The 144,179-nt window shown below is 37.5% G+C and overlaps 8 protein-coding genes across 10 annotated transcripts; 4 read left to right on the top strand and 4 right to left on the bottom strand.

The window, feature by feature from the left end:
- Positions 1-2,289: 2,289 nt before the first annotated feature.
- On the bottom strand, positions 2,290-37,432 carry LOC128992368 (uncharacterized). Of its 2 annotated transcripts, none has more exons than XM_054415916.1 (13): positions 37,183-37,432; positions 35,356-35,490; positions 34,501-34,548; positions 33,696-33,883; positions 32,816-32,936; positions 30,869-31,122; positions 13,133-13,246; positions 12,400-12,560; positions 11,382-11,587; positions 10,201-10,441; positions 9,749-9,882; positions 6,665-6,920; positions 2,290-3,431 (listed from the first exon to the last, which is right to left on the bottom strand). In XM_054415916.1, exons 2-13 carry the CDS (start codon positions 35,475-35,477, stop codon positions 3,327-3,329), a joined length of 1,950 nt encoding a protein of 649 aa, XP_054271891.1. In that variant the 5' UTR covers positions 35,478-35,490; positions 37,183-37,432; the 3' UTR covers positions 2,290-3,326. The 2 variants fall into 2 exon arrangements, with proteins under 2 accessions (XP_054271891.1, XP_054271892.1); XM_054415917.1 differs by having other exon boundaries at positions 37,114-37,213.
- Positions 37,433-41,007: 3,575 nt separating this feature from the next.
- On the bottom strand, positions 41,008-61,557 carry LOC128993287 (facilitated trehalose transporter Tret1-like). Of its 2 annotated transcripts, XM_054417079.1 has the most exons (4): positions 61,425-61,551; positions 57,974-58,021; positions 55,925-56,049; positions 41,008-42,628 (listed from the first exon to the last, which is right to left on the bottom strand). In XM_054417079.1, exons 3-4 carry the CDS (start codon positions 55,974-55,976, stop codon positions 41,301-41,303), a joined length of 1,380 nt encoding a protein of 459 aa, XP_054273054.1. In that variant the 5' UTR covers positions 55,977-56,049; positions 57,974-58,021; positions 61,425-61,551; the 3' UTR covers positions 41,008-41,300. The 2 variants fall into 2 exon arrangements, with proteins under 2 accessions (XP_054273054.1, XP_054273055.1); XM_054417080.1 differs by lacking the exon at positions 57,974-58,021 and having other exon boundaries at positions 61,425-61,557.
- A 2,359-nt stretch (positions 61,558-63,916) lies between these two features.
- LOC128993512 (facilitated trehalose transporter Tret1-like) lies at positions 63,917-90,196 on the bottom strand. The gene is made up of 3 exons (XM_054417468.1): positions 90,153-90,196; positions 76,570-76,688; positions 63,917-66,427 (listed from the first exon to the last, which is right to left on the bottom strand). The coding sequence occupies exons 2-3, from the start codon at positions 76,622-76,624 to the stop codon at positions 65,094-65,096; spliced, it is 1,389 nt and encodes a 462-aa protein (XP_054273443.1). The 5' UTR covers positions 76,625-76,688; positions 90,153-90,196; the 3' UTR covers positions 63,917-65,093.
- On the top strand, positions 87,658-95,175 carry LOC128992774 (facilitated trehalose transporter Tret1-like). The gene is made up of 2 exons (XM_054416515.1): positions 87,658-87,766; positions 93,758-95,175. The coding sequence occupies exons 1-2, from the start codon at positions 87,658-87,660 to the stop codon at positions 95,146-95,148; spliced, it is 1,500 nt and encodes a 499-aa protein (XP_054272490.1). The 3' UTR covers positions 95,149-95,175.
- Positions 95,176-98,898: 3,723 nt separating this feature from the next.
- Positions 98,899-107,833, bottom strand: LOC128992776 (facilitated trehalose transporter Tret1-like). Its single transcript, XM_054416516.1, has 4 exons — positions 107,788-107,833; positions 103,660-103,892; positions 102,783-102,943; positions 98,899-99,949 (listed from the first exon to the last, which is right to left on the bottom strand). The coding sequence occupies exons 1-4, from the start codon at positions 107,831-107,833 to the stop codon at positions 98,941-98,943; spliced, it is 1,449 nt and encodes a 482-aa protein (XP_054272491.1). The 3' UTR covers positions 98,899-98,940.
- A 9,709-nt stretch (positions 107,834-117,542) lies between these two features.
- On the top strand, positions 117,543-120,003 carry LOC128992230 (facilitated trehalose transporter Tret1-like). The gene is made up of 2 exons (XM_054415701.1): positions 117,543-117,679; positions 118,375-120,003. Exons 1-2 carry the CDS (start codon positions 117,619-117,621, stop codon positions 119,715-119,717), a joined length of 1,404 nt encoding a protein of 467 aa, XP_054271676.1. The 5' UTR covers positions 117,543-117,618; the 3' UTR covers positions 119,718-120,003.
- A 444-nt stretch (positions 120,004-120,447) lies between these two features.
- On the top strand, positions 120,448-129,199 carry LOC128992777 (facilitated trehalose transporter Tret1-like). The gene is made up of 3 exons (XM_054416517.1): positions 120,448-120,508; positions 122,448-123,760; positions 129,062-129,199. Exons 1-3 carry the CDS (start codon positions 120,448-120,450, stop codon positions 129,197-129,199), a joined length of 1,512 nt encoding a protein of 503 aa, XP_054272492.1.
- Positions 129,200-130,386: 1,187 nt separating this feature from the next.
- On the top strand, positions 130,387-137,798 carry LOC128992778 (uncharacterized). The gene is made up of 3 exons (XM_054416518.1): positions 130,387-131,730; positions 132,402-133,214; positions 137,739-137,798. Exons 1-3 carry the CDS (start codon positions 130,387-130,389, stop codon positions 137,796-137,798), a joined length of 2,217 nt encoding a protein of 738 aa, XP_054272493.1.
- The last annotated feature ends 6,381 nt before the right edge of the window (positions 137,799-144,179 follow it).

Raw genomic sequence — 144,179 nt, forward strand, 5'->3', positions numbered from 1 at the left:
ATAAAAACTACGTTTGAGCTAGAACTTAATACTAAGAAGATGAAATACGTGATTATATCTTGTTCAGTTGATGTCTACTTGGTTAACTGAACTTTGGAGCTAATTTTTTAGTTGCAAACACAGAATTAGTAATCTCAATCTTAGGCCAAATCACATTTCAGAAGTTTAAAATACAGGGATTCCTTGATTTTTTATACATTATGATACTTTTTGTAAAAGTTGTAACACTTTACGAAATATTCGCAAAATTGAACTGGACATTTTGTAATTTAAAATTTAAGTTTATACAATGCCACAAACCCAATAGTTTAAATCTCTGCTTAAAAGGTTAAAGATGTAAGTCCACATTTCTAAATGTTCCTGCCATAGAAAACCTACTGACTAAGCAAATTCCCTCATGTCTATTTAGATTTGTACTGAAATATTTACTTTCAATACAAGTTTATTCTATTTTTCAACAACATTTAGGTTTAAAGAGTACAGTACTTAGGTTTGTGGCCACAGGGAATAAAAATTTTTTTTAGGTATAATGCCAATAATATAGTATGAAATCAATAAATTTGCCAAATTTAAACAAAAAATATCAATAAACAAGAAAATTACAACAGTCTACTTTTTCTTCATAAGAATTTAAAAAAATTCTAATCGTGTGGTTTTTTTTAAATTTTCTCCGCAACCTTTAATTGTTTATCCACGCTTCAATGTACTAAATTCTTTGTTTTTATAAGCTCTATACAATTGTTGTAATGCAAATTGGGCATTTTCATGTTTTAAGAGTAAATAGTTTAAAAAAAAACATCTTTTTTTAAAAAAGTTCAAAACTCAATAAGAACTCTATCCATGACCTGATCTTGCTTGTTGGTGAACTCATTCGAGTATTTCCAGTCTTAGACATTCATGCGAAATTTAATCAAAATCGGACCAACATTTCTCAAATTATTGTGCTAAGGGACGCATATACATATCAATATTTTAAGGAATAGTGTTTTTGACCTCTGGGGATATCGAAATGAAAAAGTAAATCGGTCCCGGGTCTAGGTATTACTGTGCCCCTTTCCGTAATAGCCTCTTCCCAATAGGGGAACTTTGCTAAAAGTACAAAAACACCACAGTTCCTCTTAGCTTCTGTGTTAAAGAATATTTTTTAACAACCCAAAGTAGTACCCCAATTTAACCACTCTTATATGGTCACTACAAGAATGATTTCCCTGTATTTTATTACTTCTGGTCATAACCTAAGTAGAGATACAATTTATGGGTTTACGGAAATAAATGTTATTTTAACAAGCACATGATATAATAAATTATTGACTTAATTATCATTATTTGTGTTTAACTAGAATTATAGCAAAAAAGTAAAATATATATATCCTACATTCATACTTCAAACGAGTTTAATTTGAGCAAGAATACAAACTAAAATTTTAAAATTATTTGTTGGATTTATTTTGGGAGTTAAGGAACCTAAATTTTAAGTTGATTGTTATCAAAACTGATTATAACATTCAAAACCACCAATGATCTGAAATGGTTAACAAAGTAACCTTCAAAAATGTCTTACTATTATTATCACCAATAAGAATTATATTTATATTGAAATGTTTGAATAATATTACTTATAGTATAAATGGATATTTGATCTGTGGCTCATATTTTTAAATAGCCCATTGTACTGTGCCCTGTTTAAGTAATTTGGAAAGTGATATTTTCCGAAAAAAAAAACAAGTTAAAAAACAAGTTAGAACTTACTCGTAAAAACAAAACACTATTTCAGTAAACTCTATAGTAAACTCTCGACTGTAGCTCAACACATTACAAACTCCCGGAGAAGATAAAAAAAATCCATGGCAGTGTCTTTGATTTTAGCGTAAATGTGCTTTCGATCATTAAGACTTTGTATCAGTTAAATAAATACATATAATTTATCACACAAATATAAACAGTTATTAACAATTGTTTTAATAATTACACTTTTATTAGTTAACCCTCCGAGTGTCCATAGTTTAGGCCTTAATGTCCGCCTATTTTTGGCGCATTTGCAAGATTTTATTAAAAGGATCTGAGAAGCTTAAAACAATGTTAATTCTACTGTTCTATATACCATTTTGTTTGGAAAATCATGGGCTTCAATATTATGCACAAAACATAAGGAACATTTGTTTCAAAAAAATTTTTTAGGTAAAAAAAATATTTTGGAAAATTTTCAAAAAAAAAAAAAAGTTTGTGCTCAATGAAATTGTATAAATTATAGGCCTATAAATATTTGAAAATAGCCACTTTGTTCTAAATGTTATGAGGATTACAAATATATGATAATATAAGGAAGTAGATTTGCAAATAAATAAGTTATGGGCAAAAAACATATTTCAGTACATAGCGTTTAGCTAAGAATGCATAGCCTAACCATAGCTAGGAATCTGGCTTATAATTTACACCATTATCACTACCTACTTCTTCAGGATCATCAACCAGCCCTTCAAAATCACTTAAATCTTCTTATAATGCACCACGTATATCACTACTTTTGATTTTTAACACTAAAACAATGATAAACGTAATAAAACACATCAGTATCGGTCCGAGGGTAACCTAGCTGTTTACAAATACGCACGTCAGCTGTCTGCTACAATTAAGATCGGCTCGGAGAACATAAAGCGCTTAGAGACAGACCTCTGGAGAAAGCTTAGAATCTAACGAAAATAACGATACCTAACTCGATCCAGTTCAATCCGATTCAGTCAGTCATAGAGCCTTCGCCGTAAAAGATGTTCGTGCGTCGAAAAATCGACGCGTGACACTACACAAAGTGTGTCGTGCGTCGATTTTTCGACGAGTGACGCTCGGAGGGTTAAGCACTCAATTTAAGTTAATAAAACAACATTTCTCATTGGCTTAGTTCATATTTTGATTAGTTTACAACTAATTACAATAATATCACACATAAAATACACATCAGTCATCATTTGATACTGTATTGATCAATTTGAGTAAATACTGTTCATATTGACTAACTATAACAAAATATTATGAAATTCGATACAAAACACATTTAGTAAGAATAATAAATTCATAAGACGATTCAACTAAGGATAACAGCGTTTTACAGAATTATAACTGGGCCTAATACAACAAAAAGCAACAAAAACACCCTGAAACCTCTCCAACAAAAACAGTAACAAAACAAGAACATTATGTTTGAAGAATACAAATTACAAACCCTTTCAACAGTCTAGATATCACAAATTATCACCCAATGATGTCCTTATCATCGACTGTACTTCAATTAGTTATCACCCACCATGTGCGTTGAAAGTACCTCGTTCAGTCTAAGTTTTGGTTTTACAGTGACAAAACTTACGTAATTGTTCTTGAGTGTTCTCTATGCAAGCAGCAGCAGAGCCATACATATTTATACGACTTACGTCTTCTATCTGTAACAAAAAATTGTCAGTTGTACATAAATTTTATCTACTAGCTGGCCCGACAGACGTCGTCATGTCCTAATGTGGTTTTATGTCAAATGCTCGTTCATTTTCAAGATGAGTTCGTTCGCATGGCTCAATCACGTCCTGGTGTTGAAGTTCGTTCGCTACGGTCACTCACCTTTTGGTTGCAAATTAGCTGTTGTCACAAATAAAAAAAAAAAAAAATAATAGTGCTGCACCCTGTTGGTAAGCTTATTAACTTTTTAATGCTATTGAACATCACAGAATCAAATTGTTTAGTTGAACCAGCTGTTAAGATTCTTTAATTCCATTTAAATATGAGTACTCATAAGGATAACATGGGAAACTCCAGAGCCACTGGGGCGGAGCCCTTTTGACGGATCTGCACCAAACTTCACACAAACCATCCTTGAATAATGCTTAACAATGGCTGAAAGTTTCATTACAATCTGTTGAGCGGTTTCGGAGTCCATAAAGGACAAACAAACAAACAAACATACAAACATACATTGGATTTTATATACCGGGTGTCCAAAACCACCCGTACACCCCTTTCAAAACGATGGAAACCATTTCTTACAAACAAAAAATAATACAGAACTAGCTAAATTGGGCACGTTATACCAAATGGTGATAATTTCAAAACCAAAATCACACCGGAAGTGGCTTTTTCAGACCGGAAGTTGACTTTTTTAAATGTAAACTACCAATTTTAGTTACAGAATCGGATTCTACGTTGAAAAATACATAACTTTTGTCTAAAACATTTTTTGAAAAAACTTCTTTTCTACCTCTAATGCCCAATTAAAGTCAATTAATTTTTGGTCATTCATCTGTCAAAGTTACTCGAAACAATAATAGAGAAAAACAAATAACAAAGATTGCATAAAGACATGTGATAAATAGAATCAGCTGTTCATTGTAAACACCTTAGCAATTGAGTAACAGCTGGTCTTCACATTGCTTAGTTTAAAAATAAATCATTTGTTTTTACATTAAAGGGGTCAAATGTAAAAAAAAATTAAAAAAAAAATTAAACTTAGCAATGTGTAGACCAGCTGTTACTCAATTGCTAAGGTTTTTAAAATGAACAGCTGATTCTATTCATCATATGTCTTTATGTAATCTTTGTTATTTGTTTTTCTCTATTATTGTTTCGAGTAACTTTGACACATGAATGACCAAAAATTATTGACTTTAATGGGGGATTAAAGGTAGAAAACAAGTTTTTTCAAAAAATGTTTTAGACAAAAGTTATGTATTTTTCAACGTAGAATCCGATTCTGTAACTAAAATTGGTAGTTTACATTTAAAAAAGTCAACTTCCGGTCTGAAAAAACCACTTCCGGTGTGATTTTGGATTTGAAATTATCACCATTTGGTAGACCGTGCCCAATTTAGCTAGTTCTGTATTATTTTTTTTTGTAAGAAAAGGTTTTCACCGTTTTGAAAGGGGTGTACGGGTGGTTTTGGACACCCGGTATATAGATACAGCCTTTACGTACAGTTGCTGGGAATCAAAGATGGTGTGTTTCTACACTACTTAGGAATGGCGAATTTATTTCAGCAGGAAGTGTGCATTTATTGCATCAAGATGAAGGTTTTTTTGTACGATCGATCAAAATAAAGTTCAAGCCCCCAATACAAACATCCCATTGTTATTGTTAAACCACGGCCACTCTTTAATTTTCATCAACCAACAGTGAAATAATTAGAAAATTTAGAGAGAAGAGAATTTAGCTTTAAGCTTGAGTAATGGAATAGGAATAGAGTTTTACCTTGAATTAATTCTTTCTAATCTTGATTACTTGTCTTGAGGCTAACCCTTTCAGTGCTATGCAACGATATATCATTGTGCGTCTTTTTCCAGAAAATTGCTATGGAACGATATATCGTGAGTGTTGTTCACGTTTCATCCAAAAGCGCTAAGCAACGATATATCATGCCGACACGACTTTCAATCATGTGAGTTTAAATGAGCATATCGGTTGACTCGGTTGTAATTTTGAAACAGCGACTGGTTTCTTTCGATTCCTCATATGATCGAGGCCCGATATATTGTTCCTTAGCACTTTTCAGATGAAACATTTTATTTTTACCGATTTTTTCCTCGCACACTAGACTTTGCCCCCGTGGCAAGCCTAGCACTTTTCGGACGAAATAAGTAAATAACTCTAGCAATTCTTGGAAAATACAAAAAAATATTCTAGCAACGAAAGGGTTAAATAAATGAATTATTAGTATTGAAGAGAGAGAAAATCCTTATAACTATTTAAGATACTTAAATACTGTAGAGAAAATCACCAAAAAATGAAAGTAAAAATGATTGAGTACAAAATTTAGATGTATTTCTTGAACATTTAGAATATTATTTTAAAAAACAACAATAATCACATGTAAATATTGAAAAACCCAAAAACATGTGTTGGAGGCAGACTAGAAGAAAAATAAACTATAAAATACTTAACAAACAGGAACGCTACAGTGATTCTGGAAAATAAATTTTATGTTCCCCACCTTGTTCAAGTAAAATTATTTGTGTATTTACTTGATCAGAACCAGCTTTGTCTAAGGAATTTAATTCTTTGTTCTAGAACAAATCAAACGATTGTCAGTTACGGTTTAAGGCTATAGGCCAGGTTTTTTAGAACAAAGTTATAGCAGCTAGCTTACCTTAAAAAAGCCCAGGTAACCATATAAAACATAGAATACACAGAAAACGCACAACACTTCGACCTTTGTGGGAGTTTGTAAATTAATTGTAGACGAAGAGTTTTGGACAAATTGCAAAATGAATTACACTGACCCAGATATTGTTGCATTGGTTGAAGCATGAAGGCTAAGTTGGATAGTGCATGTGTTAAGAAGAGAGAAAGGAACAAGACTGTATGAAGTTTGGAGAGCCACAACTTGAGGTAAATGTCCATTGGGAAGGCTGAAATTGTGATGGACTGACCAAGAATTGAATGACGTCAGGACGATGGGTACAAACGTCAACTTGGCAGAAGTCACAGTAGGGTGGAGGAGGCTGGTGTACGAGGTGAAGGGCGAAGAATTTACTGAGATTTGTGGAGCCACCGCAGTAAGTAAGTGTGTGCTATGGCGTACCTAGACTGTTTCTAAGCTAAGCTAGCTATCTCTTTATCCTCTAGTTTAACATAAAATACAATAACATGTACCTGACCAAGAATGTATTTTGATAATCACAAACAACTCACCCTTAATGAAAATGTATCTTCTTTAAGGTGATGTGAGATGGAAGCTTCGAATATCGCGTTGCCGGGTTGTGTGATCAGTTTGATCTGATAGGTTTCCATGGTGACCGGAGTGTTGCTGGAGAAGTTGGGCACAAAACCATCCAGATCTGCTGCGTCTTTAAACCGGCGCAAAGCTCTAGATGGCACCAGCCGTGCCGACCAGAGGACCGCCTCCAGGTTCAGCAGTGAACACAGAGTAGAGTGTTTCGCGTTGTATCTGCACAAATACACATTTGTTATTCCTCCAGAAATCTATACCAAATAGGCATACTGGCATACACTAATGGCACAGAGCATGAAACTACAATTATTATGTTTAATAATACAATAGAGTTTAGAGTAACCAACATAAACTAGCTGGAACAAGGTTGGAGGTTGGATGGGCAAAAACATCAGAGAACAAGGAAAACAATAGAACCACAGTGGACATGTTTAAAGCCATTAAACTAATAAAATGTTTTTATTGCCAAACATATTTCAGACTTTGTCTTTTGTTAAAACACCTTACTGATACCATTTTGAAACCATCACCTCATAACATAAAAATAACCGTAAAGTAAAACCACCAGAACTGTAACTATAAAATACATTTGAGTTCCGCTATTCCAATCTGACTGGGACAGAACCCTCTTCGGAATATGCTTATTTCTGTAGTATTTGATCATCACAATTGAGGACGATGTTCACAATTTCAACCTCTAAAGATTTTTACATAGCTACTATTTTGATGTGACCATACCAAGCTTTTGTTTTTAGAGATCACAGAAAGCGTCTGCCATGATAATGTCAATACGACCGCAGAAGATGTTCTTGTATTTGCCGTGACTGCCGAAGAAGTTCTCGATTTTATGTTGGCTTCGTAATAATAGAAATAATAATTTCTCAACTTTGATTTGGAATAGGCGGATTTCAAAACAGTGAGGTTCAGAATGGCGGGACTCTAATGTGTGGATTAAGCGATACTCCTCTCAGACACAGGATATGTACCATAACCAAGACATGAGGGGTAGCATAGAGATACATTAGATATGCAGGTATGAGGAGCTGACAGACTATGTAGTATCCAGTGTGCTAAACCAATAGAAAGTACTCCAGCAAAAGTAAATTCCAGACAGGCGCCGGTGTGGCTCTATCAGGACTAGTAGGCTAGTAAGCAGTAAGGTTGGTAAAAATAGTGATCGCATTGATAAACCTGTTGTCAAAACAGCAACGAGGGTGTAAGGGTTTATTGTTTCAGACGCAAGGGTGTTTCAAGGACAAAGTGTTGGGCCACCCGGATGGGGGGGGGGAGGGGGCGGTGAGACTGTGTGAAGGGGAGGAAACTGGTTTTGGCTATTTATTGATTAGTTCGCCGACCCTTCTAGATGACAAAATTGAGTGACAGTGTTAAATCATCGTGTTCTGCATTTCATTTCTTGTTTACTTTGTGTGTTATTCTATTAATTCTAGTGCTTTGGTCTATTTCCTCTATATGTCAATTATATATTTTTTAATATATGATATCCGAAAAATCGGGTCGGATTCGGTTCGGATATCCGTATCAAAACCGGGCCCAAATTCGATATCCGACACTATCCGTTATTTATCCGACTTTTTCGGATATACAATATATTTTGACGTTTTGGACAGAAAACTAAATCTCCATAGCTACCATTAGTTTCCCAGGACAAAATTACAGCAATACGTTTCCAACGACCTAACAGCAAACGGCAAAGAAGCCGTATGATGCAATACTGATAACTAGTTTAGTCGTTATCGGCTGTTTTGCTTTACGATTAGATTCGTCTGGAATGAACAGGCATAAAGCAAAAAAGAACTACCATGGTCAAATGAAAGTCAACTCGTGCTTGTCTCGCTCCTGATACTAGGGGCGCTGTAATAGTTTATTTACAGTACTGTAAAGATAACAACGTCATTCTTTCTCTTTGTTCTTCTATTTCTTGGGTTTCCCTTCATCACGCATTCAACATGTTGTCATGGTTACTAATCACCCATGCCGTTATCAGCTTTTGTGACATAGCATGGGGTAAAACTTGACGAAAATCGGTTAATTTTTACCTACCAATTAAGTACTACTTTATTGGTATTTGGTACTGTATTAATAATCGGTCAAAATGGCCGAATTTTGTCAAATTTTACACCAAATTTATTGAAATTTCAAGGTGAATATTAATAAAACAATTATTACCAAATATTTGTATTCATTTAAAAGATTGATTTGTTGTATTGGGTTCCCCACTGAGTGCAGCCGAGCGGCACTAATGAGGGTCGGACCTTCTTGCGGGTGAACAATAGACGGCTTATCAGACCCACCCCTCCCCCGTGGTCTGGAGAAAGCTTGTAAACAAACTATTGCACAAGCCATTGGGCTGCTTCAACTATAATTTTGTCAAATGAACTGTGATGTTTTAAAATCAAAAACAATAATTTGGGACCATACTGCTTAACAATAATGGACTGCAATTATTGTTAAACATACAATCCATTTTTACATTAAACAAAAATATTTTGTGCATGGAAAACAACAAGAATAATCACGTGTTTTTAAATTTATTTTGTATTTATTTATACAAAATAGAATTAAATATTCATAGTAGTTACAATATACATATGTATGTAATCGACTTGCTAGTTGTTTTGTCGTCATTCAAGGTCGCGTTGCTGTTCTGTCATGAAAGACAATCTGATTGTCTCAGTCTGCACTGCATATCTCTTCAGGCCTTCAATCGATATCCTTTTATTTATTGCATCTTCATTTAGTTCAGTTCAGTTCTTATCGTGATTATCTACTATTTGATGTCTTGACAATTCTCAATGTTTTTAAACATATTAAAATAACATTGTGTTTATTTAAAAATTGACTGAACATTATTATTATTATGCACTTTTTTAAGAAAAAAAAGTTTAATAATTAAGATAAGGTTAGGCCTACGCTAGGAAAAGCTCGGCTCGAAAAAGCTCGAGCTCGAACATTTTTTAAAAAGCTCGGCTCGGCTCGGCTCGAGGTTGAAAATCACTATTCGCACACCCCTAGTTGGTACTCACTGGTTGATAAAGTCAACAAACGTAGTGGCAGCCCTGTGAACCAGGTGACTCTGAGGATCTACTTTCTCCCACTCCAGACAGGCACACCAGTGTGGCTCTATGAACGCGTCTGCACACGTCCTTTCTTGCGGAACCTGAAGAAACAGATCAAGGGTTAGGGAATACTAAAACCTTGATTGCTATAGTGTTTTTACTCTAAAACTGCAGCTTGTAAAATAAATGGAAATACTGTACAAACAATTTGAAAATACATTATGATTTAATACTATGATTTAAGCTTAAAAATTATCTATTTAATTTGGGTAATTACTTATATCGTTATATTTCAGAAGTTAATGCTTGATGAGGATGATGCTGTGGACATAACATATTGGAGAAGCTTTGTTGATAAGACAAGCACCAACTCAAGTACGAGTGGCCACTTCGGTAACTATGAAAGTAATATCAAGTACCTCTTGGAACAGACTGAGAGAGCGGTGAGAGAGATCGCCCTGCGTCGAGGTCTGAGGGAAGTGTAGAAGGCTGGCCAACGTTGCGTGGATGTCAAAAGGCGTGGTCAGCCTGTGTTTATTGGTTCGCAGGTTCGCCACCGCTCGAGGGTGTGTCTGAGACATCCACGGCGGCAAGACGAACGAGAAGAACGGCAGTCGCTCCTCCAACTTGCCCTGTTGTGTGTTACGAATCTCGGCAAACCTGTTGTGAAAACACACATAATATAGAAACTTGTTACAGTGGAAGCATGACTACATGGGAATTCTAACTAGCCTGCGTGTGTTGCAAATCTCGGCAAACCACTGGTGGAAACATATGCACTATAGGTGCTATAGAACCAAGTTACAGTGGAAATTGTATTGCTCCACAGGGATTCGATGACATGTGCAGTACATTCATGATCAATTATTACAGATTTTCAAAGTCCTTAAAGAGCTTCACAACAGCAATGAAACTCTTCAACATCCTCCTTTAAAATATTAAAAACTTTGAAATTGCCAAGTTGAAAACCTCAGTTTGCAAAAAACCTCCGGGCCTTCGATCAGAAACAAAGCATGCAAATATTCAAGTAATTGAATGAAACTCTTAAATAGCAAGTATTCATCTTATTATTTTGTTACTACTACCTTTCATTAAAAATATAACTATATAAAATATCAATCATGAATAATTTCCCCTAGACGATCCATGCATGTTGAAGTTTTACTGCTCTCATAATTCAAATTGTCTTAAACTTTAAATACATTAATATCTACCAAACAACATATTTAGTGAAATTGAGATTTTTAAAGAACGACGACACAAATTACATCCTCTACTGCAAGGGATATACCGTATCCTTTTTTAAATACATAGGTTGAATCCACTCACAAGCAATTGCTGTGGAATACTGGCTTTGTTGGCAATGGCGCAGACAAAACATATTGTATTTTCTGAAAATATTCACTTTTGTCACTTGCAACATTGTTCAGGAGTTATTGAAATATAATAAAATACTTCAAGTCGGCAGTAGAATAAAACTATTTCAAGAAATCCCTGCATATGATCTGGAAATGTTATATCTCCTAAGAAAATATTGCACCTAAGCCCTAAGCATCTCGTTCTATTCTTATAATATTTTAGAACAAATACACCCAGTCACCTGTGGCCGTGGTCGCTCATGACTATCAACATGGTGTTGTTGAGATGTCCGTTGTTGTTGAACCACTGCAGCCACTCCAGCAAGTCCTCGTCTGCCGCTCCAACCAGGTTGTAGTTGTCGTGGGAAATCTCTCCGTGGAACCCAAACACAAACTTGGGCCTGTCCTTGTACACCACGAACATGTTTTTGGCGTACTCCATCATAATCTGGTAACAGAAAATATTTTCTTTGCATAACTTGTAAACCGGGTTTTCAAACTTCAGACACATTTCCATCTCTTTGGATTTACAAAACCTTGTCTTTTTCTAAAACAAACATTAACTATATAGTTAAATTTTTATAATGTTCTGTTGTCCCTATCCATAAAATTTTACTTCCCCCCTAAATCTAGTATAATGAGGAAAGTATTGTTTTCATCAACATTTTTGAGTTTTGAGTTGGTAATATCCGTTACAGGTCCCCTGAACCAAAAAAGTGGTTTTCAAAGTGACATCTGTGTTTGTGTGTGCATGTGTTGTGCAGAGCTACACCTGTAGTCCGATTTTAAAGAAATTTGGTATGTGGGTACTAACTCATCGTATGTTCAGGATTTGTTTATTCATTGGAGATTTTAATTTTTTAATTGTGATTTTGTTATAAGGACCATAATAACAAAATCTTTGATTAACGATTTTAATTTGTTATGGTCCTTTTAACTCTAAACAAAATGGTACTACCCTCAATTCTGTAAAAAACTAGGTTTCAAAAATGTTTTTTTTTTTTCAATAGCTCACCTATGATTTAAGGGTTGGTAGTAAGCTAATAGGAGAATTTTTTTTATGAAGAGCCCCTATCAACCCCATTGTTGGATGAAAAAACAATAGTAGTTCCATAGAAAAAATGTTTAAGATAAGTAGTTCTAGAACTATTAGAGGATGTTTCCTAAGTTTTGGTAGTAATTAAATTTGAGCTTTAGTTTCAACACATCTATACTACTTGGTAAATTACAAGGCTGCATACAAATTTCTATGATACTAACCTTGTGTCTGGGCAGTGAGCCGATACAATATGGCTTGTGTTTCCTGTAGTCGCCCTCCGCCTCAACAAAGAAAGTCCTCATGTAATGATCGGTGGGCTGAGAGTCAAAACCTTTCAGTCGATACGTCCAGATCCCATTGGAGGGTGTATCTTCCATGTACGCTGCAAGAACATTCAAAATTACGAGACAACTCAAAACTGATTTAAAATTTCTGAACAAGTATTTAAAATATGAATTAAACTGTAACAACTGGTGGTGGTAACTATCAACATCTTTTAAATACACAAGTTCTTACTATTGAAGATGTAACTATAACCATATTGAGCAAGCCTTTAGCCATATTTAGCCTATACTTGACAAATTCCAGCATTTTGCGCTAAGTTTAGTGATCAGCTCAAACCTTCTATGGTGGAAAATGCTGTAAGTGACATTGGAATTGTTTACTTATTGTACTAGATGTTAGGTTCTTGGGCCGTAATAGACTCTTTTTTCACAAAGGTAATCCTGCTATGAAAAAAAAAATCCTTAACCAGGCACTAGAGGTTTGTTTGTAGCTAGTAGTAAAACAAGCCTGTGGAAATACAGTCTATTTATGGATGCAAAATTTAACCTCTCTTGATAAAACAAAGAACTAACTACTTTAAAATGAACCATTTACACCTAGTAATTAAGTCACATACAAGATTTAGATGGTTTTGCTCTTATTAATACATGATTTGTAAACCCAATATACCTGTAACGTATCCGCTTTCAGCAAAGTCGTTCCAAATGAACGGATAAACATTGACAAAAGAAGCCTTGTCTCCCATCCTCTTGCGAGTGTCTGGCAGTTCCAACTCTGTCTTTCCTGTAGAACGAAGGAAATTAAACTAAAGAGTGGTACACAAAGATTCAGATTTTGACAGTCCACATATTGACTTAGGAATCTACATGCCAACCAACCACAGGGCTCAGTTTGTCTGACACGAAAAAGTGGATCTGATTCTCAAGAAACAGTTAAGTCCAATTTCCGTCACGGACTACTATCAGTAGTCTGAGTCCCCTACCTAATATACATATACCTAGTTTATGTATTATACCTAATTTACCTAAATATACGACTTTGGACTAAATTTTTTTAAATAGGTTGGCGGCCTCTTTTAACCTTGCATTTACCCGTCCACATAGACTAGGCCTACAGATCTGTGCATGGAACGTATCCAGCAAAGCAAGGGGTGAGCCGGTACAGTACAAAGGTGAACTGTACTGATAAAAGTTAGTGGCAGTGACCAGAATCCGAACCCACGACACTACTGCCTTGGGCCCGAAGTCCGCGACGCTACCGACTGAGCTACCGACTTACCAATTCTTCAGGTTGTTGACTGATAAGTGACTTTTAAATATTAAATTCATATAGAATTGTGAATTCAGGAAGTATAATGTTGTAGTTAAAAATACTCATTGCTCTGAAAGTAAGCACGCAGCCTTAAGGTCGATTCACACATATCAGTTCAGTCACAGTTCCGATACAGTCCAGTTACAGTTCAGTCTCAGTTGCATCCGCATTTTCCCAGTCAATTGTCCGTCAGTTGGTTTCAGTCAGTCTTCCCTCTCTAATATTTACAGTAATTTACAGTCAAAAATGTTAAATTATAAACCTATATTCTGTCAAATTATCATTGTCTATCTTGTTGATTGTTACAAACAGTACTCACAATATAAACACAACCATTTAAATAACAATAACACTATTTTCTAACCTCAAACAGTTCCGTCAGGCGTCCGAACAATCCAAAAGTATCGGTGGAAAGAAATCTGAAATTAACTGACGGATGCCGGTAGAGCGACTGACGGGACAGCAACGGATAAGTGTAGATAGCGCAATAGAAAATCCATTAAAGAATATTTTTGTTAACTGTGACGTGCCTGAAGTGACTGGACTGTGACGTTACGTAACTGATGTGTGTGAATCGACCTTAAGACTTACAGTCTTAAAACTGACTGAAACTAATGAAGGAAAGCTATAGATTTCATTAAACACAAAGACCCCACTGAATTTTAAAAAGCTGCTTCACCTACTAAAACGCCTCTCAACCAACCACTAGGCTATGCCTTCTAAATTACAACTCTACTATCTTACTGAAACACTGCCTGCATTTGAGACTGTATATATACACCTTTATCCACTAGACATTTTTTAAATCCAACATTTGTGCTACTATTTACATAAAGCCAACATAAGAACAACATAAGAATTAGAAGTTAAAACACTGTGCTATGTATGAATCCAGAAAAAGACGTCCTTCCTTGTTTGAGGCCTGTTTTTGTTGATGGGAAGTTTACGTTTTTAAACAGGATTATTGTGGATATTGTGGATTATTGTGGACTTATATTGATTTATTTAATCCGTCTACTTGTTCTGATTTGCCTTTAACTAATTATTGTGATTGATAATGTTCACAAAAACCCCATAAATATAAAGATGATGAATCAACAACATTTTTTAGCTCTGCCGTTTAGAGGAATGTACATAATATTGAAAAGACTGGTAGTTTGAATAGCTATGGATACATGTCTTTAACAAAACCATTCCTACAAACAATTTTTTGGAGGATTTTCAACTGGTTTTGATTTATAATTCTTCATTACTTACAATTTTATACAAGAATTTAAAAATAAACAACATATGTAAGTGAATGGTCAAAATTATTCTCAGCAACACATTTGCTGTGCATTTATGTTCAGAGGTGATCAAAATGTGTTTTATGTGTGCTAGTGCCATTGCTCTTTCTGAGGTTATCTTTGCAAAAGAAACCAATATGTACTTGAATATGAATAAAAATAATACTGGTCTGATTTAAAATGTGCTACACAGCAATCAGAGTGATCAGAGCTACATGGGAGGAGAAACTGATAAACCGTACTGATAAAACTGATTGTGAAGAACTGTTAGATAAAAAACATATCTACTACTGCATTTCACCACACACAGATTTAAAAGTAGGCTATATAGAATTAATTTTTATAGCTGAGAACTTTTATGAACAGCTACCGTAACACCGCAAAACACCGCTAATGTGAATAAAGATAAAAATATGCGTTAGTCTTTGGAAAAGAAACTGTTGAGTTTCCACAGAATTGCTGTGAAACATTATTTATTTACAAACTGAAAAAATTGGATAACAACACTGTACGCTATTACCAACGAATACAAACCCTAAGCGCAATGCCTTAGTAAACAATTCAGTCTGGAAAAATTTGAATTTTGAATAGTTCCTGCAGTGAACGTTAGTTAGCGAAGTCGCTACTATCGCGAGTGTGCGTAGTGGTTAGAGCGCAGGACTTCAGTCCCTGAGGTCCCGGGTTCGATCCCCGCCAAGTCACCAATGGATTTTATCTAAGTGATAATGCCACAACCCCTTGGTCTAGCCTGAAGTAATGTGAAAAACAATCCCAGGCTTGTGCCTAGCGTCCTAGGACAAAAAAAAATTTCACGAGTGTGCGGCCAAGTCAGCTGAGTGAGAGAGAGTGAGACAAAGAATCGGCTTAAAAAAGAGAGAGAGATAGAGTAGCGCAGCCACTTATTCCGGCACAGTATGCCTTCTTTTAATTTTTTAGAGTACAGTATAATAAGAAACAAACAAAAATTATAAATAGACTGTACAGATGTATTAAATTATTAACAACTACAAAACAAAAAATACCCATATACGAGGCATGTTTTTTAAGTAAGTACCGTTTTTAAATTTCTCCGTTCCAGCACAGCGATAGGCATTTTCGACATTTGCGCTGTGTATGGGCATCTATTGGTAAGACCTAGCCGGAAATTTGAGAAAAATTGGCCGTTTTTACATCCGGTTTTGAGCATTCAAAATGGTGCCGCCAATTGAGACTGCCGCCGTCTGTGAAGTGCACGCTGTAATTAGATTTTTAAGTGCTAAAGGTGTGAAAGCCATTGAAAATCATCGACAGATTAGGGTATGGCGAGAACATTATGAGTGCTATAATGGCACGCAAGTAGGTAAGGAAATTTTAAGACGGCCCCACCAACGTTCATGATGAGCAACGCACTGGGTACGGGGACAGTATTGACGCCGCCCAGTGCATAACTGTCCCCGTACCCAGTGCGTTGCTCATCATGAACGTTGGTGGGGCCGTCTTAAAATTCCCTTACCTACTTGCGTATCATCCCGTCACTAATAATGTTCTCGCCATACATTTCACTAATCTATCGATGATATTCAATAGCTTTCAATAGCTTCTACCTTTCGCACTTAAAATCTAATTACAGCTTATACTTCACAGTCGGCGGCAGTCTCAATTGGCGGCACCATTTTGAATGCTCGAAACCAGATGTAAACACGGACGATTTTTCTCAAATTTCCGGCTAGGTCTTACCAATAGATGCCCATACACAGCGCAAATGTCGAAAATACCAATCGCTGTGCTGGAACGGAGAAAAAAAAAAAAAAAAACGGTACTTACTTAAAAAAACAAGCCTCGTAAGTTATTATTTTTCTTATTTTAAAATAAATAAAACTGCACAGAAATGTTATGATATTGTGGCAAAGATTTAATGACAGTTTACAATTTATTCAAATTTTACAGATTCAAGTAGTCAACTTTTCAAGATCAGCCATTTTTCCAAACCTGAGAATTATAAAATGTATGATATATTTTGTTAGGTACATCAATAGATAAGTCTATACCTCTATAATGTTGATCTCCATGAGTACTAGTATAAAAGATTCATCTATTTTAATACTGAAAGGTTTATCAGTTTAAGTAACAAACATTGTCATTTCTTACCTTTTGTAAACGTCATTTTAGTTCACCACTCTATTTATTTAAACATCAAGAATATTTAGTTATTTTTAAGTCTCACTTGCCCAAATTAAGATAAAATAACTGTAGGTTCAGATGGTTTATACAAATTTCCATAATCCTTACATGTAATTATAGTTAGTTGCTGACCAAGCTTATACAAATAAAAGTTGACATTTATATATCAAAAAGGTCAGGTTTGGAGCTAGTTAGTTGATTGTAATTTTACTACGGGTATCAATGATACAGGCAAAAGTTATTAACTATTTTTGTGAGGCAGACTCAGTTTTATCTAAATATTGCTTGTATAACTTCATAACAAGATCAATCATATTAAGGACAAACTGTAAGAGATTAATGTAAGATTTACTCCAAAATTAATTACTTACAAGTTCAGAACTATTTCATCAATTAACTTAAGACACAATAACTCACAACACATTCATGCATGTTAAGCACTCAAACACAAAGCACAACAATAACAATTGTAAACCAAAATGCATGCAATCATAAAGCTATGAAAACAATAAAATTACTTACCATTACCATGAACTGGACTTCTGAGGCGGCAGCATAAACGCAACAACGTGCAGGGAAACAAACAAAATGAAAATAAAACACAAAACATGCTCATTCACATAACAAAATGCAAAAATCTATGCATAACATTTGTGATCAGTCTCCTCAAGGAATATGGTATACTAAAACTAGCTAATAACGTTTAAAGACTACTACTAAACATTGCTACATTATGGATGTATTCCATAATCACTCTAGAACAGCAGTTCCCAAGCTTATTTTCGGCGGAACCACTTTCATTCCAGATTGTTTTGCAAACAATCTAACAAATAATACCTATTAATTTAACATCATTATTTGCAAGTGTTGTATTTAGAAATACGGGCCTAAATAAAAACTGTAAAGGTAGTATGACTCATCGTTTGCATTTTGACAAAGGGGCTTAAGTACACATAATATGTACTTACGGCCCTTCATCTTGCAAGCATCGAATTGAGAAAAAAATATTTTTTCTAAAACGCATTCTATTTCAAAATCAAAACTATAGACGATTATCAAGCTAAAATTTACTATTTACCGGAGACCATATCTGAATTGAATAAAAAAAGTTAAGGCTCTTGTTATTTTGTACCGGTACATAAAACCTAACTGCGTATTATTGTTCTTTTTTTTGTTTTTTTTTCTACAAGTGGAGGAAACCCTCTGCATAACTCCGTCACAACCCTTTTTTAGCCATTCTACTTAACCGATTTTTAAAAATGAGGTGTCATTTTAAAGCTCATTAGCGCACCTGCAAATTTCAATAAAAAGGGTTATTTTCTTTAGGGCTTCACCCTTCTCAGGTTTAATTTATTTCTACAGTCATTGTTAAAAAATCCAGTTATGACTAACTTTCTTTATATTTGGACACAGTTTGGGAAACACTGTTCTAGATAATTCTGACTAAAAGATAACACTGATAAAGATAAGAAGTGAGTTTTAAGTGAAATTTGTTATGAAATGTTAAACAAGTATAAGAATCTGGGTCAGTTTTAGTTAATATTAAGTTGTACGAACTTGGGACTACTTTCATTTCTAAATCAATCCCATGCTTGTTATCATAATTCTAGATGAGATAGGCTATTATATTTAATAAATCTAGAGGTAATAGGCTAATCAAGTAAAACATATAAACATTATTATCAGTACAATTTTCATATACATAAACGTAAGAAAAAATAAAAATACAATAGAACTGAGCCGTGACTATTTCCACCGGGCGAATGTCACGACTCATGATCAATGGTTCAAGTGTTTTTTTTATAGTAGGCTAGTTCAGTGTTTCTCACTCCACGCCCCCGAACAAGGCTGTGGGTTTTGTTCTTATTACTCCCACCGCCAAGCACTTCAGAGGTTGCGTGACAATCAACTAGTTAACCTCGCAGACATTTTTCATCGTTTTAAATCGCCCTTTTGGCACATGATTTATACAAGGTTGTGTAAGTTTTTTATTTTGTGCTTAGTCTGCGAGGTTATGGAGTAGTTCAAGTGCGCCACGCGCGCCTTTTGGGTGAGTTTTTCACATTTTTCTAAAGTTAGGTTAGCTGCACATGGTTGCACTAGGTCTGGAACCTAGTCTTGGGGTCGTGGAAGACTTTTGATAGTTAGTTTCCCTGTTCTCTGTTGTTTTGTATAATTCAGGGCTTTGCCCGAAATGCTAGGCCTAGAATTGACTGAGAAATGTTTGTTGGAAAGCCGCTATTTGAGAGAAACTGCCAAGTCAGTTTTGGGTCCTTCTGACTGTTTTGTGGTAGGCCTAGGCTTACAATTTTTGCTCAGTAAATGTAATTGTCTTAGGCTACTACTCTGGTAGTCTTTTGTTTCTGTGTCCCGTACAATTTTTAGTGTTGTTTTGTCTTGTAAAATGTTCAGTTTGTGTTACCCAGTCAAGTAAGGTTAAAGTCTTTTATTTTGCTTTGTCCTTGCCAAACTAGTTAAATTAAGTTGAATTAACTGCTCTTAAAGCTCCCCAGAAAGTTTGAGTCATTTTGCTCAAGTTTTAAGAAAGTTATGAGGAATTTAGAGTTTGGCAATTCTCCATTCAGGTTTGAACTGGGTAACCAAAAGGCCTACTGGTTTCAGCCTTTGAGTTAAGGTTTGGGATGGTCTGGAGAAGCTGCTGGAACATTTCCCCCAGCTTTTAAGACCATTCCGAACAAATTCGGATCACAACTTTTGGAGAAATTAGCAAAAATACATGAGTCGTTGCGTTAGGCCTAAAATTTTTGTATGGAACGTTTTTTGTCAATTTTAAAGTATTTTTCTGTGTTTAAATGTCAATTGTTTATTGTTAACTTGTTCTTCTGGCCACTTTGGACCAGACAATTTATATTTTTTCTCTCTATTGGTGAAACTTACCACTGTCACATACCTGTCTGGCCTGCTGACGGTTTTACCGCAAATATTAATGTTACCATTCTTGTACTGTTTAACCTGTTAATTGTTATGTTTAAAATATTGTTATTGTTTGAAATGTTTTATATTGATAGAGAGCTGTGATAGAGAGACAAACCTTTTAAAAATTTAGAAACTTTTGAAAATGATATGTTAGGCCTAATCTGTGGATTTATGGAAGTCAGTGAAAGACAATTAAATGTGTGACAGTGAACCTTGCGGTATTGAACTTAGACTGTTACTACCTTGTTTCTGGGTTTGTTACTCAGGGCCCATGTGTGCGGTGAAACTGTAACACCGGAAGAATGGCGGAGAAAGTTACCACCTTGAGGCCTCTGTGGGAACTCTGGCCAGCCCCTCTCCGTCCATCTTCAACGGCTCAACAGTGTCCTGTACCTGGATAGAATGAAGGAAAACCGCAACTACCGCAAGTTTTAGGCCTAATTAATTATTGATAACCACCGTCCTGGACTTGGAGATTTCGTTATTTGTTAATTTGTGCACAGAAATTTATTAATTGTTATTCTTTTTAAATTTTAAATTCTTTAGCCTAGGCTACTTGTTGATTTTTTAGATTTTATAATTTTTTTACATATTCTATTAAATTTCAATTTTGGGGCCCCTAAATTTTCTATAGTTACCATGAAATGAATTTATTAAAAGAGTCATTAGATATTTCATTGTACATTTATTAAAGGTTAAAACTGATTAAATTTACTTTGACTGAAATTAGCCTATTTGAATTTTTTAAATTAATGTTTGTAAGTTAGTAGGTCAGAGTGGTATCAAAATTTTTTAAAGTTTAATTGAGAGTATTTAATTCATGTATTATTGTTAATTATTGTTGTGTTATTCTTTAATGGTTAATTACAGCTCGTTTCTCTCAAATGGCGTGTTGTTCTTGAACCTCCATCCATGGTTCTCATTTTGTTAAGTAAAGTTTTGTGAGCCGCTCCTCGGGTCTGCGCATGGATCACGCTTCCTTTTCGTTAGTCTGGGTGCAGGCACGAGGGCATGGTTCATCTGGTAGCAGAGCGTGGTTAGTGGGTTGCGTCTTGGGTGCCTTGTCGTGAAACTTGGTTTCACGACTCGGATACTTAGGGATGCGATCACTGTCCACGTTCTATTTTTTGTTTTGTTGGAAGAGCCGTGGATGGATTGGTTTCTTGGAAATGTCTGGCCTGGCAGTTTTGGAAAAGGGCCTTGTTGTGTTGTGGTGGGGCGTAAACACATTTTATTAGGAGCTCGCCCTTTGGCCGAGGCACCGGGTGGAATCGGTGGTAATGACTTGCATCCTTCGGGAGCAAGAGTGTCAAAAGCATGGTCATGTGTCAAAAAAAAAAAAAGGTTTGTGTGTACACCCCATCACACAAGTGTTAGGTGTTGTCTAGTGTATGTATCGGTGTATGTTTGTGTGTGTGTACGTTCGTGGGTCATTTGTTGTTGTTTTTTCTTGCGGTACTTGCGGTATGAATGGGCAGGTTCTTCTTTTGGGCCCCATCAGGTGCGTAGGCATCAACGTCCAGAAGCCTTAGGAATTAAATTTCTGTGTTTGTTTTGTGAAAAAATTTTGTTGGCTGTTATTTTGAGTCAAGTGCTGGTTGAGACTCGGTATGGCGTCAATTGTGCCGGAATATTTGAGGAAGCCGGAGCTGGTGTACGAGGTGCGGTCCCGGGGGGAGACTCCTGGAACTGATGTACGCACTTTGCGTACACAGTTCAGACAAATTGCTAGCATGCCTCAAGCTTGGGTTGAGTCGCTCAGTTTGGATGAGGAACTGGAGGCATGTAAAGAGAGGATGGAAGAGCTAAGTGGGGAAATTAATAGTTGGAGTAGTTTGCCTATGGGCTCAGCTAAGGGTTCGGCTATCACACAGCTGACGCACTGGCGTAAGCGTCTACTCTTGGTTTTGGGGCAACCTGAAATCCAAGATGAGGACAAGAGCTGGGTGGAAGCCAGAATTCTTGAGCTGGAAGGAATTTTGGAGAGTATTAAGGCAGGAAAGTCTGTCAAAGAGAAAGTTGAAATTTTTGAAGACAACCGTTCTTCGGAAATTTCAAACGAAGTGCCAAGGTCAGTTGATGTGACTCCAGTGGGTACCCCCCAGGCTCCGCCTACGCCAAGTACACTGCTCCAGTTGCCTGCAAGTGTTCAAATGTCAAATGCAAATGTTCAAATGTCAAATGCAAATGTCACACCGTCCCCCTCTCACACGTCCACCTTGGCTGCGGCTACGCTGAATGTCCAGTCCCCATCTCCCTTTCCTTCTCAAGTTCATAGTTCCCCTTCCATCTCTAACTCCTTTGGCAAACTTCCCCATCCCCTTGCCTCTGTCCTGAGTGGTTTCCGGCCGGTGGACGGGTTAGATGTGAATGGTCTTTGTTTTTTTCTGGAGAGTGTTTTGCGCATGCGTGAATACCCTGGCATGTCAGACGCAACTTTGATGGAACTCATTGCTCCATACTGTCTGAAACCGTTGGGGGACAGATTGCTTGATTGTTTGCGCAGAGGCGTCACCTTTGATGTTTTCCATAAAGAAGTTTTGGAGCTTTTCATGCCCCGTCGGGTCATGGAGAAGCTGAAAGTTGAGAGAGTTTTTCGTCCTCAGCAGCCAGCCGAGTCTCTCAGCCAGTACGTGGGGGACATTCGCACGGTGGAAAGGGTCTTGCGTTTGGGGATCAGTGAGCTTGAGCTCATTGACATTGTGCTTCAGGGGTTGAAGCCTGAGGAACGCTCCCGTCTGGTTTTTGCACCACGGCCTTCATCTTTTGCGGATCTGGACAGACTTTCCATCCTTTCGAGATCTGTCCAGGACGCTGATTTTCAGAGAGACCAAGCGGCGGGGCATCTTCCCCTAGCTGGTCATCATGCTGTCGTAGCACCCGTGGGAGTGTTGGGTCCTGAACCGCCGCAGTGGCAGAGGCAACCTGTTGTTTGTTTTGGTTGTGGGCAACCAGGTCACATTCGGCGGCATTGCCGTCAAGGTGGAAATTTTGGACGTGGTCCAAAAAACTAGTTTGCTCACAGGAGGAAAAATTGCCCAATCCTTCCTGTGAGGTTGTTGGTGATAATGTAAAGGGCAATAATCTGAAAGTTTTTTCAAGTAAGTCTAAGTCTAAGTTAAAGTCAGTTAATGTTTCTGTTGCCTCCCCTTCTGGGAGTGTTGTGCCTGTTACCGAGCCTCTGCTGCGGGGGATTGCGGGCCTTGCTTCCATGGGCGTGAAAGCGGCGCGCTCAACTTGCCCACGTCTCAACATCTTCATAGGTTCCACGGTGCAGAAGGCCCTAGTGGATTCTGGGTCAGCCCGTTGCCTCATTTCCTTGTCCCTTTTTGAAAAACTTGAATCGTCTGGGCTTATCAAGCAAGTTGAGCGAAAAACCCCTATCTGCTGGACTGCGTCAAATTCACCCCTTCCCATCATCTATGAAGCCCGTTTCAAGTTCAAAATTGAACATTTTTCTTGGGTTTGGAGTTTTTGGGTGGCTAAGGACCTTTGTTTCCCTGTCATTTTGGGAGCGGATTTTATCAAGCACACTGGCCTAATTTTGGATTTAGGCAGAGGTCAGTGTTTTTTCCGATTTGCGAGGCGGGTATTAATATCTTTTGCTGATGAAATTGGTGGTGGTGCTGCGGTAGTCGAGCCTGAGATACCCAGCAAGCCAACAATTGATCCGTTAGGGCATCTGACTACTTGCGAGGCTGAAGCCATCAGAACCTTGTGTTCTCGTTTCCCAGATGTGCTGACGCCAAAGCTTGGAGTCACTAACCTGTTAGAGTACGAGATTCGTCTAACAGATACCCGTCCCGTTCGCTCTCACCCATACAAATTAGCTCCACCCAAAATGGAAACTCTCAGAAAAATCATTGACGAACTTCTGGAAAATGGTGTCATTGAACCTTCCCGTTCGAGCTACGCTAGTCCAGCTTTTCTCGTCCCAAAACCCAATGGCAAGTCCCGAATGGTTTTGGACTATCGCAAATTGAATGCGCAAATTGAAATCGACTCTGTGCCTCTCCCCGATTTGCATTCTGCGTTTGATTGGTTCGGTAAGGCCAAGTATTTTTCTGTTTTTGATCTGAATCAGGCCTATCATCAGATTCCTTTGAAACCTGAGTCTCGACCTCTCACTGCTTTCTGCGTTCCGTGGAATTTGTATCAGTTCACAAGAGTTCCGATGGGTCTTGCTGTGGGGGCCCAGACTCTCACCAGACTCCTTGATTCCATCTTTCATGATGTCAAGTTCAAGTTTGTGTTCAATTACCTCGACGATCTCTTGGTGTACAGTGAGAGCTTCGAAGATCACCTAATTCATCTTGAAGAAGTCATGAGTAGATTGAATAGGGCTGGCCTTACCGTGAATCCTGACAAGGTTAGTTTTGCAAAGCCGGAAATTTCGTTCCTTGGTCATCTTATCTCTCATAGAGGCGTCTGCATCGACCCCGCTAGAACCCAGGCTATCAGGGAGTTTCCTCCTCCCAGAGATGTCAAGGGTATTGCTAGGTTCATCGGCATGGTAGGTTTTTACCGACGCTTCATACCCAATGTTGCTGAATTGGCGGCTCCTCTCAATGAGCTTCGGAAGAAGGGCGCCAAGTTTGTCTGGGGTGAAGCGCAGCAGACGTCTTTTGATCTTCTCAAGGAGGCTATCATGCAGCCCCCTGTTTTGGCGATGCCGGATTTCAATCAAAACTTTGTCTTGCAAACAGATGCTTCCTCCGTCGCTATTGCGGCTGTGTTGTCACAAGAGGTGGATGGTGTTAGGCAGCCAATTGCGTACGCCTCACGCACTTTGAGTCCCTGCGAAAAGAAAAGCTCTTCTGTGTATGAACTCGAGTGTTTGGCTGTCGTGTTTGGAGTCAATAAATTCAGACGCTTTTTGGAGCACAAAGAGTTTTTATTGGAAACCGACAACCAGGCACTCTCGTGGCTTCTTGCACATCCACGCCAGCTTGGGAAAATTGGTCGTTGGGTTGTCCAAATATCGTCCCTTAAGTTCCAAGTGCAACACGTTCGAGGCACTCAGAATGTGATTGCGGACACACTATCTAGGATGTACCATTCACCCGACGATCCTCCTTCTGACCAAGAGTAACCGGGTTGTGCCGTGCTCTTGGAGTTTCCACTCGCCTTTTCTGATTTCATTCCCCATCAGCTGAAGGATCCTGAGCTGGCAAAGATCATTGGTGAGCTTCAAAATGGGGGAGCCCACCCCCCATATTTTCTGTCCCAGGGTGCCCTTTGCTGTCGCGCTCGGCAGCGAGGTAAACCTAAAGTTGTGCTGCCTAGTCTTCTAATCCCTATGGTCTTTGAGTATTTTCATTCTTCTCCTGTGGGTGGGCATCTAGGTATCCACAAGACCATTGCGAAGGTTAGGGAAATGTTCATCTGGAAGGGTATGGATCGGGATCTTGCTGCTAGGGTGCGTTCTTGTCAAACGTGCTCACTGAGCAAGCCCGCTCAAAACTCTAAGTTTGGTTTGTTGTCATCTGAGGTGGCGGAAAGACCTTTGGAGAAGGTTTTCATTGACTATGTAGGGCCTCTCCCGAGTAGCAAGTCAGGAAATAAGTTCCTACTTGTTTGTGTGGATGCCTTCTCCAAGTTTTGTTGGCTTTTTCCCTTAAGGAATGCCACTGCACAGCTCACCGTGCAGGTACTTTTAACACACCTCTTCCAACATTTTGGAATACCCGCCACCATTGTTTCCGACAACGGAACACAGTTTGTTTCCCATCTGTTCAAAAGAATGTGCTTTGGGCACGGAATCCGCCATGTGACTACTTCCCCTTACTATCCACAGCCTTCTCATGCTGAAAGGTTCAATCGCAATCTTCGCTCCGCTCTCATAGCTTTCCATGCTGACAAGCAGACCACCTGGGATCAGGAACTCCCTTGGCTTCAGTTTGCTTTCAATACTGCTCACCATGAGAGTCACAAGGCGGTCCCTTTCGAGCTGTTTCTAGGCTATCCGCCTAACAACCCGTTAGCGAATGTGTGGGGAATTGGCGACCTTCTGCCACCTCCTGGTGCGGCTGATGTCAAGGCAACTTGGCAAGCGGCCAGGAGAAACTTGATCAGAGCTAGGGAATTGGTCTGTAGGAAGCACAATCGTGGTAGAGTAGACAACCCTTTCCAGGTGGGGGATTTGGTGTTTTGTAAAGCTCATCCAGCCAGTTCGGCTGTGGACAAGAGAGCTGCAAAGTTGTGTCATCGGTGGTCAGGTCCCCACCGCATCCTGAGGTTTTTGACGCCTGTCACGGCGGAGCTTGGAGATCCGCGGACTGGAAAAGTGTTCCGGAGGGCGCACATTTCTCATCTCAAGCCCTTCCGCGGAACTCTTCCGTAGGCAATTTTCTTTCCTCTTGTGTCTGGGTGGGAAGTGCACTGGGCCAGAGAACCTGATCACTTCTCCTGTCCCCTGTGTTCTGCGAAGGAATTTCCCTCACAAAATTTTCCAGCTCTGGCCAGAGCAAACCCTGGGGGTGAGTTTTCCCCTCAGTTTGGAAGTCCCTTGGCGTTCCCCACCACAGACACCTGAGTTGTCTTTCAGGTCAATTTCTTTTCAGGAAGTGGGGGAGAGGCTTGTTTGTTTGTCCCTTTTGGAGAGGAGTGTCCTCTTTTGGGGAGGGAGGTTGAGCCGTGACTATTTCCACCGGGCGAATGTCACGACTCATGATCAATGGTTCAAGTGTTTTTTTTATAGTAGGCTAGTTCAGTGTTTCTCACTCCACGCCCCCGAACAAGGCTGTGGGTTTTGTTCTTATTACTCCCACCGCCAAGCACTTCAGAGGTTGCGTGACAATCAACTAGTTAACCTCGCAGACATTTTTCATCGTTTTAAATCGCCCTTTTGGCACATGATTTATACAAGGTTGTGTAAGTTTTTTATTTTGTGCTTAGTCTGCGAGGTTATGGAGTAGTTCAAGTGCGCCACGCGCTCCTTTTGGGTGAGTTTTTCACATTTTTCTAAAGTTAGGTTAGCTGCACATGGTTGCACTAGGTCTGGAACCTAGTCTTGGGGTCGTGGAAGACTTTTGATAGTTAGTTTCCCTGTTCTCTGTTGTTTTGTATAATTCAGGGCTTTGCCCGAAATGCTAGGCCTAGAATTGACTGAGAAATGTTTGTTGGAAAGCCGCTATTTGAGAGAAACTGCCAAGTCAGTTTTGGGTCCTTCTGACTGTTTTGTGGTAGGCCTAGGCTTACAATTTTTGCTCAGTAAATGTAATTGTCTTAGGCTACTACTCTGGTAGTCTTTTGTTTCTGTGTCCCGTACAATTTTTAGTGTTGTTTTGTCTTGTAAAATGTTCAGTTTGTGTTACCCAGTCAAGTAAGGTTAAAGTCTTTTATTTTGCTTTGTCCTTGCCAAACTAGTTAAATTAAGTTGAATTAACTGCTCTTAAAGCTCCCCAGAAAGTTTGAGTCATTTTGCTCAAGTTTTAAGAAAGTTATGAGGAATTTAGAGTTTGGCAATTCTCCATTCAGGTTTGAACTGGGTAACCAAAAGGCCTACTGGTTTCAGCCTTTGAGTTAAGGTTTGGGATGGTCTGGAGAAGCTGCTGGAACATTTCCCCCAGCTTTTAAGACCATTCCGAACAAATTCGGATCACAACTTTTGGAGAAATTAGCAAAAATACATGAGTCGTTGCGTTAGGCCTAAAATTTTTGTATGGAACGTTTTTTGTCAATTTTAAAGTATTTTTCTGTGTTTAAATGTCAATTGTTTATTGTTAACTTGTTCTTCTGGCCACTTTGGACCAGACAATTTATATTTTTTCTCTCTATTGGTGAAACTTACCACTGTCACATACCTGTCTGGCCTGCTGACGGTTTTACCGCAAATATTAATGTTACCATTCTTGTACTGTTTAACCTGTTAATTGTTATGTTTAAAATATTGTTATTGTTTGAAATGTTTTATATTGATAGAGAGCTGTGATAGAGAGACAAACCTTTTAAAAATTTAGAAACTTTTGAAAATGATATGTTAGGCCTAATCTGTGGATTTATGGAAGTCAGTGAAAGACAATTAAATGTGTGACAGTGAACCTTGCGGTATTGAACTTAGACTGTTACTACCTTGTTTCTGGGTTTGTTACTCAGGGCCCATGTGTGCGGTGAAACTGTAACACCGGAAGAATGGCGGAGAAAGTTACCACCTTGAGGCCTCTGTGGGAACTCTGGCCAGCCCCTCTCCGTCCATCTTCAACGGCTCAACAGTGTCCTGTACCTGGATAGAATGAAGGAAAACCGCAACTACCGCAAGTTTTAGGCCTAATTAATTATTGATAACCACCGTCCTGGACTTGGAGATTTCGTTATTTGTTAATTTGTGCACAGAAATTTATTAATTGTTATTCTTTTTAAATTTTAAATTCTTTAGCCTAGGCTACTTGTTGATTTTTTAGATTTTATAATTTTTTTACATATTCTATTAAATTTCAATTTTGGGGCCCCTAAATTTTCTATAGTTACCATGAAATGAATTTATTAAAAGAGTCATTAGATATTTCATTGTACATTTATTAAAGGTTAAAACTGATTAAATTTACTTTGACTGAAATTAGCCTATTTGAATTTTTTAAATTAATGTTTGTAAGTTAGTAGGTCAGAGTGGTATCAAAATTTTTTAAAGTTTAATTGAGAGTATTTAATTCATGTATTATTGTTAATTATTGTTGTGTTATTCTTTAATGGTTAATTACAGCTCGTTTCTCTCAAATGGCGTGTTGTTCTTGAACCTCCATCCATGGTTCTCATTTTGTTAAGTAAAGTTTTGTGAGCCGCTCCTCGGGTCTGCGCATGGATCACGCTTCCTTTTCGTTAGTCTGGGTGCAGGCACGAGGGCATGGTTCAGAACTTGTGACCAATGTTCAGTAGGTACTTTTATTGAGCCAAATTGTTTCACAAAACTCCACGAGTAACTTAATAAAACATGAATCAAAACCTCTAATGCAGGCATAACTTATTGAAAATTGAAGAGCATGAAATCTGCACATGCTAGGTAAATAGGCACAGCTAGGTGAAAAACCTCGAACTAAATGGCTAAGCAGCTTAGGCCTGTACATCAGCATCTTCATAAGAGATGAGATTACATTAATACAAAATCATATTTAACACATTTTACAACCATTCTTTTACAAAAGAGTGTTTAACTAATCTATCGAGAAAGACTGAAGATAAAACTGGTAACAGAAAAACCAATTTAATCTAAACATAAGCATGTGATTTCATCAAGTAAACAATATACGGTAATTTAAACATGTGTCATAAGAAAACAGCATTATTTAAACATATGATTTCAGATCGTAAATATGAATCACAACTAATCTTTGTTCAATACTGAAACCAAATAACATGCAACAGTCTCCTTTTACACAAAAATGTATCTACAACTTAAAATAATGTTTATTACATAACACTAGGTATAGCAAAACAGTAAGGAACTACCATTTTAGGCCTATGTGAAAATAAAAAAAACAAAATTAGAATATTAAGGGTGGTTTAACATCAAGTTTAGCAAAATGCTAAACTAGTTGGTCTTTCTTAAGGGCACAATCATATAAATTGTCTTCCTACTTCGTTAATATCAAGGAAATTTGCCAAAGCAGCAAAACTATCATCAAACAGATGGCCTCCACCATCACATAACACAATCCCAATTCCTCGACCCACTGACACTTAAAAACACACATGTGTATTTAAATTATTGCATTCATATCTAAGATAAAAATAAAAGATATGAGTCGTAAAATGAAAATATAGTAAAATTTATCCATACCGAATGATTATTTGTTTATTTATTATTGCAAACCATGGGTTGCATTGTCATGGGTTTTTTTCTGTCTTGTCTGTCAAATATATTCATTTTTTTGCTCGTTTCTGTTATTATATTAAAATATTTATCAATTGTTATCTAGATTTGGTTACTGGTATTGTTATTTTTCTAAAAATGTTTATGCATGTTTACCTAGCAAGATGAATCTGTATCTGGCTTATATATATTTTTTTAAATATTTATCTTGTAACTTGAATCTCATGTATTATTGACTGTAAAAATGGTGTTTACCGTATAAATAAATAAATAAATAATTTAATCAAATTTGTTATTCTTCTTATTTAGCTGGTATCAAATTCCTAAATGTTTCTCAACGTTTTACTACTGACATTAATTTGTTAATTTGATGGCCGAAATCATAGCCTCCCCTAATACAAGGCCGCGGCGAGACAAAAGCGGCAACACCGCAGCTCCGACCAACTGAAACAGCTGTTGTACATAATGGAGCGTCTGTGCAATGTTTATTTTACACGTTTGGTTTATTACTGTTATTACCATGGCAATAGGCAGGCCAGTAACACATTGACACAAAATCCAATGCCACGGCCTTGTATTAGAGAAGGCTATGCCGAAAAGTTCTCTAGTCACAATAAGTTGACATCAGTTTAGCTAAGTAAGTTTTTGATTACTAAAGAAATCAGTAATAGAAATCCGAAAGCTCAATTAGTACCTATATTTTATGTTAAAAGTTGCTACAACTTTAACACAGATATGGAATGTCTGATTTATTGATAGTCAAAGCCTACAACCACCCAAATTTTTTTCAAAAACACAAAAGGCTACATCTTCAACACGGAAATGTAATAAAATTCTATCTCCGGTCAAAGCCTACAACCACCCTAAACAATTTCTTACACAAAGAACCCAGTAGAAACATACCTGTCAATATAGGTATTAGTGCCTGTGGCGTGCCATCGCCTACGATGTTGTATCCTTCGAGCACCGTAGCTCCCAACTGGTCGTGCAGGTATGCGTAGCTACGAGGCAGCTTGCGGATGAACGTGTTGCGCGACAGAGAGTCAAAGCCAAACATGAGCACGTTGAGACCCAATGCGTCCGGGGCAAGAGACTGCCATCCGGAGCGATCCATAACATCCTGGTCATTGCGGATACCAGCCAAAATACTGTTCCATCTGGAAATTAACAGTATGAGAAACACTGGTTTTACAGGCTGTTTGAATAATATTTTAAGGACAAATGACACCAATAATTCTGTTATAGATATCAGGACCTTAAACAACACTTAATTTATTTTTACATGTTAGTGAGATTAAGAGAAAGGGTCCCCCATGTGGAATGCATTTTTTTGTGCAAACCAATCACTCTTCTAACACAAGGTGTACTCATAAAATAAATGAGTCTTTAAACTATTAATGAAAATGTAAAATTCAACTTTGTCTACAGGTAATTTGGAATTTTCAGTCAGTTTTTAGAAATAGGGTTTTAATTTTTTTAAGTCTAGCAGCCGACATTTTAGACTAGCTTTTCGTATAGGTAATACCATTAGTCAACGTAACAGCTATAAACATTCAGCGTGTGTGACACAAATTCAGCATTTGGATAAAAACAAAATGACATACTGGTACAGAGGGTTGACTTTTTAATACTATGTGTAATGCTATAATCATTGATACGTTAGCGGGTCAATCCATTTCAAGTCATACAGGCATGGTTGCTCAACATTTGTAATTTTGATGAAACTTTTATTAAATGTTAACTGTATCAATAGAAATGTAATGCAAGTATTAAAAAAATTATTTCCCTTCGGAATTTTTTTGGCGGCCATCTTTGTGTGAAACCCGAGTATTTTATAAAAAATGTTGTTTACTAGATGTTGAATAACTTTTTATTTTTTAAGATATCAGGACAAATTAAAAACCAAATATTCAGCATAAAATGGACTTCAAGATGATACCAAGTGAAATGGCATAAATATTTTATAAGTATGGTATGTCAAATGCAGAAACGTAAACAGATTTTTTCATCAATTAAAATGTTGTTTTCCATGTTATATTTAAGGAAAAAATAAATTCTCACCTATAATATTATTTTTATTTAAAGCTGTCATACAAGACAGTCTAAATCTCAATTTTGATCATAAAAGTGATGTACTTTTTTGTCTATAGGTCTATAAATACGGTAGATTGTCCGATTTTTACATTTTATACCTAATGTTATTGAAATAGATTTAATTGAAAATCAAGTCAGGCAAATGGAAATTCGCTTAGTCTGCAGGTTTGCTGCGGCGGGGGTATTTGTTCTTCTATTCCTTCTTAGGTTTTTCTTCCTCCACACATTCAACAAGTTTTCATGGTTACTAATCACCCAATCACAGGCTACTTAAGTTGTCTTGGTTACCAATCGGCCAATCCCAAACGGTTGTGCATAGTAAGCGCACAGCGGACAGATGTGTAAGGAGCTGAGGTTTCAGTGCAAGCGGATAGCTTGACCTTGAAGCTCTCAATTGTTTTGCTTCCATTTATTTTTGTCAAATGAACTGTTATGCTTTTAAAAACCATAATGGGGGAACCTACTGCATATAAAAATGGACAGAAATAGTTAGGCCTAAATATACAGTGCATTTCAACATGTTAGACTAAATAAACATAATTTACAAAATTTTCTTGAGATTTGTTGAGGTTATAACATAATTTAAGAAGCAGCTATTGACCACGATTGATCTGCCCCCGGTTAACCAAGGTTCTACTGTAAGTGTTTAACAATCAGAATGTGTAAGCAACATTACGGCTGTAATACAAAAGAAACAACAGTGTTACGAGGACAGTAACTTTATCCATAATGTTATGTAATTGACAAAGTACTCACTTTTTGCCAGATTCTGAGATACATCGGACCCGCACAACATCACTAGACTCGAGATTAAACTCTGTATGTGTCGTTGTTGTAATGCCAGTCCTAGTGTAGAAATCATCAGTCCTTGTGATATCTGCAACAGGTACAGGTGTGTTACTTTTACATCTTTGATGGAAAAAAATTGTGATTTTATGTGATAAAACAATTTATTCAAAGAAAGTTCGGTTTGGAATTTATTTCATTTTTGTTATAGGACCAAGAATAATTTTGTCACTTGATCAGACTTTTAGAAGGGGAAGCAACCAAGACACGGTCTCTTTGAGGCATCTTAGACAAATCACAAATACCAATGAAACATACTATGAAACACAAAATCTAACTCAAGTAATCGTCTTATTTACATTTCAAACAATAACAAATGACATTACAACGATTTACTTGAATTCAATAAACATTCTATGAAAACACAAAATCCTACCACAACACTAAATCTAATGTAAGCCATTTTTTCTTCTTTGCATTTCATACAAATAACATTACAATATTTTACTTGAATTCACCAACTGTAATGATAGCGCCATTTTTGTATGGATGTAAACAAAATTGTATCATGACCATATGTTTTGATGTAATCAAATGTAACTTGAAAAAGCTCAGATGTTGAACAACAGAATCAACAAAAACTCTGAAATTTAGAAAGCCTATATGACATGGGATATCATCCAAACCCGCAAAAGGTACATCTCAAGAGGTTTAGAGCTTTCAAATAATACCCAATATGCCTATAAAAATAAATATTTTGGGGTCAATTTGCTGCATACTAAAATCAACAAATTCTTTTAATAATATAGATGCCACTGAAACGATCATTTACTGTGTAACACTGTAATACCTGTGAACGAGCACTCAATATCGCCGTATCTGTCGCGAGCCAGTTGCGTGATCTTGGCCATGCCTCCCACCATTGTCACCCAGTCCGGCTCGTCTGCACACTGCAGAGGACCTTGAGGTTTAATGAACCTCATGATCTCTGAACTGTTCACCTCCAGTCTAGGATGTCTACAAGCCTGTCCACCTCGCCTGTGGTAATCAAAAAAATGTGCATCAGCAAAAAGAAAATATCATACAGCTTAAATGTGAATAGGAGAAAGTAGGGCACCCACTGCAACCGTCACAGAGATGATTGGACATAAACAGATTTTACTGGCCCACTGCATCATGGTCATTGCATGTCTCCAGCACGGGAAACCCCCACTATTTAGACCACAACTATGAACCAGTATTGTTCTGTTGACAGTTATATATTGTGTGTATCTTTGTTGTAAAGTGTTGAGTTCAAGTCCCGTGAAAGTCCGATCTGTGGTGGTCGCAGTGGAAGCCCGGTTTATCTAGGAAGGATTTGCAGACGGTGTAAAATTGTTTGGCTGTGGTAATATTTTAGGGTGTAACATAGCAATAGTCAATAGTAGCCTATAGAAATTAAATTAGAATTTACCAATACCCAAAACGGATATGCTACATCCAAAAAGTCAGATTTAAAAATGTTGAGGAAAACAACATTTTCTACATATACCATGTATAGGAGGAGAAAGTAAAAAACCAACAGCCAAAGCAAAAGATATAAACAAACAAAATGCAAACCGCATAAGAATGATGTGATCAAAGGGGTTGTTAACATAAAGAATTTATAGACTTACCATAGTTTACTGTTACTTCCAGATTGAATCATTTTGGCCATTTGCTTTCTGAAAAATTAAGTAAAAATTATTTCACCTCAGTACCAAAAGACATTTCAAAGGGTCTATATGAAAGTAAAATACCAATCACTCACTTGTAACTAACCTTAAGACCAGTAATTGTAAACTATAAACTAAGTTAGACTCAACGGTTTCATTGAGTATTTTTATTAGCTACGGTATCTCTGGTTCAAGAACGGAACTCAAATTAAGTTATACAGCTAACATTTAAGAACAGAGGCAACAACATTAAGGGATATTGAGAATTATTATTTGTTTTGATAAACACCTACTTAACAATTAAGTTCAAAGGCTATTGTTGAAAAAAAATATATATTTAGTGTACCGCTATAGATTTTAAGATGTTAAGATAACAATAATAAAAATAACATAAAAAAACTACGGTTGCAGATCTCTTGAACCGAAATAGCCTTTGAATACAAACTACTAATAAACTGAAAAAATAGGTTCCTTATTCAAAAATAGCCTTGCTATTTATGTTAGACTCATTGGGGTTTCTGTGTATTAAAGTTTTAGGCAGTGTCTCGATTCTAACTTAATGAAGTTAACTTAACCAACCAAACCTAAACAGAATTTGTAGGCCTACAAGCCATTCTGTAACTTAACTTACCGGTACCATTTTTACCTGAAAAACATAGGTAGAGGTGGTTGCATAGGTACTTAACAGAAAAAGTCCCTATGCTTGTTAAACTGTTAAAAACAATGATAGGTTTATCTGAACTTAAGAATTAATGAGCTTATATTAAAAAGAAATGTAATACCCTAACCAATAAAATCTATTGAAACTTTACTTACAGCTGGGCTTCTCTATCTTGTAAATCGATCAATTTTGGCGGCCGAAATATCTGCACAACTGAGTATATGATGAGAAGAATGAGAGAAGCGTACAAAAGTCTACGTGTATGGTAGGACAGCATGTTTTAATGTTATCTAGAAAAGATGTTAAAACCAGTTATTTGGAGTTAAAAACCAAAATGTTCTATATGTCTAACTTAATTTTCTCAAAGGTAAAACCTTGTTCACACCATTATTAGTTATTTTTCCAATCCTATTCATAGTTTTAGAGCACAGTAGTAACATTTTGAGAACACCAAGTTATATGCTTTTAGGCTTATGAAGTTATGGTGGATCTGCAGAGGTGTAACCTACCCCTCTTGCACTGCATTAAGACATTAACACTCCCTAATAATCTGAGGGCTAGCAACTTTGGTTTCTCTAACTTACTAGTAACTTAAGCTAGGCTACCATCATTGACTATTGGATACTGAAGTAGACGTGCCAGATCAGCTGTAGCCAATTTTTTTTAAAAAGAACGTAGTTGTGCGAGCTAGTCACAGAATCCGCTAGTTACTAAAACTCTATTTTCTTCCTTATTTTTTGTTGCTGGCCAAGTTGATGGGTCATAACAGTTGCTATAGTTTAAAATAAGTCATTCCATTAGTTAAAATTGGTAAAAAAGATTGTGTATTCGACAGAAAACAGTGCTTTAGATAAGCACAATCTGTCGGTGGCTCAATCATCTACGACGATTTTGGTTAAAAAACTGGCAACAAATTTAACATGGGGATAGAATGTCTGGTTGTATTAATAGTCAAAGCTACTACAGTAATTTAGGCTATAGGAAATTGAAATTAGCCCAGGCTACAGTAGACTTAAGTTAAGTTTAACTTAGTTCAGGGATGTTAAGTTAGGTTATTGATTGGAATTTCAAACAAATTAACTTAATCTTTTTAGTAGGCCTAGGGTAGGTACCTTTAAGTAACCTAAAACAAATCTGGAAAAACTTTGGTATCCGACTCCATTGTATTAACTATTCATAGTAACTATCCATTGTATTAACTCCCTAACTTAATTGTCTCAACATAAGGCCTATTGAAGAACCAATGTGTTATTATCAATTCAATCTATAAGTTTATAAGTTAGGCCTACTTTTATTGTTCAATACTGTACTTTAATGGAGTCTGATAAGCTTAAGTATAGTTTCACCACTGATCAAAATTCAGCTCATACAGGAACTAGGCCTATAAAACCAAGGGCGATTTTTACAAACACATTGGTCAGCTAACCTGAATGTTAACACCTTTGAACATCAATAGAAAAGAATCAATGTAATGGTAAAAGTTCAGGCTACAACAACAAATAGTAACCATGAAGTGGAGTGGACCGCCACTGAACAAGCGGAAAATTGCTTCTCCGCAAACCACTCTCAAAGTTCCATTTCTTCACCTAGGAAAACCCAGCGGGTACAGTTTCTTAACTGGGCTACGCTAATATCCATTGAAACTATCGATTCGATTAGTAGGCCTAAACCTTCATCCGATTTTTTCACCATCAGCAAGTTTGGTTGGTTAGGTTATGATAGTTTTATTTTATAATAGATAGGCCTATAAGCTATTTAAAAATAATGATTATTAATAAATATTTTCAATTCAATAGTTTCAATCAATATTAGCGCAGTCCAGTTAAGAAACTGTACCCAACCCAGATTGTTAGAATAAGTTAAGCAAGTTAAGTTAAGTTAAGAATAAGTTATCATATTAAAATATAACTCACCTCTTCACTTAGGCTATGCTTAAGACAGCGAGTGATTTTTCAAAAATCCTGCGTCCAGGCCCTACTCACCTTCTTTGGCTGAATAAAAAGAGGAGACAAGGCAGGGAATGTTATTTTTGCTCATTACCAGGCTAGACCTACATAATTATTTAGTTGTATGTAATGTTTTTATTTAAGAATTATGTAGACTACTAACAGCACTGTTTACTTACACGACCATGATCAGAATAGGCCTAGCTATTAGGTTATTCACTTGTTATTAAGAAAAACGCGGTAGGCGAATAATGTTACTTGATCCAGAAATGGGTTTATTTTGACAGAGCGATCAAAATCAAAATTAATCTACAACAAACAAAAAACAGATGATCACGAGACATTAGTGTAACAGTACATTTATTACACACACTCACTGACAGTTGAGTTGACTTGACATTGACAGAACAGAATTGAATAAAGTAAGATATAGGTGGCCACTGGCCAGGCCAGGTGGTGGATGGTGGTGGTGGATTGGATGGCCGATGGATACCGAACCGATCCACCATGGAACCGAACGAACCCAATCGAACTAACATAAGAAACAGAGCGACTAGCGAGATCGAGAAAGGTGGCCGTGGATCGAGACTCTAAACATCAAACACTACAGTTTCATGAAGAAACTTATTTCCATTGACAACTTGGAAAAGGCAAAGGAATAAAGAGCACAAAATGGTTTATTATGGAAGACAAAACTGTGTTGGTAATCTTTACGAACGTCTGATTGTAGTAATGCTCAGTAACAACACCTGATACTTTGAATGTACACTTTTAGCTGTTGTGAGATGTTACGCTATGTACCGGGCTGATTCGAAAACGTTAATAGGTTGATATTACCATTGATTATTGTATTTACAAATAAATCAGCTATACGTATAGTCAATGATATCACCCTTAATATTCGAAGGTGCTTGAAGCTATAGTTTCAACAAGTTTCAAGAGGAAAAGAAAACCTAGAAGTAGAAGTAGGCTAAGTGGTGTCGGCATTGGCTACTGAAAAAAAAACAGTTATCTGAGAGAGATAGAGAGAGATCTTTATTAACAATCTTCAAGATTGTAATAGTGTCAGAGAATTACAGTAGTATACGTTATTGAAGGTTAATAATTGAAGGTTATTATTCATGAGGTTAATGTATAGTTCTATTAGTTAACTATATTTCAACGGTAACAGATTATTTTTCAATGTTTGGAAAAAACAGTGTCTAAATCCTACGATGATTTCCCTCTAATTTTGATTTTAACCTTTTAGAAAACAATGGCGACTAGACTCATTGACTTTGGATACTGTAAACAACTCAACAACACCAAAAGATTATCTTCTCTAAGCGCGCACTTCAATTAGCCCCTAATATTTATTGTTTCCGCCGTTTCCGGTATCATAAAATGGGGACATAAAATTATCCCATGGTTTAAAGTCAGTCGCTCCTTCCATTGTATATGATAAATGGTATTTTAAAGCAGAACATTCGGTCAGTGGCTCATTTCAACCAGGTAGCCTTAACCAACGGAGGAAATGGAAGTAAACATCAATGCAGTGTATCCAAACAGTTGGTTTCAACATTAAATTAAGAAATCAAATTTCTGAATGGCTTCAATTCGTATTGACTATTTTATTCTTTAAAATCACAGGTTTATAGGGTCTTGAAAAAACACAACATTATTTATGATAACTCACCGATATGGAATAACGGAGGTAAAATTACAAACAGGTAATTTTTTTGTTTCTTCGTAATTGTTATTCAAAACATTTTAATCCATTTTATTGTTATCCAGATTAATAATTAGTGTTTTTGCCATACTTGTTCAATAATTAGCTATGTATTTTGCTATAAGACCATTACAAAAATTATCTTTGAAATATCGACATTGTAAGAAGTTATAGATAATAATCGGTATTCATTATGTACAAGTTATTTATTGTGTGTTACTATCAAGGAAAGCAATATGTTATTTATGTTAATATGAATATTATAGGGCACTTCTATGAGAATTATTATGTTGTTTGTAGTTATAGATGCTTGCAGAGGTGCCCATCCCCCCCAAACCCAGAGGCGCAACCCCCCCCCCACAACGCCAAAGGAGTAGTCCCCCCCCAATTTATGCTGCCGTCTATTTAAACCTACCCTCCACCTGCCAATGTATCTGACAATTTCCCCTTTACCTCATAAAACGAGCATTTCAAGTATTATATAGTAAACTTGAGGTAAAGAAAAACAAACCTGCTGATAATCAATATTAAATGTTTAATAGGAAACGTCATTTAACAATACATCATTATATCTAACTAACGGACAAATTAGAAGTTTTTCAATTTACAATTCAGAAACTGTTTTGTCAGCCAACATGTGCTCAATATACTCGGTGAGTTACTCTACTCCAACACAGTATTGTAACTGTACAATGGGTATGTTAGGTGGCGTTAATTTTTACAGGGCTTAAGAATTCAAACAGCTTTAAGAGCATTAATAAGGTCATCTTGCGTCATTAATAAGGACGCATCTTGTCAGACAATCCTTAATAATATATGTATGGTAGTGTCGTATTTTACTTGCTACATATGTTTTGGCGGTTCTTTAACATATTTAGACTGCCATATGTAACATACACCATCGTCAGACTTACAAAAGGATCGACTTCTGGAGGTGTCGTCAGAATACGTTACAAACATTTAACACAAAACACAAAACGATTACAGATAGGCCTATCAATTCATGCGAGGACATTGCTGCGGGCAGGACTGGAAGTAAACTGAATCAGGTTATGACAGACCGACGTGGTCTCTGGATTGTCGTCTGCGTTTTCGACAGATGTTAGGACTAATTGTAGTGACAGAGAAGAGCGTTGAAAATATAATGGGATTCATAATTGAGTTTTCAATTCAAAACTATCGACAATAATAACCAATTTTTATGCTGGATATAAATGATGGTCTCGAAATTCTACATTACTGCGTGAAAAGAAATTTATTAAATACTTTGGAAGAGTTTGGAATACCGGTATATAAATAAATAAAACTATAGGGACAGCGCACAATTTTTGAGTGAAAACACTCAATTAATTATGAATCCTATTATATTTTCAACACTCTTCTCAGTCACTACAACAATAGTCCAATATCAGCTGTTGAAAACGCACAAAACAGACGACAATCCAGAGACCACGTCGGTCCGTCCTGAACTGATTCAGTTTACTTCCAGTCCTGCCCGTGCCAATGTACTCTTGTGCATTGATAGGCATATCTGTAATCGTTTTGTGTTTTGTGTTAAATGTTTGTAACGTATTCTGACGACACCTCCAGAAGTGGATCTTTTTAAAGGCCTAGACTGACAATGGTGGAGTGAAAGAACCACCAAAACTAATGTAGCAAGTAAAAGTCAGCGAACACAGAATAAAAAAGTCGACACTAGTACATATTAAGGATTGTCTGATAAGGTGCGTTTTACCATTCTTAGAAGCAATCTTAATTACGAATGGCAGAATGTTGTTGGTGTTGATAGTGAGCTACTTAGAAAACGTTTTTCAGTCTGATTATACAAAATTCTACATTCATTATGACAGCTAACAAAAAATATCCCCCCCCCCAAATCTCCCTAAAGAAGTTCCCCCCCCCAAAAATTCCTGTGGCGCAAACGCGCCATGTTCCTCCCCTCTGGGCACCCCTGGATGCTTGTGAATCAAATCAAGGTAAAATGCAACCACTTTAAAGCAATTGTTCTCAAACGCTATGACACTAACAACATAATCCTGCAAATTATTTTTTTTAAATTTTTAGTCTTTTTTAATAATCAATGTCTATAGACAGGTTGAATGAGTCAGGTTGACTAGAAAATATTGAATATAGGTTTCAGTAAGCAACCAATATGGGAAAACATGAGATTTTATTCAAAGGAAGTAAAAAAGATTTGGCGGTGATAACAAAAACATTATCTTTGAGATACAATTATCAATGACATTTCAAATTGATTTAAATCAAAGGCGTTTTTCCATAATGACTAGAAATACAAAATACGAAACACACTCGTTCTTGGTATGTCACACCCGTGCATTAATTAGATTAACAATCTTAAAGACATAACAAAAACAAAAAAATGTACAATTTAATTAACATTGTAAGTGTACAATGAAACAATTGAAACTAAAGCTAATGCCTAAAATTAGTTTAACATTTTTGTTAGTTCTTTTTGAACCTCGGCAAGAGATTTATTTTTAGTTTCGATTGCGTAAAAGTACATCCATATCGAACCAAGGAACGAACAAGTTGCGAATATGAAAAATATACAGTACACGCCGAACGTGTCGGCCACAACTTGGTAAAACTTGAGAGTTACAAAGGCGCCGATTGTGAAAACGAGAGTGTTGAGACTGGCAGCGGTGGAGCGAGTGTGAGCGGGGAACATCTCAACTCGATAGGTGATCGAGACAGGGTCCAGACCGAACGCCATGAACAGATTGTAAAGGATGATACAAAATGGAATGACCCACGAGAAGTCGCCGAGGTCGCTGTCTGTAAACTCGTACACATAGAAGAATCCACTGACGACATAAAGACTCAGCGCACAGCCGACACAGGAGATGATCAGCAAAGGTCTTCTTCCAGCTGAGTCGGTCAACGTGGTGCTGAAGAAAGCTGAGATGAAAAGCACCAAACCGGTGATGATGGTCATCATGTAAGGTGGAATCAGGGTGAACCCTGTTCTTCGGTAAATTTCCGTCGAGTAGGCCAAAATAGGTGCAACACCACTCAACATTTTGACAGCACTTACAACTTGAACGATCAACAGTGCTCTTCTGTCAGTCGGAGTAGAGACGATGTCAGCTAAAGAGACTTTGTGGCTCATTTCCTCGCGGACACTTTCAGTGATCTCAGCCAGTTCTTCTTTGACGTCTTCCTCATTCTTTGCACCTCTCAGCCACATCAGACTTTTCTTCGCGTTGAGTTCGTCCTCCCGCATTAGGTAGAAATGAGGAGATTCCGGTTGGAACGAGAACAGGACAAGGAACGCAGCTGGCAAACAGACGGAGAAGAGTATAAGCGTGTCGAAACTTACAAAAGGTCCTATGACGTACTCGTAGACGAATCCGAACCAGAAGCAGGCTTGAGAAAGGGTTATAACAGCTCCTCTTATATTCTGGGAGGCGATTTCTCCCAAGTACATGGGCACTACGGTGAAAACAATGCCTATCACGAAGCCTTGAAGAATCCTCCCGATGCATAATGCGAGGAAAGACTTGAAATACATGATGATCACCCAGGATGCTATACTTATAGGTCCGTTCACAAGCGCTAATGGTTTACGGCCAAGCTTGTCTGCCAGAATGCCAGCTGGGACGGGAGACCACAGGTTGCCGAACTCTATTATAGCGATGGCCCAAGAAGCCTCCGATGACGTCATTGGTATCACGCTGTCCTCTGACATCAACTTGACGAAGGACGGAGCCACCCAGCCGAAGGACGTCCCGCACGACATCATGATGAAGCATGCTGGAACATCACACGGGACACATAAGAAATGACGAAGGAACGGCATCACGACAAAGTAAGATGAGCAATATAAGATGCATTGCAAATTGTGAAGAGTAAAAAAATCACGGGGAGTGTGTTCACACTGTATCATGTCGAAACATGTTGAAATGGCTTATAAAATAATTGCCAAATTATGAAGAACGTTCTTCTTTCAACGATTAGTGCCATTTTATCAAAACCTATGTATCTTAGCCTACCTCTATTATTTTATTAAGTTATTTCATTAGTGTTTTAACTTAATTAGTTTTATACATCGTCAAATGGACGATTTGGACGTATAGACTTGAGGGATTGAACTATAATTTTAACGGTTAAAAAATTTCTTCCGGGTATATTTGAGGAAAAGATGTGTAAAGCTAAAATTATATACAACACCATTTCAAAGGTATTTAAAGGTAGATTTTGCTAAGTTATTTTAGCTCATCACGATCAATTCTAAGATTCTATCAACCTACTCCACGATGTTTAAAGTTATTATCCAATTGATGTTTATGTTCTTAGTCAATTTTCATTGTACTAGAAAGGTTTGAGGTTTGATCTTTAACACGTTTCAAGTTTGGAAATGCAAAAGGTCCTTGTCAAGATGTGTTTCTATTTACATATTTCAATACAATGTAGTCTCAATATCAATAGTCTTTTAAAACTGTAACTATCACTCTTGTTATGTAACAAGGGTTTGCTTGACAGCTTGACCATTGTCAAGGTTTTACGTGGACGATATGCTATTTTCTAGGAGAATGATTGGACGAGATGGCACCACATCATTGAGATGAGGTAAACGCCCGAGTTAACTTTGAATAATGGAAGTAGACTTGAAAAATCTAAAATATGTTGTTGTGTGTGTTTCAAGTTTGCTATGTTTTAAGCCCTGATGTCAACTGAGCGGTTCTCTTTTTTCAAGGGTAGCCTAATTGATAATTGAACAGTTTGTGTTTTACTTTTGGGTTATAATACCAGTCAAATACAATACCAAGAAACGAATAGTAAACAAACTCCTTCGTACATAACCGGGCTAAACAAACCTGAAAGAGTCAATACCCATGTGAAAGCATTAATCTGTGATATTAGTCGATACTTAAAAATTTTTATTTGAAGCTTAAAGAATCGGGGTTTTCATAACTTATCATAGTATTGAAATCGTTGCAGAAGTAACTATCATATATAAAACATAGTCCTTAAAGATTTACCATACTTAAGGATGATTATCTGTAGACAATATTAAGGATAGTTTCACCCTATTTACGTTGGGATTATTTTGTTGTTTTCTATATTTTAATCCTATACTCTAATATGAGCAATGTTTTCTTGCATGCAAGTGTGCTTGCTTGCTTGCACAAATAAAACGGCTTTCGATAATTTATTTCTGGCCAAAAAACGTGATTGACGACATCCACTACCTCAGGAAGATTCAAATTTCGCTATACAACTCATTAGAAAATTTAAAAATTTATCATTGGCCTTATGGCTTGCTAAGTAGTTTAACTGTTGATTGAACAAAATGACAAAGAAAAATTAAACAAAAGACTTGTAACATGTGTTTATAAAGCCATCCACAGTAAACTAGCAAATTACAATATACAGTACAAAAGGAAAAACATCAGTTGTTACTATTGAGCAAAGATTACACTGAAGATGAGCCTAATCAATATAAGGGGAAATAGTTCCTATCAAATACTGATTATTTTACTTGGCTCTCGACTACCAAAAACTAATCCCCGAAGTACTGAGGCAAATGGCAAACTTGGGTTTAACAGTGAAATAGATCTATATATAAAATCCAATGTAGTATGTTTGTTTGTTTGTTTGTTTGTTTGTTTGTTTGTTTGTCCTTTATGGACTCCGAAACCGCTTGACAGATTGTAATGAAACTTTCAGGGATTATTAAGCATTATTCAAGGATGGTTTGTGTGAAGTTTGGTGCAGATCCGTCAAAAGGGCTCCGCCCCAGTGGCTCTAGAGTTTCCCATGTTAACCTTATGAGTACTCATATTTAAATGGAATTAATGAATCTTAACAGCTGTTTCAATTCAAGTTGGTTCTGTTCTATGATGTTCAATAGCATTACAGTTACAAGGATTGCCAACAGGCTGCATCACTATAATTTTTTTTAATTTATGACAACAGCTAATTTGCAACCAAAAGGTGAGTGAGCGTAGCGAACGAACTTCAACCTGAAGGCAATCTATAGTACGTTTTCTGTGCTAAAGGTGAGTGAGCGTAGCGAACGAACTTCAACCAGGACGTGATTGAGCCATGCGAACGAGCTCACTTATTGTTGTTTTACACTACACACCTACCTTCTTAAAGTGATGAAAACTATAAAGATAAAATTAGAAAAAAACTAGACTTTTTAAAACCACACTTCTATTTTCAACAACTCATATAAAACTATTATGACAACAACAAAACAAAACCATATGACAATTTAAATTAGTCAAAAGTAAATATGCATCAAATCACAGACTAGGAGATATAACATCCTCCCACCGAGTAGTATTACTACTCAAACATGAACCTTTTTTGAACTTTGATTTTTAGTCCAGCTTGTGAGACGTGCTCCCACCGTGGCGGCTAATAATTCCAACCTTGGAATCGTAGTTTTATTCAGAGGAGCAACTCTTGATTTTGCAGACAATAATTGGACTCTTACTTCATCTTCAATTTCAACTCTCAAGTAAATAACTGTAGCATAGGCATCTTTACTTGCGTCGCAAAATGTATGAATACTACAACCATTTGAATCCATAGTCATTTTACCTATCCATCGGGGTATTTTCACTTTTTCAAGAGCGCTTAACTCATTATACCACAGTATGAATCGTTTACTGATGTCTGAACTTACTTCAGTGTCCCAGTCAATTTTCAAGTCCCACATACTTTGCAGAAGAAGTTTAGGAAACAAAGTAACAGGGCAAAGGATACCAATTGGATCAAAGATCTTGTGAGATATGGATAAAATGTCTCTCTTAGTGATTCGAGACACGTCCAAATCTTTAATACAGTTCGTCAGGTTAAAAAACAGAACGTCCTCAATATAGTTCCATTGAACTCCCAAAACATTAGTGACGAACTTGTTATCTCCTTCTTCAATGACGCTCGTGGCATGCCATCCTCTTAAATCAAACTTAGCGGCAGCCATAACTTGTTTCGATTCTTCAACAAAGTGTTTTAGTTCCTCATAAGTATCTACACTGGTCGAAACATTGTCCACGTAAAAACTTTTACTCAGCTTCTTTACCACATTATCATCAAACTCCTGAGAAGTCATAGATTTTTGAAGATGCAGATCAATTACTGCCCCTAGAAGAAATGGACTACATTTCACTCCAAAAACAACTCTTTTATGGCGGTAAACAATACTTCGGCTTCTTTCATTGATGTCAAACCATAAAAACCGAAGAAAATCTCTATCTTGTACATTTAACGATATCTGTAAGAAGGCTTTTGCTATATCAGCAATAACTCCAAACTTCCCTTCCCTAAAACGCATCATAACAGAAGGAATCAGTTCAATTAAATTTGGTCCATTTTCAATACAGTCGTTCAATGAGGGTGAAAACTTGGTCTTTGCTGATGCATCAAACACTGGACGAATTCGTGTGGTAATACTACTCTCCTTCAATACAGGTCTATGTGGCAGGTAGTGAAAGTTGTTGTTCAAATCGTCAGAAGGTACAGCTTCAATGATGCCATCACTTAACCACTGTTTAAAAACTGAGTCATAGTCTTCGGTTAAATTGTTACCATCCAATTTCTTTACAACTGTTGATAACCTCTTTTCGGCTAACTCTCTGTTACTAGGCAAAGGAGGATGACAATCAACCCAGGGCAAACTTACTTCATATCGACCTTCTTCATTTATAGTGGTAGTTTTTATAAAATGCTTTTTAACTGCCAAAGCTTTTTGCTCTTTGGAAACTGATTCACTTGTATCAGTAATGCCTATAGTGTCTAATCTCCACAGTTCCGATATGTCAGCATCAATAATAAACATTGATGTTACAACAGTGGAGAGTGTAGTTGAACCTGTACTACAACTAATTATAGCCTTACCCATCAGTGTCCATCCCAGAAGAGTTTCCATAGCCACTAGTCCAGATTTCAGTTGAATCATATTTCCAGTGAATAGTTTACCCGCTATATCCGCTCCAATCAAAATACCAATTGGTAGCTCGGTCTCATGTATGTCAGTCAGAGAAACATTTTTCTCTAAAAGTTCCTGTATCCAGGGACCTTCGGTAACAGGTGGAATTTCCCCACATATGGTAGTTTGACTCAATACCTCAAAGTTGCAGTTGTAACTGTAATCTTGACTGGTTAGAAACACACGATGTCTGTTATGAATTACTTCACCAGATTTGACATTACCAAAAAGAGAGTGTATGATTGTTTCTTCTCCTAAGCTTTCGTAATTCATTTTTTCAGCCAAGTCCTTTAAAATGTAAGAACGCTGTGAACCAGAATCAAAAAGAATGCGAACAGTCTCAAATTGATTACTACCTGGGGTTCTTAATCTTGCCTTAACTGTTTGCAGAAACACTTTCACTTTGCTACTTGATTTATTGGCCAAAGCGGTATCTTCCACTACTGTCATTTCTTTAGATACCTCATCAACACATTTGCTTACACACTCATTCACTACTTCTTTGGAATGAATACTAGGACACATTATAGGATAATGTTTCCTTTTACAATTAGAACATGACAAATGAGCTCTACAATTCTTAATACGGTGACCAGGCTGCAAGCAAAGGAAACAGCACCTCTTTTCCTTTAAAGTGGACACCTTATGAGACAATGGCAATTTCTGAGCAGCAAAACAGTTACTACTCTTATGATTCTTATCACAAAAGACACACTTTGTATAAGAGTTTTGAGTTTTACCAGAGGACATGAGGCATGAAGCTGTTGGTATGTCTATCTTACCTGGTTGAGTTTGAGGTGACCTTTTAAAAGATTTCTCCTTCCCAGAGCTACTTATCCCAAAACCTGCCATGGCTAGACCGATTCTCTGTTCCCCTTCAACTTCAGACAACATAAACTTCATTAAATTGTTGAGTCTTTCCTGAGGGTCTGTACCTACTTTCAAAGGGCTTCTTTGCCACGCCCTTAAGAGATCTTCAGGCATACAACTTTCAACTAACGGGTATAACATGGAGGAACATTTATCTGTTGTAACTCTAATTGTGTGGTATCTAATGCACGCATATGAGACTCAAGTTTGTCATATAAACTTTTAAGTTCATTGTGTTCTTGCCTCCTAGAGCATTTTGTAAAACAATTTTCAAGAGTTCCCTGACATAAACCTCTACCAATAGGTCATCTTTACCAAATCTGGCTTTCAAACATTCAATTGCTTTTGGATAGTTTGCAGCAGTTGGAGGAAAACTCTGAACTACATCAAAAGCTCTTGATCCGGTAACTATGGATTGCAATAAATATTGAAACTTATCTTCTGAATCAATGTCTGAGTCACTATGAATTTTGCTAAACTGACTCCAGAAAGGTAGCCAATTGATCAATTCTCCATCAAACTTTTTGATCTCAATTTTAGGGAGCTTAAATTTCTTCTTACTAGCATTGTTACAGCAAGATCCAGAATGAGCACTAACTACATCGTTACTTTGTTGTAGTAAATTCTGGACTCTTAATTTTACAGCTTCAAACAAAGCTAAATATTCTCCAGCTAAGATTGTTTCAGCTAACAGCTTATCTTCAGAAACATTATCATTATTCAATAACAAATCAAAGATCTGAGAATTCAAAACCTGGAGTTCATCAACCTTTATCTCCAAAAGCTTTAGAGTGGTTTGAATTTCAATTTTGTCTGTGGTTTCATTTTCAACTAAACTGTTTAGTTTGTTCAATGTTTTAGAAAAATAAGCCCTATATACTGTTCTATTTTTCTTTAGATTTTCCATCATAGAGATAGGTGAAAAACAAGTCCTGTCACGGTCGCCAAATGTTGTTTTACACTACACACCTACCTTCTTCAAGTGATGAAAACTATAAAGATAAAATTAGAAAAAAACTAGACTTTTTAAAACCACACTTCTATTTTCAACAACTCATATAAAACTATTATGACAACAACAAAACAAAACCATATGACAATTTAAATTAGTCAAAAGTAAATATGCATCAAATCACAGACTAGGAGATATAACACTTATGAAGTTAAACGGGGCAAAGCCCGCGGGTACAGCTATAGTTCGGCCGCTTAGAAAACGACCTGCGCGCTAATGCTAAACCAATGCTGGAGGAGGTCGCTTTCTAAGCGGCCGAACTATAGTATTTAATCCTACTAATATTATAAATGAGAAAGTTTGGATGTTTGTGACAAGTGAACGCGAAAAATACTGGTCGGATTGGGCTGAAATTTGGCATGATGATAGCTCACATTCCCGATTAACATATAGGCATATTCTTATTTCAAAAATCCTTTCGGGCTCCGCCCCAGTGGCTCTAGAGTTTCCAATGTTAACCTTATGAGAAATGGAATTATTGAATCTTAACAGCTGTTTCAATTAAACAAGTTGGTTCTGTTCTATGATGTTCAATAGCATTAAAGTTACAAGGATTACCAACAGGGTGCAGCACTATTATTTCTTTTACATTTATGACAACAGCTAATTTGCAACCAAAAGGTGAGTGAGCGTAGCGAACTAGGTGAGTGAGCGTAGCGAACAAACTTCAACCAGGACGTGATTGAGCCATGCGAACGAGATAATCTTGAAAATTAAGAAGTTAAACGGGGCAAAGCCCGCGGGTTACAGCTAGTAATATTATATTTTAAATTTTATCTAAATTAGATTCCAAACAAAAATTTTCAATCAGGTGTTTTCATACAAAGAAACTAAAAAAATGTTTCTGCAAGTATAGACGATTATAAACGAGTGATTTTTAACATTGACTTTAATAGCTATTTAAGAGCTAAGTACTTCATTGGCGCTCAAGAACGAGAACACTGTAGATGGCTGCACGAAGCTTATAATAACACACAGATTACCTTTATAGGTATATATATAAGGTCGTTTAGGTTACGTTTGCTTTTTTAGGTTACTTTATTTGCCTGCCAGTTTTGGTGTAAAAAAGACAACAATGAAATCAGCTGATTTAGCGAGCGTGCATGATCCATTCCCGCTCTAGAGCGTAAATGAGCTATTTTGCAGTAAGTTTACAGATATGGCAATGTGATCATTTCCATGTAGTGGTAGGGGATATAAATTAATGTGCTGTGGATTGCCTGCTTAAAACTTCCACCATAGCCTAATATGAATTGAAGTTTCACTTGTAATAAAATCCAAAATTAGTTGTAAATAAAACGTGAGTTTCATTTTTATAGCTTTCACAATCGAAATAAACTATACCAAGCCATGGCTCGGTCCCCCCAGTACGTTTCACACAAGCTAATTAAAAATCAAGTTAGTTTTAATCAAATGAAATCTTTCCGCGAAACAGGTATATTTATTACAATAAATCAAATGCCAACTGAGCTACATTTTTCGTAAATTTATTCAATTTTGAGAATCGTTTTAACTTTTTCTAAAATAACCATGTTTTAAACGCAATACAGCAATTTCTCATGGTTATTTTAGAAAAAATTCAAATAATTCTTTGGGAAGCCAATGTTTAGAATTGGATCCTCGTATATGCATCATCACACTTCATTTACTTAGTACTTACACCAACAAATTGTTGTAATACAAATGACCAGCCCTGTATGTATTTAACTAAAGACAAATTTCGACATAAAAATAACTTACAAATGGAGGCCAATGACTTATTTAAAAATAGTCATATTTCATTTAGAGATTAATAAAATTTAAAACCAAACATTTACTGAGTAATTTGAGCCCAGAAAGAATTTAGTGACGTATTAACACCCCGAGATATAAATCTTTTAATAAAAACAGATTTCCAAAAAGTTAAATTTAATATTGTGTTGGGGTTTGTAGCTCTACTATAACTCGTCCGATTTTAATGACCAATAGCTCAAATGAAAGCTCTTACATCACTGAATACTTTAAGGCTAGAACTAACTGCAAGCGTTAATAAGAACTGGAGATATAAGAAAAATAATCTTAAATAATGTTCAAAATATGAAACGTCCATAAGAAATTTATGGGGGAGAGTTTTCATTTGAAAACTCCAAACAAAAAAAGATATTTTAAAACTGATTTCGGCATTAAATCTGCGTGAAAATCTAGTTTACAATGATGTGTCTCAACACTATTATTATATTTAAAAACATTATTAATATCCAATATGGCGAATCCAAGATGGTGACTGAAAACACCAGCTTACAGACAAAAAAACACCCAGTAGTACACGATTCTACATGTAATTACCAATCTATCGCTACTAATCATACAAATACTTCATTCAAAATCCCGCAAAATTACATATTATGCCCTTCAACTAACACATACTTTCTCCCTTTATCATGGGTAAGCGATGAGAGTAACTATGATATTTAATAGGTAAAATCACAAAATGACCATAACTGACTAATTTCAACCAGAAACGATTTTATTTTCGAAAATTATTTTTCTCGTTTTTTCATGGGCTTTGTGAGAAAATAATATAAGTTACAATAACTTCTGAACAGTAATTTTTAGAGTAATGGAGGGCTGTACTATGTTTTAAGAATTATAAGGACCATCAAAAACTAATTTCAAAACAGTTTTTTTGGAAAATCCAATTTTCTCATATTTAATGGGGTTTGGGAAAATAACATAATTTTAAATAACTTTTGAACCGTAATCTTTACAGGAATGGGAGTTCTACCACTTTGTTCAGAATTTAAAGGGCTACAACATACTATTTTATCGAAATCTTTCGGGCCATTTTCGAGAAAATTATATTATATTCCATTATCTTATGGGTTTTATGGGGAAATTGCAATTTAAAATCATAATTTCAAAAAAATAAAAAAAAACACTTGGAGATACCATTGATTAGTACCTACATACAAAATTTCATCAAAATCGGACCACAGGTCAGAAGCTCTGTACACATCCAATCAAACAGACTGGCATCACTTCGAAGACCACTTTTTGGGTTCAGGGGGGCCAAAATGGATGTATCCACTCAAAACTCAAACTCGAGAGTTTTGACGAAAACAATACTTTCTCGATATACATACCATCATAGATAAAACATAACCTCTTCTGTTGCTTACTCTATAATACTATGTATAGGGATTTAGAACATAGGTATTTTAAACTTAAACCAAAGTAGCCTATTAAGCAAACAGAACCCAAACGATATGCTAAACAAAGCATTTAATTGCAGAAGTATAATTTCAGATGCTGTAGTGTATAATAAGTTGTCTTTTCACTTTAGCTTGGCTAAAATATCTATATCTATCTATCTATCTATATATTAATAGGCAAGCATGTTTCTTTAAAACCTTTTTTCTCAGCTCGTGTGCATCGTAGGGAAAATCTACGCATACCGTTGGAAAGCTATTTTCCTGTAGGTGTGCAGAATCCCTTTATAAATTTAAATAGGCTCAAAGATAAGCACAAAAAATAAGTTTAAAAGTTGTAAAAAATTAACATGGATCTTATGCGTTGCTATGCTGGTTACGAAATAACAACGAAATATAAACAGAAAATCTAAACAAATGGAGGAAACTCCAATCACATGTTTTATTTACAGTGTGGGGTGAAAATAGTTAAGTGAGTACATTACATATTTTTGGTCGAGTTTCGACCACTGGACGACCTCTCGTACTTATTTAATACGCAAGCAGGATTTTTGTGACAATTACTCCTCCGAAACTACTGAACCGATTGTCATGTTTTTGGTGTCATTGGAAAGAGCGTAGCGTGAAGTTGTGCAGGAAACTTTTTTTTTAGGGAAATAATGAGAGAGTGAGGCCCTGGAGCCCTTTAAAGTTTCGTATTTCTCCATAAGATTAACATTGGAAACAAAAATTGTTATGAAACTCCAGCTGTTGTCAGAAATCAAAAGTGAGAAGAAGAGCATAGGTTAATCATAAACAGTCAATAAGTTTGCTAATATAGTATTATAACAGTTTGCTACAAATATTTACTTAGCAATTGCTCGAATTCGAGCAACAGGGACACTAGTTTGACATAAATAGGCAATTAACATCAGATGACTTTGTCGTTTACTCAACTCTACTACAATAAGAAAATCATTAATTGACTATGTAAAACTTTAAGATTTGAATGACATATACTTCTATCAATAGTATAAGATCATATCATTATTTTCAAGGACCACAATGATATTGCAGATCAGCACGCATCACGTTTAGTAAACAGTAACTGGAGACCGAGCTTTGCTTGGGGAAAATCATTAACAATGAGTGAGTGCAGTCTTTGGCCAATGTCATTTATCCAAATGTTGTTTTGCAGTCTATCTATATACCGGGTGTCCCAAAAAGAATGAATCAAAAGTAAACTGACATGAACACTTTATTCTTAAAGATAAAAAGTTAACTTTATATACATTTTATTTCATAACATTCTAAGTTTTTCCTAACATGATTTCACCGCTTAACCTCTACATGTTCTCCGTTGTTCGCTCGGAGAAAGTCAAGGCGGTGTTCAACCTCAGACCACACATTGTGTCGCATTACATTTGATATTTTCCAAAGGCTTCCCTTATCTTTGCTTTAAGTTCATCTAAGTTTGAGATCGGCAAGTTATACACTTGATCTTTCACAAATCCCCATACAAAAAAATCACAAGGTGTAATGTCTGGAGATCCAGGAGGCCACCGTATGGGACCGCCACGACCAATCCAACTGTCTGGGAAGGTTTCATCCGTCTGGCTGATGTTTCCAGAATCCTTAAACTGTCTTTACTATCGCTGCATACTGTTTCTGGATGGGGGATTTACATTGTATACAGTGCAAAATCTTCTTTTAGCGAATTTCCCATATAGGGAATAAGCTATTACCGTAGTACTCATGGCAAGACCTGGACCCGGGACCGATTTTTTTTTTCGTTTTGAGGTCCCTAGAGGCCAAAAACACCATCCGTTCAAATTCATATATATATATTTATATATATATATATATATATATATTTATATATATATATATATATATATATGTGTCCGTTAGCGCGATAACTCGAGCAAAAATGATCCGATTTTGATGAAATTTGGTACAAACGTGTAAACCTACGTTTATTCGAACGAGGTCGCGAACCAGCATGATCGGACCATGGGAACGGGGGTTTATGGGGGCTTTTATGGGGTAAAAATGGGTTTTTCCCATTTTTGACCCAAAAAACATAACATTTTGGAATTTCTTTCCAAACTATTTTGTAGAGCTTAAAAAAACAAATAATTTAGTATATTGAAGCGTTATAATGCGCCTAATGGTTACGGAGAAAATTCCAAAAAATTGTTAATTTAAAATTCCCATGTTATTCTTATGGAGAAAAAGTAAACTGTTGTAGTTTGCTTGTTTATTAACATATTTTGCCCAAATTTGGAAAATGTTTTTATTTCTTACTAACTATTAACATTTTACATAAAAAAAAACACTTTTAGCCTCCCTGTTGCAGCAAACCTAAGTATGTGAAACTGATTCTATTTAAATATGAAATAAATATGATATTTTTAAGGAGACATTTTAGGGTAAATCCAATCAGGCAAATGGAAATTCGCTTAGTCTGCAGATTTGCTGCGGCGGGGGTATTTACTTTAACCACTGATTTAGTCTCAATGAACCACTCAAGACGCTGTGCTTTTAACTGCACATTCATAATGCAACTGTGTGGTTTGTTTATGTTTTGAAAATTCAAGCGAGCTCACAACAATGGACAGCTGATTTTTGTTGAATCATACTAAAAAAAACTTAAAGATGTCAGCTTTAAAATAAGCTATACTTGACTTTCCTGCGAACATCAATAACACGTATATTAAGCTGTATATTTGATCCGTTCTTTTTGGGACACGGTGTATATAAAATCCAATGTATGTTTTTGTTTGTCCTTTATGAACTCCGAAACCGCTCGACATATTGTAATGAAACTTTCAGGCATTATTAAGCATTATTCAAGAATGGTTTGTGTGAAGTTTGGTGCAGATCCGTCAAAAGGGCTCCGCCCCAGTGGCTCTGGAGTTTCCCATGTTAACCTTATGAGTACTCATATTTAAATGGAATTAAAGAATCTTAACAGCTGGTTCAACTAAACAATTTGATTATGTGATGGTCAAAAAGTGAATAGGTTTACCAACAGGGTGCAGCACTATTATTATTTTTTTACATTTATGACAACAGCTAATTTGCAACCAAAAGGTGAGTGAGCGTAGCGAACGAACTTCAACCTGGAGGCGAGTTAGCGTAGCAAACGAGCTAACCTGAAGGCAAGTGAGCGCAGCGAACGAGCTCCAACCTAAAGGTGAGTGAGCATAGCGAACGAACTTTAACCAGGACGTGATTGAGCCATGCGAACGAGCATTTGACATAAAAACACATTAGGACAGAACGACGTCTGTCGGGTCAGCTAGTTTGTAATAAAATAGTAAAACAGCAGTTTCCTTTGTTTATGTAAACAGAAGCTTAGACTAACCATCACTTACAAGTAGACTTCTCATCCCATTGTAATATGAAGCTCGTTTTTCTTGTCTTTCATTGTTGCTGACACTGATCGCTAGTGTCGACGACATTTTGTTCTATTATTTTAGGGTCAATTTAATGATTTATGCTTTACTGGTTGGCTATATAACTAGGGGACGAGTTATTGTTTATGATTAGATCGTTTTATTTGGCTAAAAGAGGTTTTACATGACTGAAATAACAAAAAACAATTTTTAAACAAAACACAACCTCTACAGTGCACCGGATGGAACTAACAATAACATTTTCTTCAGCTGATTCATAAGGATGAGAAATCTACTAAGGGAGTATGTTTTATCCATAGCAGACGTTGTGATTCTCATGTATTGCATACACTGTTATTTTCACTGTTTTTTTTGTGTTTGTTACTGTTATTTTTCACCCTAAAAAATTAAAAATATTTATACCACTTTTGTAATTATTTGTAACAGGTCTTAAAGCCCTTTTCAGTAAACAGAGGTAACCGGAGATCCTTGAGAACGTAAAATGCAAAAATCAACCTAAAAATATCCATACATCTGCAACTAACCCTACCACGAACTTATATGCTAAAAACTTTGTATTTACTGCAAATTCAATCAAACCGTTTTATTACCTTGAATGGAATGTATGATTCTATTAATGTATTAATACAGTAACAGTACCTGCCAATGTTGTGGTTATCTGTCTGGCTGTCGACCTGTTGACTCCAAACATCCTCAGAACACTGGCATTGTCAGCTAGAAGCTACGAGGACGGATCAAAGGCCAAGTGGAGTTGATGTGCATTCCTTCAACAAGCAACAAGCACAATCTGCTTACAAAATATTTATGCGATCACTTGCATATAGAGCGCTCAGTGTTGGTAAACCGGTTGTGATTTGAATTCCAGCGAGGAAGTGTGAATGGAACAATGATTAAATTGCTGAAAGGTTTGTTGGGAAATGTTGTAAATTTGTCAATGTACAGCTGATTTTGCCTTTGTTTTGTTACATCGCCATTTTTCACCACACTATACACAATTGAGAAAATAGGGACATGCACACTATTAGAATTGACTATATAAAGAATACTGTATTCTGTATACTCAATGCTATTAGTCAAACTAAAAATTACACACAACTAAAACTTTAAGGTTATGTGAAGAAATATAGGAATCAGCAAACAAATCTATATAAATAAAATTACAGTTTTGTCTGTACATTGCTTAGAATCATGCAGTTTTTGGTTATTTTTACGTTTCATAGCCTAAGAAAGCCGAAACGAGTCTTATATCAATTTCTGTCTGTATATCTGTCTGTCCATTCTGTGACTCTGTCTGTAACGCCAAATTGTCATTTTACGCGGCCTACTCCTAGGAAACTAGAGTACCGATCAAGGTTCTAATCATTTTTCTGTATTTACTGGATTGGTGAGAGTGTCTTGGGCTATAAAAACATGGCTTCGCTTCATTGAAAACAAAATAACGAACCATCAAAAACCCAATTTTGTTTGATTTTTGTCAAATTTTCTCCCAATGTTTCCTATTACATTTAATGAAATAACGATCAGCTGTTTGGATTAGTTCTCACTTCTAGCTGTCACTGATATGTTTACATTAAAAGTTGTTTACAAATACCGCAACCATTTCCGATCAAGTTTTGTTAGCACATCCAAACCAAGTGAGATTAGAAACGTTGTGCCTTACTTAACCTGTTTAATTAATCGCAAGTGCAACGAGTGTTCCAGAGTTTTTATAACCGGGGAAAATACCGTGAATCAGTGTTGTATTAGTGCTGGAAACTAAAATTTTTTAAATCGTCGTCACCAATGCTTACAAAAAGCTTTCCGCACTCATTTATGGCCCTTCAATGACAGTTGTGTAAAGAGCAAAGTAAAATATCACAACTGCATTGGGTGATCGTGGATGTTGCTGCGATCTTGGAAGAACTTTCTGATTTCACTGTGATCGTAACAGAGGTTTAACGTACAGATGTAGCTTAACTCGCTTTTCCAAAGTGTCATTTTTTGTTTCTACTTACTTACATTTCGACAACGATATCGGTACATTTTTTCTACTTAGGAAGTAAAACTACAAACGTCCAAAACCCCAGATTTGTGAGTTTTCTGTCACATTTCCTCCGAATATTTGCTAGATATATGTATCGATTATCGATTAGAGATTACGTAATATTTTATAAGAAACCTTTGTTTGGATAAAGGTGGTTTCTTCAAACTGCTGGTGCTGTGCTGTCTTCTGTCTGCTGTTAATATGTTAACATTAAAAGTTAATTACAAATAATGCTATTAATGGGAAATAACTTTGATTTTCGATAACTTAAAAAAAAATAAAACCAAGTGAGATTATAATAACTACGGTACTGCACCACATCAAGTGAAAGTTTTTTTGAGAAAACCATAGGAAGTTTTTAAAGCTTTACTGTACGTTGTTAACATAAATGTTACATGTTTTGTGGCCTGTGTATTTATTTATTTATATATTTGCCAACGGATTAACACAAATAATACAGGTTGATTACATTGACAGTTTGAATTGTTCTTAAGTACTATAGTTCTTTTCATAAATGTAAACGTTGGTTTATGGTACTGCTACTTTTCCTTAGAACCGGTGGTAGCAATAAGAATCATTTTTACGTACAAACACATCACTATTTACAACTATAGTTATCGTTAGTGCTGCACCTTATTCCTTATTAAATTTAATTGATGTCTTACCGTATAATTTTTGCGTTTTCTGTCTGGACTCCAAAATGTTAGTTTATCCTATGAAAATGATCCAACATTAGTGATAGATTTTTTTAGCAAACCATCATCATTTTTTAAAGCTTGGTGTTGTTAACGTATAAATGTTTTGTAGACTGTGTATTTATTTACTTATTTATTTATTTGCCAAAGGATTTACACCAATTTTACAGTTTGAAAAATCCATTATCATAAAATTTGATGACAATATCAAAACTTTCAAATAATTATTTTGTTTGTAGACTACTTTGCTTTGGTTAAAGCGTAGCAAATCCCTTAATTCAATTCTGTATTTGTGTGTGTATGTCTGTTGGTAACGCATTAATGTCTTTATTTCTCAGTGTTTCGTGGAAAAGACAAGATCACCTTTGTTAATGAAAATTTCAACCCGAATAAAGTGTGCAGTAGTGAGGTCGAGGTGGTATTTTCAGTGTGACAAGTAACTTTCAATTACAGGCCTACCTTAGGGCTATGCCTCATATATCTATAAAGCAAGTCCTTTTATCATTATATATAATATATGGCCTAACACGATCGGGTGACATTTAATTGCGAAGCATTCGTTTTGGCTTTGAAACTGTCAGATATTGTATTTGCGAAGGTTTATATGTATTCCTATACAGTAGTAGTTTTAACAGCATATCTGGAAAAATGCACACTAAATATGCAAACCAACTCCTGTTCTGAATATAAGGTTTCAACTTACTACAAGATTCCCGTACGTAGAACGGGCAAACAGCTAGTAATAAATAGTTGCTAGGCAGCGGTGACATTTTTGGCCCTAGGGACGTAAAACCCTGCTCGGCCCCCAAATGACGACAGCTGGCATTTTGGCCCTGGACATTAACGTTTGCAAAACGGCTAAAAACATCGTTGTGTTGTGAAAATTATGTTAAATCTCTATTTGAATATATTTGTGTTCATCATCATGTTGAATTGTATATTTTACTGCAATGACCACCCTAATTAGAATAATTACAATTTTCCAATACAATGGTAATTTGAACTTCGATTTCTTATTGCATTGATGAAATAAGTGATAGATGTAACTTGTGTAACCAAAATCACCCAAATATTTTAATACATCGGTAACCCCATTCTAAATTAGCGAGTTATTTAACTTCAATAACATTATAGTTCATCAAACGTGCTGAACATATTACATTGACCTTTAGTCATAACCTTTTTAATCAGCAGGACTAAAACCATCTTTATTGTATGTTCCAAGTATTATCGAACTTATAATTAATTACCCGTTTCGATGTTTTATGGCTACTTTAACCTTATAAAGTGAGTTGGACCAAATTTATAATAATATTGTTTCCAAAATTTAAGACTTTTGTTAACATATAATTTTTTAGCAATATGTACATTAATATTAAGTGTCGCATAAAAGCTCACATTTCCTAAATGAGGTAAAGGTTAAAGTTATAGAGATTGTTTAATTTGTTGATAACATTTACTCAATGACAAAATTTAATCGAATGAAGCCTAATTTAACCAAAAATTCGTTGTTTTAGTGAAAAGTAATCTGTTTCTTTGTTTTAAGTTATTTACATTACCATTTATAATGTTCAATTTCGAGCGACGGGCTTGCTCTAAAATTATTCTTCTTTATTGTCAAAGTGAACACGAAATTTAATAAATGTCACACACAAATGTATAGATTATTATGAATCAAGGCAAAATATGTTGAGATATGTATGATGCTTATAAAAACCCACATCTAAATGAATAGTAATAATAGAACAGACCGCATTAAAATGGTTCGATAATTTGAGCCATGTTAACAATTAATTACTATTTAATTGTACTATTGAACTGTAATTACTACAACACCTGATACTGCATCTTTAGAGCCAGTTGTTTCCATAGTATACCTGTTTGTTCTGCACATTATAAGTAAGTAAATATACCATTTTGTATAACTGTTTCACATCCAATGTATTCAATTTTGAAGAAAGTAACCAAGTACTTATAAACAATTTGTCATTGTCATCAAATACCGGTACCTGTTTTATTGTATACAATGACGTGGGCCAGCAAAAAAATTTCAAAATTTGAAACAAAAGAAATACAATAGTTTTCCAACAGTCAAATTTGTAACAGACTATAAAGATTTTTAGTATTGGACATGTTTAGTCCTTAGCAACCCTTGTCGATTCGGGTAGACTTCCGTATCTGTTGGCACAAACAACCGAATGAAAATATCAATCGATATATCGTTTGGTTAGTTAGGTAAGGTTAACCTAACCTAACTAACCAAACAATATATCGAATGAAACAATCGAATAATCGATATTTTCATTCGGTTGTTTGTGCCAACAGATCGGAAGTCTACCCATCGATTCTTACTTTTTTCTGAACAATAAAAAAATAGAATAAATTCCACTCTAAAAAAAAATTATTTCCACCTATTCAACTATCCACATATAACTAGCTAAATATGTTTTAGTAGGCTGTATACAAACTTTTTGCGCTTTTGTTTATTACCCATAAATAAACTATAAATAAACTATAATAAAATAAATTCCACTCTAAAACAAATCTATAGGACCATTCAACTATCCACATATACCTAGCTAAATATGTAGTAGGCTTTATACAAACTTTTTGCGCTTTTGTTTATTACCCATCCTCACGTATTGCACATTAAAACGTGCATTTGTAAGTGTGCAAATGTGTAAACTGGCTTTATATTTTCGATTAAAGCAATAACAGTAGGAAAAAATTTTAAACACAGTTAACAATGTATTTGTGTTACAATTATAACTTTAGTTCAGAGATCTTAGCTGTTTGGTTCACGTACCAACTAAAACCGATTCCTGTTCTTGTCTGATTTATAAAGATGAATAGTTAAATGTCTGTTGCTTTATATTAAAATTATGTTGCATATATGTCACATACTTGGTGAAAAAGGTAAAAGGAAAGTTTTGTCTTATATGTAAAACATTATGCTGTATAACCTTTACTAAATAACATAAAGAAAAAATAAACGGTATCAGCATTCTGACACATACTTTCTCCCATAAGTTTGTCAACAACCTTTATCATGTGTAAGCGGTGAGAGTAAATATACGGAAATGGGATTTGTAAGATTTTCTTCAGAATTTAAAGGACTATAACATACTAAATTTTTATCAAAACCGTTCGAGCCAATATTGGGAAAATATGATTTTCCGTTATTTTATGGGGTTTTTATGGGGAAATAACATAATTTACAATAACTTTTGAACCGTAATTTTTACAGAGATGGGATCCGGTAGTTGTATTAAACAAATGTTACCCTATGCAAATTGTATAATAAAACGTTTACTAAAACATGAAACTCTTATTTATTAGCTAAACACGTTGTGCAGAAGAAAGAAATGTATGTAAACAATTATGTTTTTACTTGCTTACCATATAATAAACTAAACCATACCTGAACTATAATATACGTAAAGCCAGATATCTTCTTCTTCTAACAGGCACAACACAAAAAACTAGTTGTAGACTATTGTCTAATTCCATAATATTATTACGTTATATCCGGCTGAGTAACCATAGAAGTTTCGTCAATATTACATCACCTAATGTAAATAGGAAGATGAAAATTATGCAATATAATATGTTATGGCAGTTCTCTGCAGTTGATAACGAAAGTGAATGTTAAATGAATTGATTGTATTTAGATAACAAGGTTCAAGGTCGAATTAAACATACACAGTCTCAACAAACTAACTAATTCTTGTTTGAAGAAAAGAAACCTCAACTGTAAACCATTGCTCTGTCCATGCTTAGACAATGATGTATACGTGATGTATATATGCGTATATGTCACATATAAATGTATATATGCGATGATGTATACCAAAGATGTCTAGCTGTATACATCGATGTGCTAAGAAACGGGGTTAGAATAACGAAAAATACGAGCCTTTAACATAATCTACTGTTATGTGTTATGTCTTGGTGTTAAATATAACTTTATCGTAATGTAAACATAAAAATCTGTATTTTTTTATTGAATCCATTTGACAATTGTTACTGCATATTTGAACAAACTGCCAATATTTACAATAGTTGAAACCACTATATGCGATATACACAGAATAGACTTCCCATGTAATGTAAAAATTTGAAGCCAAGAAAATAGATGTTTAGGGCCATCTTACCAGAGGGTATAGTGTATCGGGTTAAATCTATCTAAATATATAAAAGGCAAAGCCCTCACTGACTGACTCACTCACTCATCACTAATTCTCCCACTTCCCATTTACCTAGGAGGCTGAAATTCGGTACACCGATTCTTTGGGCATTAAATAGGAAAACTAAGTAGTTTTTATTTTGATCGGGCTTTAAGGCTCCGCCCCAGTGGCTCTGGAGTTTCCCATGTTAACCTTATGATTTTTCATATTTAAAAGGAATTAATTAATCTTAACAGCTGTTTCAATTAAACAAGTTGGTTCTGTCATAGACTAACCAACTCAAGTATGTTTTATCTATGGTTCTGTTCTATGATGTTCAATAGCATTAAAGTTACAAGGATTACCAACAGGGTGCAGCACTATTATTATTTTTTATTTATGAAAACAGCTAATTTGCAACCTGGAGGCAAGTTAGCGTAGCGAACGAGTTAACCTGAAGGCAAGTGAGCGCAGCAAACTAGCTCCAACCTAAAGGTGAGTGAGCGCAGCGAACGAACTTCAACCAGGATGTGATTGAGCCATGCGAATACTTATGAAGTTAAACGGGGCAAAGCCCGCGGGCACAGCTAGTACTGTTAACAAATTGAGGTGGTGTCTGTCTGTATGGAGGTGAGCGTTGGGACAGCTGTCACGACTAAAATACTAAACCGTTACAGCCAAAATTGAGCACAAAGATGGTCCAAATATCTAGGAATGCCATAGGCCTATTCACTTCCCTGAGTTCCTCTCATGCTACGCCCCTTGGATGTCCAAAGTTGTCATGTGAGGTTTTCAAAAGTAAATATTAATAATTGGTCTCCATGGAAACATGAGATAATTTACAATATTTACCTTTGCGTAGACATTTCAATGTAAACAATCAAAACTGCGAAATGCTTAATTCACAATTTCAGACAGCTGACACAAACAAATAAATAAAATGTTTTACACAACTATGTGGTAGATTTATTTAGTCACTTTGTAATAGATAATTTATTCTAAAACTATGTCAATGATTATGGCAATAAAAAAGATTCTATAGCCGTAAGTAATGAAAATAATGTTATTGATATATTTTCATGTAAACAGTACGACAATTGCAATGTAAGTTATAATGTTTTGTATAAATTTGGTGGTTTTTTGTTTATAAATTTGAACCACTTATAACAAGGGTTTGGATATGGTGGTATAGTATTTTCCCGTTGCGAAGCACGGGTACAGCAGCTGGCAATAATTAAAATCAATGCAGTATCATAGCAAACAGCTGATTGATTTTTATCATTTGTGACACAGAATATTGTCATTAGTTGGTAGACCATCTCAACAGATTGTCCATTTTTTTTTTATTACATGGGAAGTCTATTCTGTGTATAGTCAATTATTAAACGAAATGTATACATACCTCTTTATTTGCGTCTTTCATTGAGATGGCAAAGTACTAAATCCTTAATTTAACTTTCTTCAAATGTTAAAAACAGATAACATTTTTATTTTGGCCGACAAAATAATAAAGTAGCCTTTGCCAAAATACACATTTTGTTTCATAGCCCATAATTGTATTTTCTACCAACACTCTTTTCTTGGCTTTGGCTTCCCCTCCAAGGTTAAAACTTTAACTCGCGTCAATTTAGGCATCAGTTGTAAAATGAAATATGTTGTAACCTACTGGTACTAACACTAGGGGGTTTATTTTTGACAAAACCATGATCGCAAAAAAGTCAAAATACGTGTTTACAGCTTTCAAATATTTTATTTTAAAGCACAAATTTTATTTAACTATCGTATTAAATAAAACGTATTAAATCTAAAAGTATTTACAATAATGTACATAAAATATAACATATATTTATCTTGCTTATACAGAACCATTTAAAATCAACTAAATGTAATAAGACATTAAGGAGTTGTGTGTTTTTCATTTTAAATTACGCGGCAATTAGTTGAAGAAGCTTTCGTTTATACCTTTTCTAACTCATTTAAAAAGGCCATTCTCACTCCTACCGTAGGAATAAGTATTCATATAGTACATATTAGTATACGGGATACTTAAACCGAGTAGGTTCTATCGATCTTCTTGACTCACGGGCTTTAAGAACATATATCTTGTTATGATACAAAAACAAATGGGTACATTTGAAGAGTAACTTTCTTTGAACAATGTATATCGTTTACAGTATTTAATTCATTTACTCTCGTATACATTTAAAGTACTCTCCATTCTATTTTGAACAACCAGAAAAAATATGAACAAATGGTTTTATAAACAGTAAAAATATGTAGCTGGGCTATATTGTTATACTTTGCTAAGGGGAACTACTTCGATTTTAAAATATCATTTAGGTAGACACATATTCCATTTGAACACGTTGGTATAAAACAGTTGGTACAAAATAGTTATGTGTGTAAATATTACCCAAAGTACCTACCTCATTGCTCTCACTTTTAATCTAACTGTAGCAGGAGTTGATTCCTTGGAATAGATTCTCAAAGCAAAGATACTTTGTGCTAGAATTAAACTCATCATTTCCTACAGTTACCATGAAATAATAATAATGCATTTTAAACTTAGTATGTATATTTTAAGGTTGTTTTTAACTTTGTTACTTCCCACCAAATATTAAAATCAACACATGCAATAAAAACAATAACAATGTAAAAAGCTGATTTAAGAATTATTCAGAGAAAATACGTGAGTGCTAAGTGAAAGAGTGCAGAAAATCATATATTTTGCGTGGTTACAAACAATGCAAAATAACAAATTCCTTAGGCAACTGTCGGAAAACAAAGTTGATCACTAATACCCTAGGAGTCTTAATACAGATAATCAAGAAATTTCTCAGGTAAAACATCACAGACCTTATGAGATGAAATCTTACTTAGAAGATTGTACACTTTAACACAGCTCGATAGCCTTAACACTCGGATCAGCATGTTTGCGTAACTCTGGTCAACTCTTTTTGGATCTGCGAAAGAGATTTGTTCTTGGTCTCGATCGCGTAAAAGTACATCCATATTGACCCTACGAAACAAGTGAGCGAGAAGATCATGAAGATGAAGTAGACCCCTATGCTGTCAGCCACCACTTGGTAGAGCTTGAGAGTGATGAAGGCGCCGATGGTGAAGACGATGGTGTTGATGCTAGAGGCTACTGCTCTAGTGTTGGCTGGGAACATCTCCGAGCGATAGGTCATGGAGACTGGGTCCAGTCCGAAGGCTAGGAATAGGTTGTAGAGTATGATGCAGGCCGGACTCACCCAAGTGTACTCGGAGAGGTCGTAATCGCTGTGGTCGTAGTAGTAGAAGAACAGACTGACGCACCCGAGACTGAAGGCGCATCCGATCGTGGAAATAATAAGAAGAGGCCTTCTACCAGTCAGATCTGTTAGAGCGGTGCTGAAGAAGCCCGAGATGAAAAGCACCAGTCCCATGATGATTGTTAACACATACGGAGGAATCAGTGTGAACCCTGTTCTTCTGAACAGCTCTGTGGAGTATGAAACTATAGGAGCCAAACCACTCATCATCTTAACACCCCCGACCAGCTGGACGATCATCAGAGCTCTTCTGTCAGCCGGTGTAGCTATGATGTCCCCGATAGACGCCTTATTGCTGATTTCCTTCTGCACGGTTTGAATCATATCCACAAGTTCTTCCTTGACGTCTTCCACATTCGTCGTACCTCTCAGCCACATCAGAGAGTTCTCTGCTTCGTCTTCTCTCCCCTTCATGATGTAGAAGTGAGGGGACTCCGGCTGGAGGAAGAACAGGCCGATGAAAACGATGGGTAGGAGCATGGAGATGATGACGAGGACATCAAAAGAAACGAACGGTCCAATGAAGTACTCGTAAAGAAACCCGAAGTAGAAAGCTATCTGGAAAAGACTGGTGATGCCTCCTCGGATGTGTTGGGAGGCGATTTCCCCAAGGTACATTGGTATCACTGTGAACACAATGCCGATTGCCAGACCTTGGACTATTCTGGCGACGCAGAGAGCAGCGAGGTTCTTGAAGTTGAGGATGATCAGCCAGGAGATGATGTAGAAGGGCCCGGTGGACAACGCGAGGGGTTTGCGGCCAAACTTGTCAGCCAGTAGCCCAGCAGGGATGGGTGAGAAGAGGTTGCCCACCTCTATGATGGCGATCATCCAAGAAGCCTCCGCTGACGTCATGGGTATCTCGCTGTCGTCTGACGTCAGGTTGACCAGGGTGGGAGCGATCCAGCCGAAGGACGTCCCGCAGGCCACCACTATGAGACATGCTGCAACACAAAGTAAGGATTAAAAATGTAATCTTATACAATTATTTTAAGAATACATGTGCATTATTACATTTTTACCAAATAATAAGACCAAGTATGAGTGAAGGATGAGTGCAGAATGAAATCAGATTCATTGTGTCACTTTTTCATCAAGCCCAGCTGTTTCCTTAGCTAGACTCGTTATTAAAAGCTCAATGACGAACCACCAAAAAGCGTCTGACTTCGAACCGGCAAATACAATCATTTTACATACAGGCTAACAACAGGCAGGTATATAATATGTGTGTATGTCTTGATAATTTGGTAATTTCAACAAAATAACGATGTCACGACAATTCCGTACCAAAAAACCTATTATTTCAGCTAACTACTGTATTTTAATTTGTAAATAGACCTATTAGTAATAAAACTGCAGCTACAGCTCATAATAACCACTCGGCTTGAATAGAATACAAGATGGCTTCTTGTTTATTTTTTACGAGTATTTAATTTAGGAAAAACTGCCAAACACTTTTTAGTTGTTTTAAAGATAATAAATAACTTCTGGATCAGCATTGTTGTAATTAAATTTACGGAAAGTAAATAGAAGACACTTCTAATAACACTTGAAACATATATTTAAGCTTATACTGTTAATTCACAAGACGGCAAATTTACATAAAATATGGTCAGTGGTGATCGATTTCGATTGAAGGAATCTGTCGCTAACATCCGATTGGCATTTGATGGATGACGTATGAGTTTAGTAAAACCATTTTTGTCCAATAGTCAATTGATCAATAATAAATTGACTATTGGATACTGAAAGTAAAACTTACGGGAAAATATTGTCCACCATCGTGCATAACTGGGTGTTGAACCTTTATTATTTTACTTACAAGTGGGCTAGGTTGGGTTTTATACTCAAAGAAATTCTAAAAACTTATGTGAAAACAGGAAAAATTATATCTTGATCGTAGTCTTAGTTTTCCGGAGTATGCAACTTATACTGTAATCTTGGTCGTCACCGAATCGCATACACACAGTCAAGATTAAAGAAATTGGTATAGCTTTAGTCTTTCTTAGGCTATAAAGTGGAAGAAGCCTTTTCATGATACCCCCGCAATTCACATTTCTCCGTGATAAACGGAAAATATTTATTTCAATATCAATCAATATCAATTATTTAAGATGGGGACGCCACTATGTGCGTATTTTAACCCAAATATGAGTGAAGGATGAGTGTAGGATGAGTGGCGCGATCTTGTAGTCTCGTTAGTGACTAAGGCCGACATGTTCCTTAGACACAGCTGTTAATTAATAGCCCATGCAGCTAATGGCAACTAAGGGACCTACAGTTTATAGTGGAATCCGAACCACATTTTCCCTTGTAATTTACGAATTGGTCTAATTATCAGGATAGTACTGCGGATAGTCGTAGTACTCACTAGTGCGGACGTTAATCCACACCAGGGAGCATCGCATCCACAGTGCATCCCTATAAATATCTACAATTTAAATAGGTACCTGACACAGAAGCTAGAAGCTGCCTCGAGAATCCCTGCGTCAAGAACTGGTAAGGCAACGGCATTGTACCACGTGCTAGGTTGACTAGTGAATCTTCAAATATTTATACAACTGATAACATAAACCCGCCGGTAAATGATAACACTATCTCGAGAACCTGCAACTACTTAATGTAGAGGGTGGTGAGGCGGTAAAGAGGTCAAGAGGGTCAAACAGGTCAAGGTTGTACATAACCTACACCAACAAACCAACGTGACCTTTGAGGTCAAAAGGTCAGGTGGGTGTCCAGATTGCGGATTTCTAATGCGATTTATTGAATTTGGCAGTTCAATTCAAGATGGCGGATTATACGGATTGAAATATTGTTCGGGATTGAACATGCTTCTATTGTACAAGCTCTCAACATTATACTAACTTGTTTTCAATGAATGTGTGCTTTTTGTATTCTTAACATATCAGAGCTTGCAATGGATGGGAGAAAAAAATATTATTCGGAAATTAAAATCACATATGAAAAATACTAATTTACGGATTTTCAAAATTATTTTGTAAATACTTAAATAAACAATTACGGTGTTTCAGTTCATCCGGTGCATAGTTAGGATCTTTGTGAATATTTTACAGTTCATTTCAACTCTACAATCATTAAATAATGCCACGAGGTTCTTATTTGTAGGTCCATGTTTACGCGGTAACCATCCAGTGGGTAGAACCTTCTTAAGCAAATTTTTTTTACAGAAAATGATATTTTTTTAGAGTTAGGTTCACTGTTGCCCACTAGGGTACTTGTGTTTCCTTACCTGTCATTTTTTAAATTTGAATAAGCACTTTCCATTGTTGAACACACTGTAGACAGAAATAAGCATTATTGCGTCTTGAAGTAAAGAATCGTCATCCATAACTTGTACCAAAAGTGATTTTCCGACACTTGATCCAATTTTTGCCACATATGTGAAATTTGATGTCTCTGCGATCAGGTTTGCCTCACAAATAAAAATTGAGCGTGCGCAGGAAAATCCGGAAAATGCCACTTTCGGTACTATTAATGCAACATACTATTCAGCTGATTTCTTATAGTGCTCGCATAACAATCAAAAGGTTGTGAGATCGATCCTATGAAAAATAAGTATCTTTTTGATGGTTCGAAACTGGATCCAGCTGTCCCTGATCATTGGGCTTTAAAGAAACTAGCTGTTACATGCTGTTACCCACGGTCTTCACCCCGTTTGACTTCATAAGTATTAATAAAACTATTGATATGGTTAAGCTGAAATAAACAAAACAGAATACAGTAATACAAACCAATAATCACACCTGATTTTAATAAGGTAATAGATTGAAAGAATAACAAACAAATAAGTATAGCTGAGGTATTTTTAACATTAAGCTTAATGGAAAGTTCCCTTTAGAAAGGAATTACGACCATAAAGGGCAATTTATGAAATAATGGATAGTTTTGCGCAAGGTTTCTCGTCATAAGGTTTTTGGGGGTGTGACTTGTAGTTTTCTCAAAAGTTCATGAGTACTTTGGGATTTATACATGGATAATCCTGGCTAATGAAACAGCTGATCACACTCATCCTTAGCTCATGTTTGGGTTAAAGTACGCACTAGGAGGCGTACCCATCTTAATGATTGATAATTCATAGCTGTACCGTTAGCGGACTCTGTGTGTGTTTTATTTAAAAATGTCCTATCGAATAAAAAGTTGGTCACAACTGCTCCATATAGGATGGGAAGCTAACTTTACTTACAACTCAATGCTACAACTCATGACAACATCTAATAAAAGTCCGCGGCGTTGGTGTTTGGCAACGTCGCACCGGCCTGTTGCCATAGTAATAACAGTACGGTAATAACAAACGTGTAAACAAACATTGCGCAGAAGCTCCATTATGAATTAGTACAACAGCTGTTACAATAGGCCGAGAATGCGGCTTTGCCACCTTTGTATCCCTGCGCCGTGCTGCGGTTACCATGGATACCATAGGTTCTGACGAACACAGCTTGGAGTGCCGTGTACATACGTAGCGCGTACCATGGTGGAAGTAAATAGTAACTAGGTGGCGTTTGCAGAGGCATCCACAAAATTGAGCGGAGTCATCAGGGGTTCATACTATATTGTTTTTGTCATACTGCTGTAAAAACAGTCGTTTTTAATGCATGCGTTGTGGGTCTAAAGTAGCATTTTAGCGAATTTCCCTATAGGGAAGTAGCTATTACCGTAGGTCTCATGGTAAGACCTAAGCCCGGGAACGATTTACTTTTTCATTTTGATGTCCCCAGAGGCCAAAAACACCATTCGTTCAAATTTTTATATATCTATATATAGATATATACATCCGCACGATAACTTGAGTAATGTTTGTCCGATTTTGATAAAATTTGGTTTGAAGGTGTAAGGCGGGATAAACTTGAATGAGTTCGCGAACCAGCATGATCGGACTATGGGAACGGGGGTTTATAGGGGGTTCTATGGGGTAAAAATAGGGTTTTTCCATTTTTGACACTAAAAACACAAAATTTCACAATTTCTTTTTAAACCATTTTGTAGAGCTTAAAAAAACAAATAATTTAGTATAGTGAAGTGTTATTATGCACCTAATTGTTACGGAGAAAATTCAAAAAAATTGTAATTTTAAAATTCCCATGTTATTCTTATGTAGAATAAGTCAACTGTTGTTGTTTGCTTGTTTATGAACATATTTTAATCGATTTTGGAAAATACTTTTATTTCTTACCAAACTAATATCATTTTATAAAAAAATTCTTTTTTACCCTCCCTGTTGCAGCAAACCAAAAGTACTCGTTAAACTAATTCTATTTAAATAGGAAATAAATGTGCTATTTTTATGGAGGCATTTTAGTGTAAATCCAATCAGGTTAATGGAAATTCGCTTAGTCTGCAGGTTTGCTGCGGCGGGGGTATTTACTCATACTCTTTAGGGAGTAAAGATCGTTTTTAGCCTCTATGGAGTAAAAATCAGTTGTTGACAACTCAGTTGTAAATTTCTATTGTAAACGATTGCATGTATCGAAATATATATCGATTTGTGCTTTGTAATCATTTTAACCTACAGTCTACAGTCTCTTCCCATAGCACTTTAGCATTGCAGATACATTAATCCATTCCCACACTCAACACTGCTCACCTTTACTACTTCCTTCATCGCCCCCTACGTCGTGGACCTGTTTCCCTCTCTTCCCATAGCATTTTAGGATTGCAGATACATTAATGTAATTGCCAAAGGCAGTTCCCACACTCTGCACTGCAAGCCTTACTACTTACTTAACCATTTCCTACGCCATAGACCTGTTTCCTTCCCTTCTCGTAGCATTTAAGTATTAGAATTGACTATATATTGGTATATTGACTATATAATGGTATTAGATACATTTATCTAACTGCCCAAACGGTTTCCCCACTCTCCACTGCCAGCTTTTAAAACTTCCTTCACCACTTCCTACGTCGTGGGGCCTGTTTCCTTCTCTTCTCTTAGCATTTAAGGATTGAAGATACATAAATCTAACTGCCACAGACGGTTCTCACATTATGCTCATACTTTACAACTTCCTAAGCTACTTCCTACATCGTGGACCTGTTTTCATCACTTTCCATAGCATTTTAGTATTTTAGATACGTTAATATAATTGCCACAAACATTGCCCACACTTCATACCGCTAGCCTTTACTACTTCTTTCACCATTTTCTATGTCGTGGGCGTGCTTCCATCCCTTCTCATAGCATTTCAGCATTGCAGATACACAAATCTAACTGCTACAAAGGGTTCCCAGTTCCCACACTCCACACTGCTCACCTTACTACTTCCTTCACCTCTTCTTACGTCGCGGGCCTGTTTCTCTCTATTCCCATAGAATTTTAAGATTGTAGATACCTTAATCTAATCGTCATAAACAGTTCCCAAACTCCGGACAACTCGCCTTCACTACTTCCTTCACCACTTCCTACGTCACGGACCCGTTTCCCTCCCTTTCCATAACATTTTAGGATTACAGATACCTTAAACTAATCGTCATAAACAGTTGCCACACTCCGAAAAACTCGCCTTTACTACTTCCTTCGTCACTTCCTACGTCACAGACCTGTTTACCTCCCTTCCCATAGCATTTTAGGTTTGTAGATACCTTAATCTAATTGTCATAAACAGTTTCCACACTCCGGACAGCTCGCCTTGACTACTTCCTTCACCACTTCATACGTCGCGGACCTGTTTTCCTCCCTTCCCATAGCTTTTAGGTTTTTAGATACCTTAATCTATTGGTCATAAACAGATCCAACACTCCGGACAACTCGCCTTTACTACTTCCTTCACCAATTCCTACGTCGCGGACCCCTTTTCCTCCATTCCCATAGAATTTTAGCAATGCCTTTAAAATTACCTTTATCTAATCGTCATAAATAGTTTCCACACTCCGGACAGCTCGCCTTGACTACTTCCTTCACCACTTCATACGTCGCGGACCTGTTTTCCTCCCTTCCCATAGCATTTTAGGTTTCTAGATACCTTAATCTAATCGTCATAAACAGTTTCCACACTTCGGACAGCTTGCCTTGACTACTTCCTTCACCACTTCCTACGTCGCGGACCCCTTTTCCTCCCTTCCCATAGCATTTTAGGATTGCAAATACCTTAATCTAATGGTCATAAACAGATTCCATACCCCGAACAGCTCGCCTTTACTACTGCCTTCACCAATTCCTAAGTCTCGGACCCCTTTTCCTCCATTTCCATAGAATTTTAGGAATGCCTTTAATATTACCTAATCGTCATATTTATCGTTATATTTACTATCGTTTATTTATTATCTAATCGTCATAAACAGTTTCCACACTCCGGACAGCTCGCCTTGACTACTTCCTTCACCACTTCATACGTCGCGGACCTGTTTTCCTCCCTTCCCATAGCTTTTTAGGTTTCTAGATACCTTAAGCTATTGGTCATAAACAGATCCAACACTCCAGTCAACTCGCCTTTACTACATCCTTCACCACTTCCTATGTCACGGACCTGTTTTCTCTCTCCTCATAGCATTTTAAGTTTGTAGATACCTTAATCTAATTGTCATAAACAGTTTCCACACTCCGGACAGCTCGCCTTGACTACTTCATTCATCACTTCCTACGTCGCGGACCTGTTTTCCACCCTTCCCATAGCATTTTAGGATTGCAAATACCTTTATCTAAGGGTCATAAACAGATTCCATATCCCGAACAGCTCGCCTTTACTACTTCCATCACCACTTCTTACGTCGCGGACCTGTTTCCTTCCCTTCCAATAGCATTTTAGGATTGCAGATACCTTAATATAATCGTCATAAACAGTTCCACACTCCCTACAGCTCGCCTTGACTATTTCCTTCACCAATTCCTACGTCGCGGACCCCTTTTCCTCCCTTCCCATAGAATTTTAGGAATGCCTTTAATATTACCTTTATCTAATCGTTATAAACAGTCCCCACACTCTGGACAGCTCGCCTTGACTACTTCCTTTACCACTTCCTACGTCGCGGACCAGTTTTCCTCCCTTCCTATAAAATTTTAGGAATGCAGATACCTAAATCTAATCGTCATAAACAGTTTCCACACTCCAGACTGCTCTCCTTACTACTTCCTTCACCACTTATTCCTACGTCATGGACCTCAAGCTAGTGTCGTAATTTGATTATATTTATGATCCATACCGTTTCTGTTCTAATATCTGTGGATTAATGCTATCAGCTATTTCTTTATCTACTGCATTCAAAAGTCAACAGCTGATCATATGTTTTTGTTTATGTGTCAAATACTGCTTCCATAAGGATTACATTGAAACTTTGAGACCCAGTGGGGCGGATTCCTGAGAGACTTTTTTAACGCCATATAGATGTTGGCACTCACCGATATAGTCTCTATCACCATGCAAAATTTGAAAACTATTGATTCATCCGTCTAGGAGGAGTTTGCGTATTACGAAATGCATAAGAGTCGACGTATAAGAGCTTCGCTCGCTTCGCTCGCTCCGCTCAATAATAAGTAAATGGCGCGTACGCCGTAACTACATGGCGCTCTCAGCGGTGTGCGAAAGAACATATGGTAACCGTAGCACGGCTGGCGGTCTATGTTTAATTATTTTTGTTTATGGTATAACTAACAGTAGGTGAATATAAAATGTGTACTACACGGTAGTGCATCCATAATCAATGACCTAAATGTAAAAAAAATCAATTCTAGACTCGTACTCCGGCTTCTTAGACCAGTCGACCCAAATTTAGAATCACAGCATACCATTTTTAAGAAGGCATACAAGTAGGTAATTTGAATAATTTACACCAATGAAATATCATTTTATTTTTAGATTTACTCAAGTGTCTCCAAGTGTTTATTTGGTACTCAACAATAAGTTTATCCCACAAAGAGGCTCGCCTGATAAAGCTTCACGCCTCTCTAGTGCCTTTAACATGCGGTAGTCACTCTTCATCAGTGTTACCACCACTTATTATAAAATATCCCACATGTTGAAACATAAAATCCCGTTTATCCCTGAATCAGTTTCTAAACTTTAACATGACTATTTTTGTTGGTTTGAAGCTAATACAACAATAAACGTTTTATTAAATGGGCTACTGTATAATTTACTGAGAAAAACGTGCATTGTGTAAATTGTAAAATATAAGATATTATAGTTTTTCTCAAACATTTCCCAGTTTTGGGATTAATATTGTATGTTTCTGCAACACTCTTTTGGTCTCATAGTAGGTACAGTGTCTGGTCTCCTAACATATTAAAATAAAATATAAAAAAAAAACTATCCAAAACTATATGAATCTGCAGATTTTCTTATTATCTATGTACATAAGAAAATATGGTGTAGGGCCTATAATTTTCAGTGAATATAACAGAAATATTGATCCAGACATTTCGTTTTTATTTTTAAGATTACATTTAATACATAGTAAAGAAAATAATTGGGACACCCCATTAAAGGTCAAAAACATACAATAGTAAGGTTCCATCGCATCATAAAACTAAAATCTTTACATCTATATTATTAAAAGAATTTGTTGAGTTTTTGTATTCAGCAAATTGACCCCTAAATATTTATTTTTAAAGGCATATTGGGTATCAATTTAAAGCTCTTATCCTCTAGATGTGCATTTTTTATGATATCCCGCCCTTCGTCATATAGGCTTTTAAAATTTCAGTGTTTTTGCTGAATTCTGTTGTCAATCATCTGAACTTTACAATTTTATATTTGTTTACGATAAAACAGATGGCCATAATACAATTTTGTTTACATCAATGGGATCGATGGGATTATCGTTACAGTTGGTGATGTTTTCGTGAATTCAAGTAAAATATTGTGATGTTTTTCATGGTTGCTAGTTTAACTTCCGTTTTCAAACTCTGTTCAACACATTTATGTAAATTACTTAAGCCCCGTTTCCACTAGAATGCAGTTGTTACGATGTTAATTACCGTGCTTCCAGCTACTAGGACAGAGAAATAGCTTACAACGCGACTAATGTAAGTACTAACCATAAGGAATAGTTCAAGAATACATACCCAAAACAGCATCTTTGCCTGATAAAAAGCTATACCAAATATACTAAAGCCATTAATTAAGTTTTGAAAGGAGTTTGATAGCTATACTAAACGTAAACTATCAATATAATAAATTATATGTATGATAAAAATATGGATAACAAGATAACACTTAAATAGGTGAACAGGAGCCTGAACAAAACCAGAAGTGATGTTAAAAGGTGTACAACGATCCCTTACAGGCATGTGCCTATCGCCATAGTGCATAACTCCATCCGTTCTACACTCATTTACTATTGATATAAAGAAACAGTCCACACAGCCAAATAACAGAAAAAACCTCGTTGAGAAAACCCCTGATTGCATAAGCAATGGTTTTTCGACTAGTAACACTGTACATGATGCACATTTGAAATTTACATCCGATCCTAAGGAAACAGACATACTTTAATACCATAGGAACATACGGTATCAGCTTTTTTGTCACTAAAAGTTGTCTCACGGTACGGTACTTGTGATTTTGGTAAGTTTGGTTAGGTTACCCAACGAAAAAAACAACGTGCGTTTTACTCACATTTCGTTTAAATACGAGTACCTACCGGAAGTTACATAGCCAACAATTAATTGGAAATATGCCCAATGCAATATTTAATTGTCATTATCCTATTATGCTTATAGTTATAGGGCGTGGTCTAGTGTTTAGGGAAAAGGGATTTGATCTCCGACTCGTATTAGGTTCAGGTTTGGATCTAAGAACAATCAGCTCACAATAACAGCTAACAACAATCAACCATAAGAACAATAAGAACAATCTCACTCCATTTCACACTTATTCTTCGCTCATTTTCACCTCGAACTGCTAAGTAAGTATATATCAGCGTTGTATAAGCCTCTAAAGCATCGCACTTCAATTATATACAGTTTATAATGCACACTTCTGTGTGCGTCACTACCACTAAGTAATGAACAAGTATTTTGTAACATTCTTTGCAACGGAGAGACCCCTTAAAAAGAACACCGGTTGACCAACCCTAAAAAAGCCCTACAGGCGCTGTTGGTAATACGATATGCTATGAGGTATAAGATATTTACCTGAGACGGTGGCATACAGTTGTCTCAAGGTGGCAAGGCTGAGCCCACAACACATGGCGGGACTGTTGAGAAGCACCCGGTCAGACTGGGTACAGCTGGGCTTCCGAGCCTCCACGGACCTGGGAACAGACCAGTGGTCAGAGAAGTGAAGACCAGCGGACATCTACTTTGGGGGGGGGGGGGGGTACTGTAGACGTTCTGTGTACTCTATACTACCAGCAGCTTCCTCGCAAGAAGTCTTTCTATGTGAAACTTCTGATTCAATCGCACAACACTGCCATATTGACTAAATTGTCATAAAATTAAAATATTTTACCTATTGTCACCGTACGACCCAAGTTTTGTCATACGTAAAATCCGATCTGGAAACATAGCAACAAAAGAGAAAATAGGTATTGCCAGTGAGTACCTACTTTGAGAAAGAATGTTTTGGGTATTTGATTGATTTGAGGTGTTTTTTGGAAGGCTGAATTCAAATCTTAAATATCTTAAACAGTTTATTGTAAAAATGTCTTGGTGTAATAATGCAAAGGAATTCAGAAAAAAAAACTTTTAGTTACAGATATTGAAAGAAAAACGATAACGTTTTCATTTCGAAGATCAGCTGATATTGTGTAGACAAATTAGAAAGCTTAACACTCACTTCATATTTCCGTGTTTGACACATTCGAATATTCGTCTGATTTATCATTTACTGTATCGAGCTGGGGACGCAACCTAGGTGCGTATTTTTACCCACATTTGAGTGGAGGATGAGTGGAGAATGGTGTGAGTGATCTGTGCAGATTATTTTACTGCCTAATATCAGCTGTTTCATTAGCCTCCCTTAGCCCAATGATGAGGAACAGCTGGGGCAAGTTATGGGACTCTTTTTTTAGGATAATCCTACGAAATTTTTAAATGATCACCCTTGAGTGATTGCATGAAAGTGATTGCACATTTTCATTTGGAAAATAAGTTGGTATTGTTTGGAAAGTAAATTAGATAACTTTACTTACAAATCGTTTGTAAGGTGACTGTAGGAAAAAGTAAGTAAATGCATCAATTAGCTACTTGACGTACTATAATCAGTGCAAGGAAGCCCACTTTGTCAGGTGACTGTAGGAAAAAGTAAGTAAATTCATCAATTAGCTACTTGACGTACTATAATCAGTGCAAGGAAGCCCACTTTGTCAGGTAACTCTAGGAAAAAGTAAGTAAATGCATCAATTAGCTACTTTGCGTGCTATAATCAGTGCAAGGAAGCCCACTTTGTCAGGCAACTGTAGAAAAAATAAGTTCGTTCACTCAAAAAGCGATAGTAATAAACTGGAGTACACAAAATCTACATACTTTTAAAATATAAAATTCTATAAAATCGTTTGATCAAATTAATTGTTGCAACTAGAAAACCATTCCAAGATAACATACCAATTTATGTAGTACGTAATCAGAGCCAAGGGTCTAAAACGTCCTGAAAGGTCTCGTAAACGCGGTCAAAGTGTCTGAAAAAACACAAGTCCTTTCCGATCTTAACACTGGTAGTTAAACATCAAACTAACACAACAAGTAACGTTATACCACTCTTTACAAAAACGAACTAAAAGTTGTTACATTGTAATTACCTAAATGGTTAGTCTGCCATAATTAACCATACTGCCGTCTGCAGCTGTCAACCAACATTTCATAGTTTAATTTACATTGGTGAAACTAGTAAAAATTGTAATGATAATGATGTTTTTGTTATATTGATGACTAAAAATTAATATTATTATCAAAGTATTTGAAAATTTCAGAATTTACGAAACCAAAAACATAGTTTAACCAGAAAAACCCTAAAATTTGCATCCCAATGATATAAACATGTGTTTTCGCTGACTAACGTTTTGACCATATTTTACAATATATTAAAATGTATACACGCCCAAATATTAGTGAAACGTCACAATCCATTAAGTGAATCTATGTCAATTTAATTTTTTTGCTTTACATTATAAAGACTTTTTCGGTTTGGAATCTGGCGATGAACTAAAAACACAACATCCAACTAATAATTAGACTATATCTATAAGATATTTATTTTTTTGTGGGGAGGGACTAAAAATGCTTGTATGCACATTGATAATCTCAATATTCCCTCGGTGGTCGCGAACTACCGGCTAAAAACCTTTTTTGGTACATACATGTAAAATTACGTTACAAACGAACTTCCAAAAGTTTTTTGTATTTTCAACAAAATGGCGAGTATTTACAAATTTTAATCATTAATAACTCGAAAACTAAATATTTGATCGAAAAACACAATGAATAATAAAACTGTTTGCTTTTAAAGAAAAATCTAATGACACCTTAATAAATAACTTCTTGATCAGCATTGTACGTGTTATTAAATTTACGGAAAGTAAATAAAGATACGTCTTATAACACTTAAAACATATATTTACGCTTATACTGTTACTCACAAGACGGTAAATATACAAAAGATGGTAAGTGGTGACTCCAATCATCATCAGACCCAATAGGCGAATGTTATGCACCTTTTGGTCGAATTGGTCGAAATCGATCACCACTTACCATCTTTTGTATATTTACCATCTTGTGAGTAACAGTGTAAGCGTAAATATATGTTTTAAGTGTTATAAGACGTATCTTTATTTATTTACCTTAATAAAAAAAACTGTGGAAAACAACAAAGATAAGATACTTTTTATCACCCAATGTTTTAATAATTTACAAACTACAGTATACGACTTTTAACACGTTTCATCATGTGGACTTGTGCATGCTAATCAGCTGCTACTTGTACAACAAATTCGTTTATTTAATTAGCCAATAACCTGCAAAAAGTTAGTAATCTTCAAAATTGCACGCACACGCTCAAAGTCCAAACACTTACCAACCAAAATATTCATAACATCTTCATAATCGGTGTTGCCAACCATCCAAACAAAACACAGCTACCAACTACCGGTTCAAAGTCTATGGCACACTTGGCAGACTAGCTTGAGTGTATATTTATGGAACACCGTCAATGCCAAAGGTCATTGGCTTTAAATCGGCGGAGAAAAGGCTTCACTTTCATACATGTAATTAGATTTATGTTTATGTGAGGTTTAAACAGCTGATTAAAGTTCAGGAATACCAGTAGCTTGAAAACTCCGGGGAAATATATATTGTTATAATTCATAGTTGTGTACTGTTGAGTTTATAAACTAACTAATTATGCACCTATAATTTGCACTATATCTATGATACCGTAATTATACTACCTAATGATTTTGAGATGTTTCATGAATAACGTTTTGAAATATGGAATCATTTAATGTAAAATAGTCTACAAATGGAAAATAATCATTCATAGTAGACTAGTCAAGTTATGTTTGACTATTTAATTAGGTCTGCTTTGACTTTCCTGGAGTATATTTCCAATTCACTTATCTTAATTGCACGTATTACTAACCATAACGTGCATCCCATTGCAAAATCGGAATCCTGCTCATGTGTACTTCCTGTCGGTAACGTTAAATTACGCTCACGTCTACTTAATGATTTAATAGTTTAAAAGTAAATGTTACATATTACTCTTTCAACTTAGGATAAAATACTTAACGACGAGTAATTTTTTGTTCATGCATGGTTTTATTTTGTTCATACGCTACTAAAGTTGGTGGGATGTTATAAAATCGTTACTAAACCACACAACTCTCTTTACAAAAAAACTAGACGAGGAAATAAGTTAATCTTGATGTCAGCTGTTCCTAAAAAAAAATTATCATACAGTGTTTCCAAATTGTCTGGACATATTTTCTGGACTTATTCCTTGGGCTAAGACAAACATAAAATGCCATATAAGTATGTGTCTAAAATGCCTAGATTTCTGTTTGTCGGTCTGTTTGTGATTTTTAAGAATTACAATTCGGACTCACCCTGTATATAAGAGGCGTTTGTTTACATGAATTGGTGTAATTAACCAATTTAATGTATTCCAAAAATATTTGGTTGGATTCCTCACGCAGTGCTGTTGAAAATATTTGTATAAAGATCTATTGATTCGAGTCAATATTACGTATTACACATGTTTTCAACAAAATATCAACGGGTAGTCCTGATAAACTGTATCAATAACGTGCCTAATGTTTGTATATGCATTTGTTTTCTTGAAAGCTCTATGTAAATGTTATTACTCTCTGGACTACCTGACTGTAAACAAACAAACTACTAACTACTATTTATCAACTAGAGACCACAGATCTTCGGAGTAAACAAACCGGCTATAAAGGCGATTTCAATAATACAGGAAGTTGTTCAATATCTATCTTTTAGTTTATGAATTTATCAAAGAAATTTCTTTATGATGAAATATTTTAAATTCCATAAACTTTTCCAAACAACATTTCAGAGCTGCAATGGATAACAGAATGTCATAATTTTAAATATATGAACATTTTTTCGGTTTAGGTGGGTGGAGTCTTTTGTTGATTTTTTGTTTTGTGTTATTTCATAAATGTAACATAGAGACTATTGGATAATGTCCAATAGCATGTAACCATTGGAAATAATTAATCTATGTGGTAAATCATTATAATACCAAATAAGATATTGACAAATGAGTGTAATGAAGTAATATGTATTGTGTGTACTTAAATATATCCATAATTAATTATTATCTATGGAATCGTAGTATCTGTGAAATTTTGTTCACAAACTCATCACTTCGCGTTCTAGTGAGCAACTTCTTCATTATCACGTTGACGTGTTGACACCATTGTTGACGCTATCTTTCAGTCTAACATTGGACCTGATGATCGGAGTGACTGGGTCGAAATCGATCAACATTATAACATCTTTCATGTACAGCACCGGGGGGCCGAGCTATAGATCGGTATAGTTATTTCGATGTAAAAGCAATATAAAGGAAACTCACGTTTGATTTACAAATAATTTTGGCGTTTTATTAGTTAACTCTCAATGGAATTTCAATTAATCTTCAATGTAAGTTTTGCTCAATAGTAACAACTGTTTTCCCCTTTGTACTGTATTTTGTTATTTGTAATGTGGATGGATTGTTATAAACACATGTTTCAAGTCTTTTGTTTACCTTTTCCTTGTTATTTTGTTCAACCAACATAGTTACTTGGCAACCCATAAAGCTAATGTAATTTTTTTTATTTTTAAAACCGGTTGATTATTAAAATATTTTTCCTGAGGTAGTGGTTCTCGTCAACCACATTTTTAGGTCAGAATAGATTATTTACCAAATGTGAATGAAATCGTCGAAGCCTTTTTCGAGATCTTTGTGCAAGCAAAATTTGCTCATACAAGAGTATAGGATTTATCGTTTTTTAAATGTTTACAGTATTATACACTGTATGTGTATAGTAAGTATGAAATCATTATAAATGTTGATGGTTAGGTTTCAAAGAGTTAAAGTAACAACAGTTCGATTCCTTCAGCCGTTACAAGCAAAACTCGAACTATTGTCTTTTGGATCTAAAGTGGTAGTCCAAGCATGAGTACGTTGATTGGGCCTGGGTAGCTGAGTGGTTATAGTACTCGCCTAACAATCAAATTCGATCCTGATAAGAGTAGCTTTTAGATAGTTCGAAACTGGAATCAACTGTTTCTGATCATTGGGCTATAAATAAATCATCCTGGCTAATGAAACAACTGATCTTAGTCAGTAACAAAGCTACACAGATCAACACACACCATTCTACACTCATCCTTCACTCATATTTGGCTTAAAATACGCACCTAGCGTCTCAATCACAAATTATAATTGATAACTAAATAATACACAATTTTAAATAACATACTTTAATGCCTCAACCAAAAATTCTATGAGCCAAAAAGATTTTACTTTGACAGTTGACGACAGATTCCATTGTTTACAACAAAATTCTGTCCTTACAATTGGCTTGGTTAAAAATCAGTGTAAATTACAGATAAAAAATTAACATCAACATACTCTGTGGTCGGCCACACCCAACTATATTTTCATTCTTTGTCTAGCTACACATGGGATTGGAATGTCTAACCATCGTCAACGCTCAACTTTCAAACCAACGTCATCGTCATCTGCTACAAACTGCCAATCTGTTGAACATTTGCCACTACAAGGCTGGCACTGATAAGGGACAACGTGGTCAGTGTCTCACCAACCGTGCGGAGCGTCTCGCGACGAGATAACAGCTCAAGGTCGCAGGGGTCATGGAGGTCACTCGGCTGTGATTAGTGTCTTGGGGACTCTTGAGGCATAGACCGTGGTAGTGGGTAGTATATTGCGATAGTTGACCTCTGTGACCCTTATTGTAACGGAATATCAGATACAGCTGTTGGGTAGCTGAGAGGTTAGTGCTCACCTATCAGAAAGCTGCCGGTTCCGTCCTAAGAAAAGACAGAATATTTTGGCTCAAAACTAGACACAGCTGTCCTTGATCAATGGGCTTTTAGTTATGGCCTATGAATCAGCTGATGTCAATCAAAAACACTAAAAGCTACAAGTGATTCCGTGCGCAAATTGAACATTTCAGTTACCATTAGTACCTCCAATTAGGGAGCGAGCAGGTCTAGTTGTAGAACCTGGGGTTTAAGAGCACATGGTCCCGGGTTCAAATCCCGTTAACTTCCAATGAATTTCATCTATGTGATAATTCCACAACCCTCAAGGACTAGCCTGAAGTAATATGTAAAACAGTTCCAGGTTACCTAGTGACCTAGGATGTGAAGGTGAGACGTTAAAAAGTCAGGTAGGTAGAACACCCGAAAAAAAAACAGAGAAACCTTTTTTGAATTAAGTTTATTTCAAATAATTCATTAAACACTATCCATTCAGACATATTCGTCTTTAAACACGCACACTTAAAAATGCACTTTAAAATGCACTAGGCGTCGTAAAATTGAATCTGAAATCTGAAGGATCTGGATATAATTTTTGTCATTGGGTAAACAATTCATTGTGCTGTCCAATAAAAGGCCGACGTTGTACCAAATTTCTATCGTATAAAGTCGAATCTGATGTTATGTTTAGTGAAAATGTAATATATTTATGATAGTAAATACCAGAATAAATCCAGTACAGCTCTTACAATAACTAAATGAAATGAAATTGTTAAATTAATTTTTTCCCTGAACCTGTAAGATACATGAGTTATAATATTATATTTTTTGTGCAATAAATATTATCATAGTATGACAAGTTCTGTTATCATTATGATTGTATGATTATGATCGCGCCACTCATCCTACACTCATCTCCATTCATACTTGGCTTAAAATACCTACTTTGTCGCCATTTCATTGTAAAGTATTAAGTATTAAAGTATTGCCAATCAAACTCCTAGATTTCAGCATTGACTATTTACACAGAATCAATGATTTCAGTAAATACACTGCTTACCTCCCCATCCCGATCACCTGCAAGTGTAAAGACGACCTAACCGTTTCCACTGTCATTTCTGAACTAAAACTGCACAAGAGGACTACAGAGTGTTTATATACCAGTAGACCTACCGTGCTAATAAGTGCTAACTGCTCTCGAAAATGCGCTGTTTGCACCCGGCGAAAATAACTCTACGTTACACTCTAGAGTAGACAATGAAAACAGAGCAATTTTGTTGCAATGTTGGTGAAATTCCATGTATTTGTTATAGTGCTCACTGGTTCGTTTCGAAGAGGGTAAGTAGTTTTTTGATCGTTTGAAACAGATAGGTTTTATTAACTCATTAAAATAAAAATAAAATACATCTTTTAGGACCATGTTCTTAAAGTCTATTTACCACATCGTCTAATAATTATACGGACGTACATTTGTTTACTTTTATAATTTAATTTTTTCTTTCGCAAGGTGTTTTGCTAAATTTGAATAAAGAATAGTTCGATAGAGAATAGCTCAAATAAAAATAGTAAAGACTATCCTTCTGAATTTTGAACAAACACAGTGTTTTGATTAAATTTAATTAAGTCAGATTTAACCACAAATCTCTTTTAGTCCACACACGTGATTACCATTAATTTTACTAAATGTTATTATTGTATTTATTTTAATATGTTAATCTTGCTTGGTTGGAATACTGAATAAATACTCAATACAAAGGAAATACGTGAAAGAAAAATAAAAGGAAATAAAAGGGAAGAAATAGAAGGGGATATTTAAAAGGGTGAGTGACGTATTTCGTACAAGGAAAATGCACCTCTGATTAAAATTACTATACTATCCTGGGGGAAAGACCTTAAAATAGAATGGGCTGACGCAATAAGATGGCCGACTCGGTGGATAATATGTTAAATGAGGAAATGTTAAGAAATATTATTCAAACTACTCAGAACAATATTTTTTTGTAAACTTGTTAACTGATGTAATCATTATGAATACAACACTAATTGTGTTGCATTCTAAAAATGATTATGTGTTATTTGTGTAACAAAGAAAAATCTGTTTCTTACAAATGTCTTTCTTTGGATAAGATTATATTTTTACGACTCTGACACATCACGTGCTTATTTTAAGGCGCAAAAGTGAATGAGAGTTGATTGGATAATATGATGGCCTAGTAATATCAGCTGGGTATTCAGATAAAACCATTTATTAAAACACAATCCATATTACACCCCAAAGTACCCATGAACTAGAGAAAACTACAATTCACACCCCCATAAACCATATATTTAAAATTTTTGTCATGACGAGAAACCTTGCGCAAAACTATCCATTATTTCATAAATTGTCCTTTAAGGTCGCAATTCCTTTCTAAAGGGAACTTTCCATATACCTAATGTTAAAAATACCCCAGCTGTACTTATTTTTTTGTTATTCTTTCAATGTATTACCTTATTAAAATCAGGTGCGATTCTTTGTTAGACTATTGGATTCAGAAGTACATACAGGGATTATGTTTTATCTTTGACTATTAATACAACAACATTTTATCTATGGTATTACTGTATTCTGTTTTGTTTATTTCAGCTTAACTTAACCAATCAATAGCTTTAATGTTTATGAAGTCAAACGGGGTGAAGCCCGTGGGTAACAGCTAGTTTTGAATGAATTAAATTCAACTAGATACATAACACATTAAACATTATGCAAGATTTATCATTGGTACACCAAAGGTACATTATGATTATTTCTACTATTATTATTTAGGTTAACTGTTAGATAGGACCGGTACTAAGTTCGCTCAATAAAGTAGCATTTTCATTATCATGATATTTCATTTCAACCTACAAAGGATCTGCTAGTCCACATATCACATAGCTTAAAGGAAATTCCCGATCGGACGGATTTGATCCCGATCGTCCACTGTGCCCCATTATCGTTAGGTATAAACAATCGAAAAATCGTAAATCGGACTACCTCGGTATTGTTCAATAATGTAGGTTTTAACGAAAACAAACAACAACATAAGGAAACGGCAACATAATAACTATTTTCAGAGAAAATTGCTACTATGGTCAGTGTGTAAGACTAAGATCGGGAGGGACAGGTAAGATCTCACGTGAATCAACAAAAACTTGATGGGTTTAAACAACTTTCCGTGAACAGCGTTTGTAAAACTTCAATTAAGAATTCTAGTGGCGTAAACAATAACAAAATCCCCCGCCTCAGCAAACCTGCAGACTAGGCAAATTTCCTTATGTCAGATTGGGGTTTGAAATTAATTTTCTATTTAAATAGCATTGGGATTAACGAGTACATAGATTAGTACTAAAGGGGAGAAAACAAAGTTGTGTTGATAGTATATTATGAAATAAATAAATTTACTACTTTTTATCGACATTTTTCAACGAACAAGCACACTACAACAGGGAATTCTAAATTAACAGTTTTTGGGATTTTCTCTGTAACCATTAACTATGTACACGATGGTTGTAATACAAATAGGATAATTCATGTTTGAATAGTTTTAAAACCCTAACACCCCGTTCCCATTACCCGACCTGGCTGATTTGCGAACTTAATCGTCCAGCTCAAGATATTCATGTAAAATTTTATCAACATTGGACCAAAATCACTCCGTATTTATGGACGGGTTGAATAAAAATTTGAACGAATAGTGTTTTTTGTCTCTGGGGACATTAAGATAAATAAGTAAATCTGTCCCGGGTCTTACCATGACCTACGGTAATATCTAACTCCATATATGGGACATTTGCTAAATAAAAATACCCCTATCGCAGCAAACCTGCAGACTAAGTGAATTTCCTTTTGACTGATTGGATTTAGGCTACACTGAAATGTCTCCTTAAAAATATCACATTTATTCCCTATTTAAATAGAATTAGTTTAACGAGTACATAGGTTTGCTGCAACAAGGAGAGTAAAAGTGTTTTTTTTTTTTTGTATAATGTTAATAGTTAGTAAGAATAAAAACATTTTCCAAATTTGACCAAAATATGTTCATAAACAAGCAAACTACAACAGTTTACTTATTCTGCAGAAGAATAACATGGGAATTTTAAATTTACCATTTATTTGAAATTTTCTCCGTAACTATTAGGCACATAGTACCGCTTCAATATACTAATTTTTTTTGTTTTTCTGAGCTCTACAAAATGGTTTGGAAAGAAATTGCTAAATTTTATGGTTTTTGGGTCAAAAATGGTAAAAACAAATTTTTATCCCCATAAACCCCCCCCATAAACCCCCGTTCCCATAGTCCGATCATGCTGTTTCGCGAACTCTTTCGAATAAATGTAGGTTTACATGTTTATACCAAATTTAATCAAAATCGGATCATTTTTGCTCGAGTTATCGTGCTAACGGACATATATATATATATATATTTGAACTGAAGGTGTTTTGGCCTCTAGGGACCTCAAAACGAAAAAGTAAATCGGTCCCGGGTCCAGGTCTCATCATGAGTATTACGGTAATAGATTATTCCCTAGATGGGAAATTCGCTAAAAACAAAATTCATAAAGTAATCTTTTTCGCTAATCACGGTCGCCCTCGTAAAACGTGCCACCAAACCCCATGTTTGCTGGTACACCGTGTCACCAGTCACTTATCAAGCTGCGTGACCCGATAGTCAAACGACTTTCTAATTCTTGGTAAACAGAAGCGAGAGCGGAGGGCGGAGTCCTACGTCAGAGCCACCCTGGGACGTCATGTCATTACTGAAGACCAGGGGGAGACCGGTGGCGGAGCCCAGGACCTGCCATAGAATGGAAGACAAGGCAACAGGCTGGTGGAGTCAACTAGTTGCTGCAAGTTCAGGTAGGCTAGTGCAAGTTGTGTGAAATTGTGTGTTAAATATATTGTTATGAAGTGCTTCGCAACGGGAATGACGCTGTGAATTATGTTGTGCTTTAGATCCGTATGAAATAGTTACAACTCTAATTTTAATAAATATTTGTTTATTTCATGCATATATGCTATAAATAATATATTCCAACCAACGGTCTCACAACAAATAATAATACTATAATTTTTAATTTAATCGAGTTGCAAAATTATTTTCTTTAAATTTCTATGAGTTTAAATTTCCTAGGAACCATTACAGTGTATAAGTACCGTGTATAAGATCTGTGTTTAAACATACTGTAACGCTACGATTTAATTCGTAAAGATATATTTTAATACTGTGGACCTAATTATTTTTGGAACACAATTTATATATCTGATTTCAAAATAATTCAATGGCATACCGTGTAGCATCAATTTTTACAAATTACACCATTTTCAACTCTGTAAAAAAATGTTTATAGTATAATATAATGTCTATAATATAATATTATCTGATTATTTAGTATAGTAAAAATAAAACAATTTTCAGTCAAGGGTTTTTTAATTATACTCATGAAAAAGCCAGTTTATCTTAACTCTTCAATTTTATTCAAAACTACAGTTTTTTCTTGTAATTCTTTCCTACGCCAATGGCATTTTCAATTAAAGTCAACGTGAGATTAAACGCTTTTAAGGGAAAAAGGTTCAAACCCATTAAAATTTTGAGGATGTGCCGGGAATTGAAGCCGTCTCCTGTACCGAAGTCCAAAACACCATAACCACTGACGTTCCCAGACATTAAATCGATGCATTTTTCATCGTAAATTCCGCAAGGCTTTTTTAATATATTAAGTAGGTTAATCAATGCAAAAATATTTAATGTTTTCAAGATGCTTAACTAGAGTTTGGGAGTCAGATACTGGTAACCAACCGATGACTGTAAGTTATCATCATTGATTATTTTAAGTTGGGTTAAAATACCCCCCTAGGTGGCGACCCCATCTTAATGATAGATAATTGATTGATATGGAGGTACTGAACGAAATATTTACTCTACCAATTACCTTTCTATCATTAAATTTAAGATTCTATTGATCTATCCTACGAGCAATAAAACAGAACTCATCATTAGTATTTGAATGAGATTATTCAAATTATCATTAACCCTTTGGGGGGGGGGGGGGCAAATTCCCTTTCCTACGAATTACCTTTAAAATCCACGGTAATTTCTAATTAAATGTAGCCTATACATTTGTACCAGTTTTTACTCTAACCTTACACTCTTTCGCATATACCTGTTAATATGCATTTTATCTTCACACTTCAAATTTTTTATTTACAAACATTATACATAATCATTTTACAGCCAAGAGAGGTTTGTACGCGTGAAAAGTTGGCAACCCTGGCTGTAAATTCCCGTAGATCAGCTGTTGTGCTGTCATTGTTGACAAGCTTTCGAATGTCAACAACGTATAAAGGTGTAATTATTTTTATTATAGTCAATTTAATGAAAATTAAAATGATTATTGTAGTGATTAATGCTAAGTTAATTTTGCAAAATGAATCAAAACAAGTGTATAGGCCACTATAAATCTACATACTTAGTACCGGTAGACTAAGGGTTTTCCCTAACCCTTATCCAACCGTCATTCTTAACAAATGTTTACAATCAAGGTGTTATTTTTAAAACGTACTGTATGATATAGCGCACCTGTGAATAGTAATAACAAAGGTATTTTCCCTTAGGGCTTCACCTCGCACGTTTAATTTATTGCTAGAGTATATTTTAAAAGATCCAGTGATAGTGATGCTAACCAACTTTCTTTATATTGGCTCAATAGTGTGAATTGTAATTTGACAGCTGTTCCTTCAGTTGAATGTTTAACCACAGTCAGATTGTAAACAAGTCACTTTACCGTTTTTGAAGATGTACTTTAAATGGGGTACTTTTTGACAACTGTGACCTGATAAAGGAAGGAAATCACTCTTAATAGTGTAGATATAAAATAAAATAATATTCTAAATTAGTAATTCAATTCATCTAATAAATGTTCTATAAAAACATAATCTTGAAAAGATAAATGGGTATTACACTGGATTCATTTTGCCTCGGAAAGAAGTTTTGGGACCCTGATCCCTGACCCACAAGTACCTTCGTTGTCTTTACGTGTAAAAATGCTTACAAACAATGAGGATGAATCATTACGTCATTTATGGTCATCGGAAAAATTCTTGTGAAATTCATGCTAAGAATCTTTGCTGCGCTCGTGAGAAACTTTTACGGTTGAATAAACGAGTGTCATATTGTAACTTTGCGCACTAATTACACAAATTACTATCATCGTACTAATCATACATAGCAGAAAGTAAAACTTACTTGTAGTGCAGCGAGTAACGTCGATGGAACGCTACTGGGGCTGATTTTCCTTATCACCTTATCATGAGATGGTCAGAGGTCAAAACTTATTCGGAAAATGGTTTCTGATAAGAATTATCTGTACAAAAACATTTCACACTCGATTTTTACAAAACTTCGATAGCAAAAATATCGTTTGTAGTTGGGGGTGTCTTAAAAAATAACACTATTCCAGGCGAAATTAAGGTTTTCACAAAGGCAATTTATAAAAAACATAATTACAATTGTACTTTTTTGTAACGCTAAGTATTGATGATTTAAACATACTTCATTAGCTCAATGGAAAACAATTTTGATTGATAAAACACTATGATGATATGTGGCCTGTCGTAAATTCATAACACCTTTTAGTTAAAATAAAACTATATAAAGCTCCTTTGTGAACAAATCTTTCATCTTTTACATTAGTTGTGCCTTATATTCATAGAGTTTACTCATAGCTACTAAATAGTTTCGATACCAACGTTTCATTTACAGCATGTAAATAGTCATCAGTAAAATAAACGGCATCAGCAATCTGACACATATTTTCTCCCATAACCTTGACAACAACCTTTATCACGGGTAAGTAGTGAGGGTAATATGATATTTCATTGTTAAAAATCACAAAAGTTGCAATACATTTTGAACCGTAATTTTTACAACAATGGGGTGTTGTACTATTTTTTCCCCTACAGTTACCTTACAATGTACATGTTCTCTCACTGATTTGAGAAAGCAAAGTGGCCAATTCTCATCAGTGAGACAATGTTGACATTGTCTCACTCTAATTACTTTGTCTCACTCACTCCAGATTTGCACGAAATAGTGAGCGCGTAACATGCAGACAAGGTCGTATGCGCGCGAAATACGTTGGCAGCACTGGCTGTAAATCAGCTGGTCAGCTGATGTACTGTTGTATCATGAAATGTAATATTAAAAGTTCACTTCTTTGTAAAAATATGTCAAGTTTCTTTACCAATTTATTTGTTTTATGGTAAATGTAGGAAAAATATAATGTGCAACTCGAGTGCAAAGTGCAATTGCCTCGTTCGGGAAACCATTCGTCACTCGCCTACGGCTCGTGAGTAAGTATTTCTCTCGAGTGAGTCAATTGCTCTCTTTGCTCACTAGTTACACAAATAACTATAGAATTATAAGGACCATGACATTTTTATTTTGATAAAAACTAGCTTTTCAAAAAACATCTGTTTTATGTTTTTTTATGGGAAAATCACATAAGTTACAATAACTTTAGAACCGTAATTTTTGCGGTAATGGGATCTGTACGATTTTGTTCAGAATTTAAAGGACTATAACATTCTACATTATTTAGAAAATCGTTCAGGCCATTTCAGAGAAAATCCGATTTCCCGACACTTTATGGGGTTTTATGGGTAAAACCCCATTAAAAATCAAAATTTCAAAAAAATGAAAAACTTTCAACATTTTAAGGGTCATAACATACTATGTTAAATCAAAACCGGAATTTTTTCTAAAATCCTATTTTTCCTTATTTTATGGGGTTTTCATGGGAAAATAACATAATTTACAATAACTTTTTAACCGTAATTTTTACAGAAGTAGGTTCCTTTCCCGATTTTATTTCCAAAGGGAATCATTAGTTTCTGGGATCAAAAAAGGACAAACACGACATCCACACGTTGACATCAACGGCTATTTCATCCGTGGATTATCATTTATTAAATTATACCTCCCTTACATGACGGTGTTCCATGTAGTATTGAAAGTTCAATGAACCTGTGACATCAATTCTACTCTTAAACAAGAAACCGATTGTTTGTAAGAGTTATCTGTGCAAACCTTTTTATCTGTTCACTATAATGGAGGCTATTACTTTTGTTCTTTTTACTCTGAGGTGATGCATCATGTTAAAAATAGAACCCTAATTTAGATAAACCGAAATCTAATTTAATATCTAGTTTGGACTGATTCAAAATGCCCGATAGCGCTGAAACTTCTATTGTGGATCATTCACTCGCTTCGCTTCATTCGCTTGTTCGTTAGTCTGTTAACACTTTCTAAATGAAAGTTAATTGTAACCGGAGTATTAATAATATATAGTTAATAATATCTAAAGTTAACGGTGTGCCCTTTAGTGAGCTTTCTTCTAGATTTTTTAGAATATCGATTAAATGCCTACTAATTTCAATCAGAAGCAATTAAAAATTAAAATTAATTTTTTTATTTTAATTTTAGTTTGCATTACAACTTGCTTTTAACATTTAAAATATACAGCTCTAAATGACTGTGTCATTTTATGACAAATAACAAACTATTCCTCGATACATTTCTTGATTATGATAAATTAATGTTTGTACAGTATTTATAAATTGAAAACAATTTTAAAGCAGGTTTTTATGAAAAACAAAACCGCTCAAGTAGGCAATAGACATTGCCTTTGACTGTGTATACAACTAGACATTCTATGTTTTTAAAGTTGAAGCATCGACTGTACACCTAAAGTCAACAGTTTTAGCAAGTTTTATGATATAAATAATGCACAAATAGTAGACGAATTAAGTCTCTGACAGATTGTGCTGTCAATTACATTCTGCTACTTTTTAGCCAAGCTAAACCGAAAATCCAACTCTTTGTTGTTAAATGTATCAATCATAGAATTTAAAATTAAGAGAGACTAAGTAATTTTAACAGTCTCTGATCTATAAAAAGTTAGTGTTATTAATAAACATGTTACAAAGCTATTACGTAATGCTGCAACGTCTATTCTGGCACTGTATGTTTATACAAGCTAGTGGCACGTCAAAAAACAGAGCAATTATTTCCAAACAAGTAAGAAATTCTCATGAAGTAACTGACTTTTAGGAAATAAATTACTTGTTTGAAAAAAAAAACGTTTAATGAAAACAAAATAAAGGCGTTAAATGAGCATCCTTCAAAATAAAAGTCTTCCTTATATTTTATTCAGGGTGAATCATAGAAATGTTTTTTATTTGATGCATTATTATATTCAATATACATGATATTTTAACTTTAAGCACTTCAAACACTTCAAACGTGAGTTTTATTTAATGCCAAGGGCAATCAGTGAAAATATTTTTAGTGTAATCATTAAACATCTAGGTCCATTACTTTATTCTTGATATTAGGTTCAAAATAACACTCCTGCAATGAAGTGTTTTTACAAGTTTTTACTCTTTGATTTGCAGTTTCCTATCCTAACAGGATTTGCGAGATAAAACTAAAGTAATTTTTTTCTCAATAAATACAATATCTTGCTCCAAGAACCGTAAGAATATCCGCGGTTATAATGGTCCCCTACATCTGAAGGTTGGTGGTTCAATCTCGGGGTTGATTTGGAAATCGTACGATATTTCTCATCTAAAGTATGCTTTCTAATAATAGGTTGACTGGTTGACGTGAATGAGTAACATTATCCGAGACTGTTCCTTTAAAAGGTTAAATTCCAATCACGTGAAAACACAAAACAATATACGGTATTTTAGTTAATATTTTAATGCATTAGTTAGTGTGGTTTCTTACTTGAACAGTTTAGTATTTTAATACATTATTAAAATTAATCCAACCAATGTCTTTTGTTTCAGCGGCGCTGTGCGTGGTGGTAGCTGGGTCATGTTTCGGATGGGTCACTCCAATCCTGTTGACGTTCCTGAGCCCCGAAAGTCCTGTTCCCATGACTTCAGTCGGGGCCTCTTGGATGATCTCTCTCTTGGAGTTCGGCAATCTGCTGACTCCCATCCCGGCTGGCTTCCTGGCGGACACTTACGGTCGCAAGCCGCTGATCCTCGCAACAGGCCCGCTCTACATCATCGGCTGGATCATAATCATGAACACCCAAACTCTCACTGTCCTCTGCGTCGCAAGAGTGCTTCAAGGACTCGCCCTAGGCATCGTGTACACCGTCGTGCCCATGTACCTTGGAGAAATACCTAGTCCGAAGTTCCGCGGAGCTGTCACTAGTATCTTCCAGAGTGCTTTCTACTTCGGGTTTCTCCTCGAGTATTGTATCGGACCTTTCGTCTCGTATAGAATCCTAAACGCAGTCAGTGCTGCTCTTCCTGTGATCTTCATCGTGTGTTTCCTTCGACAACCGGAGACTCCGTACTTCCTGGTGATGCAAGGCAAGATGAAAGAGGCAGCGAAAAGTTTGGCTTGGCTGAGAGGTAAGCAAAGACCGGAAGAAGTCATGTCGGAGTTGGAGTCCATCGATGAATGCGTGAAGAGAGAGATGGCGAACCAGGCTAGTTGGAAGGACGTTGTAGCTACCACAGCTGACAGACACGCTCTGTTGATAGTCAACGTGGTTGGAGTGGTGAAGATAATGAGTGGCTCAGTGTGCATCCCTACCTACTCCACTCAACTCTTCGCTCGCACCGGGTTTGACATGGTGTCCCCTGACGTCATCACTATCGTGATGGGAACCGTCATCTTCCTCTCCAGCTTCTTCAGCACGGCTCTGACAGACATCACAGGTAGAAGACCTCTTCTGATGATTTCCGCGGTGGGTTGCGCCTTCAGCCATCTTGCAGTCAGTATTTACTTCTTCCTCGACGAACGCACCGGAATCGATGTTCGCGCTTTCAACTGGATTTGTCCTCTAGCTCTCGTCCTCTACTGTCTTTTCCTCGCGTTCGGTCTCGACCCTGTAGCAATGACCTACAGATCAGAAATGTTCCCCGCAAACACTAGAGCAGTAGCTGCCAGCATCAACACTCTTATCTTCACCATTAGCGCCTTCATATCACTCAAAGGCTACCAAGTGGTCGCCGATACCGTTGGTTTTGACGTATTGTATCTCGGGTTTTCTCTTGTTTGTTTCTGCGGGGCTTTTTGGATGTACTATATCGCCATCGAGACCAAAGGCAAGACTTTGTCGGACATCCAGAATGAGTTGCAGGAGAGCGCTGAAATGAGGAGGAAGCAGAAGGAAATCAGGGAAATGGACGAAGGTGTTTATAGGTCGGTGTACATCTAGTCTTGTTCACGCAAACATCGGCGTATATAGTAGTAATATTTTCAGTATATTTGTTTAGTAATTATCAAAACTCTATATGTGATGTATTTTTTTACAAATGGGTCAACGCTGAAGGCGTGTTTTGTAGCAGCTCTTTGGAAGCTTATTAACTTAATATTTAAGTCCGTTTGATGTCGTTTTGTAAATACATTTCATTACTTTTGTACTTACGTTGTGCTCTTTTTTAGTTCTAAGTTTCCGTCTGTGATAAATACAAACTTTTTTAATAAACCATGTATTTTATTTGTCACCTAAAGATTTCAAAATGGAATCGTTTCCCTAACCATTGGTCAAAATGGAATAATACAATTAAATATAATGTAAAAGAACACGTGTGGAAATGTAACATAACTTGGCCATTATGGTAAAAAATCTTAAGAGATGAAATTGCAGCGAAATTTAATATATTGTATTACAAAATTCTCTGTGAAATTCAAATTTATGTTATAAAGTAACTGCGTAAGTAACTGCGATTATGTATGTCTCCTAAAATAAAAGAGGATAGTTCAAATTATGTATTTGGGATAGTTGAGACATTTGAAGTTAAATTATTGTTGAGTAATAATTTGCTACTTATTACTATCCTGGTTTTCTTGTGTTTGTCTATTGGAGTGTATTTGATAAGAATCGGACTTAAGTGTTCATCTGCATTTGTTGAGGAAAACATCAAATGATAAAAACCAGCAGAGTACCTGTCCTTCGTACGGGGTCGGTGTACAAGAATAAAATGCTTATTGCAGTTATAGGAGAGGACACGGTTTAAAATGGGGTTCTCTAAATTTACGGTATTCTATAGTATAACACATCTACCATAGCCATAATGCTCTACCACTGCACCTAAATAATCGAAAAAGTATAGTAACAAAAACAGTAACAATATCACAAATCATTAAATTAAAAACATAAACATAACTGTAAACAATCCTACTTTGACAGTTCTCATTGTCAATCACAGTGTTGTCATAGTGCTGCACCATGTTGGTAAAACTTATAACTTTTTAATGCTATTGAACATCACAGAATTAAATTGTTTAGTTGAATCAAGTGTCTTAACACTTATAGTGTTATCAGAATTGTATATGGGGTATGTATATGGGGGGAATATGGGGCTTGTATTTAGTGAAAGATGATAATATTAGTGGATTATGAAGTTATACTTATGTAATATTAATTCATTAACCCATTTTAAATATTAATAAGGTTAACATGTGAAACTACTAAGCCACTGGGGCAGAGCCTGAAAGGATTTTTGACATAAGAATAGGCCTATATGTTTTTTCGGGAATGTGAGCTATCATCATGCCAAATTTCAGCCCAACTCGATCAGTAGTTAATACGTGATTGAACCCAAAACAATCACATTTATAATATTAGTATGATGTACGTGGTTAAATCCGAGTTTCGAGGAAGACAAAGGTAAAAGCTTTGTTTTATAGGAATCAAGCTATTTATACCAACATTAATACGCGGGTGAAAACACTAGATAAATTCCATAATGGTTTCTACAAAGTCAACCTTGGTTTTGTGTCTGGACGCTATCTAGTATTGGGAACATGAGGTTGGAAACATTTAGATAACTACGTGAGCGATATCTTCTGTTTTTCTCAGCTTTTCTGCCTCAAGTCACTAATATTCTCAGCTGATAACAGGTTTGGAATCCCCACCGATCCCGGTCTTCCGCGTTCTTGACAAAAAGATTGTAAGGAATTTTAAATTGTCTTAAAAGGGGAAACAATGTACTAGGTAATCAAAGGTACTACCTGTACTACTTAATAGTATATTTCGTACCTAGGGCCTAAAATTAGGGTTTGCCGGTTCCAAAAGCTGCAAAACCATTTCGGTCCATGGCACGAACGCTATTTTTCACCACACTATACCCTATTACCACTATTCACCACTATAATAATGCACACTGATAGTCAACACAACTACAACTTTAAGGTTATGTGAAGAAATAATTTGAGGAATCAGCAAAAATAAAAATAAATAGTTGCTAAGCAACGGCGACAATGACACAATTCTATTGCAATGCTATGGATTTTGATTGTGTCTTTAAAATGCATTCATGTTTTAAGTAAGTAAGCGGACAGCTGATTTTGCGGCCCCGGCCTGTAAAAACCTGCTCGGTCCCCAAATTTCGATGACAGCTGGCATGGCCAGCAAAACGTAACTTTCAGCCACCAATTACCGTATGTAATACAGCCAAAAACATCATAGTGTGGTGAAAAGTATGTTTCACATCAGCTGAGTTCGGAAACAGATGTTTCCAAAAAACATCTGTAGAAACCAGGATAACATAAGCTTCTGCTCGATGATTCAACAAAAACGTCGTGTTATATGTTTTGTTCATATTGGCCTGGTATATGAGCTTTTCTTAAGAAAATACCACGAATACTTGAAAAATACCGGATCATAAACATAAAAAATAACGTTTTTGGCCCGAATCCTATACTAATAGCATTGACATATGGATTAGATAGTTCCATTTAAATAATGTTAAATAATCTTTACTTTCGGGCCAAAAAGGCCATTTGTTTATTTTTATGGTCCATACCGGGTCTTTTCTAGTATTCGTGGAAAATACTTAAAATATCAACCAAATCTCTTATGTATAGGTTTTTAATTTCGATATATTTAGAATATTTTGTCTTGTAAATATATTGGTTTTGTATTCAAAACCATGGGTACTTTTTGTAACCAATGTAGTAACCATAGAATGCATAAACGTAAGACTATCTTATGTATTTTTTAACAGCAGTATAAGGCAGTTGGAAATGTAAAGAAATAACGTTCCTTGTCCAAACCTGTTAATACAAATTATACGTATAAATATTCTTGTACAAGGAAACAAATTCAGAAAATAATGATATCTGTTAATTTAAACGTTTAAAGTGAATGGGGTAAAATGTAAAGGGATTTAAAAAATCCTATATGGGATACTTACTTATTTATACTTATACTTACTTATATAGATTAGGCCTCATACAAAATTACTTGAAACCCACTGGTCACCCTTTATCGTTTTCTTCACTACATCCAGACCAACAGTTTTTCAATATAAATGAGTGGCAAAAATACGTAGTTATCTGCATGTCTGTCAGTACATACGGGATTTCGACTAAACTTCTAATCGCGCATCAATTTTAACACGTATTAAATGTCATGTTACCTACCTATACCAGTTAAAAGTAGTACGGTATATTCTTAAAGATTACAAACGTAAATTTTGTTTTCAACTAAGCTAAACTCTTAATGATTTGTCATTTATTTCAAAAATTAAGTTGGGAGGTTAGCATATGGTAGAAAATAATTAATTTATGCAATTTTTTATTGTTTATTTACCAAATGTTACTGTTTAACAAATCAAGTTAATCCTTAAATTAAATACATATGCTCACTTTTTGATGGAGATTAAGTAAACCGAATTTTTCTTATAACCAATTGAATCATGTATATTTTTAAAACCCGATTAAATTATTGCACATAATATTTTTACATGATTAATCATTTTGATTAAAATTATAAATTTAAACAACACTCACAAAGAATCTACCACAAAGAATCTATACAATAATATAGCTTTTGTGTGATAGTATTCATCAGTGGTAGTAGGAAAGTTGTCTTTTTGAATAGACCTTTTCTCTGTTTTCTATTTCAAGAAATTATGTTAAAAATGTCTACCATGACATCAATTTTTTAAGAACCACAAAGATGACCAGCATTCTTTTTCATTTTTGTTGCAAAAAAACAACATCACAAGTGGACGTCGGAAATCTCAATCGTCGGAATATCCAAGGGCTTCCCATTCTTCTGCAATGAGGCGTTCAATTCCTGTCTTATTTCAGCAAAAGTCTTCCCCTTGGTTTCCGGGACGGTGAAGTATATCCAGAATGACCCGAAAAAACACACTGTCGCGAACATCCAGAAGACGGAAAACAGCCCTAACGCATCGGTGATCACCAAGTAGAATTTGAGGACAAAGAAAGCATTGAGAGTCAAGTTGATGGCAGAAATACTGGAAGCGAATCCTCGAGTATTGCTGAGAAACATTTCAGACTGGTACATAACAGACACTGGACTTACTCCTAGAGAAACGAACAGACTGAACACAACGATGACTGCGACAGGAAACCAACTGTAGTGCGTGACATCAATAACCGTTTGGGTGTCAAGATAGAAATAGCATCCAGCGAGAAACAAATTCACCCCGGCTCCGATACAGGAAAACATCAACAGCTGTCTTCTCCCAGACAGATCGGCGATTATTGTCACAAAAAAGCTGGAAATGAACAAAACAACTCCGAACAAGATGGTCATGTTGTTTGGTGCCACTATCTTGGTAGAGTTGTCAGAGTTCAGAGCGTGTATCTGTGAGAATGTTTGAGTCGGATACGTCATCAGAGCTATCAGACCGTTCAACACTCTGATGATACCAAGGCCTATGACGATGTACAAGGCTCTTCTGTCAGCTGATGTTGAGACGATGTCCCTCCAAGATGCTTTGTTGGTGACGTCTGCCGTCACGGATTGTATCATGCTCTGCAGTTCTTTGTTGACCGCGTTGGTGTTTGAACGTCCCCGCAGTCTGGCCAGAGCGGCTGCAGCAGCTGGCTCGTTCCTCCGCATCAGCAGGTAGTACGGAGTCTCCGGCTGGTTCCAGAAGATGGCCACCGCGATGACCGGAAGAGCTGCGGTGACGTAGGTGTACATGTGGTAGGAGAGGAAGGGGCCGATACAGTATTCTATCAAGTGACCAAGGTACCTGGAAATAGATGTGGTTAGAGTCAGAATGGTATTTATTTTGCACTAAGAAAATACATAGAATATCAACAATCACATACAATAATTATGTAAAGACGAGGGGCATGCCCAGATTGTGCATTTTAATAGGGTTAGAAATTCAATTTCAAGATAATAATAATGCAATACCCATTTATTTTTCAAAAATCTAGATCCACGCCAATAAGACTGGGGATTTACCTACCTCAATTAGGTAGCAATTATACAAAGTAGCCTATATAAAATCCATTTTCATAAAATATTTCGCTTGTCTCCTTGTTTTCATTTAACTGTGGTTATTAAACGTTTACCTGAAGGATCAGCTGTTCAGATTAGATCAGATTAGAATCTATCTATCTATCTATCTATCTATCTATATATATAATACGTGAAGCCGTTTTTTGTTAACGCAACTCCTCCCTTATTTGTGGACCAATTTCAACGTTTGAGGTGTCAAAAGATTCGTCTCAATATGAAGTTTTGCAATAAGGTTTTATAATTCTAAAATTCCTGCCCTTAAGAGCGTGAGGCCCACTCAAAGGTCGGGTTTTCCCCATAAGAAATACATAGAACAAATTTAAACCGAAAAAAACAGCTGTTTATAAGAAGCTGTAGCTTTTTGGGAGTAAATATTGAAATTGTAATATTAAGTAGGTTAAGACCAAGTTAAACAGTTCAAATAAGTTTTGATGGAAGAACAGAAAATGCCTCAAGTTCAAAGAAGAATTATTGAACACGGTATTAGGACACAATTAATAATGAGATATTTTGTGCGTATGGGGAGAGTAGAAAAAGAGAGACCTGGTCTAACAAATACCCATCCAGATACACATTCACTTTGTGAGATGAATAATATTTGCCGGTTCTGCTATGCAACTTACTTTGGAAGTGAAAAAATATACGAAGCTCATAGTGTTGTCACGGTGGGAAAGTAAACTTGCCTAAATGTCAGATCAAATAAATGCATACAAGAAATGTTTACTTCAGACACTGACAGATCGAGATATTTCAAAACATTTTGTTAAAATTACGTTAACCAACATTCAATGGTGTAGCTGCTTTAGCCTATTCAAAGCAGGTTATGGCTGTCCAGTTGGTAACCCCGAGTTTGTGGGTAAAAAATGGAGCACATGAAATGGTTGACATCACCCCACATTTCAGGTTACTCTACGGAGAAAATTCGTTTGATCGGGGGATGTCTCAAATCAAAGGAATAAAATGGTCCAACTTTAATTACTTAAGAAAGGGTATCAGTACGGTAACAATGTTCTTCAATTCTCAATGCTGGAAAAACATTTTTGCAACATATTAACTCGAATTGAGGCAGATCGTTTAGCATTCAATAGAAGTTATCAGTTAAAATCGAGAGCAGAAATGATGTAGGTGAACCTTAGTGACGCCATTAGAGATATTTAAAATTAGTTTCTAACAAGTTTTCAAATAACTCTAAGATGTAACGAAAGTTACTAGAATTTAAGCATAAGGTTTTCCTCGGCGTTATGTTTCATACTAGGCGGCTCATTGAGCCGCACGGGTTCCCTAGTTCACGATTAAACCGTTATAGAGCAAGTTTGTCAGCAACACTGTATCTTCATTGAGATTTTGATTGCCAAATAATAATAAAACAGGTTTTAATACCTGTTATTAGGCAATCCATTCAATAACCAGGATTGAACCGGGATTCATCCATTCAATGTTTATTGAATGAATTGCATAATAGCAGTTATTTAAACCTTTATATTTTAACACTGGATCATTAAGAGTGAGCTCAAGAAATAATTGAAATGCAAATGGGCGAAGCCCTTAAGGAAATTACCTTTTTCGTTTACCATTCCTAGTTGTGTCAGAGCTTTAAAATGACACCTCAATCGTAAAAATTGGATAAGTATGGCAGATGTAAAAGCAATGTATCACAGAACTCCCTTATGTTACGTTTATGAAACATCTATATACTTAATGCATTAAGTGTATATTTTTCATCTCGATATTGGATTAATTTAGTCTTTACACTTTTAAAGCGTGTACTGTGTAATGTGTACTATCCACTCGTTTAAATTGAAACAATAGTAGGCACTATCCTATCCAAAGTTGGCATAGTCTTGTATAACAGAACCAGTTTACCTAAAAACATAGTGGTTTAGAGCTACCAAGCTAAAAAAGCATGTACTTGTGTTGAAATAATGGTCAATTAAATGAAAACTCTTCAAATATAATTGCAAATATGTATTTGTTAAGGATTACGTACCACATCAGACATTACTATGTGTGCTTATGTTTTCGCTAACCCTTCACTGGTTTTGATTTAAGGGGGTTTAGTCAGCGAAAAAAACCAGAGATTTGTATTTAGACTCCCTCTTATCCGGGCGCCTTTTAACCGGACTACACTCGGTGGAAATGAAATCTCATTAACCGGGCAATTTTTATCAACACATAGGTTTAACCGGACTATATCGGCAGGAAGTGGGTGGTACTGAAACGACTGTTCTCGTGGGAAAGATTTGAGACCAGTGATCACGTGTCTAAATACAATGCTCTCCTAAATTTCAGTCAAATACTGTATACAGTATGCATTTAAACGGACCGTTTAAATGAGTTTTTGGGGACGTTGGTTTAAGCGGATAACCCACTATCCGGACTGGCCTCGGTCCCGAGGAGTCCTGATAAGAGGGAGTCTACTGTAGATTCAATATAATTTAGTACGTTTCTTTACCAAACAGCTCAAAATCGAACGATATGTCTACACTTCTGGAAACATTTACAAAATGGCAAAAATACCGATTATTGCTTGGTATCTGCCTAACTTCAATCAAACTGACCAACAATTGTGGAACATGCTGGAGATGGATCCCCTGATGGAAGGGCTGGCAATCTCACTGAGGTAGAGAGGAACGACGGTGAACACGATGCCCATGGCGACTCCTTGGAGAAGTCTGGCAAAGTAGAGGGCTTGGATGCTAGGCCACGCGATCACGATCAGCTGGAAACATGTGTTTGAATAAACAGATAGCTATGACGTCATTAACGATAATAGCTGGAGCTGGGGTTATGACGAAAAAATATTATTAAGGTTTTGTAATGTTAGAAGGGAGATGTTTATTGTAAAGAGGAAGTGATAGGTGATTCTGTGAAAAGTGTTGAGCAAAATCTTCTTGTGCTGACTATTGCCTGAAAGCATTTTGTAAACTTTGAAAAGGAAAATGGCTGAGATCAGACTTGGCAATGATTATTGATGTTCACGATGATTCATTTTGTATTGTAATGGTAAAGGAATTTATGTAAAAGTGAGAAAACAATATTTGACAACAAATCGTTTTGTCACTGGTGAAATCTAACAAAGATATTTTTTATTCAAAACTGGCTACACCTTTAGTTTTTTTTTGTGAGATACTTCACAGAATTTTATTACCCAATGCAATGTGAGTATTACCCAATGGAGTGAGCTGGTCTACTGGTAAAGGGTGGGGATTCGGTCCCAGAGGTCCCGGTGTCAAATCCCGCCAATCCCCAATGGAATTTATATGTGATGATGCCACAGCCCTCTAGGGCTAGCTTGAAGTAATGTGTAAGAAAAGTTGCCAGGCTAAAACATACTCAACTAATTTGAAAGTTAAAATCCACACCCATTTCTCTAAGTTGTTACCCAATAACTGGTTGAAACTTTGACCAAATTAAATCATAACATTTGCTACGTACCCAGCTAAGGAAGTACAACGGGCCTGTGAGCAGTATGCTCGGTCTTCGCCCCCAGCGATCAGCGAGGAAGCTGGATGGGATGGGGCTGAGTACGTTGCCGACCTCTATGATTGCGACCATCCAACTACTCTGGGCCTGGGTCATGGGGATGGGTGACCCAGGGCTGAGGAGGAGACCCAGGATGGGCGTCACCCAGCCAAAACACGACCCGGACACTAGCACGGAGAAGCATGCTGCAATCAGAGGTAAGTTACAACTATAAGTTCAGGGTCAATTTTTTACATTAAGTACCGGTAAGTGTTATTTTATGTTAGTGCTCGTGTCTAAGCTAGTGGCATTTACAAGGAAAATCATCACAAATATGTTTTTAAGGGTAAGTAGTTCAACCCATCAAATTGTTGTGGAAATGTTAGGAATCAAACTCGTCCCCTTGCACTTAGGTCTTAGACGCTAATTAGAAGGCTAGCAGTACAACTAAAAGAAAAACTATTAGGAATCAGCTGATATTTTACATCACGAAAACAGGATTTCCAATCATTTGGCAACTTCAAACTTGATGCCGTCATTACATGAGTGACTTGAGTTATACCATGTTATACGTCAGATAAGTCAGAACCTAGACCATTGTATAGATTTTAAGCTGAATGAATACAATGCTCGCCTTGGTATTCAGAACGTGACTTGTTTGATCGTCAGCAAAATCAGAAGCTTCATAAGTTGTCCGAAACTGGACCAGCAGCTGTCAATGATCGTTGGGCCCTTAAGGCTTATGAACCAGCTGATCGCAGTCACAACGCTATCATCTCATTATTTTCCCGTCAATGTATGCACTGGTGAATCAATGTAAACCTAATCCTATAGAATCAAAACACCTCACGATTGGTGCAAATACCCATAGCAAAATGCACGTAAACAACTTTAACGATCCTCAGGTATCTTAAAAACAAACATTTATACAAAAAACTAAATCATTACAACTAAAATATTAGAAGTACCTTTAAGAAACAATAAAAGCAATAGGGATGAGATTGCTAACAGGACACTGTAGCAATGTATGCGAACAAATCTGACGGAGTGGACGAGGCTTAAGGCAATTTTGGCCAATCCTATGGATCATGAATATGTAGGACGTTTAGCTGGGACAAATTCAGATTATCTAATGATCACTTCAGCTTGAAAATAACCTTTTCTGACGCTTTAATGTGCCTTAGGATAATGGGTGAGTTTTGATTTTCTCGCATACTGAAAAGAGTTGAAACTGCTCTGTAAATATGCATGGAATTCATAGAATTGGTAGTCTTTTGAGTAATTAAATTACCAAAAAGACTATCCTATAAGGAAAATCACAGAATTGTTATTTATGATGCCATCTTTGTCATATCGCGTTCAGGAAAACCCTTGATAGTTCTAAAAGTTCTGAGAATGAAGAAATAATTCTTTAAGTTCTAGAGTGAATGAAGAAATAAATCTCGAGCTAGGAAAATATGTTGTGATTCAATTAAAAAAGGTATTCTCTATGTTTGCGGTACAATATTCTATAGCAGGACCAATTATATGTTTCATTATTGCTTTAAGTTAGTTGTATTTCTTCTGTTATTTTTACGTTTTAAAAACGGATAAACCTGAATTTTCTTCAGGATAAACTTGATTAGTATTGCAATTAATTATTTATATTAGGATATAGGTGATTAGAAATTCGAAAGTTAACACCATATATATATGAAACATACGCTCTTGTGGTTGGTTGGTCTATGTTAATACTTACTAATTTCGTATCAGACTTTATGCATGTAATCGTAATATTAATCATTATTGAAGCATCCAGACTAAAATCACAAAGTGAAAAAACGTCTGTAAGCAAATTATAATAATTAATTGAAGATTCTATTGTTTTAACATTTATCCTATGAATTGAACTATTCTTTTTATTTTATGCAACCTTTTTATCAGTGTCTACGCAAAAAGGTTAGGATATTTAACTCTACATTGTATCCTATCTAGGTTGGCAATGAAAAAACGGACTTTGCATTTGATTATTTACTGAGAATAAAAACTCAGTTTATCTCGACTAGACTATTATTAAATGGGTGAACAATTGATTTGTAATTGAGTTGTACGTCATGAGTGTTTAATGAATGCAATAACTAATTGTCTAAACACATTTCACTTAACTTTACTTACGTTCTTATTTCCAATTGGATTTCAACATTTGACAGAATTGCGTTAATGTAAATAAATGTGTACGTCGGTAACAGTTTTTAATGCCTTGAAAAAGTATTTATAAATTCATTTGTCTGATATCAATAAAACAGAAGAATTCCAACTTTGATTTTGCGTAGGTTTCGGTTTTCTTAAAAGATGTTAGGATTTGATAAGCCTAGCTTTCAGATTTATTTGGTTAACGCTAAAATGAACACAGTAATTCAATTTTATTTTCTTTCTTTCTAGTTCGCTTTGAACGCTGGATTAGACAACCCATACAAGTAGAACCTTGATAACAAGTCTTCCATAAGGCTTGTTATCAAGGTTGTATTTTTACTGAGGTTTGCAAAACATGATGATTAGAGGTAATATGAAATCAAGGATCGTATATAAATGGGATGTCTGTTTCAGTGTCAAAAATCGACGATTCTAATATGAATAAAGACACACGTATCATGTTCACTACCTCTTAAAGAGCAAGTTCTGTGCATCATGGTCGTATCATGTACCATATCAATGTTTGAAGGCCAATTAAATTATTTTAAAAGTAAAATATATTTCAAATCGAAATTTGGAATCGGTGAAATGGGGTTTCATGTTAAGTACAAAAATACCCCCGCCGCAGCAAACCTGCAGACTAAGCGAATTTCAACTTGTCTGATTACATTTTTACTAAAATATTTCCATAAATAAGTCATATTTATTCCCCATTTAAATAACATTAGATTTAACCAGTGCTTAGGTTTGCTGCTACGGGGAAGGTAAAAAGTGTTTTTGACCATATGTCAATAGTAAAGAATGAAATAAATAAATTTGCCAAATTTTATCAACATTTTATATCAATAACAAGTAAACTACAACAGTTTTCATTTTCTCCAGAAAAATAACATGGGAATTTTAAATTACACTTTTTTGAATTTTCTCCGTGACCGTTAGGCATAAAACAGCGCTTCAATATACTAAATTATTTCTTTTTTTTAAGCTCTACAAAATGGTTGAGAAAGAAATAGCAAAAATCTTTATTTTTGAGGTTAAAAATGGGGAAAACCCCTGTTCCCATGGTCCGATTATGCTGGTTCGTGAACTCGTTCGAATAAACGTAGGTTTACACGTTTGTACCAAATTTCATCAAAATCGGATCATATTTGCTCAAGTTATCGCGCTAACGGACACATATATAAATGAATATATATATATATATATATATATGAATTTGAACGGATGGTGTTTTTGGCCTCTGGGGACCTCAAAACGAAAAAGTAAATCGGTCCCGGGTCTAGGTCTTACCATGAGACCTACGGTAATAGCTTATTCCCTATATGGGAAATTCGCTAATAGCAACCAAATGTAAACAAAATAATCATAGCTAACACGAAGGCGTTTACAATCCAATATTTTACCAGTTTCTTATGGATTACCATATAGCTTTTGGGTGAATATTAATCAATAACTTCTTGATTAGCATCGTACGTGTTATTGAATCACCTGAAAAATACAGAAATATATACGTCTAATAACATTTGCAATAATATATTTACACTTATACTTTTGACTTACAAGACGGTAAATACAAGTAAAAGTTGATAGGTGGTGATCGATTTCGATTGGACACTCGAATCATCATCAGACCCAATAGGCGAATGTAGTATATTCGCCTATTGGGTCTGATGATGATTGGAGTGTTTAATCGAAATCGATCACCACTTACCAACTTTTACATGTATTTACCGTCTTGTAAGTCAACAATATAAGTGTAAATATATTATTGCAAGTGTTATTAGACGTATATATTTCTGTATTTTTCAAATACTAATCAAAGAATGATCGTATGCGAATGATTTCCCCCGAGAAGAGCTCTTCCCCGCTTACTAACTATTACACTATTTACACCAAGGTACCTTCTCAAAGCCAAGCTCGGTCCCCTACCTGTGAACGCCGCCACGTACTGTCGCACCTCCCCGTGACACCACATGGTCGTCTTCAACAGTCCAAGCAATTGGCCCAATGTCAACTGAATTGCGGCGAGAACATTCAATTGGCCGAGACGCGTTTTGATTGGAACCCATCTCGAGACTCCCTTGATCTTGGACTTGGGAAGTGAAGCTTTTGTGATGTCACAACTTAATTTGTACCAGAACTAGTCAATTATTCCAATGGGAAATATCCATTGAATTGCTTGGATCGGTCATTGAATCGGAGTGATTTGTAAGTGGAGGTTTTGAGGTATAAGTGTTGACGTCTCTGTAAAAAAGCACTGGTTTTGCAAAATTAGACAATTTTACTTACTTAATTTTGCTGTTAAACAATCTTATTATTGACTCAACGGTCAGATTTCTTGGCGTACCTAGTGACAGGTTTCCACAACACCCTTAATTTACGAAACGTGGTATAATATTACTGACACCCAAACCCTGGTATTTTTTGTACGCACTTCTTAAGGCCCAGCATGATTTAAGATATATCTTTTCCATTGTTATGATAACCAAAATTCTGACGTCTGTTTATGTGCTTTATGTTTTATGTATTGCCTCAAGAAAAGTTTTGTTTGAGTGCGCCTATTAATATATCATCATTTTTATCGATTTTTCTCTCAAAGGCTACAACCTTTAAATAAATACATTTTCACAATAATAATATTAAGAATAGTACTGGTAAACTACAATTATTCTCTCTGCCTTTTAGTATAGAAAACTCTAGTCACTATATAGTTTTATACTCCGAAGGTTCGTTTGGGCATTCCAAAATACAAATTGCGTCTGTCAAACAGTTTTTTATTAAATCAATAAAGCCAAGAAGCACATAGGTTATTATGTATTGTGCGAAAGAGCGTCATCTTCCTATTGAATCTTTCAGATACTGTACATTCATTATTCATAATTTTAGCGTATGTGCTGTCATCGGAAATAATTTAATTTGCATGCGATATGTTTACTCTCTTGTAAATTTGTCTTGTATACTATCCCGAATTCAATACTAGCTAGTTCATTTCGCAACGTGTTTTATTTGGGTGAGTCTCCCGACTGGAAATGTCCTAAATTATGAAGTTGCTGTGTTTAAATGCAATTACAACAGGTCTGGCAGTCCACTTATTCAAATCAATTTAAACTGTTTGTCTAATATAGGTGGGTTACCTTTAATCTCTTCATCGGTAAAAACTACGGATATCTATGATAACGACTGTTAAAAAGCATCATTCGGTTTTCTTAATATTGCATTCCGTTTTTAGCGAATTCCCTTTAGAGAAGTAGCATTCACCTTAGGTGAAACGGTAAGACCTAGACCCGGGACCGATTATTTTTATTTATTGATTCTTTAATTATTAATTATTTAATTCTTTTCTTTATTTTTGACCCTCAAAACACGACATTTCCCAATCTCTCTCCAGGCATTTTTAAAGAGCTTAAAAAAACTAATAATTTAGTAAATAAAAGCGTTATCAAGCCTAAGTATATCAAGCCTAAGTACTCGTAAAACTTAATGTTAATTAAATAGATGTAATTGAAAACCAATTCAGGCGAATGGGAATTCACTTATTTGGCAGGTTTGCTGCGGCGGGGGTATTATTATCTCGCATATTAATAATTGAGGGCTGTTTTTGTGAACAAAACTCCTCCGTTATTTCTGGACCGATTTTAACGTTTGAGGTGTCACATAATTCGTCTCAATTCGTAGTTTTGCATTAAGGTTTTAGAATTTAAAAATTCTTAACCTTAAGGGCGCGAGACGCTCTCAAAGGTAGCATTTTCCCCATAAGAATTACATTGAATAAATTTAAAAACAAAAGCAGCTGTATATATAATGAAACTCACCAGCTTTTTGGGAGTAAATATTGATGTTTGTAATATTTAGGAGGTTATAGACAAATCTAAACAGTTAATCAGTTTTGTTGGAAGAACAGAAAATTTCTTGAGTTTAAAGGAGAAATATTGAAAACAGGAGGAGGAGACAATTAATAGGAAATCTTAAACAAATGAGAAGAGTAGAGGAGAGGCCTAGTCTCACAGTAAGGAATCCAGGTACACAATAACTTGGAGAGATGAATCATTTTTGCCAGTTATGCTAAGCAACTTATTTTGAAAGTGAAAAAAAAAAACATGAAGAATATACACATCAGGTTGTCACAGTGGTAAAGTAAACCTACCTGATGTCAAATCAAATACAGTAAATACATGAAAGAAATGTTTACTGGTGACAGCTTTAAGTCGGGAAACATTTGTAGAAAACACTAAAAAATAAGGACGGGTCTAAAAAATACTAAAATATTTGTACAAGAAGCGTTTATTTTCAAAGCACTAATAGCGTGAGTGCATCTATTAGGTACATACGCTTAAAGTCGGGTCTTTTAATCCTATCCTATCCTATACTCTAATACGAGCAAAGTTTGCTTGTATGTATGTATGTATGCTTGCACCAAGATCTCGAAAACGGCTCCGACGATTTTCTTCAAATGTTGTATATAGTTTATTTCTGGCCTAAAAACGAGTTTACTGCAATTAGAACTGCCAACAAAAATCTAATTACGTAGAAAAATGAAACTGAAAATCACATTTTTTGAGCGGAGCGAGCGAAGCGAGCGAAGCTCTTATACGTCGACTTTTATGCATTTCGTAATACGCAAACTCCTCCTAGACGGCTGAATCAATCGTTTTCAAATTTTGCATGGTGATAAAGACCATATCGGTGAGTGCCAACATCTATATGGCGTTAAAAAAGTCTCTCAGGAATCCATAGAAAAATGAAACTGAAAATCACATTTTCTTAACATTAGTCTTATGGGTTGCTAGGTAACCATGTTGGCTGAATTAAATAACAAGTAAAAAGTAAACAAAAGATTTTAAGTTTTAGCATGTGTTCATAATAAGCCAACTACCCACAGTATACTAGGAAATTACAAATACAGTACAAAAGGAAAAACATCACTTGTTAATATTGAGCAAAGATTATACTTAAGATTACTCGATACATTGTAGTCAAGGGTAGCAGTGCGAAGTCTAGGATCTGTTTATGACGAATACATTAAGGTATCTGCAATCCTAAAATGCTATGGGAAGGGAAGGAAACAGGTCCGTGACGTAGGAAGTAGTGAAGGAAGTAGTAAAGGCAATCATAAAATGCTATGGGAATAGAGGGAAACAGGTCCGTGACGTGGGAAGTGATATGAAGGAAGTAGTAAATGCGAGCAGTCCGGAGTGTGGGGACTGTTTATGACGATAAGATTAGGGTATCTGCAATCCTAAAATGCTATGGGAAGGGAGGAAAACAGGTCGCGACGTAGGAAGTGGTGAAGGAAGTAGTCAAGGCGAGTAGTCCGGAGTGCGGGAACTGTTTATGACGATTAGATTAAGGTATCTGCAATCTTTAAGTGCAATGGGAATGGAGGGAAACAGGTCCGCGACGTAGGAAGTGGTGAAGGAAGTAGTCAAGGCGAGCTGTCCGGAGTGTTGGAACTATTATGACGATTAGATAAGGGTATGGGCAATCAAAAATGCTATGGGAAAGGGAGGGAAACAGGCCCGTGACGTAGGAAGTGGTGAAGGAAGTAGTCAAAGCGAGCTGTCCGGAGTGTGGGAACTGTTTATGACGATAAGATAAGGGTATGGGCAATCCTAAAATGCTATGGGAAGGGAGGGAAAGAGGTCCACGACGTAAGAAGTGGTGAAGGAAGTAGTCAAGGCGAGCTGTCAGGAGTGAGGGAACTGTTTATGGCGATTAGATAAGGGTATGGGCAATCCTAAAATGCTATGGGAAGGGAGGGAAACAGGTCCGTGACGTAAGAAGTGGTGAAGGAAGTAGTCAAGGCGAGCTGTCTGGAGCGTGGGAACTGTTTATGATGATTAGATTAAGGTATTTGTAATCCTAAAATGCTATGGAAAGGGAGGAAAATAGGTCCGCGACGTAGGAAGTGGTGAAGGAAGTAGTCTAGGCGAGTTGTCCGGAGTGTTGGAAATGTTTATGACAATTAGATTAAGGTATCAGCAAACCTAAAATGCTACGGGAAGGGAGGAAAACAGGTCCGCGACGTAGGAAGTGGTGAAGGAAGTAGTCAAGGCGAGTAGTCCGGAGTGCGGGAACTGTTTATGACGATTATATTAAGGTATCTGCAATCTTTAAGTGCAATGGGAAGGGAGGGAAACAGGTCCGCGACGTAGGAAGTGGTGAAGGAAGTAGTCAAGGCGAGCTGTCCGGAGTGTTGGAACTATTATGAAAATTAGATAAGGGTATGGGCAATCAAAAATGCTATGGGAAAGGGAGGGAAACAGGCCCGTGACGTAGGAAGTGGTGAAGGAAGTAGTCAAAGCGAGCTGTCCGGAGTGTGGGAACTGTTTATGACGATAAGATAAGGGTATCTGCAATCCTAAAATGCTATGGGAAGGGAGGAAAACAGGTCCGCGATGTGGGAAGTGGCGAAGGAAGTAGTAAAGGCGAGCTGTTCGGAGTGTGGGATCTGTTTATGACGATTAGATTCAGGTATCTGCAATCTTAAAATGCTATGGGAAGAGAGGGAAACAGATCCGCGACGTAGGAACAGGTGAAAGAAATAGTAAGGTGAGCAGTGTGGAGTGTGGGAACTGGAAACCGTTTGTAGCAGTTTTAATGTATCTGCAATGCTGAAATGCTATGAGAAGGGATGGAAGCATGCCCAAGACATAGGAAATTGTGAAAGAAGTAGTAAAGTCTAGCAGTACGGACAGTGGGGATGTTTGTTGCAATTAGAATTACGTCCACGACGTAAGTGGTGAAGGAAGTAGTAAAGGCTGGCAGTGCAGAGTGGGGGAACCGTTTTAGCAGATGGATAAGTGAATTTGTAATACTTAAATGCTATGAGAAAGGAAGGAAACAGGCCAATGACGTAGTAAATGGTGAAGGAAGTAGTAAGGCTAACAGCGCAGAGTGTGGGAACTGTCTTTGGCAATTACATTAATGTATCTGCAATCCTAAAATGCTATGGGAAGAGAGGGAAACAGGTCCACGACGTAGGGTGTGGTGAAGGAAGTAGTAAATGTGAGCAGTGTTGAGTTTGGGAATGGATTAATGTATCTGCAATGCTAAAATGCTACGGGAAGAGACTGTAGACTGTAATATGTTAAACATGATTACGAAGCACAAATCGATACATATTTTCGATACATGCAATCGTTTACAATCGAAATTTACAACTGAGTTGACAACAGCTGATTTTTACTCCATAGAGGCTAAAAACGATTTTTACTCCCTAAATATTAAAAATGCTACTTTAGACCCGCAGCGCATGCATGAAAAAATACTGTTTTTACTGCAGTAAGACAAAAACAATATAATATGAACCCTTGATGACTCCGCTCAATTTTGTGGATGCCTCTGCGAACGCCACCTAGTTAAACCATAGATAAAACATACTCCCTTAGATAAAACATACTCCCTTAGATAAAACATACTCCCTTAGTAGATTAGTCATCCTAATGGAACAGCTGAAGCCAATTTTATTGTTAGTTCTGTACGTCCAACTATAGAGGTTATGTTTTGTTTACAATTTGTTTCTTGTTATTGCAATCATTTAAAACCTTGTTTAACCTAATAAAACGATATAATCATAAGCAATAACTGGTCTCCTAGTTATATAACCAAATAGTAAAGCACAAATCATGAAAATAACCCTAAAATAATAGAAACAAAATGTTGTCTACACTAGCGATCAGTGTGGACGTACATGAACTAGACGCAAAAAACAAGCTTCAAAATTTACATTGGGATGAGGAGTCTACTTGTGTTGCTTAGTCTATGGTTAAACATTAGTCTTATGGGTTGCTAGGTAACCATGTTGGCTGAATAAAATAACAAGGAAAAAGTAAACAAAAGACTTGTAATTTGTCAATCCACAGTATACTAGCAAAACAAAATACAGTACAAAAGGAAAAACATCAGTTGTTACTATTGAGCAAAGATTATACTAAAGATTACTCGATTCTATAGTTAAGGGTAGCAGTGTGGAGTGTGGGAACTGTTTATGACAATTAGGTTAAGCGATCTACAATCCTAAAATGCTATGGGAAGGGAGGGAAAAAGGTCCGTGACGTGGGAAGTGATGAAGGAAGTAATAAAGGTGAGCAGTCTGGAGTGTGGGAACTGTTTATGATGATTAGATTAAGGAATCTACAATCCTAAAATGCTATGGGAATGGAGGGAAACAGGTCCGCGACGTAGGAAGTGGTGAAGGAAGTAGTAAAGGCGAGCAGTCTGGAGTGTGAAAACTGATGACGATTAGATTCAGGAATCTGCAATCCTAAAATGCTATGGGAAGGGAGGGAAACAGGTTCACGACGTAGGAAGTAGTGAAGGAAGTAGTAAAGGTAAACAGTCTGGAGTGTGGGAACTGTTAATAACGATTAGATCAAGATATCTACAATCCTAAAATGCTATGGAAAGGGAGGGAATCAGGTCCGCGACGTAGGAAGTGGTGAAGGAAGTAGTAAAGGCGAGCAGTCTGGAGTGTGTAAACTGTTTATGACGATTAGATTAAGGAATCTACAATCCTAAAATCCTATGGGAAGGGATGGAAAGAGGTCTGCGACATAGAAAGTGGTGAAGGAAGTAGTAAAGGTGAGCAGTCCGGAGTGTGGTAAATGTTTTTGAAGATTAGATTAAGGTATCTACAATCCTAAAATGCTATGGGAATGGAGGGAAACAGGTCTGCGACGTAGGAAGAGGTGAAGGAAGTAGTAAAGGCCGGAGTGTTGGAACTGTTAATGACGATTAGATTAGGGTATCTGCAATCCTAAAATGCCGTTGGAAGGGAGAGAAACAGGTCCGCGACGTAGGAAGAGGTGAAGGAAGTAGTAAAGGTGAGCAGTCTGGAGTCTGGGAACTGTTTATGGGAATTACATTAAGGTATCTACAATCCTAAAATGCTACGAGAAGGGAGGAAAACAGGTCCATGACGTAGGAAATGGTGTAGGAAGTAGTAATGCTAGCAGTGCAGAGTGTGGGAACTGTCTGTGGCATTTATGTATCTGCAATTCTAAAATGGTATATGGAAGGAGGGCAAACAGGTCCACGACGTAGGTAGTGGTGAAGTAAGTAGTGAAGGTGAGCAGTGTGGAGATTGGGAGTGGATTAATGTATCTGCAATACTTTTCAGAGTAAACTAATAATTTTCCCCGAGCAAAGCTCGGTCCCCAGGTACTAGAAAATTAATTATGACAGTTACCGTATTACTGTAGTTTTATAATGATAACTTCTGTATAATACCGGTACTTGACAATTGCTCGAATTCGAGCAACAGGTGTACTAGTTACTATTAAGAGACGCCATTTAAAGGAGGACGCCGTCTAGGTGCGAAATGTAACCCAAATATGAGTGAACGATGAGTGTAGAATGGAGTGAGATGCCTTATGTATCTTTGTTACCAGTTAAGACCAGCTGTTTCATTAGCCAAGCAGGACATTTTATTAAAACGATCAAGGATAGCTGGGTACAGTTAAAACCCATTTAAAAGCTACAAAACTTTCCCAGCATATAACTGGCGACCTTTGTATCATCAGGCGAGCACCATAACCACTCATCTATATGCTTTTTTAATACACTTTTTTTTGTATAAAGCTTATACAGTACACTTCTAATTTTGTAAACTCACGTTCTGGTTAAGGAACATCACAGAATAAAGAGTTTACACATTATTCTGTGTCTAGTCACGTTTTTATTGTTTGGGCATACTATTTTATTTTGTCCTTAGTCATATATTAGAAGAATATTGAAAACCAATGGGGTATAAAGTCCTAATAAACTTCAGGCAAAATCTCAAAAGTTGCATTAACTTTTGAACCAGACTTTTAACAGGAAGGGGGTGTTGCACTGATTTGTTTAGTATGGGATTTAATACTAAAAAGTATTAATTGACTTTATAAAAAAGTCATGTCAGTACTGTTAGGCATCGCCCATGACTGTAACGTTTATCTTTTTGCTACTGAGATTTTTTTACATTAAGACTTAAATTGTATAAATACAAAAACTCTTATGAGTATTCTTGAACAATCGCATAAAAATAACCTGACAAGTACATGAAACACGGAACTTGTTTACTTGAAGTAAGTCATGGTACTTGACATTAGCTCGAGTGTTTGTTCTGTATCTAGTGTTTTTTGTGAATATATCTAATTCAATTATCTAGAGAAATATTCTTTTACTAATCCCTTTTCCGAAAACATTAGATTATGTAAAATACAATGCTGTAATTGGAATGGTTTAAACTCATAGTGGATGACAAAGATAATGATAGATTTTGGCATTGGCACAAAAGTATGCTTTAGCACGAAGGCTAGAAATCGTTGAAATATAACTTGTTAAATCCATTCCTTTAATCTCTAAACCTCTAAATAGTCGCAGTTCCTAGGTTCACAGCTCTGGCCTTACGGGCTGCGACTATAGAAATGCGGTGCATAAAAGGGAAAAGGCAATATCAGTCTCAAAGCTACCGCATTGTTGCCGTTTTATAACTTAGCAGCATTAAGCGTTGGTTATAAGTTGTAAGATTCGAATCCGTGAATTCCGTGTCCTCAACAACTGTCGTCTTTGCGGTTCCATTTCATTCATACCCAGACTGTACTCATCTGCAGACCGTGCAGTCATAACCTCTACGCTCATCCATTCCTCTTGACAGCCCTCGAACCAAAAGTTTCAAGTCTAGAACCCCATCATCCCCATGGGACATCAACAAGATTATGCTGCCCACTTTGTACTACAATTTATAGATTCTTTAACTACTTCAACCTAAACGTCCTAAATTACCACGACCGTGTCCACGACTCAGAGATGCTGGTAATTGGCACCAGGTGACCCAGTATTACTTTAACAACCATCGAACCATCAAACAAAAAGCCTCGTAACAATTACCAACCTTACACACCTACGAACAAAAAGCCTAAAAATAACATAAACCCAAACAAAAACCAAATAATCTTACCCTTATCAAAAGCGGCAACTCCATTTTGATTCTCTCAGTCTCTGATTGGTCCTGATGGCCGCTGTGACTGGTCGAAATCGGTCGCCAATTCATATCTTATATTTTTTACTTTCTTTAAGTATGTACTGTATAGTCTAAGTGTAGGTCTAGATGTCAGGATCGTATTTAGAATCTACGAGGCTTTTCGTGGGCTCATTGGCGGTACTTCTCCCCCGTTCACGCCCACATAGTGATTTTCAAGTGCGGAATCATCGCAGACACTTATGGCAATCACAAAAATAAATACTCAGCTCAAAAATTGAAACCCCTGACACATTATGATACAAATTTGTCAAGAGAAACAATTCTGATGAGGCCAAAAGTAATGCCCCCATAAAGGCCGAGACAATAGGCAACCACCGTGTCCGCCGTTAGGGAAATACGTCCCTGGTATATCGAGAGAGATATTGAGATGTATTGGTAGATTTATGGAGAATTGTTTTTACTTCAGATAGTTAAAAGTAAAAGTTATTATATACTCTCATTATTCGGATGTCCCATCCACCATCCATGCAATTCGGTATGCTGTCCTTGCATCCCCGTATGTAAAGAGACAATGGACTTTTTCAAATGTCAAGTGTAAAATAATCTCTAAGTTATCATACGATGTTATAAGCACTCGCCGTAAGTGTGTGATATTCAGGTGGCATGATGTCTAGGATTTATATGATAGATCTTCGCTTATCTGACCTTGACACTATCAGTGGTCGATCCAAGTCTTAGGGTGTTGTGCGAGGTACACCTCACTCTAGGAAGTTGATGTTGAAGAGTGTTGAGTGTAGATGGCTGTTAAGAGGATCGTCTCTAAAGGTCTTCTCAACCAGTACATCGCTGCTATTTCAGGTAAAACACACTATTTGGAGTTCTTGTTTAACGAAAGCAAAATTTAACAATAAATTTAGTGAGTAAATATCAAGATTTACGATTTAGGATGATATTAAAAGAAAAGTAAAAAATGCATTGTTTAGGCTAGTGTATCAAAAACAGCCATGTCTGCAAATCATTGTTCGAAATATGCTTGAATTCAATTGAAAACCCAAAATATATTCAAATTGTTGTCAGTCACCACTAGCTCAATAATTTAGAAAAAAAATTATCAGTAATCAAAAAAACTAATGAAGTATTAATTTACTAATTTCTGGATTTTACTATATTAGCAATTATTGTTCATTACTGACCAAACAGTTTGTCAATTCTTACAAGGAAATGTTGTAAACCAAAAGCAAGATTCGTTTAGTAAGAGGCGTTTTATATGAATATCGTTGTTTTTTGGTGTGAAGTTTTATCGTTTACGTTGTAATCCCAAAATTATTATCCACTTGAATGCGTCAACAATCAAAATGGTTTGAGTTGGTTTGTCCTTCCACTTTATTAGGTGTATGATTCGGTTTATTCCTAACTGATATTCGTTGAAAACCCCCTCTTTACATAATGTTGGGCTATCGCAATATAACTACATAAGTCTCTTCATTTTCTCACAATATTTTCAGATACATTTGAATTTAGACTCCTGTCTTATGTCCCACTCTGTGTTTCAGCATGCATGAGCGTGGTGGCCTCAGGTTCATGCTACGGCTGGATCACCCCCATCTTGACAGACTTGCTCAGTCCTGGCAGCGAGATAGACATCACTCCCACTCAGATGTCCTGGGTGGTCTCCATCATAGAACTAGGCAACTTCCTCAGTCCCCTGCCAGCGGGCATTGTCAGTGATAAAATCGGCCGCAAGCCTGTCATCCTCGCCACAGGACCTGTGTATATCCTGGGCTGGATCATCATCCTCTACTTCCCCACACCTCTCATGCTGGGCATCGCTAGAACCATTCACGGACTGGGAATGGGCTTAGCGTTCACAGCAGCTCCTATCTACCTCGGCGAGATAGCCGGAGACAAGACCCGTGGAGTTATAACGAGTTTGTTCTTCAACTCCTGGTGGGTTGGATTTTTGATCTCTTACTCCGTTGGACCCTTCATCAGCTACAGAGCGTTCACGTGGTTCACACTAGCCGTCAACATTCCGTTCATCGTCATCTTCGCCTTCCAGCCAGAGACTCCGTATTACTACATGATGAAGGGGAATGTAGAAAAGGCGATGAGTACTTTGATGTGGTTCAGAGACAAATCGGAAGACGAAATAGATAAGGAGATGGCTCAGATGAAAATTAGCGTGGAAGAAAATCAGAAGAAAGCCAGTGTTAAGGACATAGTGGCGACTCCTATTGATCGAAAAGCGTTCTGCATGCTGCTTGTGTTGACGTGTGTGAGAATCACAAGTGGGACAGGAGCAGTCCTGGTTTATGCTACTCAGATATTTGACATGGTTCCGCACCTGACGATTTCATCAGATGTGATCACCATCGTGTTTGGGGTAGTGATGCTGATTGGAGGTATAGTCGGGTCCGTCACAACAGACACTTTGGGGAGAAGACCTTTATTGTTAATCTCCTGCATCGGTTCTTTGATCTGCCAAGCGTTTACTGGTACTTACTTCTTCTTGTTGTTTAAAACTTCAGTTGTTGTCTCGAACTTCAGCTGGATTGCTCCCGTCAGTATCCTCATCTATTCGGGTCTCTGTACAGCTGGTATGTACCCTGTCTGTTCAGCCTACACATCGGAACTTTTCAGTTCTAACATGCGAGGTTTAGCCTCCAGCTTTGGATCTGTCAATGTAACGTTCTTCTCTTGGGTTAGTTTAGCCTTGTATTTACCGTTTACACAATACATAGGTCTGTATGCTAACTTTTACTTCTACTCTATCGTATTGCTTTTTGGCTCTGTCTATTTCTATTTATTTGCCCCCGAAACGAAAGGAAAATCTTTTGTTCAAATTAGAAGAGAGATGAGCCAGAAAAGTTTGTCACATCTGGACGATGGTGTTTAAGTAGGCCTTATTTCACATTGACGAACTAATTCTAATGTTTGCTAAAACATCCTTCAATAAATGTGTAAAATAAAGGACGTGATGACATAGACTAAATGTCAATAATGTGGTAGTATTATGACCCTTTGAACACTATAATTTGCAATTCATTCTTTATAATTCAGTATTTTTATGTTTGGTTCTAAACTGTTTCAAAACTGTAAATAGGTATTACATAAAATGATTATTGTTTGTAAAAATGTACTTTAGTGTTATTTTTGTATTGAAATATACGAACTTGTTTTTACGTGGTTTTACGTTATTTGGACATTTTGTATTTTTCATTTCCTAAATATGTGTACCCTTTTACCAAAATAAGAAATGACCATAACTAAATAAAACACTATGCATATTTTTCATTGGTCAAGTCCAGGATACACTAGCTTACTACAGTAACAGTATCTTCAACTTTATGAGAATGAGAGTAAAACGGAATGTACTACAGTTTTGTATGTAAACAGACAATATACTTATGTTAAGTGTAAGAGCAAATCATCCCCAAATGATCATTCGAGGCTTATCACTCGTGGGTGGCAACTATGATGTATTCAGTTGGCATTATGTATAGGATCTGCATTATTTCTTGGAATTATCCGACCTTGACGCTATCAGAGGTCGACCAAATGCTAATGCATGTACGAGGAACACTAGCACACTCTAGGAAGTTGACGTTGAAGAGTGTTGAGTGTAGATGGCTGTTAAGAGGATCGTCTCTAAAGGTCTTCTCAACCAGTATATCGCTGCTATTTCAGGTAAAACACACAGTTTGGCATTCCTATTTCACGTGGATGGATTAATAAGTGCGTAATAATAAAAGTGAGCTGAATATAAACATTTGAAGGGGGTGAAAAATTAACTAAAACCCCCGCTTAACAGTTATAGTTGCAACTGTTTGTAGGCCTAGTAAAAATATTTTTTAAGGTTCGACTAATTCTCTGTGTTATCTATCAAAATCTTATCAAACAAATCGATTGAAAAATAAATTTAAAATTCTTAATCTGAACTCAGATTAATGCACTCCTGGAGTACCCCAGGGTAGTGTCCTTGGCCCCTTGCTATTTGATATTACAAACCAGACATCCCTATGGTCCCCAATGTCACAGTTGCTACATTTGCAGATGACGCTGCACTGTTGTCACTTCATGTTGACCCTCAAGTTTCTTTTTACTTATTGTTCTAAGAATTAAACAGATTGTAAAATTAATTCAGATGTAAGAAAAGATTTGACTGCAATTATAAACAAATCTGCGTTGTTTGTTAGTATTACTCACTACTGGCTCGATAATTGTTAAAAACAAATTATCAACAGTACCTGAAAACACACAATTAAATTCCATTAATTTACCGATGGTAACAGTTTAAATAAGTACTTTAGTTGATTTATGTCGAATTATTAACTTGTATTTAACTATTATTTGTGTTCCCGACAAAAAAAAATGCGTTTGTATGAACGGTAAAATTTAATCTAATACCCCTCCACAAAAAACATGCAGGTTAAGTGAATGTCCATGGTCCTAAATTTGATTTTCACTCAAATAATCCCTTTAAATTTGTTTATTTAAAATAAATTTATTTTAATGATTGGCTAAAGTTTGCTGCAACAGGGAAGGTTATAAATAGGGGGGTTATTGAAATACCAATAGCTTAGTAGAAAAAAATTAAAGGCAAATACTAAGTAGAATATAAATGTGATCAAAGAAATACTGTAGTATATACTTCATCTCTAGGGCCTAAAGTGACTCTTTTCGACCCAAGAAAATGAGTAACAGCAGTAGAACCACGCTATTTTGTGTCGTTTCGTTGGAATCCTGATGTGCGGCAAAGTATAAACCGCACGACAAAGTATAAACCGTACGGCAAAGTATAAATATGCAGCAAATAGCAGCTTTCTGTACTACAAACAGTACAAGGAAGCCAACTTTGTCGGGTGACTGTAGGAAAAATACTTTTGATAGCTTATTTAATGTATGAATTTGAACGGATGGCTTATTTGGCCTTTGGAGACATCATCAAGTAGAAGTAAACTGGTCCTGGGTCTAATTACGGGAGAGCTACGGTAGCTTATTACCTAGGCCTAAATGGGAAATTACAAAAAAATAACAAAAAATAATGAAGTTACTTTTAATGGAGGGCTTTTTTTAAAGAATGTCGTTGCTTATACTGCAAGTTGAAACATGGTATTAAAATTACACTTACACTCTAAAATTACGGTATAGTAAAAAGTAGGGAACTAAAAGTTGATTAGTGTATCCGAAACAATTCGAGATTTCATAATCTAATGTGATCGTGTCACAATTGTTCTTTATTAGCATTATATAAAGCATTAGCAATGGTGTCAGATCGGTTGGTCGTAAAGACAAACAACAAGGCGACCAAACAATAGCTGTCATTATACAGCCGAGTGATGTGATATTTAATTGTTTACCTAGTAATCCCAGTGATTATTATCCACTTAATGTAATCAACAAACAAAACTGTTTGAGGTGGCACATTTATTTTCCATTGCTATAACTACGGATTCATTCGTAACTACTCGTTAAAACACACTAATTTACAAACCTGTATGTAATTTAATAGAAGAGTTAGAAATATGGTGCTCTTCTACATTCTATATTTGTAATGTATCCTTTAAAATCCTTTAGCCACAAATGTAGAACCTAACTACTTATATCTCACTCGGGTGTGTTTCAGCATGCATGAGCGTGGTGGCTTCGGGATCAATGTACGGCTGGATCACCCCCATCTTGACAGACTTGCTCAGCCCCGGCAGCGAGATAGACATCACCCCCACTCAGATGTCCTGGGTAGTATCCATCATAGAGCTAGGCAACTTCCTCAGTCCCCTGCCAGCGGGCATTGTCAGTGATTACATCGGCCGCAAACCCGTCATCCTCGCCACAGGACCTGTGTATATCCTGGGCTGGATCATCATCCTCTACTTCCCCACACCTCTCATGCTGGGAATCGCTAGAACCATTCACGGACTGGGAATGGGATTTGCGTTCACAGCAGCTCCTATCTACCTCGGAGAGATAGCAGGAGACAAGACCCGTGGAGTTATAACGAGTTTGTTCTTCAACTCATGGTGGGTTGGATTTTTGATCTCTTACTCCGTTGGACCCTTCATTAGCTACAGAGCGTTCACATGGTTCACTCTAGCCGTCAACATTCCGTTCATCGTCATCTTCGCCTTCCAGCCAGAGACTCCGTACTACTACATGATGATGGGAAATGTAGAAAAGGCGAGGAGTACTTTGATGTGGTTCAGAGACAAATCGGAAGAAGAAATAGATAAGGAGATGGCTCAGATGAAAATTAGCGTGGAAGAAAATCAGAAGAAAGCCAGTGTTAAGGACATAGTGGCGACTCCTATTGATCGAAAAGCGTTCTGCATGCTGCTTGTGCTGACGTGTGTGAGAATCACAAGTGGGACAGGAGCTATTATGGTTTATGCGACAAAGATATTTGACATGGTTCCGCACCTAACGATTCCATCATATGTGATCACCATTGCGTTTGGGGTAGTTATGCTGATAGGAGGTATAGTCGGGTCTGTGACAACAGACACTTTGGGGAGAAGGCCTTTATTGTTAATCTCCTGCATCGGTTCTTTGATCTGTCAAGCGTTTACTGGTACTTACTTCTTCTTGTTGTTTAAAACTACAGTTGTTGTTTCGAACTTTAGCTGGATCGCTCCCGTCAGTATCCTCATCTATTCGGGCCTCTGTACAGCTGGTATGTACCCTGTCTGTTCAGCCTACACATCGGAACTTTTCACCTCTAACATGCGAGGTTTAGCCTCCAGCGTTGGAACTATCAATGTTACATTCTTTTCTTGGGTTAGTTTAGCCTTGTATTTGCCACTTACAGAATATATAGGTTTGTATGCTAACTTTTATTTATATTCTACCGTGTTGTTTTTCGGCTCCGTATACTTTTATTTCTTTGCACCCGAAACGAAAGGTAAATCTTTTGTTCAAATTAGAAACGAGATGAGCAAAAAAGTCTGTCACAGTTTCACTATCATTTTTAAATGAAATGTTAATATTATTGAAATGTAGTGCATAATTACTAAAAACATTCCAAAATCATTTTAAGTCATTGATATGATGTAATATTATAAATTGTTATGTTTAGTTTATCTCTAAATAGTTTAAAAACTGTAAATGTATGTATAATTTATTTTTGTTCAATTTTATTTTGGATAACTTTTGTATTAATAATTTTAACTGAAATGGCGACTATATGAAAATTAACTAGTTATTACTCCATTTGGATTTTTTTTAAGCTACCCCCAAAATATATTATGTATACCATTTTTTTAAATAATAAATGCGCACAACAAAAACATCATTATGCACAAACCTGGGATAAGTTTAGTCTAGTAAATAATTAGTTGACTACATTTACCTTTTATTTGATATAGTGACAATTGAATAGTTGAATGAACTGCACTGTTTTAAAACAGAACAGGCAATCTGGGAAGTATCAATGAATTCCATGTTTTGTAATCATTGGTAGTAAGCTGTTTCGCTGTCGCCTTTCGACGTAGAACAATATAATCTTATGATCGTGTCCAATGTGATCTTGATATTCCCTCTTCGCTGTTGAATGGGAGGGGCAAATGACACTATACTGCTAAAAAACTATGAGGTTCGCACTTTAGGGCCACGGCCACCTTTAACTCCAGGCATTCGAAGTGGCAACGTCACAAATAGTGTTGTTACAGCTGTTTTGTTTGGAGGCCCTGAGCTCTGTCCCAGTTGGTTTTTAAAATACCATGTTATCATTATTTGTTTACATTATGATCCGCTGGATAGTTAAATTATTGCTGTTAACATTTAAAGTAGTAATTCAAAGAAACGGTTGCTACATACTGTCACATACACATACGGTTGCTACATACTGTCATAGATAAAACATACTCCCTTAAACTGTGTACTATACTGCTAAATGACTTGAATGAAATATTTATTGAATTCAATATTTAATCATTTGAGTTTGGCTTTTTACACATATTACAATGGAAAAAGTGAGAAACCCTGGGCAATTTGATACATTTCACCAAATAATAAAACTGAATTGAGAAACCAAAGCTTTCATATTCTTAAAAAATAAATACCATTAGCTGCCTCCAAACAAATTAGCTGTATCAACCCTACTTGCGACGTTGCCACTTCGATAACCGCGGCCTGGAGTAAAAGGTGGCTGTGGTTACATCATTGATAATGTACGTCGATATTAATTGCTGTAAATAAGAAGAGATTTAGCCTAATTATTTGGACAATGTAAAAGGACAATTAATTAGTGAACTTTGGAACTTGGGTTTTGAGATAAGTCCCCTCCCCTACTAGAGCGAGACGATACGCCAGTTCGAGCCAAGATACAGGTATGACTAGACGGGTTAATCTGTTCCGATCTATTAGTTCGTTAAAGTAAGTCAGTAAAGTCGAAGTATTCAAACATATTATGTTTAAAACAGTAATCGACTTGCTTAAAATGGGACGAAAGTACAAAACAATACGTCTACACTTGATAATATGTATTTACACTTTTACTGTTGACTCACGAATACATATAAAATATTGTAAGTGGTGATCGATTTTAATTTGACACTCCAATCATCATCAGACCCATAAACGAATGACCATAATCTATTAATGTATTTACTGTCTTGTGGTCCGCCTTTAACTCCATGCTGCGGCTTCGAAATGGCAAAGTCGCAAGTGGGGTTGTAATATCCCAGTCAACAAAGATAAATGAGTGGGAAAAAATCGTGTAGTCCCGGATTTTTGCACAATTGTAGGTAAGACCCTCCTGAACAACATACTAAAAGTCCTGACCAGTGGGATGTGAGTGAGCTATGGGGGGAGGGGGTTGTAAATGTTCATTTTTTAGTTTTCTGTAAATATCAAGGAAAACGGCTCTATCTAGAGGAAAAGTGTAAATTAGAAGTGTAAAGTTTAAAAAAAAGTGTAAATGTACAAAATAAAGAGCATTAAATTTCCAACAAAAAGCATTTTGTACATCCAATCAATACTTAACAAGATACAGGGTATAAAAAAAACTTTCAGAAAAACTAGTTTTATTGTGGTAAATTGATGATTTTATATTACATCAAGGGATTTACACTGATAATAAATGTAGTAAATACTCGTATATTCAATACTTGTAGTACAACACACACTTGTAGTCAAAAGTAATGAAAGAGTAAGGCTGGAAGCTGAGAGACCAACTGGTGGTAACCATTGTTGAAGTCAATTTAACGACTGGGAGTGCGTGGATCTCGTTCAGGTCAATGTTGAAGTGCATTCATAGAACCATCCCATTACTTTAGATCTAGGGCACCTGTATGGCCTACTTCAGTGGCAGATGATGCATTATGGACTTTCTTGTCCTCCCGCCCAAGGCTTTGTTGTTTAGAGCTGAAGCAGGGGTAGTATACCACCCATGCTGTGGAAAGAATTGAATCCATCGATGGTTTACGTATTAAAATTGGCATTGTCGAAGACGTATGACAACATATTTCCTGTGGAGCAGGCTCTTCAGGGTGGTAGACGAGTGATAGCTCTAGCTGTTGAGCTGATAATAGGTTCCACTGAACCACAAACTCGCGAGCAGTTGAACAAGGTTTTTACACCAAAACTTTCTGTGTACATACAGGGCAACACATGTGCAGGAGAGAAGACATAAAAGATCGTGGGCGAATCGCAGCGATCAGAGCAGTTATGGCAATCAACTTCTTTTCTACTCTGGGTTGATCTTTTATTTTTTGAGCATTCCATAAAGACCCGAAGTGATTCAAGTACCATTCCTTCTGCACTACTACTGAATTGGTCAGCAGTTGGGAAAACGCAATTTTCATATGCCATTGTCTCAATATCTTCCAATATTATTTTGCCTGTGCTTTCAATAATCCTCTTCCGTTCTGATTCTGTATGGTGCTGCTATGAGCATCATACGTATTTTTTGTATGATGTCGATCCAGAGTTATTTTGAAGGATGAGAGTAGGCTACCCAGCGCTTGGGCCCGCCAATCAGAGAGCAGCATTTCATCCCCACCCCTCCGTAGGCCACGCCCCCTAGCCAATCAGAGAGCAGCATTCCACCTAGGCCACGCCCCCTAGCCAATCAGAGATCAGCATTCCCCCAGCCAATCAGAGAGCAGTATTTCCCTTAAGCCATGCCCCCTGGTGTCCCACGTGGTCTATCCTCACACGTGTTCTAACCTCACTTTTATTTTCCCGCCAAATAACGTAACCTCATCTCCCAATGCAAATATTGTAAATGTGATTGGTAAGGATTGAACCTGTGAACCTCTTGGATCAACGACTAACACTACTCCCGCTATGATACATCACCATAACAAAAATCAACATTTCACCCCGACCAGAAATAAAACGTTTGGTGATTGGTAAGGATCGAACCCGTGGACCTCTGGCTCATACATAGTCTCATACACAGTCAGCTACTAGAAAGAAACATTATTCAGATTACCCATCACCCCAAAAATACATGGCATCTATGAAATGTAAATTTAACATCCAACATTTTGGTAGCCTTTACAAAGGCCGTTTTTATGCTCAATGGTAAAGTTCCATTTAAGCCTTCTTTCAGTTGTTTTTAACATTGGATACGTGAATTATCATTTGTTTTGTCATTGTTATGGACTGCTGTATATTATAGGTATTTGTAAATAAGACGCAACAAATATTGTAATTGTGATTGGTAAGGATCGAACCCGTGAACCTCTGGCTCATACACAGTCTCATACACAGTCAGCTACTAGAAAGAAACATTATTAAGATTACCCATCACCCCAAAAATAAAAAAAATTTAAACATGACATCTATGAAATGTAAATTTAACATTCAACATTTTGGTGGCCTTTACAAAGGCCGTTTTTTATGCTCAATAGTAAAGTTCCGTTTAAGCCTTCTTTCAGTTGTTTTTAACATTGGATACGTGAATTATCATTTGTTTTGTCATTGTAATGGACTGCAGTATATTATAGGTGTATGTAAATAAGACTCATTGGACTTTGGAAGCAAAGATTGTAATTGTGATTGGTAAGGATCGAACCCGTGAACCTCTGGCTCATGCACTGTCTCATACACAGTCAGCTACTAGAAAGAAATATTATTCAGATTACCCATCACCCAAAAAAAAAAATAAAATAAAACATGACATCTATGAAATGTAAATTTAACATCCAACATTTTGGTGGCCTTTACAAAGGCCATTTTTATGCTCAATGGTAAAGTTCCGTTCAAGCCTTCTTTCAGTTGTTTTTAACATTTGATACGTGAATTATCATTTGTATTGTCATTGTTATGGACTGCAGTATATTATAGGTATTTGTAAATAAGACGCAACAAATATTGTAATTGTGATTGGTAAGGATCGAACCCATGAACCTCTGGCGCATATACAGCTTCATACACAGCCAACTGCTAGGAATCAACATTATTCAGATTACAATCATCCTAACAATACATAACGTCTATGAAATGTTGATTTAACGTTCAAAATTTGGTGGCCTTTACAAAGGCCGTTTTTTATTCTCAACGGTAAAGTTCCGCTTGCGTTCTTTCGGCTGCTTTTAACATTGGATTCGTGGATTATCATTTGATTTGCTTTTGTAATGGACTACAGCATGTAGATATATATGAAATAAAATAAAAATTGAATGTTTTTTTTTTTTTTTTTAGATAATTAAACACATTGCCTAGTATATAATGGTTTTACTACTATGGTTTAGTACTATATATCTACGATTTAAATTTACATTTCTCTATCTAAAAATTAATAATGTCTAAGAAGAAATGGTGGTCATTTGTAAAGTGTTGTTTAATGGCTATTACTAATATCTTTTATTTACATTAATCTAAACAGTGTTTGCAAACATTATATTTCTACAAATTTTCTTCTTCTTCTTCTTCTTCATCACGGTTCTGTAACAAAACAAGGAAATGTTAATGGCGTGTATCCTGGTTGCTGATTGGTTGTAATAAGCTTGTACCTGATTGGTCATAAATAGGTGATCTGTTGTGTGATTGGTCAATTTTTGCTATTTATACTTTCCATTACTAATTTTCTTTCACTTTGCTTTCGGCAATTGAACGTGTTGGATGTGTGCTCTTGTGTTTGACGTTTTGAGGTTATGTTTGCAAGTTATTTCTAGTGTTAATGTTAGTCTGATTATTTATTGTGTAGTGGATCAGTTTTATAGTAAGTGAACATTGTTTCTTTTGTGTAACGTGTTGTGCAATCGGTGTGTTATATTAAGCTTTGTGTGCGCGCAGCTGTGCCCCCACCACATCTTGTGTCCCTGTGTTGTATTGTGCAATCCGTGTGCTATACTTAGCTGTGTGCGCGCGCAGACTGTGCCCCCACTAGAACTAGTGTATCTGTGTCCCTTTCACTTTGCTCTAGGCATCTGACTACGATGGATGTTAGTATGGCTGATAATGTATCCGATGAAGTAGTTGAACCCGTTAAAGTAGTTGAGCCTGTTACTTTGATTAGTACTGATCAAACTTATGTAAATAAATTTAGATTGTATGGAAGTAAAACAGTATTTAAATTCACTAATCCGCCTCCAGAGACTAACGAGATTGATTGGTTGAGACAAGGGTTTGCGCAAATTGTAAATAGTATGAAAGAGCAAGCATTTGAAAACGATCAACTTGGGTTTACTCTACAAAGTCTTAACTTGAAATCAAAAGCACCAGGCTATGTAAATTTTCGCCCTGCTAGTGAAATTGATGAAAATGTTTTGTGGCAAATCTTTGGTGGTATTGTGCAATCAAACTCTGAAACTATAAAATCTACTGACACCTTTAAAGTGGAATGCACTAGAATTAACCTTCCTGTAGGTTCTGGGAGAGTAAGGCCTGGGTTTTACAATACGTTTGATGAGGAATGCAAGTCAAGGCGGGGAATTGTTGTCATTAACAATAAAGATAAATTGTGTTTGCCCCGTGCAATTGTAGTGGCTGTTGCTAATCTAACTAAAGATCCTGAATATAAAGCTGTGAGGCAAGATAAGGCAAATAGGCAAACAGTTAGGGCCCAGGAACTTGTTCGTCGAGCTAGGGTTGAAATGCCAGAGGGTGGAGGTGGGATCCCGGAACTTGAAAAATTTCAGGTGTTTTTGAGGGACTACAAAATTGTTGTGTACAACTATGACAGGAAAGGACGTGATGTGTACTTTGAAGGAAATGTAGAGAACCCCAAGTTCAAAATTAACTTGTTGTTTCACAATGGACACTACAATGTAATTAATTGTTTGACTGCTGCTTTTGTTTGCAATTATTTCTGTGAAGTTTGTCATGTACCCTACGATCATAAAAGAGAGCATCGTTGCTCAAATATTTGCCCACAGTGCCAGACCATCTCACCCCCTTGTGTAGCGGAGAGTGGTGGTATTTTATGTAATAAATGTAACATGACCTATCGAAACCAGGAATGTTTTATCGCGCATCAAGCTGACAGATGTAAAAATGTAAAAAAATGTCTCGATTGTGGAAAATTGGTTTGGATTAGAGATCGCCCCAAGCCTCACAAGTGCGGTGAAGTATATTGTAAACCTTGCCGTTCATTTGAAGACCCTAACCACAAATGCTATATGAAACCTGACACGAAAAAGCCAAAATCAAAAGATTTTCTGTTTATTTTCTTTGACTTGGAAACACGCCAAGACGAGTCCCTGCCCTCAGATCCCGATTCTAAATTGCATCAAGTGAACTTGTGTGTCTCACAACAGTTTTGCTATCAGTGTATTGAGGCAAAATTTTGTATGGCTTGTAAAAATCGTACGCGAGTGTTTAATTCTGAACCAGTAACTCAGTTCATGGACTATGTGATGCAAGTCCGTAAAAATTTCAAAGATGTTTGTGTCATTGCACACAATGGGCAGGGCTTTGATTTTCAATTTTTGCTCAAGTATGTTTTGGAGGATACAAAGTTTACTCCGAAACTTGTAATGCGGGGAACTAAGGTCATTTTGATGGAGATTGACAATGTGAGGTTTGTTGATTCATTAAGTTATTTCCCTATGCCTCTAGCTTCACTGCCCAAGGCCTTTGATTTGCCCCCGGAAAAGAAGAAAGGCTATTTCCCCCACCTCTTCAACACACTTGAGAATCAGAATTATGTTGGCCCTATGCCGGCAAAGGAATTTTACTGTCCAGAATCTATGTTTGAAAAATCACATGAAGATTTTGAAAATTGGTATAATGATCAGGTTGCAAACCATGTTACATTTGACTTTAAAAAGGAAATCCTCGAGTATTGTTTGTCGGATGTTGATATCTTGGCCCAAGCTTGCTTAAAGTTCCGTTCAATTTTCCTGCAAGAGTGTAATGTTGACCCGTTTCTCGAGGCTGTTACCATTGCCAGTGCATGTAACTTAGCTTTTCGCAGGAACTTTTTGAAAAAAAATACTATTGGCATAGTTCCTAAAAATGGTTATAGGCTTACAGACGCTCAGTCGGCAATTGCGTTACAGTGGCTATCGTGGGAAGAGGAGAAACGTGGAGTTAGAATTGAACACGCTGCTCGTGGAAAAGAAGTTAAGATCAATGGAATGAAAGTTGATGGGTATGATGGCCAACATATTTATGAATTTCAAGGCTGCTATTGGCACGGAAGCCCCAAATGCTTCCCCTATGACCGTGAACTTGCTTTGAAAGAGGACCCCTCTGACTCACTTCACTTGCGATATGAACGGACCAAATCGAAAATAGCAAAGTTAGGTGATAACGTTGTACAAATGTGGGAATGTGAGTTTAGGCAGTTAAAAAAGACAGAAAACCTAAAACATCTAGACAAGTTGCCGATCCTCAACAATTTACCCCTGAATCCGAGGCAAGCATTTTTTGGTGGTAGAACCGGGAACGCCAAAACCTACCACAAGTGTGTGGAGGGAGAAACCATTGAATACGTGGATGTATGCTCTCTCTATCCCTGGGTATGTAAATATGGCAAGTACCCTGTAGGCCATCCGAATATCTACGTAGGAGACAAAGAGTGTAGACAGAGAGGTCTCAATGTTGAAGGCTTATTAACACGTTCGCTGCTGAGCGCTAGATGCCGGGACGGCGCCAGTTGCTGAACTACGCTCGGCCGCTGCGTGACATTGCCACCGATACACTGAATTACAGTAAAAACAACAGTAGTTATACTGGATGGCAATGTTCTGCAATAAAACTGGCTTTGGATATAGTACTAAGGGATTCTGATAGATAGCAGCACTACCCAGGTTACAGTCGGTAAAGTAGTGTCGCTATCTAGCAGGAAAGAGGTAAAACAAAGCCCTGTTCCAAACGACCCTGGTGGTGATTTGGGAAACTATATTTTTTATTGTCAGAAAAGTACGTCCCCACGAGCTGCAAAGAAATATAGAACGCTTGTGACGTGCTGGCTTATCCATAGCAACGTTAAACAACATTGAACGGTGACGTTCTGGAACGTTCTTAGCTCCTGGCGCCGTGGCCCGGCTGACGTTCCGGAACGTCCGTAGCAGCGAACGTGTTAAAGTGTAAAGTACTACCACCACGCGATCTTTACCATCCTGTGCTCCCGGCTAAAATGAATGGCAAGTTAATGTTTGTTTTGTGCGCGACTTGTGGAGATGGTCAGATTCAAAGTGATTGCGACCACGAAAGTGGTGACAGAGCACTAATTGGGACGTGGACCATGGACGAGATTCGTAAAGCTGTAGAAAAGGGTTATGTTGTACTCGACATGTATGAACTTTGGGAGTATAAGGTAGCCACATATGAAAACGGTGGGTTGTTCACTGACTTTATAAATAAATTTTTAAAAATTAAGCAGGAAGCGTCTGGGTTTCCTAGCTGGTGTGAAACTGAGGAGGATAAGGATCAGTATTTTGAGGATTATTTTAAAAAAGAGGGTGTCCAACTGGAAAAAGACAAAATTATCAAGAATGGTGGTTTGAGGTCATTGGCTAAACTAATGCTTAACAGTTTCTGGGGAAAATTTGGACAGCGTGAAAATCAGACCAAAGCTACGATTGTCAGGGACCCAAAAACACTTTTCAAAATGTTAACTAGCCCTGAAATCGATGTAATTAGAGTGCAGATTGTTAATGAAGAGGTTCTTGTTGTTAGCTGGGAGTATATTGAGGAGGTTGGGGAGCCATTGCAAAATGTAAATGTTGTGGTGGCAGCTTACACCACTGCCCAAGCGAGATTAAAGCTCTATGAGCATCTAGAAGCCCTGGGTGGTCAGGTATTGTATTACGATACTGATTCTGTACTATATGTACATAAGGGTGGTTTGTACAGAGTTCCCACGGGAGATTATCTCGGTGAAATGACCGATGAGTTGGTCGAGTACGGTCCTGGGTCATACATTGTAGAGTTTGTATCTGGAGGTCCAAAAACCTACGCATATCTTGTGTGGTCGACAAACAAACAAATATTGATTCCCGTATGTAAAGTTAGAGGGCTTACATTAAATATGAAAACTTCTAAAAAAATTGGTTTTGACAGTTTGAAAGAGATGGTCCTAGGTGATGCTGCACAAACAATGGACATTGAGGAAAATAGAATCAGACGAACAAAGGATAGGAATATAGTTACAATCAGTGAAATCAAACAGTTCAAAATTACAGGACCAAAGAGGAAACATAGTAGCAATTATGATACACTTCCATATGGGTTTAAAATTCAAAAAACTCACCAAAATCTCAACTCCTGAATCGTCACTATCACTCAAGTCCTCCCAGTCCTCAATGCCCACCTCGTTCCAGCCATTCCACCCTCCTGGCCCCCAATTAAACCCAAATTCCGAATCTGTGTCTTCGTCTTCTGCTTCTTCAATCAAATTTAAATATGAACGAACCCTACACCATAAGTAATTTTGAATGAAACCATTTACAACCAACACTAGAGAGATCATCTTGGACACTGAACACATGTTGCACATGCTGCACATGTGTAGCGCTCCACTCTCCACTATCGCTACATACCTTAATGGTGGCATAGGCCGTGTTTCTAGGTGGTAACGGTGGCGGCCTGAGATCCACCGGTTGAAGTTCTTCGTATATTGGCTCCACCGGTTTAAGAAACACAAACCTGGTCTTGACAATAAATGGCGACGGCTCGTCGCGTTTGATGGAAAATACCCAGCCGATGCGAAGCACATGATGGCTGAGATCCAACTGGAGTGGGGCTATTTTTAAATGTGTTTGTACATTGAGGCGCTCAAATCTGGAGGGACTTGAGCTACTCCTTGTGCATGTGTGAATGCTATTGGTCACTGGCGCGGCCGACTAAAAAGCCCGTAAACCATGTGTGAATGTTGGTCACTGGCACGGCTGACTAAAAAGCCTGTAAACCATGTGTGAAGGTCACTGGAGCGGCTGACTAAAAAGCCCGTAAACCATGTGTGGAGTGGTGAGTGTCATTCCAATTGGAACCTTTGCACCACCATGTTGTCCCTACTCGAGCTCTCAGCTAGAATGATTACTGATAACCTTTTTCTTTTAAATGCTGTAAAGCAGACAGCAATCCTACCTATGATTAAATATTACATATTCAATTACCACCCTGAAAGCTGTGGCTATGTCTACTACCATATTTGTTTTTTCGACAATGAAGAGTTTTGTAAGGATTGTGGAGAGGCAGCGAATATTTCTTTCCGAAGGTTTAGAACAATTGTATGTGTACCATAATTTATAATTCCAAGAGATAGATGCGCCGTCTGTGCAGCACGTCTATACAATTGGACTAGATTGAGAAGATCTTCCTGTTTACAATCCTTGATCCCATCCTTGAGAAGGTGGTAAGAGAAACTTTGGGGGAACGGAGGCGGCAACTAGTTTGTTTTTGGAGGCCGTCACGAGCTGCGGCGGTGGAGGGGCCGCAGCTTTTCTAGGGGGCAAATAAAAAGACAGTTTATTATATTTGGAACCTTCTAAACATCATGTTGTCCCTGTCCGAGCTTTCAATTAGGAAGATTTGCACAAACTACATCCTTTTACCTTATGTAAAAGAAAGTGTTGATCTTCCATCAACGCTAAGGCAGGACATTTTGAACTATCATAGAGAAAACTGTGGCTACGTAACCCTAAACTTCTACGAGTCTTTTAGAGGCTCTAGTAGGTTATGTATTGACTGTGGAAGAATGGTTGATCTTCCTTCTCGCTTAAGGCGAAGAGGTAACTACATGTATCCAAAGTTTAAAGTCCCAAAAGAAACATGCCGCATTTGCATGGCTCCTTTATTTATCTTCCATAAAGTCACTTGTAAATATTGTAAAAACTAAATGTTAAAAAATTAAAATAATAAACGGAGATGGCAACTAGTTTGTTTTTGGAGGCCATCACGAGCTGTGGCGGCGGAGGGGCCGCAGCATTTTTAAAACTTAATAAATTATCAAAACACTGTTAAGTTGTATCATTTTAACAATGGATGTCAGACGTGCTATAGCTGAAGAGCTACACAAACCTGCTAGAAAGAATTACATAAGACGGAAAGTGACTCTTAAAGGGTTGAATGATTTGTACCAGGCCGATCTCGTAGAGATGCAGCCTTATGCAAAGTTAAATAAAGGTAATCGGTACATAATGACTATGATTAACTGTTTTTCTAAACTCGGTTTTGCAGTCCCGTTAAAAGATAAGACAGGTCCAGCAGTTGCAAAGGCACTTGAACCTATATTGATAAAACATAAGATGAAACACTTTCAAACCGATCAAGGAACCGAATGGTTTAATAAACATATTGGTGCTCTCATGAAAAAGTATAAAATAAACCATTATTCCACGTTTTCCGATTTAAAAGCTAGTATAGTGGAGAGATTTAATAGAACTTTGAAACAGTGGATGTGGAAAGAGTTTACCGCAAAGGGTACATATGAATGGTTGTCATTACTTCCTGATATTCTAAAGCGATATAATAACTCGGTACATAAAACAATTGGTATGAAACCAAAAGATGTTAAACAAAAGAATGTAAAGGAACTATTAAAAAGGATAAACAAGAAGGGAAAAAGGGTGGCACCAAAATATAAACTGGGGGATAGTGTTAGGATAAGCAAGTATAAAAGAGTTTTTACTAAAGGCTATCTGCCAAACTGGACAAACGAGGTTTTCACCATTTACGCAATCAAACCGACAAAACCACCTACATATGTACTCAAAGACCATAATGGTGAAATACTAAAGGGAGGGTTTTATGAACAAGAGCTAAATAAATCAAAGACCGGAGATGTATATTTAGTTGAAAGAGTGTTACAGCGAAAAGGAGATAAAATAAAAGTCAGATGGCTTGGCTTTGACAAGAAAAGTGACACGTGGCTTAGTAAAAGCGACATTCTTATTTAAAGCATACAGCCGTTGACGGCTACATGTAGAACAAGCAATTACGTTTCAGAGACCTATCAAAACACGATATAAAGATTCAACTAACAAGGGAAGAATTTTACATTTTGAGTTGTGACGCTTCACCTGTAACTAGATACATGAACGACTAACATTTTCAAGCTCTGTAATAAACGAATATTTAGTGGATGCTATGGATCAATACCCTGACTCCCAGATTCTACACGGACCGATCGATACATAAATTTTCAATCTAATCTCCTATGAGGTTGAAATGTGATGGAGTATAAAAGACTACGAGATTAATAAGACCATAACGGATGAAGTAAAAGAAAATATTGACAAAACACAGCCTATCTAAGTATGTAACGGTTTGAAATAAAAAAACTAATTTAACCTCGTGGGGGTAGGCCTACTGGGGATGATGCCCACGTTAAATATACATCAACGCGCCTTAACTGTACGGCCTGGTATAGATATAAAACCTACCGTGGTGTGGAAATCAGTTACTTGACATTCTTACCATGGAGCAGAGGGTATGGTCCTCAGACAAAGTTAAAACAATAAAAGAGAAACCATGTGTGATTGAGTTCCAAGCTTTTCGTGGAAATACAAATGAATATGTTGTCAAGGAGTTTGTAATTTTAGATTAATTAACATACGTTGTCTATCCCTTTATTCTTAAACCACCACATCCTTTAAAAAACTTAATACTAAGGCCAAGTTAACTAATAAGTGGGTTACTAAGAATTTTCATCACATTGCATGGACAGCTAACCAACACAGGGACACAAGATGTGGTGGGGGCACAGCTGCGCGCACACAAAGCTTAATATAACACACCGATTGCACAACACGTTACACAAAAGAAACAATGTTCACTTACTATAAAACTGATCCACTACACAATAAATAATCAGACTAACATTAACACTAGAAATAACTTGCAAACATAACCTCAAAACGTCAAACACAAGAGCACACATCCAACACGTTCAATTGCCGAAAGCAAAGTGAAAGAAAATTAGTAATGGAAAGTATAAATAGCAAAAATTGACCAATCACACAACAGATCACCTATTTATGACCAATCAGGTACAAGCTTATTACAACCAATCAGCAACCAGGATACACGCCATTAACATTTCCTTGTTTTGTTACAGAACCGTGATGATGAAGAAGAAGAAGAAGAAAATTTGTAGAAATATAATGTTTGCAAACACTGTTTAGATTAATGTAAATAAAAGATATTAGCAATAGCCATTAAACAACACTTTACAAATGTCCACCATTTCTTCTTAGACATTATTAATTTTTAGATAGAGAAATGTAAATTTAAATCGTAGATATATAGTACTAAACCATAGTATTAAAGCCATTATATACTAGGCAATGTGTTTAATTATCTAAAAAAAAAAAAAAAACATTCAATTTTTATTTTATTTCATATATATCTACATGCTGTAGTCCATTACAAAAGCAAATCAATTGATAATCCACGAATCCAATGTTAAAAACAGCCGAAAGAACGCTTAAGCGGAACTTTACCGTTGAGAATAAAAAACGGCCTTTGTAAAGGCCACCAAATTTTGAACGTTAAATCAACATTTCATAGACGTTATGTCCAGGTCCAGGTGTATATGGCTGTGGCGACTAGCGCCACGTCTTGGGAAGCTCCTGCTCGCTAGGAGCATATACTTCTCGTCTGCTGTGGGTCCAAGCCCTGGTAGCTCAGCTACCTGTAGACGTCAACGTCGTTCTGGGAGTTAGTCGTCGATCCGGGGGCGAAGCTGGGGAACATCCTCAGCGACCAGGTCCCTGATGTGTTCCCACGGAGAGTCATCCGCCGTCTCTTCAAGTCTCGCTCGAAGGCCGTCGACGAAGTCTCGGAGAGTTGTCACTGCTGTGGAGTCCCTGATGACGGAGTTCCTCACGTACCAGGGTGAATCTGTCGCCTGCCGAAGAGCCTTGCTCTGGACGACGAGCAGCCTCCGTCTAGCGGTTCTGCAGGTGAGGTGGTACCATGCAGGGGCTGCGTACGTGAGGACAGGCCGAAGCAGGGCCGTGTAGAGTCGGACTCTTGCAACCGTTGACAACTTCCGTGACCTGAGCAGCGGGCGGATGGCGCCAAGACCTTTCCTGGCGAGGTCGCAGACCCTCTCGACGTGGGGAGTCAGGGTGAGTCGCTGATCCAGCAGGACGCCGAGGTACTTCACCCGGCGCTTCCATGGGATGTCGGCCCCGTCTAGGTGGAGGTGTTGACCATCGTCCTGCCTCCTCGACCTCGTGAAGGAGATGGCCTCACTCTTGTCAGCGTTGACTTTGACTCGCCACTTCGTCAGCCACGGCAGCAACAGGTCCAGCTGTCGCTGGACATACACCCTGGACATCCTCAGGTTGGCGGAGGTGGCAGTGAAGAGCGCATCATCTGCGTAGAGCGATAGCTGCACTCTTGGCGCCAGGGGTATGTCATTGGTGTACCACAGGTAGAGTATCGGCCCGAGAACCGACCCCTGTGGCACACCCGAAGAGACTGGCCGTGGTGTGGAGGTCGCCCGTCCAACGGAGACCCTGAAGCGGCGAGCGGTCAGGTAGCTCTTGATGATCCTGTAGATCGAGCCGGGTAGAGGGGAGGACGCCAGCTTGTAGAGAAGCCCCTCGTGCCAGACCCGGTCGAAGGCTTTGCTCACGTCGATCAGGACTGAGGTCGAGTGGTGCTTCCGTTCCATCGCTCCAGCGATGGTGTTGAGGACCCGCCGCAGCTGGAGGGTGGTGGAGTGGCCCCGCCTGAAGCCGTACTGCTCAGTCCTGATCGAAGAGAAGAACTCCTCGGGGAATCTCGCCAGGATGATCCGCTCCAGCATCTTGGAGAGCACAGGCAGGAGGGAGATCGGCCTGTGGTTCTCGGGGAAGATGTGGTCCTTGCCGGGCTTGGGGATGAGGATGATGTTCGCCAACTTCCAGGTGTCAGGGAAGTGGGCCAGCCTCACGCAGGAGTTGAAGAGGCAGGTGATCACGACAATCACCCAAGCCGGCAGGTTCTTCAGTGCTGGAGTCCCGAGGGAGTCCGGTCCAGGGGCCTTCTTCGGACGGAGTCGAGCGATGTGGCCCTTCACCTCGCTGACGGTCACGTGGGGGATGTCTTCTTCGTCGGAGTCCGGCTCGTAGGTCTCTACGAAGTCGTCCACAACCTCGCAGAAGTCCTCGTCGTAGATGTCTGGGTGTGGGGAAAATTGGTCTTCTAGCGAGTCTGCGAAGGTCTCTGCACGGTCTTCGGGCGAGTAGACGAGCCCGCGTCCCCCATGCAGCGGCCTGTTGTGGGTCTTCGTGCCGCGCAGAGCCTTGGCGATCTTCCAGATGCCGTCATTGGTGTCTGCCTGGCCCTCGACGAAGTCCTCCCACTCCTGGGACCGATGCTCAGCCAGCAGTCGGGAGCACCTCCTAGCCTGCCGGTTGAAGTCCGCCTTCGCTCGAGGGCAGCGGGACTGTTGGTACGCCCTCCTCAGGCGACGTCGCAGGGCGATCTCCTCCCGCAGCCCCTGGGGAAGTGGCGGGGGGGCCCTCGGGTCAACGTCAGAGCTGGCGGCAACCACAGTGTCCTGCAGCAGCGTTGTCAGGCCCAGGACTTGCTGGTCGAGCTCCTCCGTGGTCGCAGGTGGCGGGGGAGGCGGCTGAGGGGCGTTGGCCAGGAGGTTGGCGAACTTCGCCCAGTTCACCCTCTTCCTGCGGACCGGAGGGCGGTCGGGGACTCCTCCCTGCGGCAGATCGAAGATCACCGGGACGTGGTCAGAAGAGAGGTCGGAGACGACGAAGACTTCAATCGGGCCATCGAACGAGCCAGCCAGTCCGATGTCCAGGATGTCGGGCGGGTGTCCAGCACGGGAGTAGTGTGTGGGGTCGGCCGGGGCAACCACGTTGATGTGAGGGTGGGCGGTGAGGTAGCGCCTGAGAGCAGCTCCAGTGAAGTTTCCTCTCCTGCAACCCCAGTCCAGGTGTTTGGCATTGAGGTCGCCTGCCAGAAGCGCCGGGGTGTCGGGGGGCAGCAGCAAGTCCAGGAGTCCGGGATCAAGGCGTCTCCCTGGGGGGTTGTAGGCAGAGGAGATTTCCAGCTCTGCACCGTCGTGCTGGAGGGCGATGGTCGTCACCTCGATGCCAGGCGGGAGGTTCCTGACGATCGGTCTGTGGGTGACCCGACGATGAACCAGTATCGCCGAGCCACCACTGGCACGTTGTTGCAGAGGCCTGTCTGTCCGGTGAGTGTAGTAGTTTCGGACGTTGAACCTGTCCCCACCGCGCAGATGCGTCTCCTGGATGAGGGCAACGTCAACGTCCATGTCAGTGAGGAGTTGTGTCAGCTCATGGCGTCTGTCGGCAAGCCCGTCGGCGTTCCACGTGAGGATGCGAAGTCTACGCATGATGTTGGGTCAACTGGTCAACAAGTCGCTCGACGACGACCAACATGCTCCTCAGCGTGGAGATGAGTTGAGCCAGCTCAGACTGCTGCGACGGGCTCTTGGACGACTGGGCCGGGGTTGAGGCCGGCTCGATGGGCTGGGCAGGGGTGCTGGGCTGCGGGGCAGGGCTGCTGGGCTGCGGGGCCGGGCTGCTGGGCTGCGGGGCTGGGCTGCTGGGCTGCCGGGCAGGGCCGCTGGGCTGGCGAGGAGGGACTTCTAGGCGAGCGCGGGGAGTTCGCCTCACTCGAGGGTTTGGGGTCTCAGCCGGGGCGGCGGACTGCTCCACAGGAGGGGTGGGTGTTCGGGGTCTCGGGCCGGTAGCTCCGCCACGGTTGTCCGGGTTTCGAGGAGCCCGACGACGTCTTCTCCGCTGAGTCCGGAAGCCCTCGTCATCGACCTCGGGAGCTCCAGGCGCCTCTTCGTCCACAGGGTCAGGTCTCGGAGCCGGCGGGTCGACCCGGCGCGGTTGACGGCCCGACGGTGCCGTTGACGACTTCGCCGCAGCCGCGTACGTAGCCCGTTGCTGAGTTTTGAAACAGGTGCAGCCCCTGTAGTTGGCGGTATGGGCCTCTCCACAGTTGCAGCACCTCGCCTGGGCTGCTGGCTCCTTGGGGCACTCAGTTGCTGGATGGTTGTCCGCGCAGCGGACACAGCGGACCTGGCGCTGACACTGCCCCGACCCGTGTCCGAAGCCCTGGCAACGGTGACATTGGATGGGACCGTTGGGCCGCTTATACTGCCGCAGAGACGTTATGTATTGTTAGGATGATTGTAATCTGAATAATGTTGATTCCTAGCAGTTGGCTGTGTATGAAGCTGTATATGCGCCAGAGTTTCATGGGTTCGATCCTTACCAATCACAATTACAATATTTGTTGCGTCTTATTTACAAATACCTATAATATACTGCAGTCCATAACAATGACAATACAAATGATAATTCACGTATCCAATGTTAAAAACTACTGAAAGAAGGCTTAAACGGAACTTTACCATTGAGCATAAAAATGGCCTTTGTAAAGGCCACCAAAATGTTGGATGTTCCAAGTCCAAGTCCAAGTTCATATGATTGCGGCGACTAGCGCCACGTCTGGGGGAAGTGCCTGCTCGCTGGGAGCATATACTTCCGGTCTGCTGTGGGTCCAAGCCCTGGTAGCTCAGCTACCTGTAGACGTCAACGTCGTTCTGGGAGTTAGTCGTCGATCCGGGGGCGAAGCTGGGGAACGTCCTCAGCGACCAGGTCCCTGATGTGTTCCCACGGAGAAACATCCGCCGTCTCTTCAAGTCTCGCTCGAAGGCCGTCGACGAAGTCTCGGAGAGTTGTCACTGCTGTGGAGTCCCTGATGACGGAGTTCCTCACGTACCAGGGTGAATCTGTCGCCTGTCGAAGAGCCTTGCTCTGGACGACGAGCAGCCTCCGTCTAGCGGTTCTGCAGGTGAGGTGGTACCATGCAGGGGCTGCGTACGTGAGGACAGGCCGAAGCAGGGCTGTGTAGAGTCGGACTCTTGCAGCCGTCGACAACTTCCGTGACCTGAGCAGCGGGCGGATGGCGCCAAGACCTTTCCTGGCGAGGTCGCAGACCCTCTCGACGTGGGGAGTCAGGGTGAGTCGCTGATCCAGCAGGACGCCGAGGTACTTCACCCGGCGCTTCCATGGGATGTCGGCCCCGTCTAGGTGGAGGTGTTGACCATCGTCCTGCCTCCTCGACCTCGTGAAGGAGATGGCCTCACTCTTGTCAGCGTTGACTTTGACTCGCCACTTCGTCAGCCACGGCAGCAACAGGTCCAGCTGTCGCTGGACATACACCCTGGACATCCTCAGGTTGGCGGAGGTGGCAGTGAAGAGCGCATCATCTGCGTAGAGCGATAGCTGCACTCTTGGCGCCAGGGGTATGTCATTGGTGTACCACAGGTAGAGTATCGGCCCGAGAACCGAACCCTGTGGCACACCCGAAGAGACTGGCCGTGGTGTGGAGGTCGCCCGTCCAACGGAGACCCTGAAGCGGCGAGCGGTCAGGTAGCTCTTGACGAGCCTGTAGATCGAGCCGGGTAGAGGGGAGGACGCCAGCTTGTAGAGAAGTCCCTCGTGCCAGACCCGGTCGAAGGCTTTGCTCACGTCGATCAGGACTGAGGTCGAGTGGTGCTTCCGTTCCATCGCTCCAGCGATGGTGTTGAGGACCCGCCGCAGCTGGAGGGTGGTGGAGTGGCCCCGCCTGAAGCCGTACTGCTCAGTCCTGATCGAAGAGAAGAACTCCTCGGGGAATCTCGCCAGGATGATCCGCTCCAGCATCTTGGAGAGCACAGGCAGGAGGGAGATCGGCCTGTGGTTCTCGGGGAAGATGTGGTCCTTGCCGGGCTTGGGGATGAGTATGACATTCGCCAGCTTCCAGGTGTCGGGGAAGTGGGCCAGCCTCAAGCAGGAGTTGAAGAGGCAGGTGATGACGACAATCACCCAAGCCGGCAGGTTCTTCAGTGCTGGAGTCCCGAGGGAGTCCGGTCCAGGGGCCTTCTTCGGACGGAGTCGAGCGATGTGGCCCTTCACCTCGCTGACGGTCACGTGGGGGAAGTCCTCTTCGTCGGAGTCCGGCTCGTAGGTCTCTACGAAGTCGTCAACAACCTCGCAGAAGTCTTCGTCGTAGACGTCCGGGTGTGGGGAAAACTGGTCTTCCAGCGAGTCTGCGAAGGTCTCTGCACGGTCTTCGGGCGAGTAGACGAGCCCGCGTCCCCCATGCAGCGGCCTGTTGTGGGTCTTCGTGCCGCGCAGAGCCTTGGCGATCTTCCAGATCCCGTCGTTGGTGTCAGCCTGGCCCTCGACGAAGTCCTCCCACTCCTGGGACCGATGCTCAGCCAGTAGTCGGGAGCACCTCCTGGCCTGCCGGTTGAAGTCCGCCTTCGCTCGAGGGCAGCGGGACTGTTGGTACGCCCTCCTCAGGCGACGCCGCAGGGTGATCTCCTCCCGCAGGCCCTGGGGAAGTGGTGGGGGGGCCCTCGGGTCAACGTCAGAGCTGGCGGCAACCACAGTGTCCTGCAGCAGCGTTGACAGGTCCAGGACTTGCTGGTCGAGCTCCTCTGCCGTCTCAGGTGGCGGGGGAGGCGGTCGAGGGGCGTTGGCCAGGAGGTTGGCGAACTTCGCCCAGTTCACCCTCTTCCTGCGGGCTGGAGGGTGGTCGGGGACTCCTCCCTGTGGCAGATCGATGATCACCGGGACGTGGTCGGAGGAGAGGTCGGAGACGACGAAGACTTCGACTGGGCCATCGAACGAGCCAGCCAGACCGATGTCCAGGATGTCAGGCGGGTGTCCAGCACGGGGGTAGTGTGTGGGGTCGGCCGGGGCAACCACGTTGATGTGAGGGTGGGCAGTGAGGTAGCGCCTGAGAGCGGCCCCAGTGAAGTTGCCTCTCCTGCAACCCCAGTCTAGGTGCTTCGCGTTGAGGTCGCCTGCCAGAAGCGCCGGGGTGCCGGGGGGCAGCAGCACGTCCAGGAGTCCGGGGTCGAGGCGTCTCGCTGGGGGGTTGTAGGCAGAGGAGACTTCCAGCTCTGCACCGTCATGCTGGAGGGCGATGGTCGTTACTTCGATGCCAGGCGGGAGGTTCCTGACGATCGGCCTGTGGGTGA

This window comes from Macrosteles quadrilineatus, unplaced genomic scaffold (assembly GCF_028750875.1).
Source record: "Macrosteles quadrilineatus isolate MER2022 unplaced genomic scaffold, UCM_ALF_1.0 Scaffold_4__1_contigs__length_99947679, whole genome shotgun sequence".
Taxonomy (NCBI): Eukaryota; Metazoa; Arthropoda; class Insecta; order Hemiptera; family Cicadellidae; genus Macrosteles; species Macrosteles quadrilineatus.

Coding starts and splice junctions, on each gene's coding strand:
- LOC128992368 (XM_054415916.1), bottom strand. CDS start 35,477: ATGCTGTCCTACCATACACGTAGACTTTTGTACGCTTCTCTCATTCTT. Junction 9,883..10,200: donor CTCTCAGTCTGTTCCAAGAG/GTACTTGATATT, acceptor CTGTTTCTTCAG/GTTCCGCAAGAAAGGACGTG. Junction 3,432..6,664: donor AAGATACATTTTCATTAAGG/GTGAGTTGTTTG, acceptor TTTTTGTTACAG/ATAGAAGACGTAAGTCGTAT.
- LOC128993287 (XM_054417080.1), bottom strand. CDS start 55,976: ATGTTTGGAGTCAACAGGTCGACAGCCAGACAGATAACCACAACATTG. Junction 42,629..55,924: donor GATAACCACAACATTGGCAG/GTACTGTTACTG, acceptor GTGATGTTCCAG/CATGCTTCATCATGATGTCG.
- LOC128993512 (XM_054417468.1), bottom strand. CDS start 76,624: ATGTGTTGTGGGCTCAGCCTTGCCACCTTGAGACAACTGTATGCCACC. Junction 66,428..76,569: donor ACTGTATGCCACCGTCTCAG/GTAAATATCTTA, acceptor TTTGTGTTGCAG/CATGTCTCATAGTGGTGGCC.
- LOC128992774 (XM_054416515.1), top strand. CDS start 87,658: ATGTCATTACTGAAGACCAGGGGGAGACCGGTGGCGGAGCCCAGGACC. Junction 87,767..93,757: donor ACTAGTTGCTGCAAGTTCAG/GTAGGCTAGTGC, acceptor CTTTTGTTTCAG/CGGCGCTGTGCGTGGTGGTA.
- LOC128992776 (XM_054416516.1), bottom strand. CDS start 107,833: ATGTGGTGTCACGGGGAGGTGCGACAGTACGTGGCGGCGTTCACAG. Junction 103,893..107,787: donor GTACGTGGCGGCGTTCACAG/GTAGGGGACCGA, acceptor CTCTGATTGCAG/CATGCTTCTCCGTGCTAGTG. Junction 99,950..102,782: donor AGCATGTTCCACAATTGTTG/GTCAGTTTGATT, acceptor ATCTATTTCCAG/GTACCTTGGTCACTTGATAG.
- LOC128992230 (XM_054415701.1), top strand. CDS start 117,619: ATGGCTGTTAAGAGGATCGTCTCTAAAGGTCTTCTCAACCAGTACATC. Junction 117,680..118,374: donor GTACATCGCTGCTATTTCAG/GTAAAACACACT, acceptor TCTGTGTTTCAG/CATGCATGAGCGTGGTGGCC.
- LOC128992777 (XM_054416517.1), top strand. CDS start 120,448: ATGGCTGTTAAGAGGATCGTCTCTAAAGGTCTTCTCAACCAGTATATC. Junction 120,509..122,447: donor GTATATCGCTGCTATTTCAG/GTAAAACACACA, acceptor GGTGTGTTTCAG/CATGCATGAGCGTGGTGGCT. Junction 123,761..129,061: donor GAAACGAGATGAGCAAAAAA/GTCTGTCACAGT, acceptor GTGTGCGCGCAG/CTGTGCCCCCACCACATCTT.
- LOC128992778 (XM_054416518.1), top strand. CDS start 130,387: ATGAAACCTGACACGAAAAAGCCAAAATCAAAAGATTTTCTGTTTATT. Junction 131,731..132,401: donor TATGCTCTCTCTATCCCTGG/GTATGTAAATAT, acceptor GGAGATGGTCAG/ATTCAAAGTGATTGCGACCA. Junction 133,215..137,738: donor ACAAACAAATATTGATTCCC/GTATGTAAAGTT, acceptor CGTTATGTCCAG/GTCCAGGTGTATATGGCTGT.